At 43.2% G+C, this 123,353-nt stretch overlaps 2 long non-coding RNA genes across 2 annotated transcripts; one reads left to right on the forward strand and one right to left on the reverse strand.

Annotated features, from left to right (window-relative positions):
- The first annotated feature begins 9,235 nt into the window (after positions 1-9,235).
- Positions 9,236-117,251, forward strand: LOC112445492 (uncharacterized). The gene is made up of 3 exons (XR_003033691.2): positions 9,236-9,788; positions 59,630-59,725; positions 116,815-117,251. It is a non-coding gene; the product is annotated as an uncharacterized lncRNA (long non-coding RNA).
- On the reverse strand, positions 88,186-116,717 carry LOC112445493 (uncharacterized). The gene is made up of 2 exons (XR_003033692.2): positions 115,854-116,717; positions 88,186-115,526 (listed from the first exon to the last, which is right to left on the reverse strand). It is a non-coding gene; the product is annotated as an uncharacterized lncRNA (long non-coding RNA).
- Positions 117,252-123,353: the final 6,102 nt, after the last annotated feature.

Here is a 123,353-nt window from a genome sequence, read left to right on the forward strand (position 1 = left end):
CAACAGCTTCAGTTCATTTCAGTCGCTCAGTCATGTTCGACTCTTTGCGACTTGATGGACTGCAGCACACCAGGCCTCCCTGTCTAACACCAACTCCCAGAGCTTACTCAAACTCACGTCCATTGAGTCAGTGATGCCATCCAACCATCTCATCCTCTGTCGTCCCCTTCTCCTCCTGCCTTCAATCTTTCCCAGCATCAGGGCCTTTTCCAATGAGTCAGCTCTTCCCATCAGGTGGCCAAAGGATTGGAGTTTCAGCTTCAACATCAGTCTTTCCAATGAATATTCAGGACTGATATCCTTTAGGATGGACTAGTTGGATCTCCTTGCAGTCCAAGGGACTCTCAAGAATCTTCTCCAACACCACAGTTCAAAAGCATCAATTCTTTGGTGCTCAGCTGTCTTTATAGTCCAACTCTCACATCCATACATGACTACTGGAAAAACCATAGCCTTGACTACATGGACCTTTGTTGACAAAGTAATGTCTTTGCTTTTTAATATGCTGTCTACATTTTCTTCCAAGGAGCAAGCATCTTTTAATTTCATGGCTGCAGTCACCATCTGCAGTGATTTTGGAGCCCCCCAAAATAAAGTCTGTCACTGTTTCCACTGTTTCCCCATCTATTTGCCATGAAGTGATGGGACCAGATGCCAATATCTTAGTTTTCTGAATGTTAAGCTTTAAGCCAACTTTTTCACTCTCCTCCTTCACTTTCATCAAGAGGCTTTTGAGTTCCTCTTCACTTTCTGCCATAAGGGTGGTGTCATCTGCATATCTGAGGTTATTGATATTTCTCCCGGAAATCTTGATTCCAGCTTGTGCTTCTTCCAGTCCAGCGTTTCTCATGAGGTACTCTGCATATAAGTTAAATAAGCAGGGTGACAATATACAGCCTTGGTGTACTGTTTTTCCCATTGGGAACCAGTCTCTTGTTCCATGTCCAGTTCTACCTGTTGCTTCCTGACCTGCATACAAATTTCTCAAGAGGCAGGTCATGTGATCTCGTATTCCCATTTCTTTCAGAATTTTCCACAGTTTACTGGGAAAAAATCAGTCAACAGCTAAGATAGGAAATACTACAATAAAAAAGAAGACAGACTAAATAGTGTTGGGCTTTATGTTCTATTTTTTTAAAGATGAGGTTCTTTTCAATATTTTCTCTGTTTTGAGATTACAGTAAAACTTTAATTAACAGGATCCTAATAAACTGGAAACCTTCACTAACTAGATTCTTTCTGGGTACTCTATTTTAAGGAGAGTCTCATTATAATAGGGCTTCCCTCATAGCTCAGTTGGTATAGAATCTGCCTGCAGTACAGGAGACCTGGTTTGATTCCTGGGTCAGGAAGATCTTCAGGAGAAGGGAAAGGCTACCCACTCCAGTATTCTGGCCTGGAGAATTCCATGGACTATAGCCCATGGGGTCGTAAAGAGTTGGACACAACTGAGTGATTTTCACTTTCATTTTCATTATAATATGCTCCTCAGTTCAGTTCAGTTCAGTCACTCAGTCGTGTCCGACTCTTTGCCACTCCATGAATCGTAGCACGCCAGGCCTCCCTGTCCATCACCAACTCCTGGAGTTCACCCAGACTCATGTCCATCGAGTCAGTGATGCCATCCAGCCATCTCATCCTCTGTGGTCCCCTTCTCCTCCTGCCCCCAATCCCTCCCAGCATCAGAGTCTTTTCCAATGAGTCAACTCTTCACATGAGGTGGCCAAAGTACTGGAGTTTCAGCTTTAGCATCATTCCTTCCAAAAAATCCCAGGGCTGATCTTCAGAATGGACTGGTTGGATCTCCTTGCAGTCCAAGGGACTCTCAAGAGTCTTCTCCAACACCACAGTTCAAAAGCATCAATTCTTCAGCGCTCAGCCTTCTTCACAGTGCAACTCTCACATCCATACATGACCACGGGAAAAACCATAGCCTTGACTAGACGAACCTTTGTTGGCAAAGTAATGTCTCTGCTTTTGAATATGCTATCTAGGTTGGACATAACTTTCCTTCCAAGGAGTAAGCATCTTTCAATTTCATGGCTGCAATCACCATTTACAGTGATTTTGGAGCCCCCAAAAATAAAGTCTGACACTGTTTCCACTGTTTCCCCATCTACTTCCCATGAAGTGATGGGACCAGATGCCATGGTCTTCATTTTCTGAATGTTGAGCTTTAAGCCAACTTTTTCACTCTCCACTTTCACTTTCATCAAGAGGCTTTTTAGTTCCTCTTCACCTTCTGCCATAAGGGTGGTGTCATCTGCATATCTGAGGTTATTGATATTTCTCCCAGAAATCTTGATTCCAGCTTGTGCTTCTTCCAGTCCAGCGTTTCTCATGATGTACTCTGCATAGAAGCTAAATAAGCAGGGTGACAATATACAGCCTTGACGTACTCCTTTTCCTATTTGGAACCAGTCTGTTGTTCCATGTCCAGTTCTAACTTGCTTCCTGACCTGCATACAAATTTCTCAAGAGGCAGATCAGGTGGTCTGGTATTCCCATCTATTTCAGAATTTTCCACAGTTTATTGTGATCCACACAGTCAAAGGCTTTGGCATAGGCAATAAAGCAGAAGTAGATGTTTTCCTGGAACTCTCTTGCTTTTTCCATGATCCAGCGGATGTTGGCAATTTGATCTCTGGTTCCTCTGCCTTTTCTAAAACCAGCTTGAACATCAGGAAATTCACGGTTCACATATTGCTGAAGCCTGGCTTGGAGAATTTTGAGCATTACTTTACTAGCGTGTGAGATGAGTGCAATTATGCAGTAGTTTGAGCATTCTTTGGCATTGCCTTTCTTTGGGATTGGAATGAAAACTGACCTTTTCCAGTCCTGTGGCCACTGCTGAGTTTTCCAAATTTGCTGGCATATTGAGTGCAGCACTTTCACAGCATTATCTTTCAGGATTTGAAATAGCTCAACTGGAATTCCATCACTTACACTAGCTTTGTTCATAGTGATGCTTTCTAAGGCCCATTTGGCTTCACTTTCCAGGATGTCTGGCTCTAGGTCAGTGATCACACCATCGTGATTATCTTGGTCGTGAAGATCTTTTTTGTACAGTTCTTCTGTGTATTCTTGCCATCTCTTCTTAATATCTTCTGCTTCTGTTAGATCCATACCATTTCTGTCCTTTATCGAGCCCATCATTGCATGAAATGTTCCCTTGGTATCTCTAATTTTCTTGAAGAGATCTCTAGTCTTTCCCATTCTATTGTTTTCCTCTATTTCTGTGCATTGATTGCTGAGGAAAGCTTTCTTATCTCTCGTTGCTATTCTTTGGAACTCTGAATTCAAATGGGTATATCTTTCCTTTTCTCCTTTGCTTTTCCCTTCTCTTCTTTTCACAGAGTACTGATGTACAATCTTAAATACATACAATATTATTTGTTCATTATACCTTAATAAAGCTGGGAAAAAAGGAAATCACCTCAATAAAATAAAGGCCATATATGGAATGCCCATAGCTAACATCATACTCGGTGGTGAAAAACTGAAGACTTTTCTTTTAAGATCAGGAACCTGGCAAGGATGCCTACTCTTGCCACTTTTATTCAACATAGTACTGGCAGTCCCAGCCAGAGCAACTGGATGGAACAAAAAGGGATCCAAATGGGAAAAGAACCAGTAAAAATTTTCTCTGTTTGCAGATGACATGATCCTCTTTGTAGAAAGCCCTAAAGACTCCCCCTACATCCCCGCCAAAACTGTTAGAGCTAATAAGTGAATTCATTGAAGTTGCAGAATATAAAATCAACATACACAAACCAGTTGCATTTCTATACACCAAGAAGAAACTATTCAAAAAGGCATTTAAGGAAGCAATATCATTTACAGTAACATCAAAAATAATAAATTGCTTTGGAATAAACTTAACCAAAGAGATCAAAAATTGATACATTGAAAACTACAAAACACTTGTGAAAGAAATGTGAAAAGACACAAGTAAATGGGAAGACATCTTGTATTCATAGATTTAAAGATTTAATATTGTTAACATGTCTATATCACCCCAAGTGGCCTAAAGATTCAATGCAATGCCTATCAGCACCCCAATGGGCACCAATATCCAGAGAATAGAATGGTTGTTGCCAGGTATTGGGAGGAGGGGGATGGTTAGGGGCTATTCAATGGGTATAAAGTTTCAGTGATGCAAGATGACTAAATCCCAGTGATCTTTTGTACATTGTGCCTATAGTTAACAATTTTGGGGCTTCCCAGGTGGTGCCAGTGTTAAGGAGCCCACCTGCCAATGCAGGTGACATAAGAGACTTGAGTTCGATCCTTAGGTTGGGAAAATCCCCTTGAGGAGGAAATGGCAGGCAACCCACTCCAGTAGTCTTGGCTGGAGAATCCCATGGACAGAGGAGCCTGGTGGAGTACAGTCCATGGGGTCACAAAGAGTCAGACATGACTGAAGCGGCTTAGCACACACACATTGTATACTTAAACAATGTTTTTAAAAGGGTAGGTCTCATATTAAACATTCTTATCACAATAATAAATAAAAGATTCAGTGAATGACCAGGATTCTGTCCACCCTCAGTATAGTCTTATACCTCTAATATCATTTCCAGAGTCAGGTGCCTGGCATCACATAGATGATTCTACATGTCAATCTTGTTTGAAATAGAGACTCAGAAAAATTACTTGTCAGGAACAAGCTAAAGGAAGCAAGAAGCAGGACTGCGCCTTAATTTTGGTCCTCTGTTCTTATTTTCACGTCGTCCTTATGTACCCAGAACAGTCTCAGATATCGATCCTAAGCAATTGTTCCTGGTTTTCTTCCTGGTAGATGGAGTAAGACATTGTAGTGGAAATAGATTTGTGCCTGGAATTCAAGTCCTGACTCTCCTTGGGAGCTCTGTGGTCATGGAAGAGTCACTTAACCTTTCTGAGCCTTGGTTTAATCAATACTTGGGAAACAAAGGAGTTGGGCTGGAAATAATAACTAATGCCTCTTCCTGTTCTGGGTTTCTGTTATGATGTGAATTTACATTTCCAAGGCCTGGTCTTATTCATGGAACATCTCATACCTAAAAGGTATGAGGGCACCCGAGGTATCTTTACCACCCTGAAAGCCTGACCTTCTTCCATTAGTGATCCATTTCCTTGGGCTTAGCGTTGTTTCCTCCTTCTAGTCTTCCTTTTGAGAAGCATATAAAGGCACTTCATTCTAAATCTAGGTCATTTTTCCTGGTTGGGAAAGTCAGGGATTTTGATGTCCAAGGATTTTTAAGTGGGAAGATAAGGGTGTATGTAACACAGAGAGACCTCGAAGGGTGTCAGAGACAAATTTCACCTCCTTTACAATTTTTCTGCAGCTTGGCTCTGAGCATTGTTATGACTCAAGCTCTCTGTGCTTGGCAAGGCTCAAACAAGAATAATCTCTGCTTGGTACCAAATCAGAACAGGGAGTCCCTAGCTAAATGTCAGATTCAGGTATTTCTGACAGATTCTGAATGGAGCTCTTTATTAAGTCTTTTGATAAAAGGAACTTGTTTAGAAAAGCCAAAACACCCCTTTGAGTAAACCATGTACATTGTTACAAAACTGTGAACTGGCCTACAGGCCCAATCTTAGACACCCTCTTTTTCATCGTTGTCTTCTAATCCTGTTCTCTTCCATGCTGGTCCTCAGTAGTTGCAGGAAATCCCTCTCTGTTTATCTTGCCTATCGCCTGTCACCAGCACTCGATCCTCCTATCCTGGAGAAAAGCAATCTCTTCTTCCACATGCTCTCAGTGTTGAGGTACCACAGTGATAAAGAGTTTCTGCTTTTAATGGAGAAAGACTCATTAATGTAGTTGTTGCTTTTCTCTCTCTAACAATAATACCTATCATTTATTGAGTCTTGCTATGTCTCAGGCAAGTTTGTGTGCCCAAGGCACTGTGAGACCAAACAAATATAAATATGGAAAGGTCAGAGTTTGGAGCACACAGAGGTTTATTGCACAGGGAAGCAAGGAGAACCAGGGGGAGGGGTTCATGCCCCCCAAAACCTTGAATTTCCAAAGGATTTTGTGCATGCCTGCCAAGTCGCTTCAGTCGTGTCTGACTCTTTGTGACCTTATGGATAGTAGCCCACCAGGCTCTTCTGTCCACGGGATTTCCCAGGCAAGAACACTGGAGTGGATTGCCATGCCCTCCCCCCGGGGATCTTCCCGACCCAGGGATCAAACCCGAGTCTCCTGTGTCTCCTGCATTGGCAGGCAGATTCTTTACCACTGCACCACTGGGGAGCATTCTTTTTTGGCCATGCCACACGGCATGCAGGATCTTAGTTCCCCAATCAGGGACTGAACCCAGGCCTGAGCAGTGAAAATGCTGAATTTCAACCACTGGAAGTTCTAACCAGGGAAGTCCCCAAGCAAAGCATTTTTAAAAGCAAGATGGGGGATGAGCGTCTCAAAGAATGTGATGATTTCCGGCACAACTCTCTGGTTGATGTTGAGGCTACAGGGCAGTTAACATCCTTAGGCGCTGGTAGGTGGGTGGGGGTGGGGGGCGCTACATCCTCCTGATCATCAAGTAGTTAATTTCTTCCATTAGGTGGTGGTTTTAGCATCTGAAAAACTCAGGAAATATGAATGAGATACTATTATCTGGGTACTTTAGAGAGAGGCACTGCAACAGAGGATATGGGAGAGAGGATCTATCCTGAGAAGGCCCCAGAGCATCCTGCTCAGTTACAGTATCACTCCATTTGGTTCTCGCATCTCTCCACCTATTTTACAAGTGGATGGCAACCCACTCCAGTATTCTTGCCTGGAGAATCCCATGGACAGAGGAGCCTGGTGGGCTACAATCCATGGGGTCACAAAGAGTCGGACATGACTGAAGCGACGCAGCATGCATGCATCCATACTGTCATTCTCCAAGATTTTTCAGCTAGAGCTGTATGGCCCCAGAGCACAGCTTTTGCCCCCAGCACTGCCAGCCTCTTCTGCCTGATGGCCATCTGCATACTCTTGGGACTGCCTGGGCTGCTGTGTGGGAGACAGGGTTCCTCCCCTGATGACAAATGATGGTTTCTTCTCGTGACTTAGAAGACAAAGACCTAGCTCATGGGGGAAATATTCATAAGGTTATCACCCCCAGGAAATTAAAATACATCCTCTTTCTACTGTCCTTTCTGTACCAAATTATTCTTACAGGAGATGTTGGTAGCAGAATCAAAAGAAACATTTTTGTATGCTGGTTGGGGACTGAGACCTAAAAGTTATTACCTCTTTTCTGTTTCCTAACTTGTGAGTTGCACCTGAATGCATCCACCTAACTGAAATACTTTTTCAAAATCTCATTTTACTTAATTTCTATTTAGACAATGCACTAAACCATTACCTTCCAACATGGAGATCAATAGATGAATTTGAAATTTCTTTGCAAGGTGTCATTTAAAATAGGAGCTTTGGGAATTGCCTGGTGGTTCAGTGATTAGGACTCAGTGCTTTCACTGCTAGGGCCTGGGTTTGATCCTTGGTCACTGGGGAACTTAGATCCCACAAGGCCCATGGTGCAGGAAAAAAAAAAAAAAAGACAAGGGGAAAAAATGAGCTTTGCCCTAAAAATCTGAAGACTTGAGTCCCAATTCTGGATCTGCCACTTATTAGCCTGTGTGTATGTGCTAAGTCACTTCAGCCGTGTCTGACTCTTTGCCACCCTATGGACCATAGCTCACCAGACTCCTCTGTCCATGGGATTCTCCAGGCAAGAATACTGGAGTGGGTTGACATGCCCTTCTTCAGGGAATCTTCCCAACCCAGGGACTGAACCCACATCTCTTAGTCTCTTTCATTGGCAGGCAGGTTCTTTACTACTAGTGACCCTTGAAGAGCCCTTATTAGCCTGTAATGTGTTGTGGACCATGTGCGGGTTGGAAAAGAATTTCCAGAGATGAGGGAGAATGAGAGGAGAGTAAAGTTTATTAGAGGGGGAGATGCTGTTAGAACAGGGGGCTGGCTCAAGGAAGAGCCAAACCCTTTAAGCAGGCTAGCATTCAATCTTTATAGCCTTAAGATAGAGAAAATTCCTACTGGAATGCTGGTATTAGGTGATTGGTTAGGATGCTATAGGGTGGGTATTTTACCTAATACGGGGTCAGGGGAACTGGTCAGTTTAGATCTGGAGGCTCATGACAACAGTTGCTATGGGGCTTGGTCAGTTCCAAAGATTTTTATCCTGTGCCCTTGGTACATGGTTCCTCATAATGTTAGGCAAATACACTTAATTTTGTTAAATCTGTTTCCTCATCTGTAAAATGCAAATAATTATATTTTCCTTGCTTAATTCACAGAGGTGACATGGTAGGGATACCACTATTAGGAAGTGCTTTGTTAATCTACAAGCAGAAGCCACTGGACAAGATGAATTGGAATGCTCAAAAGGTCATGAGTGGGAAAGAGACCTTCAGCAGGGCTCAAAGAAAGGGGTTCATCAAGGATTCGGTCATGGAGAAAAATTATGTGTCTTTCAATTGGATTCACTTTATCTTAGCTTGAGGGGTGCAGATCCAAATAGTCTCCAGCTGGATGCCTGATATTCTTCACCCCTCTGACTTCCAGGAAACAAGTCTTGGTTCTCATCTAAACTGAGTGCCCCACTTCTAGAGGGAGAGTGGCATGAGGACGAAGTGACTGCTTGACACCAGTGAAACCAGGCATCTGGATAATACTGGCTGGATGAGCAGACTAAAAAGTAGAGAACCGACTGCATGCCACCTTGGTTACAGGGCTTCCCAGGTGGCGCTGGCAGTAAGGACCCTACCTGCCTAATGCAGGAGATGTAAGAAATGTGGGCTCGATCCCTGGGTTGGGAGGATCCCTTGGAGGAGGGCATGGCAACCCACTCCAGTATTCTTCCCTGGAGAATCCCATGGGCAGAGGAGTCTGGCGGGCTATGATCCATAGGGTGAGACAGGGCTGAAGCTGGACTTAGTACCCACCTACCCTCACACCTTGGTACAAGCACAGAGATTTGGCAATGGAGTGAGAGATAGGAGAAAAGGCGGAAACTCAGATCCTGTATGAAGTTATGGTGCCTCAACTCCTGAAAGTTAACCCCAAGTTAGAACAGAAATTGCCTTCTGGGTAGTCCAGACAGCGCCGACATATCGAGCAGCTCACTCAATACCATGTGATGGTGACTGTCCTTGGTCTCTTGGTGTCTTAGTCTCCTTAGCTATAGGTTTTCCAAAGATACGTGTTAAAGGATGCAATTTATCAGTGCCCAGAAAGAAGACTGAAGGTAAGGACGTGTTCATTAACGGCAGGCCTGGCACCCTAGTGCTGAGCCCCTTCTCCCCCATCTCGCTCATTGCACCTCCAACCCCGATCCCCAGACCAGCATAATCAGGTTTGGGAGACTGAAAGGGCTTCAGTTCCGCCTGGCTGCAGGAACCATAAATTCCAGACTAGGTCGGAATTGGAATAATCGCAGTCAAAATACACCCAGATGCTCTTACACACACAGGCGCGCGCGCATCCCCAGGCCATGGGGCGCACGTGAGCCCACGCCCCGCGCGCCCAGCCCTGCCCCTCGCCGGAGCATCCTCCGCAGCTGCCACAGAAGCCGCCTCCTCCTCCTTCTCCTCCTCGTCCACCTCCTCCTCTTCCTCCTTCTACGGCCACCGCCGCGGCTGCTGTGACTCCCATCCCCTCTTGTCCTCATTCCTCTCCCAGTACTTGCTCCTCCTTCCATCCCCGGCGCCTGCTGCCCGGCGCCGAAGGGCAGAACCCTCGGCAACGGCTCCCCTCTGCTCGGGCCACGAAGAGGCTGGAACAGGTCTGTGTCGGGGGCGCTTTGTTGCAGGCTGTTGGAACGCCAGTGGCTCCAAGAGCCGTTGGGGCGGGGGTGGGGAGGGGGGTAGGGCACGGGGCAGACGGGAGGGTAAGATTATTTCTCAGGTTTTGGTCTTTTTCTATGAATAGATGGGATGCGATGCAGTGGGAGGGCAGTCCGGTCCCTTTGCCAGTTCGCCGTCCCTGTGGCTTCATGGAGAGAGCTCGGTAGCTGCCCGGACTCGTGACCCTGCCCACCTCTAAAGCTCTCTTTCTTTGGGCCCCCAGTGCCCACATCCACTTCCCAGAGCTGAGCTTTCTCTTGTTGGGGGCGCTCATGGGTGGGGGCGGGGAGAGATGGATAGAGTCAGCGGGACGCCTGGGTGCATGAGGCTTTGTTGCCTACAACAAAACCAGTCCCCACCAGCTTCCAGTTCCAGGCTAGGCTACAGTCTGCCGGTAGAGTGGGGTGTGGATGGGGCAGTCTGGGGAAGTGAGGGAATGTGAGGGGCACTCCCTGTGTGTGACTGGCACACAGGAATGCAAATTTGGGAGGGAGATGGTGCAGGTTTTGTGTGGGGTTTTTGAGCGTGATTTGGAGTGGGGTGTGTGTGTGTGTGTGTGTGTGTGTGTGTGTGTGTGTGTGCCTGCACCACGGGGCTGGGCTACTCTTGGCATTACATGTCCTTGGGTATCATCCCATGCCAAGCCAGATTGCAGTAACACACAGGCAGATCAGGTCCAACCTGTTCTGTCCACATCAGAAGGGTAATGATGGTTTCAAAGTCATGGAAATCCCCCCAGCTGGGGCTGTCGCTTAGGACATTCTGGATGTGGAATCTCTAGCCAGGTTGGCCAAGTCCTACTGGACATCATTATTGTTCCCCCAAAGATGCCCAACTTTCTTAACAGGCTTCTCTTCTCAGCCAATGAGGATACAAAGCTCTTACAGTGATCCCTGCAGTAACTCCCCCCACCCCACTTCCTCACCCCACCCCTTTAATTAGTGAATCCTCATGTCTTTACTGCAGTGATGTTAGCAGTGGGTTAGGACGTAGCTGTATTATGTTTGGAGAAAACGGACATACTAAAAGCATTATGCATTAGTTGTGAATTTGGTTTAGAGGGTTTTTTGTTGGTTGATCCATAAGGTGTGAATTGGCATGGCAATTTTTTTTTTTTTTTTTACCAAAGAGAGAAGAGTTCAATAAAAATGAACAAAACTAGTAAGCCTCCTCTTTGACATTTTAATTTATGATTTTAATAAAGTGTTGTTTTTCAGGGTCGAAAAATGTACAATTAAGAACAGTGATCATTTAGTCAAACAACTGACATTTATTAAACACCTGCTATGCACCAGAGGTGTTAGGTATTGGAAGTATAGAAATGAATAAATGAATGAAACATCATCTCAGCTCTCAGGGAGTGTACAGTCTGGTAGGCGAGAGAGAAGGTGTAAACAGATAATTACAGTAGAGTTTGACAAGGCCTGGGCAGGGTACTGTAAGACCATGGAAGAGGGAAGCCTGCCTAGAGGAGTGGGGAGAAGATCAAGAAAGGTTTCATGGGGGAAGTGACATTTGAATGGGTTTTGAAGAATTAATTCACCAGGTGGTTAAATTGAAGTGACAGCATATATAAAGATAGAGGAATCCTTGGACGGGTCACTGTTACATTCTCAACAAAGTTAGGATGAATCTCCTTGGACTGGGATGGTGATTAATAGTGAATTCAAAAGGAGCCAGTATTGCAGACTGATACAGATCAGAATACATCCCCATCTTAAGAAATGTCTAGCTCGTTTATTAATATTAGTGTGTTTTGCTTTAAGCAAATCTGATATATATAATTATGGATTAACAAGGCAAATGAACTAGATGGCGACAGTATTCACATTGCAGAATTTGTTGTTTTACAAAAGGATTCATAATCAGATCATCTTAAATAACAGTGCCCCTGTGACCTTTACAGTGAATATTATACCAAAAAGCAATTTATACAAAATTGTTCCCATAACAATGGATGGATACAGAAAGGTATATTTGTATTACATTTACTTTTTGCATACAAATTTACCAATTTCAGTGGAAGTGTTTTCCCTCATGGTGTGGATGTTTAATAAACACTAAAAGAAAACGTGAAAATGGCAGTAGTAAATATGAAATCCTCTGTGATCTTCTATCATTTGAATTTTATATGCGTGCGTGCTAAGTCACTTCACTTGTGTCTGATTCTTTGAGATCCTACGGACCATAGCCCACCAGGCTCCTCTGTCCATGGGATTCTCCAGCCAACAATATTAGAGTTGCCATGCCCTCCTCCAGGGGATCTTTCTGACCCGCGTCAAACCCGTGTCTCTTATGTCTCCGGTATTGGCAAGTGGATTCTTTACCACTAGCGCCACCTAGGAAGCCCCGAATTGTATATAAAATACAAATTAATCAGGACAGAGTCTTCAGGGAGTTTTACATTTTAGGTACTTTTAGTAGTGTCACTGGTAATTAATAATAGCACAATATTTCTGTGCCGTGTGTTAGTTCTAAAATGGATATATGATGACCACTCTAATACTCATGCAATGAAGCCAGAAGAGGGGCAGATTCTGAGTCTTCTGTTTTGTTGTGTGGGCACTGATTGCATGGGCTGATGAATGGCACTAGGAATGAACCTAAGAGATGGATGATTTCTACTGGAAGTGCCTGGTGAGCACAATATTCTGCTAGTTAAGAGTGTGGACCTTGAACGTTTGGACCAGCATCCCAGGCATTTACTCCCTTCAATGAAGACCCAAAATAGCTCTGGCTTCTATTTGAAAGATGTGGTGTGCCAGCAGAAGTAGGCAAGCTTGAATCGGCTTCCTCTCATCTGGCCAGTGCCCTGCTGCAGAGGAAATGATGCCCTGAGGTCCTTTGGGTGCATCAAGGTCCTTTGGTCACTGGCTGTCAGTATCAGAAGGTATGGGGCATTTCTCTAAGAAACATCCTCTACAGCTTGGGCTAGAACGGAAGTGATCTGTTACTATGGTGATACTCAGATTAGCCTAATGGCTAGGACAGTGCTTCCTAAGGCGGGTTCTGAAAAGACTAGTTCCATAGGATGGTAGTAGGTGTTACACACACACTCACACCCACCTATCCCCCCACTCACACCCACCCACCCACCCCCACACACCCACTGAGTTTTGTGGTTAAGTTAACTTTGAGAAATTCTTGCTTAAACAGAAACAGTTTTGTTTATTGCAGGGCTTCTAAAAGCCATCACTAAGCTAGTGTATATCTTTGCCCACAGAACCTGGTGTTCCAGCAAGCATTTGGCGGAGCTGGTGTGGGGAAGAACATTCTTTGGGCAATGCCAGGCAAGAGCATTTTTGCACTGAGTTTGGAGGCTGTCACTGTCTTGTTGAGTAAACTTGGATGACTCCCTTCAGCCCTCTAGGCTTTCCTTCCCCCATGTGTAAAATGAAGCTGATAATGATCATTGCTCTCACTGACTGTGATGGTGTGATGACAACTAAGATAATATCCCTGCAAGTATTTTGAGCTCCTTAGAAGAAAGGCTCTATATAAACTCAAGGTTATTATGAAAGGGAAGTGAAGAATTAAGGCAATTATCTCAATAGTTCGGGCCCTAGTCCTGTTTTTCTGCTGCCTTATTGGGCAGTCTGCCTCAGTTCTCTGCTCTGCTTTGACTGCAAAAAACCTATATCCTCATCCAACCTTGCGTGACTCAGTTCTCTGGGGTTACTTCCTTTCACATCCTGACACTTTCAGCATGGCCTTTAATTTCCTGGTCCAGAGGTATCATCAGTGCAGCCTCAAGGAAATCCCATCAATCTGAATGCACCCTGCTGACCAGAGAGCCCTGGAGGTGGGAATTAAATGTAGTTGGAAAATTGCTTTTATCCTTCAGACTCATCCTCCTGCAGAAGCAGTTCTAAAGGACCATCTTGGAAGCTGAATGCTATGGGGTCCTCTCCAGTGGCCCCAGTGCTCCATCTGGACCAGAGTCCTGTTCGCAGGAGAGGTTTCTTGACCAGTTTCCAGGGTCCCTTTTGCCAGTAGGAAGTCATGGCCATCTTTAAGGAAATTTAAAGCAAAAGCAAAACCACTCTCATGACCATTGACCCTTCCTGATTCCCGTGACTCTTTGTTAATTCCTTCTTTTCCTTACAAGCTGCCTTGAAAGGATAGAGTTCTTGAGGATTAACCACTGAATAATCATTGCAGACTGGGTTTGAGGTAGAGACTGAGGTGAGGGCATTAGAGTTAGCAGTCTACCGTGCTCTGTACATGGACCAGCAATTTCCCACATGCAAGCGGCAAGCTTCCATCGCAGTAGGAAGCATTTAGGTTCAACCACAAGAGGAAACTGTGTGACTTTAAGATGTGATGCTGGAAAGTGAGAGTGAAGTCGTTCTCTGTCCTGGAGAGCTTGGTGGAAATGCCTATCCGAGAGGGGCGAGTCATAGCACGGTAGAGCTGCAAGTGCCTCGTGAAGTTCACCTGATTCAAACGTTCTCTTTGGATGAGGCAAATGAGGCCCAGAGAAGTGCAGTAAGCTACCCAAGGTCACACAGCTACCATATGTCAGAACAGAAGTCCTCCTAAAAGCTAAAAATCAGATCTGCTGCCTCCTTATGCTCTTTACACAGCTTCATACCCAGCTGTGTTCTTGTATGGGGCCTCCTTGGTGACTAGACAGTAAAGAATCTGCTTGCAATGCAGCAAACCTGGGTTCGATACCTGGGTTGGGAAGATCCCCTGGAGAAGAGACTGGCTACCCACTCCAGTGTTCTTGCCTGGAGAATTCCATGTACAAAGGAGCCTGCCCAGCTATAGTCTTGTATATTTGAGTGTGGATTGGCTCATTCAGTGGAACTTGGAGGTCATGTCCAAGGCTGAGTTGTGTGGGCTGTAGCAGAGGAACAGGTTTCTCTGGGAGGCCTCAAAGGCCTGCTTCCTTGTATCTCCGGATCTCCATTCCTTTTGAGCGTATGGTTGTCTGATTCACCAAGCCATGCAGCTAGCTGGAAACCTAAGGCCTGGGTGTTCTGCCAAGATACCCAGTGGGTGATTAAATCATCCCAGTCCCTCTACCTTGGTCATTATTAACATTGCATGGACCAAGGACCTCCTTGAAAGCCTGATGAAAACTACTGATGCACTCCCCAGGGAAGGGCCCACATCCGCTACCACAGGCATGTAATGCCAGCGTCATCTAGGTTTGTAGCTCCTGGTCTGCTGGCTGTTGGTGTTGGTACACAGCCTAGGATCACATGTAGATGCTCCCTAAATTCTGAAGACTCCCAGAGCTGGAATTGTCAGTCTTATTTAAGGGGAAATTGGAAGTACTGGGATGAGCCTTGTGCCAAATAGACTGGGGTGGTATAGAGGTTAGAGTGAAATTTCTTTAGGATGAAAGAATGGGATTGAATCCTGGAGTTGAAGGAAAAACAAAAAAGGAACTGAAATGAGCTAGCCATTTCCCTTTCTCCCAAACATTATGAAAGAGATAAGGAGAAAAGGAGGCATGGCATAAAGAAAGGTGGGAGACTTGGAAGAATGGGAGAGGGAGATCGTTCTAGAAAGGATGTCCATAATGTCACCACTACATGAAACAAGCTCTTCTGAAAAAAGGCAACAACGCTTCTACCTCTTTCCAGACTTTCTCGTCCTAGTTCAACTTCTAAACAGCAAAAGCTCATGTCTTTGGGAATTAGAAATTGTCTTAGATTCTGGAACACCATGTCCTTGAAGGGGACATTTTTAGAGGTTTGGAGTGGGAGCTGGACATTGTGGGGGAGTAGTACAGCTTGCCTCACTCCTTCTTTAAACAAAGCATTTTTATGATCAAAATAATACATGCTTATGGCTTGTAAAAATAGGAATATGAAGTAGAATGTTCCTGGCCTCTCCACCACTGATTACCCACTATGTTCACAGTTTGGTATGTATAGTTAAGTGTGTGTTTCTATGAATATTCATATATGTATTCATGTGCCTAAAATAGTCATAAAAGATGTGACCAAGACACCATATACTGCTCTATAGTGTGCACTTCACTGGACACTGTGTCTGGAGGTCTTTGCCTGCCAGTATACATCTAGCTAGTTCATTCTTTTTAGCAGTTGCATAGTATTCTGTCATCCAGTTGTGACCTAATTTTTTTTTTAATCCAAGCTTTATTGGTGAATTTTTACATTGTTTCAAAGTTTTACAAATTATTAAATAGTGGTGCAGCCTACTTCCTTCTACATATGTCTCTCCATACTGTGGCCATAATTTTTGTAGTGTAAATTCACAGTGGAATTTCCAGGTGGCTCAGTGATAAAGAATCTGCCCACCAATGCAGGAGACTTAGGAGACACAGGTTCAGTCCCTGGGTTGGGAAGATTCCACCAAAGGAGGAAATGGCAACCCATTCCAGTATTCTTGCCTGGAAAGTTCCATGGACAGAGGAGCCCAGCGGGATACAGTCCGTCGGATCACAAAAAAGTGGGACTTGACTGAGTGGCTGAACACACACACAGATTCACAGTAGTGACCTTATTGGTTCAAAGAGTTTAGTTTGCACATCTCTTTTATTTTTTAGAGAGCCTGCTCATTTGCCTCCAGGAACTTGATGGTGACTTACCTTCTCCCCCCAAAATGGCCATTTCTCCATGCTCTTCCTCACCCATTTCAGTTAGGTTGGTTGATCCTTTCAATCTTTGACAAAGTGATTGCTGGAAAAAAGTCTCCTTTTCCTTTGTGTATTTTTTTGAGTGCTAGTGAGGCTGAAGTATGTGTATGGCACATCTGCATTTCTTCTTCTGCATTGGCATTTCATATCCTTTGCCTATTTTTCTACTGGGTTGTTCTTTCTCATTGTGATAACCAGAATCTCTCTATATTTTGAGTAGTAATAATTTAACTGTGATCTATATTGCAAATACAGTAACTAGTCTACTATTTATCTTGACTTTGATTTTAGTGTCTTTCATCACACAGAGATGTTTATGATTTTAAAAAATAATCATTGCCACTCTGTTCCTTTATGAGCACTTCAACAATGCCATCATGAACGTCTGTGGACTCTATTATATGCGTTTGGCTCACTATTTCCTTAAGATGAATTCCTGGGATTGGGTTTGTTCAGTTTTATATATATATATATATATATATATATACATTGCTAAAGTGCTTTCTAAAGTGTTTTTTTAAACCAATTTGTACTCCAACTGCAGTATATCAAAGTATACTTTATTCCTTCTCTTGAGATCTTCTGATAATTCAGGTTTTGCATCTTAAATCAAGTGCTAGGCAGAAACTCATAATTGGCATCACCAAAGGCTGGGGCAGAAATCCCTAACTGCATGTGAAACACACGCAATACACATTTCACCTTCAATTATTTAAGCAAACATGTTTTTAATTCATCTCCAACTAGAACTGTGTCAAAAGCATTTTCCAGCATCAAGTCCCTCTAAATTCACTGTGAAGTGAATGGCTATTTAGGGTCATTTCTGCTGGTGGCCGCTGCAGCAGCAGACAATGGCAAAGGAACTTTAGAGGTGTATGTTGTAAGACATTTGGAACAAAGCTACTGCTGCATCGTCCCTGAACTCAGAGGTCAGCTAGGTTGGTTCCAGAGTTTTCCAGAGGCTGAGCACTGAGTAGGAGTCGGCTTCTCTCCGACTTGCCTTCCTGCAAAGAGGACAAGTTTGAGGCCCTCCCATGAGGAGTTATTCTAATAGAAATAAACAGTGATGTCACCCTCTGCAAAGGGAATAGTGACAAACAGGTACAGGTGTAGCTTTTCTTGTCACTCTGCCTGGGCTTGCTTCATCATCTTGCATCTCTTTGCTGCCAACATCCAGGTATGGTCAAGGGAATTTCGGTGTTTGCTTTAGGCCACACGTAGGATTAGGAGAAGGTGGATATCAGAGCAGTCATTTGTGTGGCTTAAGAACTGTCTTTAGTCTGAAGAGTGAGAGCAGCAGTAGCAACCTTTAAATCCTTTGGGGGTGGTTGAGCATGCTGTGGGCTATGAAAGAGCAGTGATAGTTGGTACCCATTTTACAGATGGAGAAGACACATCTGGAAAGGAGAAATGCTCTGAGAGTTGGATGTGCTGGAAAAGTCTCCTGACATACCTCCAACACATGCTAGTTAAAAATCTGGCCACTTTTCTCCTCTAGGGATGGATGCTGCTGCTAAGTCACTTCAGTCATGTCTGACTCTGTGTGACCCCGTAGACGGCAGCCCACCAGGCTCTCCTGTCCCTGGGATTCTCCAGACAAGAATACTGGAGTGGGTTGCCATGCCCTCCTCCAAGGGATCTTCCTGACCCAGGGATCGAACCTGGGTCTCCCACATTGTAGGCAGACACTTTTACCTTCTGAGCCACCAGGGAAGTCTGCATTTGAACTATAGCCAGTTTTTATTTGTGGTTTCCCATTTACCTCAAAATCTTGGTATTTGGAAAATGACTTTAGATCCTATCTAATATAAATGGGTTTTTTCTTTTAAAGGCTTCGAACTGATGGCCAGTAATTATTGCTCTTTGCTGCTTTGAAAAAAAAAATGGCTTTGGCTGTTAAATTAATGAATGTCCTGGAACTTCCCTGGTGGCTCAATTGGTAAAGAACCCGCCGGCCAACATAGGAGACACAAGAGATGCAGGTTCGATCCCTGGGTCAGGAAGATCCCCTGGAGTAGGAAATGGTAACCCACTCCATTATTATTGCCTGCAAAATCCCATGGACAGAGGAGCCTGGCAGACTACAGTTCATGGGGTCACAAAAGAGTTGGACATGACTGAACACACACACACACACACACACACACACACTCATCTTAAAGCTAGGGTGTCCCTTCTTTGATGCTGAATTATTTGTCTGTTTACTTACTTATTTTGGCTGTGCTACATGGCATACACAGTCTTAGGTCCCTGACTAGGGATTGAACCGAGGGCCACAGCAGTGAAAGCACCTAGTCCTAACCACTGGACCACCAGGGAACTCTCCAATGCTGAATAATTTATAACTGAAACATTATAGCCACAAATATGGTCTCTACACATAAATCATGTGATGAATTTCTCCTTATGGGTGGTCATAATGGAAAGGGCTATATTTTCTTTTCTTTTTAAAACTCTGCTTGATGCTTTTCATAGAACTGGGGATTGTCATGTTTTGTTTTCTAAGGATTATTCCCCAAAGGTAGCATTGCTGTTTAACTCATTAGAACCTGGAGGGGATATCTACTGTTCCCATACTTAAACTTGAAAGGACAATCTTATTAAGAAGCAAAGTCAGTCAGTTAGTGGAGCTTACAGGAAATTGAGAGGCAGAGACCTGAATCCCAGTTCTGGTTTCGTTCTAATTAGCTGTGTGACCTTGAACAAGTGTTCAATGTCTCTGAGCCTCAGATTCCTCAGTCTTTGTTACGAATAGATTATATTGTAGTCCCCTTCATCTAAGCAAAGCATACTTGTCTCCAAAGTCAAAACCTGCTTAGTGACAAAATCATTTGAAAGTGAAAGTGAGAGTGAAGTCGCTCAGTTGTGTCCGACTCTTTGCGACCCCATGGCCTGTAGCCTACCAGGCTTCTCGGTCCATGGGATTTTCCAGGCAAAAATACCGGAGTGGGTTACCATTTCCTTCTCCAGGAGATCTTTCTGACCCAGGGATTGAACCTGGGTTTCCCGCATTGTAGGCAGACACTTTACCATCTGAGCCACCAGGGAAGTCCAAAATCATTTGGGGGCACATTAAAAAATATGTTGGAGTCCCCACCTCAACCAGTTGAATCGGAAACTCCAAGAGTGGACCCAGCTAAACTATTTGTTGACCAGCTCCTTCGACGATTCAGAGATGGCTGTAACTCCTTCCTGTGGTAACTTTCTGGAGGCAAGAACTGAGTTTTCCAGCCTGAGGGAATGAAACCCATTTTCCAAAGTGGGAAAGTCCGGGTGTCTCTGGCTTAGAAACCTGTGATATGAGACCTCATTTGGGGAGGCTGGTTTGCGACCTTGTTCCCTGGGGCTAGTTTCTGCAGAGGTGAGTGGAGAGCACACTGTTCTTTTTAATAAGAGCAAGTCTGAGTGAACAAACTGACCATTTATTCAATAATGAGCATATTTCAGGCCCTTTGGCACAAAATCTTTGGTCAAGGCATTTCTGAGAAAGACCAAAGCGGTTCCCAGAATTCAGACCTTTCTGCCCAAGCTCTCCTGTGAATCCCTTTTGAAGCTTCCTTCTTCTATCCCTTCTTTGACTTTGTAAACTTTTCTTTCTCTTTCCTTCATTCAGCTCATGGTGTTGCTGTGGGTTCTCTTGTTTCATGGGATTTCAACCTCTGAGTTTTTAGGCCCTCATCTCCCACCACCCCACCCTTCTTTAAACAGCTTCTCCCCACCCATCACCCCTCACTTCATCACATTACTGATTTCATTTCCTTCAACCGTAGGCCCTCTCTCAATATTGTCCTGTTCTCTAAGTGCCGAAAGGAAAGGGGTCAGCATCAAGATACACGCCTTTGGGGGTTTCCCAGGCGGTCCAGTAGTTAGGACTCAGCACTCTCACTGCCAGACTGGGTTCAGTCCCTGGTTGGGGACCTATGATTCCACCACCTGCACAGAGGGACCAAAAAATACAAATGTACACACCCCTTTGCTCCACTTCTTTCCTCGGGTCTCAGCCTTCAGCCCTTCACTTCAAAACAGGGGAAATTGGAGCCAGAGAAATGCTTCTTCAAGGCAAAGTTTCCGAGACAGCAAGTCTTCCTCTTTGCCTATAGCCATTATTTACTAAGCCGAGTGCCAGGTGCTGTGCCACTGTCCTGGCATGCATTATCTCACTGAATCTCTTCCACAGCTCCATCAGATAGGCACTCTTAGTATTCCCATATCCCAGAGGAGGAAACTGAGGCACAGAGCCACTAAGGGACTTGTACAAGTTCAGTCAGCTGGTGAGTAGCAAAGTGGATCTATCTGTCTGGTCCTAGGGCCTGCATGATTACACAGAGTATTCTGCTATTAAGGATTCCCCATGGTGTATATCGGGCTTCCATGATGGCTCAAACAGTAAGAAATCCGCCTGCAATGCAGGAGATGCAGGAGATGCGGCTTCAATCCCTGGGTCTGGAAGATCCCCTGGAAGAGGAAATTGCAACCCACTCCAGTATTCCTGCCTGGGAAATCTCATGGACAGAGGATCCTGGCGGGCTACAGTCCATGGGGTAACAAAGAGTTGAATACAACTTAACATGCGCGCATGCGTACAGTATCTACCTCCTACCTTGTGGTGTGTATCAGGCTGGGTTGTACTGGAGGCCAATCTATGCAGCAAGAGATTTTCTTGGGTGTGAAGAGTCTGAGCCCTGAAGAGCCTCAGTAACTTTAAACACCAAGAAAGAAGGGGGAGTTGGTTTTAATGGCAGAATAATGTTGCCAGGGTTATTAAGTATCATTGTAGGGGTGGGCCTGGGAACCTGGTTTTGATTCTTGAGAACTGAAAACTGAGTAAAACTGCAACTATGGCATTGAGAAGTACATTCCTGAGACCCCTGTGACTATTGTTAGTTTCATAGACCCTGGGGATGTGAAACATACTTGGTATTTTCTTCCTCCCACTCCCTTCCGGAAGCTAGTGCCAAGAGCAGAGGTAGGGAATGACTTCCTGGATGCTCTCAGCTAAAAGGGGCCTGCAAAAGGGGAGAGAGCCAGGAAAGGGGCCCAGAGTAGGCTAAACAACATTCTTGTTGGCTTGGATTCTTGGGTTTCCAGCTCACCCAAGTCCTTCTTGTCTGATTCTCATTATCAAACTTGCAACACGAGGCAAGGAATATTTGGCATCCACCAATACAGACTCATTGAATTCGTGTTGATGTGACTCAAACTCATGGGTACAACAAATCCATGCCCAGAGATTTCCAGAATATTCCCATGGGAGCAAGTCTGTCTTGGAGCCATAACCTAAGACCCCATTTGAAGGAGACCAAGTTTTTACTTTGACTGGAGTGCATGGATTGACTTAACATTACTACAGAAAAACATTTTTTTTTTCTTTTTCTTAGCTCCTTCCTGGAAAGATCTTACACTGGCTATAATTTCTCTAAAATCTCTTTTGAGTTGGAGATGCCAGACGAAGACTCCTACCTCTTTTCTGCAGGGTTTGTCCTTTTTATTGTCATGTTCAGTCATGGGAGTCAGTGGGCCTAAGGGTCTCTTAAGGCCTCAGTCACTTGCTCCATGTCTAATGCCTGACAAGTCACTTGGTCTCCCTAGGCCTCAGTTCTCCCATCTGTAATGATCCCGACTCTCCAGTTTCCATGGGGATATTAGAGCAAGCAGATCATTGAAAGCAAATGGTCCAAGATAGATGATTGTAGTTGTCTTCAGGTTTTCCCTGGTAAAAGAGCTGTTTTGGAAAAAAGAGAGAGAGAGAAGTAGTAGAAGGTTCAAGGGCTGAGAGTTGGAATCATTTGCTTAAGTTCAAATTCCTGTTCTGTCTTCTACTAACTATGCGATCTTGGAAAGTTTCTTAACCACCTAATTGCCTTAGCTCTGTACAATGGAAAGAGTAATAATTACACCTATGTCATAGAGCAATAGTAAGGAACCAAAGAGATAATTCATAGCAAGGGTCTGCCCCATAGTTAGTGCTCAGTAAAGAGCAGCTATTTCTTTTATGATGATGAGCACCTGAATCCTAGTCCAGCAACTTTGGGTAACTTGCTTAGCCTCCTTAAACTTAAGTTTCTTCACCTGTATAATGGGAACACTCACAGTAGTCACCTCATAGGGTTTTTTGAGGAATAAACAAGCTCATTCTTGCAAGGTTCTCAGCACACTGCTTGGCCCGTAGAAGTGCTCAAGAAAGTATTGTCAGTTGCCAACTTAGTGGCCCTGTAGGCTCTTTGGCCCCTGGCTTCTCCATGTCTGGGCCACCTCTGAACCTAACTCCCACCCCAGCAGAGGTTTCTGATGCCTGTTGTTGAGGGTGAGCAGAGGAGACAGCCTTTCTGCCTGGAGACCTCCTGAGAGCTTCCTGCAAAAACCCTGCACCCAGGCTGTGTCACCTGGGATGCTTCTGGACAGCATCTGATTGATTCCTAGGACCCCAAATGGTTCACAAAGTGACAAAAATGAGGACAAGGCAGACCTTGCTTATCAGCTCCCATAGGAACCTGGCCCAAGGCAGCACCAAGTTTTGTTAGCTGCCCCTCCCTTTCCTCCTTTGGCAGCCCCACCAGGCACGTATTCCCTTCTGGCCTTTCTCCAAGACAACAGGCCAGAGGGTCCTGCGTCTCCTCCCACGTCAAGGAAGGCAAGCAGATGCTGCCATAGTGACAGTTCCTACCAGATCAACAGAGCTGGGAATTGAACCCTGGTGACAGGGCCTGCCTTGAAGGGGGCTACCTCCCAGGGCATCGCCTACCTCAGCCTGGTGACCAAGCAACCTGCCCTGCCCACCACTGGCTGGGCACCAGCCTTGAAGACTTTCTCTATACATTTATCTGCACCTCAGGGACCCCACAGTGACTGCCCATTTCAGGCATATGCTGTCCTCATCGGATTCCTCAGTGACTTTGCCTTATTCAGCCCTTATTATTTCTTTCCTGAACTGGTCAATATTATTGTTGCTGCTGTTGAAGCTGTTAGTAACAGTAGGAATAACTAACATTATTGAGTGCCTCCTGTGTGTGAGGCACTATGCTAAGTACTTCATATGTACTTTCGTATTCCATCCTCCTAATAACCATTTCAGGTAGGAGGCGGTATTAGTACTACTAGAGATGTCAGTCAGCCTGGAGTGTTAAGGGTCCAGATGGGATCTTGGACACCTATAAAATATTCAGAAGGGGTTACATGACCCAAGGGGACTTTTTGATGTGTTAGGGTTAGCCAAAAAGTTCTTTTGGGCTTTTCCATAACATCTTATGGAAAAATCCAGCAAACTTTTTGGCCAACCCAATACTTGGCCAAGAAGCCCTTCTATGCCACCCCTTCCACTTTTCCACTTGTACAGCAGACATTGGTACAGCAATGTTCAATTGATTGACTTGGACACAGCAGATGTTGCACATTCTGAATCCTGCTGGGCCCCTGGCCATGGCTGGAGATATGGGAGCCATACCGTCTCTAACCGCTTGCAGCACAGGAGGATTTTTGCATCTGACCCACCCTGGGGTTGCTTGGATACTAGCTGGGATCAGGCTAGGGTAGCCCCGTGGTGAACATGACCAAGTAAAGATCACACTTCTTAGCCCGAAGTTTCAGACTTTCTATTACATGGGCTTCCCAGGTGGCTCAGTGGTTAAGAATCTGCCTGTAATGCAGGAGACACAGGAGGCGTGGGTTTGACCCCTGGGTAGGGAAGATCCCCTGAAGGAGGAAATGGCAACCCACTCCCATATTCTTGCCTGGAGATTCCCATGAACAGAGGATCCTGCTGGGCTACAGTTCATGGGGTCATAAAGAGTCAGACATGACAGCACGCACACATTATATTAGATAATTGACTATGACACACATTTCCAATAGTATTTACTTAACACAGACCCCATACTCCAGCTACACCAGGCTACCCTCATCCCCAGAATACATCTTGCACATAAATATCCATTTCCATGCCTCCGTTCATGGTGCTCTCCTACTGGTTCTTCTCCAAAAATCCTTCTGAGAACATCTCACTTCTTTGCTCCTTCTTTCATCCCAAGGACCCATTGAGCATCTGTTATATACTAGGTGCTGTGCTTGGCACTTAGAATGTGATTATAAACTAAACAGACATATACTCTGCCTTCATCAAGCTCACAATTTAGTGCAGGAAACAGACATTAAGCAAACCAACAGAGACATATATAATTAGAGTTGAACCTCAAACAATATGAGGTTTGGAGCATCAACCTCTGTGTCACTGAAAAAATGTGTATAACTTATAGTCAGCCCTCCATATATGTGATCCCAACCTATCTGCAATTCCCACCCATGGATTCAACCACTGATCATGTTGTACTGTGGTATTTGTGCTCAGTCACTCAGTCATATCTGACTCTTTGCGACCGCATGGACTGTAGCCTGCCAGGCTCCTCTGGCCACAGAATTTTCCAGGCAAGAATACTGGGGTGGGTTGTCATTTGCTTCTCCAGGGGATCTTCCTGACTCAGGGATTGAACCCTTGTCTCTTGCATTACTGCTGAGCCACCTGGGAAGTCCCCCCACATCAGAAAATATCCACATGTAAGTGAACCCACATCACTCTGACCCATGTTGTTCAAGAGTCAAATGTGTAAGTTGTGATAAGTGCTGTAAGGGAGAAGAAAGGGTGGTTATGAGAGATGGTTACAAGGGAGACAATTTAGATGGGAGGGAATGAAGAAAGGTCTTTCTGGGGGAAGTGACATCTAAGCTGAGATTGGAAAGATGAATAAATAATAACAAAGAATATTCCAGACTGAGGGACCAACGTGGGCAGACACTTGAGGTGGGTGCTGGCCATATTCAACTGACTCAAAGAGTTAGTGAACCATGGAGAAAGGGGTGCTCAGTGAGACTGGAGACCACGTGGGGGCTTGCAGGCCATGGTAATGAGTTCCCTCTTTATGTCGAGTGCATTGGGAAGCCATGGATGTGTTTAAATCAGGGATCAAAATGATTAATTCATACGTTTAAAATAGTCCTCTGGCTGCTACACAAACTTGGCCTGTAGAGAGGTCTGAAGGGAAAGAAGGCCAAGATTAGGTGGCTGGGACACTAGTTCAGGAAGAGAGATTCTGGTGGCTTGGACTAAGGGGTGGCAGTGGCCATGGAGAGAAGTGAGCAGGTTTAAGATACATATTACAGCTAGAGCCAAAAGGACTTGCTGGTGGACTGGATATGCTGGCAAGGGGAGGGAGCAATCAAGGGGGACTTCCATGTGTCTGACTTGAGTGAGGAAGATGGCAGTACCACTAACGGACATGGGGATGTAGCCTGAAGCCAATTCAGACTTTAGCTGTCCCGTGCCACATTCGGTCTCTAACGGTTATGTAGCATATATACTGCACTACCTTGTTTTGATGATAACTAACATGAGAGTATTTGTTGTCTCTCTGTCCCTGCATGCTCAGTCGCTTCAGTCGTTTCCAACTCTTTGTGACCCCGTGGACTGTAGCCCACCAGGCTTCTCTGCTCATGGGATTCTCTGAAGAATAATGCAGTGGGTTGCCATGCCCTCCTGCAGAGGATCTGCCTGATCCAGGGTTCAAACCTGAATCTCTTGCATTCCAGGCAGATTCCTTACCACTGAGCCACTGGGAAGCCCCGTTGTCTCCCTAGGTAGGTTTTAAACTCTTTGAGGACACTGACTATGTCTTCATCATGTCTGTATTCCCCAAAGCACCCAAGACATCATGTGTTGAAGACTGATCAATTAAGGGAAGGAACTTGTTTATTTTTCTATTTTACTCTTCTCACTAAGGCATCAGACATGAATGGATCAAACTTTTCTTTAAAAAAGAAAAAGATATGTGCCTGGATAGACTTTGAACTGCATTTAATCATTAATCCCCTTTTGAACAATTGCTGCTGTGTCAGCATGATGCACAGGGCACACCTAACCTTGGTCCTCAGATCATCCTTCATCCATGCAGTGAAGCCTCTGCGTTCACAGAAGTGTGGCTTCATGGGAATGTGCAGGCTAGCTCAGGATGGGCAGAGCGGAAGACGAGAAGTGACCTAAGGGCCTCAGTTGCTCAGGCAGGTGTGGGTTTTCATGGCCATGGGTAAGCACGTACTATGGTAGCATGCTGTGGACCTTAGAGTCCATCACAGAATAGACAAAATATAGCGGGGTTGCAGCATCTAGACAAGATAAAATAAGGAGGTGCCCTATGCAGTGTTTATGTGATTCTTGCAGTTCTCCAGGGAGTTGTCTGATCCTATAGTTCTGAGGTAGGAGTTCAGGAATCTGCATTTTTACAAGCATCCCAGGGAATGGTGGTGCAGGTAATCCCTGGATCACACGTTGAGATGTCCTGGCTTCAGAGATCAGCCCTGGAACTGAAAGTGTGTACAGCTAGCTCCTTGGGGACAACCTGGCCCATCCCTGCTCCCTTCTTGAAGGAGGTCCAGAGTCATCCTCAGGAGCCCCAGGAGCTACACACACAGATGTAGACATGCATGGGCACCCAGATGATTGACAGAAAAAGAGATGTAACAGTCCTGACCACCAGAATGGGAAGGGTCAGGAGGTCAGAATCCATAACTTTGTAGCTGTACCTGGGAACTGACTGGGCTTCCCTGGTGGCTCAGTAGTAAAGAATCTGCCTGCCAATGCACGAGACAGGGGTTTGATCCCTGGGTTGTGAAGATCCCCTGGAGAAGGGAATGACGACCCACTCCAGTATTCTTGCCTGGAAAATCCCATGGACAGAAGAGCCTGGCAGGCTACAGTTCCTGGGTTTGCAAAGAGTCAGACTCCACTGAGATGCATGCGTACACACAGGTCCATTTTAGCGAAGGCCTTAAGGGGTTGCTAGGTGGTGGGTTAGTCTGCAGAGGCAGCACCCTGGCTGGTCCCCACAGACTGCTAAGGTTGCTTTCCAATGAGGAACTGAGCCGGGCCTTGCCCTGTACTCTAATGGGCTTCCCTCATGACGCAGATGGCAAAAAATCTGCCTACAATGCAAAAGCTACAAATGCAAGCCGGGTTTGATCCCTGGTTTGGGAAGATCCCCTGGAGAATGGAGAGGCTACCTACTCTGGTAATACCCGACCAAGGGTATTGGAGGGGGATGGGTATGAATTTAGCATCTCAGTGGGATTAAGGGTACCCAGCAGCTCCCTGCCTCCCGAGACCTGATTCTGGTCTAGTCAGCCCAGCTTCCTACCTAACCAAAACCTGCTTTGCATCCACCCCCTGTAGTCCAGACAGAATGGAAACCACCTTCCTCCAACTGTCCATGGGGTTAACTCTAAGCAGGTCCAACATCACTGCTCCCACTTGCCCTGCCTTCAGCCTCTCCTGATGGAGACCCAAGACTGACCTGGTCATCATTTGCAGAACACACAGCCTATAACAATGAACATCTAGGGGTCCACTTCACTTCCTATTTTCCAAAGCCACCAGGAGAAACTTGCAAGCTATTATCACATCCCCACCTTCTATCCACCTTGGACCTGACTGTATCATCTGAATTCCCCAAATCTGGAACTGGCCTAGGTGGTAATCAACACCTCCCCAGCTTGTTTCAAGCCTGGGACAGCTTCACCCAGTGATTTTCTTCTAAAAGGAGTCAACTCCGAATTTTGAGACCTTTTAAAGACTCTCCATTCATGTGATCCTCTGCCACCGTCATAAATGTAAGCCCCTTCCCACTCTCCTGGGGCTTTTCATCCCCATGCATGTTTGTACTTTCTTTTCCTCGCCCCCATCGTGCCGCCCATGATTTTGTCTGTGTCCTTTGAGACTCAGGTTGCACATCGACTAAGTCCCCTGGCTCTTCCCTCTTGCTGTGTCATCCACCTCCGAGCATCACAGTGCTGGCTACACATTAGCGTCACCTGGGAAGCTTTTTAACAAGGACTGAAGCCTGGACTCCCTCGCTGGGGAGATTCTGATTCAACCGGCCTGAAGTGGGGCCTGGGCACTTCTACTTTTTAAAGAGCCACACCCCAGGTGATGCTGATGTGCAGCCAGATTTACAAACTCCTGACACCTGCTTGCCTTAGAGGACATATCCATTCTCTTGCAGCTGCTTATTCTATGGGGCTGCACATACCACATTGCTGAGGGGTGATGTCCACATGCTCTTATTCTCTGACACTGTTTTCAGGCCTTTTTTGTCCATCTTAAAAAAAAAAAAAAAGAAAAGAAAACAAGCCAACAGATAATAGAATTCAATAACAACTAAATGTATTGTTTATAGTTTTAAAAAGATTTTTTATTATTTTTTATTTTTAATTGGAGGATAATTGCTTTACAATGTTGTGTTGGTTTCTGCTGCACAACAGTGTGAGCCAGCTATGCCTGCATGTGTGCTCAGTTGCTCAGTCATGTCCGACTTTTTTGGACCCCATGGACTGTAGCCACCAGGCTCCTCTATCCATGGGATTTCCTGGGCAAGAATACTGGCGTGGGTTCCCATTTCCTTCTCCAGAGGATCTTCCTAACCCAGGGATCGAACCCGTGTCTCTTGTGTCTCCTGCATTGGCAGGTGGATGCTTTCCCCTGAGCCACCCAGGAAGCCCCAAATCAGCTATAAATATACATTTATCCACCCCACCCCATTTGTGCGTCTGTCCCACCCACCCCCCATCCCAGCCCTGTAAGTCATCACAGTCTAAAAGATAGATTGTTTTAAAAATGAAATAAAATTAAATAAATGCTCCTTTGAGGCATGTGCTGCTTATACTACCCACTCTTCTTTTTGTCAACTCTTCCTCCTCTTTCACCCACACTTTTCCTGGAGTTTTAATGCCTGGTTTATTACTTTCCTCTCAAACATGAGCCCTGCTTTTATCCTGGAAGAATTTAGTGCGCCAGTGTACAATCCATCCAGCACCTTGGACTCATGGCTTGTGCCTTTGATGAATATTTATGGAGTGTTGTGATATACTGGGCACTGTCAGAGGTGTGATGTGAAGGCTATAGCAATGAACAAATGGACAAAAACTCCTGCCCACAAGAACCTTACCATCAGGAGGACAGGAGTAGGGGAGAGAGTTAACCCATCAGCAAACAAATAATCATGCACAGAATGTCAGTTGGTGATAAACAGATGGAAAAGAATGAAGCAGGGAAACAAGGTAGGAAATGATGAGAGAGAAGAATCACTTTTATATGTGAGAGAAGGAATTTCAACAAGGGTAGCCTTCATTGAGCAGATGATATTTGGGCAAAGACCTGGAGGAAGTGAGGGAGCTTCCATGTAAATATCTTGTGGGAGAGCATTACAGGCAGAGAGAACCGAGAGTGCAGATGTCTTAAGGCAGGAGCGTACCTGGCTGGGAAGGGGCCGATATGTCTGAAGCTGAGTTCCTGAGGGAGAGTAGAAGACAAGGTCTTCTTAGGCCTTGTGTGAACTTGTACAGACTCTGGCTTTTACTCTGAATTGAGACGGTGAGCCTTTGGAAGGGAGGGTTCTGGCTGGAGAATGGAATAGAGTCTGACTTACATTTGAAGTTTACTTGATTTCACTCATCTCCACTCACCTTCATCTCTACTCCACTTTGATCATGTGTCCCTATTGCCAGCTCATGTATTTTTTCATTGCCTCTGAAATCTTAAACTCAAGTAGTATGAGAGCAAAGCGTTTTCGCTCAGACCTGTCTGACTCTTTGTGAGGCCAAGGACTATACAGTCCATGGAATTCTCCAGGCCAGAATACTGGAGTGGGTAGCCTTTTCCTTCTCCAGGGGATCTTTCCAACCCAAGGATCAAACCCAGGCTTCCCACATTGCAGGTGGATTCTTTACCAGCTGAGCCACATGGGAAGCCCAGGAATACTGGAGTGGGTAGCCTATCCCTTCTCCAGCAGATCTTCCTGACCCAGGAATCGAACTGGGGTCTCATGCTTTGCAGGCAGGTTCTTCACCAACTGACCTATCAGGTAACTTAAAGATTCTACACCCACCACTTCGTTCTAATTATGCTTTCTCTTGCGCCTTAGCTAAATCTCTCATCTCTTGACTCTACTGAGTTCTTCCTGGTTATTAGTCCTTCTGGCTTCTCTTCTTTTCCTCTCCCTCCTAAACCCCATAGTGCAACTTTTTTAGCAATTGTCATGTGTTAACTTTCTGGTCTGGTTGGTAGTTCAGCAAAGCCCAAACCATAGATCATTCCAGTGGATCTTGGCTGCACATGAGAATCACTTGGGATGCTTTAAAACGTGCTGATGCCTGATTTCATTGGCCTAGAATGGGGCCCCTAAGTTGGTCTTTTTAAGCTCTGTCAGTGATTCTAATGAACCACCAGATTAATCAAGTGACAGGCTCTTATCCTTTACTTCTGCACCTGGGCAGGAAACCAATCTCAGTTGTTCCCTAAAACTACTGGGTAATCTGACAAAGTGTGACCCTAGTAAGCTACATCTCGCATTCCTCTTGATGGGTAAATTACCCTCACCCAGCTTCCAACCCCACACCTGTCCATGTCTCTCTTAGAAGGCGGCTTCATTTTCCATTTCCATAGAGAAAATAAGAGGCTTCCATGGCCTCAAATTCCTGTCTTGCTGCCTAGATGCATCTCTTGTTGTTCAGTCACTCAGTTGTGTCCGACTCTTTCCCACCCCATGGACTGTAGCATGCCAGGCTTCGCTGTCCTTCACTATCTCCTGGAGTTCCACTGAGTCAGTGATGCCATCCAACCATCTCATCCTCTGTTTCCCTCTTCTTCTTCTCCACTTTTATTCAGTTGTCTCATCCACCTCTACCAAAACTTTCCTCTATTTTGAGGCTCTTCAACATGTTTCTTACCATGGGCTCCCTTCAGAATATTTGCAATGTTTTATCTTTCAAGACTTTGTCAATCCCATATCCTTCTTCTCTAGCCCTGCCCTATGTCTCTTCTCCCCTTCATAGCCAAGCTTCTTCTTCTTTTTTTTTTTATTATTGAATTATCTTTCTTTTTTTTTAAATTTTATTTTATTTTTAAACTTTACATAATTGTATTAGTTTTGCCAAATATCAAAATGAATCCGCCACAGGTATACATGTGTTCCCCATCCTGAACCCTCCTCCCTCCTCCCTCCCCATACCATCCCTCTGGGTCGTCCCAGTGCACTAGCCCCAAGCATCCAGTATCGTGCATCGAACCTGGACTGGCAACTCGTTTCTTACATGATATTTTACATGTTTCAATGTCATTCTCCCAAATCTTCCCACCCTCTCCCTCTCCCACAGAGTCCATAAGACTGTTCTATACATCAGTGTCTCTTTTGCTGTCTCGTACACCGGGTTATTGTTACCATCTTTCTAAATTCCATATATATGCGTTAGTATACTGTATTGATGTTTTTCCTTCTGGCTTACTTCACTCTGTATAATAGGCTCCAGTTTCATCCACCTCATTAGAACTGATTCAAATGTATTCTTTTTAATGGCTGAGTAATACTCCATTGTGTATATGTACCACTGCTTTCTTATCCATTCATCTGCTGATGGACATCTAGGTTGCTTCCATGTCCTGGCTATTATACACAGTGCTGCGATGAACACTGGGGTACACGTGTCTCTTTCCCTTCTGGTTTCCTCAGTGTGTATGCCCAGCAGTGGGATTGCTGGATCATAAGGCAGTTCTATTTCCAGTTTTTTAAGGAATCTCCACACTGTTCTCCATAGTGGCTGTACTAGTTTGCATTCCCACCAACAGTGTAAGAGGGTTCCCTTTTCTCCACACCCTCTCCAGCATTTATTATTTGTAGACTTTTGGATCGCAGCCATTCTGACTGGTGTGAAATGGTACCTCATAGTGGTTTTGATTTGCATTTCTCTGATAATGAGTGATGTTGAGCATCTTTTCATGTGTTTGTTAGCCATCTGTATGTCTTCTTTGGAGAAATGTCTGTTTAGTTCTTTGGCCCATTTTTTGATTGGGTCGTTTATTTTTCTGGAGTTGAGCTGTAGGAGTTGCTTGTATATTTTTGAGATTAGTTGTTTGTCAGTTGCTTCATTTGCTATTATTTTCTCCCATTCTGAAGGCTGTCTTTTCACCTTGCTAATGGTTTCCTTTGATGTGCAGAAGCTTTTAAGGTTAATTAGGTCCCATTTGTTTATTTTTGATTTTATTTCCAATATTCTGGGAGGTGGGTCATAGAGGATCCTGCTGTGATGTATGTCAGAGAGTGTTTTGCCTATGTTCTCCTCTAGGAGTTTTATAGTTTCTGGTCTTACGTTTAGATCTTTAATCCATTTTGAGTTTATTTTTGTGTATGGTGTTAGAAAGTGGTCTAGTTTCATTCTTTTACAAGTGGTTGACCAGATTTCCCAGCACCACTTGTTAAAGAGATTGTCTTTAATCCATTGTATATTCTTGCCTCCTTTGTCAAAGATAAGGTGTCCATATGTGCGTGGATTTATCTCTGGGCTTTCTATTTTATTCCATTGATCTATATTTCTTGAACAGTGAATCTCCTCAGCCTGTGCCATCCCCTCTGCTTCCATTTATTTCCACAGTGGAATCTGGTTTCTGTCCTCATCACTCCCCTGAAACATCTTTTGCTGTGGACACCAGTGATTTCCCAACTGACAAATCTAATGAACATTTCTCAGTCTTTTGACTTACTTGGTGTTTCTGAATCATTAATTTTTACTGCCTGCCTTCCTGAAAATTTATTCTCCAGTGGATTCCATGACACTGTTCTTTCTTGATTCACCTCCTACTTCTGTGGCTGCTCTTGGAGCTTCGCTCTCTTTTCCCAAACCCAAAACATCAGTGTTCCCAGGAAGCTCTTTCTGTTTTCCTACTGTGTGCTTGCATGCTAAGTCACTTCAGTCGTGTCTGACTCTTTGTGACTCTATGGACTGTAGCCCACCAGGTTCCTCTGTCCATGGGATTCTCCAGGCAAGAATACTGGAGTGGGTTACCATGCTCTCCCCCAGGGGATCTTTCCAACACAGGGATCGAATCCACGTCTCTTAGGTCTTCTTCATCTTAGGAGGATCGTTTACCACTAGCGCCACTGGGAAGCCCTTCTTTTCCTACTCCTTCACATTTTTTCTTGGAAATATTATCCATGCCTGCAACTTCAGCTATCACCTACATTTTATAACTCGCAGATGTGTCCCTTCACCACAGATCTCTCTCCTGAGCCCTAGATCTGTTTATAAAAGTGGCTATGGGCTGTCTCTGCCTAGAAATTCCACTCAACATGTCCAAAACTGAATGTGACCTTTTATATGTTCTGGCTCCACTAAATGAGAAATCTGAGTCATCCAAGATTCTTCTTTCATCTTCCTCAGTTTCAACAATGACCGGTTCCTCCCAAGTCTATCTCTCAACCATCTCTCATATGTTTGTTCTTGGCATCTTGACTGCCCCTTCTTTGAACGCCCATCGTTTGTCACCTGTACCATTGTAGTATCTTCCTAACTGAGCACCTGGCTCTATAGCAGCCTCCTTAGAGCTGTCTTTGGAACCCAAATAATCCTTCTCCCACGGAAAACTTATTGTGTTTCTGCTCTGCTCATATGTCATCAGCAACTCCCAGGGACTCACTTGAATAATGATTCAAGTTTATGCTACAGGGATCCCTGTGTGTGTTCTGGAGTCAAGGTGAGGGGCAGTGGGCTGAGTGGACCACTCGCCAGGGTGAAACTCTTTAATCAGGGCAACTGTGCTTTGTGTGTATTATTCTGGGCAACCGAGGACATTTTCCATTAGAGTGAAAATTCTGTAGCCAGAAGAAAAAATTTGAATGCCATTGACCTTGATCTTCACAACAGACTGTAACAAGTTCACTGTTTATCAGGAATAGAAGAGTATCTCTTATATCAAGAGTATGAAAGCTTCATAGAGCTTGTATTCAGGAACTTTGACCCTTCCAGATGTGTGTAGTTGGTTGCCAAGGTCCAGACCAGACTGAGAGCTCTCACAGCTTGATGTGACTTTTGGTGATTGTGCTAAGGCCCTTCCTCCTCCCTTTGGGGTGCCTGGTGCCTGTCATGGACATGAACATTGAACTCTGCCTGGAGAACACCCAGGGCCTTGATGCAGGCACCATCCCTAGTCAGTCTCAGATACTAAACTACACCCTGTTCCATAACTTGCGTTTTTTCTCCTTGACATTATCTCTCATATCCTTCCAAATGATTAAAGAGTCTTTTTAAAACCTGTAGAAGAGCCCATTGAATCAAAGATTGTTCCATGTTTACTTTCTCAGGACTAGGAGAACCTTAAGACACCCTGTCCAGCCCCATGCTGTGCTCTTAGTGAAAACTGATTCTCCGTGAGCTTAGTTCTCAGGCCAGCTCATGGACCATGGCCCTGATTACACTCTTCCAAACTGGGATTGAGTTCAGCCTGGAGGCTTTTCATCTGCCTTCAGGAAAAGGGAACATGCACATCGTCATTTATAAAAAGGGAATCTTGGCATTGGCAAATCTGGTGGTTCCCAGTTCCATGTTGTAAAATAGTCTTAATCTGTCTAGTTCAGAGAATGTTCACTGGTGAGTCGGCGGTAGCCACACCCTGGCTTGACCTGAGCCTCTAGTGTCAATTTTCCCTAAGCCAAGTTAAAACTGCTTGATAGTATAAGCACAAAAGCAGCAACCAGATTTTAATGGTGATGGTGCCAGCCCATGTATTGTATGACCTTCGGCACTCACTGAACAATCAATCATTCCCTGAACAAGGAGGATGTTGGGTGAGGTGATCTCTAGACACCCCTTCAGTTCCAATACCCTGAGTCTTCAATGCTAGGAGGCAATGAGTGTGAAAGATGCTTTAAAAAGTTCAAAATGCTATATAGTTGTGGGGTGTTCTTAATTAAAGTTACTGCTTTAAGTTCCCATAACAGCAGCAGAAGAAATAATGGGCCCTTCCTGAGGAATAGACAACTGGGCAAGTCAGCATCTGACTCATCTGCAGTTGGCAGATGAGTGTTGTTTATCGGGAGCAAAAGAAGAACAGCTATTATTTATTGAGACAGGATCATATGCCAGCAGTATGCTAGTGACCTTCGTAAACATTTTTGTTATTTATTCTCACAATAACCCTGCCATTATTATCATTGTTGCCCTTTTACAGATGAGGAAACTGAGGCTCTGGGAAGTGACTCAGTTGAGGTCACACACCTAGTAAGTGATGGAGCTAAGATTGGAACCATGATTTTTCTCATTCAAAAAGCTCAACCACTTTCAAATATGTGAAAAGTGGAAACTTATTTCCTACCCTGCTGCTGCTGCTGCTGCTAAGTCGCTTCAGTCGTGTCTGACTCTGTGCGACTCCATAGATGGCAGCCCACCAGGCTCTGCTGTCCCTGGGATTCTCCAGGCAAGAATACTGGAGTGGGTTGCCATTTCCTTCTCCAATGCGTGAAAGTGAAGTCGCTCAGTCGTGTCTGACTCTTCACGACCCCATGGACTGCAGTCTACCAGGCTCCTCTGTCCATGGGATTTTCCAGGCAAGAGTACTGGAGTGGGTTGCCATTGCCTTCTCTGATTTCCTACCCTAGGCTTCTCAAATGTTGATGAGCAGCTGAATCACCACATCTTGCTAAAACCAGATTGCTGATTCAGGTTAGGGTCTGAGCTTCCGCATTTCTGACAGGATCCCAGATGCTGTTGATAGAGCGGATCCTTGAACCCCGTTGAGTAGCAAGAGGCTAGAGGCCTTTCTAGAGGAAGCCCCGGGCTCCATGTGCTCTAGGGGTTGGGCCACACAGGCTGTGCCCTGCAAAACTCCAGGGGGCACCATTTGCATTCTACTCTGTGCAGTGTGCCTCCTGGGGTCCCATACTGGGGTAACCCCCAGTCTGGAGTGAGACCCCAAGGAACAGTGAGCAGATCAACAGACTCTTCATCCACTGGGACCCAGTCTGAAGAAAGGAAAGGGCTTTCCGTTCCCCAACAAATGAAAATTTGATCATCCCAGTTGAGAAAAGAAACATAAAGCGGGTCTGCTCACAATGAGGGTGGCCCATTTGGTGTTCAAGGCGAGCTGGGAAAGAGGGAAAAAAGGAAGCTGGCAGGCTGGCTGGTTAGCAGGCCGGCTGGTGTGGCTGGATCCATTCTTATGCTAACAAAGCCGTGATTCCAGGCTGCAGCTGCTGCTTGGTGGGGGCTTGGGCCATTCATAGCAGCTTTCTTTCTGAGTGCCAGACCCCCAGAACAGGTGCGGGCCCCACTTGTTATTTTGTGCAGCCCTGACTGTCCAGACAGGGAGCTGATTATCACTGTGAATCAGGGATTACTGCTGATTTACCAGCTTCTGTCGAACAAAGGGGCCGGCCTCCAGACAGCTGTCTCTTCTAGCCAGCATGAGGCTGACTGCCCCGAAGGCCATGTGGGCCTCAAGGAGGTGAGATTGAAGTGGAAACAGGACAGAGGAAAATAAAAAATCCAGGTAGCATTTTTTCTGGGACAGGTCAAAATGTCAGAGAGTCAGAGGGCTGGGAGCTTAAGCCCACAGTCTCCCAGCAGGAGATCAAAACCAAGGGAACTAGGCCCAAGCACCCCTTCTCTGACTGGGGGTTGCTGCTTTGACCCCCATGGCCTGAGCTCTGCTGAAGTGGCCAAGGTTGTGGGAAGGCCCTCCTTGTCTCATTGTCCCCTTCCTCCTCCTCAGCCTCAGTGCCAGGCTTTGGGAACAAGACAATCAGCTGCCATTCAGAGAAAGAGGGGAGACCTATTAGCCCTGCGGTTTACAAGCCCAGTTCCAAAGTAAGGCAGCTTGGAGCCGGATCTTGACTCCTTAGTAGCCTCATGATCTTAGGCCATCATTTGATTTCTCCAAACCCAAGTTTCTCCTAGAAAGATAACAACAGTACCTCTCTCGTGGAGCTACTGTGAAGATTTATTACCACTAACAATGACAGCTAACACTGGGAAGCACCTGCTATGGACCTGGCCCTCTTCTAAGCACTTCACATGACCACCATAACCCTGTGAAATAGGTACTCTGATTATCGCTGTTTTATAGATGCAAAACCCAAGGATCAAAAAGGGTTAACTTGACCAAGGTCACACAGGTAGTAAGCGGCAGAGCTGAGAATCAAACTGGGGCAGCCTGTTCCAGAGGCTGCCTCTTAAGTACTACGCTTTCCTCCACTGCACAGACTCATGGAGAGTGATGAGCACAGTGCCCGGCACATGTAAATGTCTTGTAGAAGGGGCGGTTATGATTCATTCAGCTGATGTAGCCAATGAATGACTAAATATGTGTCACCTAGAAAAGGAATATATTTTTCTTATATGAAAAATGGATTTCCACAACTGGAGTCTCCATAATGGAAAGAACGGTAGTCTTTGTTGGCCCCAGGGCTCCAGCTCTGTTCACTCACACACGAAGAGGGGGGTCAATTCATCTTGCTACTTGACTTAGTAGACCAGTTTTGATGTCCAGAGCAGCTTTTCACCTCTACTCACCAAACCGCCTCCTCTTCAATCTACACCTTCCATAGGCCCACTGCTCCCCCAACCAAACCTTTATCCTTATAAATTTGATTCACTTACTATGCCAAAGAAAGTGAGAGTAGGAAAGAGAGAGGGAAGGGAAAAAGGAGGTAGAGAAGGAGTGGGTGAGAGAGAGGGAGTGAGACCCCTGTCTTAGAAAAATGAGAAGGGAAAATAGTACCAACAGCCCCATTCAAATGTAAATGTTTTGTAAGAATTTTTGACAAAGAAATATGCTCATAGTGTCTGATTGAGAAAGGCAGGCTACAAAATATATTGAGTGTGACGCTCTTTTGGAGTGTCTCAGTAAACACAGAAAAAAGACCGAAGGAAATTCATCAATATGTTAATAGTAATTATCTGTACGTAGTGAGGTTGCAGATTATTTTGCTTCTTTAATTTTTCCCTATAATGTCACCAGAATTCCACATGCGTATGTGTGATTATTTTAATTTAAACAACTTTTAAGGAAGAGAAAAAACTAGGGGCAGGATATGTCTTATAGTCTGTGTCAGGGATGGATTCTGCCCCCCGTCTTCGAGAGCAATGCTTTCAAATGTCCTTTGCATACATGCTCAGTCACTGAATCATATCTGATTATTTGTGAACCTATCAGACTCCTCTGTCCATGGGATTCTCCAGGCAAGAATACTGAAGTGGGTTGCCTTTTCCTACTTCAGGGGATCTTCCCGACCCAGCAATTGAACCCATGTTTCCCACGTCTCCTGCATTGCACGTGGATTCTTTTTTGTGAAGCCACTGGGGAAGCCCTTTATGTCCTGCCAAAGAGCATTCCTTGTGTGCAAGGGAGTGCTAAACCACTCAACAGGGCCTCAGAGAGCTTTCAGACATATGCTCAACTCTCACTTCAAGAGTGTATAATCTTCCTGCCCAGTCAGGTAGGTAGGAAGGAGAGCCCTGACCTTAAAACACCCTGTGTCCCTGACTGTGGTTCAGGAAACCAGCAGTACAGTTAACATCCTAAAGGTTTGCCGTATTTGGCAAGAACCTGAACAGGGCTGAGCGAGTGGGGCCAAAGCAAATAAATTAAGAATTATGAGTGAGAGTGCTCAGAACTGATAACAGAAAGGTGAGGACTAGAGGTATCTTTCTTGAACTGGAGGCTTCTCATGCAGAGTTCCTATTTGGGGCATGGCCTTGTTAGAAATGGGTGAAAGTTCAGGCAGGCAGAGGGTTGGGGACGAAGGCATGACCAGAGGCCACAAGCTCAAATGCCTTTGGGAGGGCCAGGCCATAGCGTAAACGACTACCAGGACCTCGGTGAGGACTCTGATGGCTAGAGAGAGCAATTCCCACATAAAAAAAGCCTGGCAATGTGGGCCAGGGTTTCCATGTCTTAGGACTGAATTTTCAAGAGAAAATAGAAATCCAGAAGTTTATACAAAATCTCTCAACCTTTTTTTAAAAGTTGAAACAAAATGCACATACAGCCCACAATTTTTTAGACTTTTTTGAAAAATTATTTTTATTATTTTTGGCCGCACTGTGAAGCATGCTGGATCCTCATTCCCCAGCCAGGGATCAAACCCATGCCCCTTGCAGTTGAAGTGCAGCGTCTCAAAAGTCTCAAACACTGGACCACCAAGGAAGTCCCTAGACTTTTACTTTTTAAATAATTATAGATTTACAGGAAGTTGTAAAGATGGTACAGAGGGGTCCTGTGTGCCCTCCACTTAGTTTCCACTTAGTTTCCTTGTGGCCGCAGGGTTATATCTTACATAACCATTGTACACTATTAAGCCAGGAAATGAACTTTGACACAATGTGTGTGTATATATAGTTCTAGGTCAATTTATCTCCTGTATGGTTTTATGGATCCAGCACCACAGTTAAGGTACAAAATTAGTTCATTACAGCAAAGATCGTCCTCCTGCTACCTCTAATTAGTTATACCCACTTTTCTCTCCCCACCATCGCTAACCCTTGGCAACTACTAATCTATTCTCCATCTCTGTAGTTTTGTCATTTCAAATATGTTATATAACTGCAATAATATGTAACCATTTGAGATTGACTTTTTTACTCGGCTTGATGCCCCAGAGACCCATCCAAGTTGTTGCATATATTAATAATTCATTCCTTTTTAATGCAGACTAGTATTTCACGATATGGATAGATCAGAGTTTGTTTAATCATTCTGTTGAAGGACATTGTTGCTGTTTTCAGTTTCTGGCTATTATAAATAAAACTGCTATGAACAATTGTGTACATGTTTTTATGTAGACAGGAGTTTTCATCTCTTGGATTAAGGTCCAGGAGGGTAATTGCTGGGTCAGGTGGTGCTAGTGGTAAAGAATCTACCTGCCAATGCAGTAGACGCAAGAGATGTGGGTTTGGTCCCTGGGTCTGGAAGATCCCTTGGGGAAGGGAATGGCAATCCACTCCAGTATTCATACCTGGGAAATCCCATGGACAGAGGAGCCTGCCTGGTGGTCTACAGTCCACGGGGTCACAAAGAGTCAGATTCGACTTAGTGATCAAACAACAGAGGTAGATGCATGTTTAGTTTTACAATTTAAGAATCTGCCCAACTGTTTTCCAGAGTGACTGTACCATTTTACATTCTCATGAGTAATAATGAGTAATCCAGTTTCTCTGCATCCTTGCCGACATTTGATGTTTCCACTAATGTTTAGTCCACCAGTCTCAGGTGTGTAGTGGTATCTTTTAAATTTGCATTTTTCATCGTGGCTAAAAATGTTGAACAACTTTTTCATGTGCTTATTTGCTATCTAAACATCCTCCTCAGTGAAATGCCGTTTACTGTCTTGTGCCCGCTTTCTAATATAGTTCTGTGTTTTTTGCTGTTGAAGTATTGAGAATTCTTTATATATTTTAGATACTGGTCTTTTGTCAGATACATGGTTTGACAATATTTTCTCTCAGTATTTGATTTATCTTTTCACTCTTTTAACTAAGTCTTTCACAGAGCAAAGTTTTAATTTGTATGGGGTCCAATTTATTGATTTTCTTTTAAGGATTATACTTCTGGTGTCATGCCTAAGAACTCCTCACCAGGCCTTGGGTCCCTGAGATTTTCTCCTATTTTTCTATCAGAAGTCTTCTATAAAAAATATTCTGCATTAAAAAATAAACTTCTTCACAGAAATGAAAAAATATCTTCTGTAAACTCTACATAGTTTGTAAAAACTGTACAGAATCTATGATCTATTTTGAGTCAAGTTTTGTATAAGATGTGAAGTGTAGGTCAAGTTTTCTTTTCTTTTCTTTTTTTTAGCTTATGGATGTCAAATTACTCCATTATCATTTGTTGACAAGGCTATCTTTTTTCCACTGAATTGTTTTTGCATCTTTGTCAAAAATCAGTTGGGCATATTTGTGTGGGTCTATTTCTGGGTTTTCTATTCTGTTCCATTGATATCTGTGTCTATTCTCTGCCAATAATGGTGCTCTCTTAATTACTGAAATTATATATTAAGCCTTAATATTGGGTGAAGCAACTACCCTTGCTTTATTATTCGTTTTCAAAATTATTTACCTATTTTGTTTTTGTATTTCCAAATGTATTATTGAATATTGCCTAAATCCACTAAAATCTTGATGGGATTTTGATAAGAATTACACTACATGTGTGCATCAATTTTGAGAGAATTGACACTGTCACTATTTGGAGTTTCCCAAACTATGAATGCGGTGTGCGAGAGTGCTAAGTCACTTCAGTCATGTCCGACTCTTTGCTACCCTATGGACTATAGCCCACTAGGCTCCTCTATCCATGGGATTCTCCAGGCAAGAATACTGAAGTGGGCTGACATTTCCCTCTCCAGTATTGCTGAATAATATGTCGCTGTTTACACATATCACATTTTGTTTATTCATTCATTAGTTGATGGACATTTGTGTTGTTTCAACTTCTTGACTGTCATGGTTGTTTTTTATTATGGTGTAACAGTTCTTTAAATATTTTAGAGAAGTCTCTTATGAGATATATGATTTGCAAATATTTTCTCCCATTCTGTGAATTGCCTTTTCACTATCTTTATTGTATTCTTTTAATTTTAATGATGTCCAGTTGCTTGTGCTTTTAGTGTTATATCTAAGAAACCATTGCCTGATTCAAGGCTAGAGTTTTATAGTTTTAGTTCTTACATTAGGCCTTCCCTGGTGCCTCAGTCAGTAAAGAGTCTGCCTGCAATGCGGGAGATCTAAGTTCATTCCCTGGGTCACCTTTGATCCCTTTGAGTTAATTTTTTCATATGAAATGAAGAGGCCAACTTCATTCTTTTGCACATGGATATACAGTTGTCCCAGCACCATTTATTGAGGAAATTTTTGCCCATTGAAATTTCATGGTATGCATGTCAAAAATCAATTGGTCATAAATGTGAGAATTTATTTTTGGACTCTAAACTCTATTCTATTGTTCTATAAGTATATATGTACATATGTGTGTGTGTGTGTGTGTGTGTGTGTGTGTATGTGTGTGTATCTTCCAATCCATGAACATGGGATGTGTTTCCATAAATTTAGGGTTAGGTCCCATTCTTTTAGGTCTTCTTTAATTTCCTTCAACCATGTTTAGTATGGTACAGATGATAAGTTTTATATTTATTTCTCTAAATTCAGTCCTAAGTATTTTATTATCTTTGATGCTATTGTAAATGAAGCTAAATTATTAATTTTAATTTTAGCTTGCCTATTGCTCCTATGTGGAAATGAAAATGTTTGTATTTTGTATCTTGCAACCTTGCTTTTTTTAACGTTTTATTTCATATTGGAATACAGTTGATTAACAATGTTGTGATAGCTTCAGGTGTACAGCAAAGTGATTCAGTTATACATATACATGTATCTATTTTTTTCAAATTCTTTTCCCATTTAGATTGTTATATAATATTGAACAAATAAACTTACTAGTTTTAATTTGGTTTCCATGGATTCCTTAGGATTTTCTCGATATGGATCATGTCATCTGTGATTATTTCCTTTCCATTCAGGAGGCCTTTTATTTTCTTGCCTAATTGTTCCAAATAGAACCTCCAATAAAATGTTGAATGGAGATGGCAGTGGTTGACATCCTTGAATTTTTCCTAATCTCAGGGGGAAAGCTTTTACTGTTTCACCATTAAGTATGGTATTAGCTGCGGGTTTTTCATAGATGCTGCTTACTAGATTGAGGACATTCCTTTCTATTTGTAGTTCGTTGAGCGTTTTATGATGAAGAGATGCTGCATTTTGCCAAGTGCATTTTCTGTATCTATTGAGATAAACGTGGTTTTTTGTCCTTTATTGAAGTATAATTCTATTAAATTACATTAATTAGTTTTTGGATGTTAAGCCACCTCTGCACTCCTGGAATAAATCTCAATTGGTCATGGTATATAATCCTTTTTAGATATTTCTTGATTCAGTTTGCTAGTTGTGGCAGTCTCACCTGTTTATTATTTATTTTTTTTTAATTTTTCTTGTAGATGTTCTTTATCAAGTCAAGGAAGTTCCCCTCTATTCTTGGCTTTCTGAGAGTTTTTTTTTTTTTTTAATCATGGATGGGTGTTGGATTTTGTCAAATACTCTCTTGCATCAATTTTCATGGTCATACCATTTTTCTTGCGTAGCCTGTTGATACTTTGGATTTTCAGTGTAGCTTGTTGTATTTTCATCTTCATTCCATTCTGTAGGTCAGAAGTTCTGGTAGACTTGACAGGGTTTTCTGTTCAAGATGTAAGCTGGGCTGGGCTGTTACCTAGAAGTCCTGTGGATTAATCTGCTTCCAAGCTCATCCAGATATTTTTCAGAATTCAGTTCCGTGGGGGTATATGTTTGAAGTCCCCATTTCTTGGCTGGTTGTCAGCCAGGTGTCACCCTGTGCTCCTAGATGCCACCAGCAGTTCCTTCTAACATGGCCCCCTCCATCTTCAAAGCCAGTGACCTGGCACCCTGGCCTGTCAAATCTTTCGCATACTTCAAATATCTCTGACTTCCTCTTCTGCTTACTTGCCAGAGAGAACTCTCTGCTATTAAAAGCTTCATGTGGTTAGATTAGGCTCATCCAGATAATCTCCATTTTGCCACATGTATGCTTAGTTGCTCAACCTTGTCTGACTCTTTGCAACCCCATGGACTGCAGCCACTAGGCTCCTCTGTCCATGGGGCTTCTCCAGGGAAGAATACTGGAGTGGGTTTCCATGCCCTCCTCCAGGGGATCTTCCCAACCCAGGAATTGAATCCAGGTCTTCCGAACTGCAGGCGGATTCTTTACCATCTGAGTCACCAGGGAAGCCCATATAATGGAGTATAATCACTGGAGTAATTTCTCATCAAATTGATAGCTCCACCCACACTCAGGATAGGGGATTATATAAGAGAAGGATCATTAGGGATCATATTTAGAATTTTGTCTACCACAGAAATACAGTTTAAAAGTGAATTCATTTAAAGAAAAATGTTGGGTAAATGATATGGCCACAGTTGCGAGGTGTGTATGAGTAGTTCATTTTCAGATTTCTTCTATATTCTATGATTCTTTAGTTAGGAAGTTTTGGAATATTCTACTCCTCTGTCCACTGTGAGGTAAAATGTATGAATATCAGAGTCCAGTGTGTTCTTCATATATGTCATGGTCATGAATGACAAGAAAGACTGAGGAACTATTTCCAGTTAAAGGATACTAAAGAGATATGATGCCTAAATTGAAGTATTCCTCCCTGTTTGAGTCCTATCAGATCAGTTCAGTTCAGTTGCCCAGTTGTGTCCGACTCTTTGTGACCCCATGGACTGCAGCACACCAGGCTTCCCTGTCCATCACCAACTCCCAGAGTTTGCCCAAGTTCACCATTGAATTGGTGATGCCATCCAACCATCTCATCCTCTGTTGTCCTCTTCTCCTCCCACCTTCAATCCTTCCCAGCATCAGGGTCTTTTCTAATGAGTCAGTTCTTCGCATCAGGTGGCCAAAGGATTGGAACTTGAACTTCAGCATCAGTCCTTCCAATGAATGTTCAGGACTGATTTCCTTTAGGATTGACTGATTTGATCTCCTTGCAGTCCAAGAGACTCTCAAGAGTCTTCTCAACAGTTCAAAAGCATCAATTTTTTAGCATTCAGCTTTCTTTGTAGTCCAACTCTCACATCCAAATTTGCTGGCATATTGAGTGCAGCATTTTCACAGCATCATATTTTAGCATTTGAACTAGCTCAACTGGAATTCCATCACAGCCACTAGCTTTCTTCATAGTGATGCCTTCAAAGGCCCATTTGACTTCGCATTCCATGAAGTCAGGCTCTAGGTGAGTGGTCACACCATCGTGGTTATCTGGGTCATGAAGATCTTTTTTGTATGGTTCTTCTGTGTATTCTTGCCACCTCTTCTTAATACCTTCTGCTTCTGTTAGGTCCCTGCCATTTCTGTCCTTTATTGAGCCCATCTTTGGATGGAATGTTCCCTTGGTATCTCTAATTTTCTTGAAGAGATCTCTAGTCTTTCCCATTCTATGTTTTCCTCCATTTCTTTGCATTGATCACTGAGGAAGTCTTTCTTATCTTTCCTTGCTATTCTTTGGAACTCTGCATTTAAATGGGTATATCTTTCCCTTTCTCCTTTGCCTTTAGCTTCTCTTCTTTTCTTAGCTATTTGTAACGCCTCATCAGACAACCATTTTGCCTTTTTGCATTTCTTTTTCTTGGGGATGATCGTGTTCATGGCCTCCTGTACAATGTCATGAACCTCCATCCATAGTTCTTCAGGCACTCTGTGTATCAGATCTAATCCCTTGACTCTATTTGTCACTTCCACTGTATAATTGTAAGGGATTTGATTTAGGTCATACCTAAATGGTCTAGTGGTTTTCCCCATTTTCTTTAATTAAGTCTGAATTTGGCAATAAGGAATTCATGACCTGAGCCATAGTCAGCTCCAAGTCTTGTTTTATCTGACTGTATACGGCTTCTCCATCTTTGGCTACAAAGAATATAATCAATCTGATTTGAATAAATGTGATCTGCTTTATACAGTCAGACCGGGAACAGACTGTGGCTCAGATGAGGAACACCTTATTGCCAAATTCAGACTGAAATTGAAGAAAGTGGAGAAAACCACTAGACCATTCAGGTATGACCTAAATCAAATTCCTTATGACTATATAGTAGAAGTGAGAAATAGATTTAAGGGACTAGATCTGATAGACAGAGTGCCTGATGAACTATGGACGGAGGTTCCTGACATTGTACAGGAGACAGGGATCAAGACCATCCCCATGGAAAAGAAATGCAAAAAAGCAAAATGGCTGTCTGAGGAGGCCTTACAAATAGCTGTGAAAAGAAGAGAAGGGAAAAGCAAAGGAGAAAAGGAAAGAGATAAGCATCTGAATGCAGAGTTCCAAAGAATAGCAAGGAGAGATAAGAAAGCCTTCCTCGGGGAACAATGCAAAGAAATAGAGGAAAACAACAGAACGGGAAAGACTAGAGATCTCTTCAAGAAAATTAGAGATACCAAGGGAACATTCCATGCAAAGATGGGCTCAATAAAGGACAGAAATGGTATGGACCTAACAGAAGCAGAAGATATTAAGAAGAGATGGCAGGAATACACAGGAGAACTGTACAAAAAAGAGCTTCACAAACAAGATAATCGCAATGGTGTGATCAGTCACCTAGAGCCAGACATCCTGGAAGGTGAAGACAAGTGGGCCTTAGAAAGCATCACTATGAACAAAGCTAGTGGAGGTGATGGAATTCCAGTTGAGCTATTTCAAATCCTGAAAGATGAGGCTGTGAAAGTGGTGCATCAATATGCCAGCAAATTTGGAAAACTCAGCAGTGGCCACAGGACTGGAAAAGGTCAGTTTTCATTCCAATCCCAAAGAAAGGCAACACCAAAGAATGCTGAAACTACCGCACAATTGCACTCATCTCACACGCTAGTAAAGTAATGCTCAAAATTCTCCAAGCCAGGCTTCAGCAATACATGAACCGTGAACTTCCAGATGTTCAAGCTGGTTTTAGAAAAAGTAAAGGAACCAGAGATCAAATTACCAACATCCACTGGATCATCAAAAAAGCAAGAGAGTTCCAGAAAAACATCTATTTCTGCTTTCTTGACTATGCCAAAGCCTTTGACTGTGTGGATCACAATAAACTGTGGAAAATTCTTCAAGAGATGGGAATACCAGACCACCTGACCTGCCTCTTGAACAACCTATATGCAGGTCAGGAAGCAACAGTTAGAACTGGATATGGAACAACAGACTGGTTCCAAATAGGAAAAGGAGTATGTCAAGGCTGTATATTGTCACCCTGCTTATTTAACTTATATGCAGAGTTCATCATGAGAAACGCTGGGGTGGATGAAGCACAAGCTGGAATCAAGATTGCTGGGAGAAATATCAATAACCTCAGATATGCAGATGACACCACCCTTATGGCAGAAAGTGAAGAAGAACTAAAGAGCCTCTTGATGAAAGTGAAAGAGGAGAGTGAAAAAGTTGGCTTAAAACTCAACATTCAGAAAACTGAGATCATGGCATCCAGTCCCATCACTTCATGGCAAATAGATGGGGAAATAGTGGAAACAGTGTCAGACTTTATTTTTCTGGGCTCTAGAATCACTGCAGATGGTGATTGCAACCATGAAATTAAATGACACTTGCTCCTTGGAAGGAAAGTTATGACCAACCTAGACAGCATACTAAAAAGCAGAGACATTACCTTGTCAACAAAAGTCCATCTAGTCAAGGCTACGGTTTTTCCAATGGCCGGGTATGGATGTGAGGGTTGGACTATAAAGAAAGCTGAGCACCAAAGAATTGATGCTTTTGAACTGTGGTGTTGGAGAAGACTCTTGAGAGTCCTTGGACTGCAAGGTGATCCAACCTAGTCCATCCTAAAGGAGATCAGTCCTGGGTATTCGTTGGAAGGACTGATGTTGAAGCTGAAACTTCAATCCTTTGCCCACCTGATGGGAAGAGCTAACTCATTTGAAAAGACCCTGATGCTGGGAAAGATTGAAGGCGGGAGGAGAAGGGGACGACAGAGGATGAGATGGCTGGATGGCATCACCGACTCAATGGACATGGTTTTGTGTGGACTCTGGGAGTTGGTGATGGACAGGGAGGCCTGGCATGCTGCGGTTCATTTGGTCACAAAGAGTCGGACACAACTGAGCAACTGAACTGAACTGATCTGATGTATAAATTTATATTATAAATTGAGTCCTATAGCAGAAAAATTTTGGTTTTATTTTTTTTGTTTGTTTTAAAGGATGATATTGGCATAATTGATGAAATTTGAAAGAAGGTTTTTGATTACATGATAATGTTATATCAATATTAATTTCCTGATTTTAATAATTTTACAGTGGCTACATAAGAGAATTACCCTTCTTTTGTTTAGAAAATAAACACTGAATTACTTAAGGATAAAGGGGCATGATGCCTGCAACTTACTCTCAAATGGTTCGGAAAAAAATAATTGTGTATGTGAGTATAAATATCCATTAAAAGAGAAAAGAATGAAGCAAATGTTAGAAAATGTTAACATTTGAGGAATCTGAGTGAAAAGTATATGAAAATTCTTTATACTACGCTTCTACACTTTGTATTAGTAGAACTTGAGATGAGAATCACAACCCTGGCTGACACCTTTTCAGCCCAGAGAGACCCTGAGCAGAAGATCCAGGTGTACCATGCCTGGACTTCAGACTCACGCATGGGAACTGTGAGATTATAAATTGTGTGTCTGTGTGTGTGTTTAATTCAATCAACAGGAGGTTTCCCAGGTGGCTCAGTGGTAGAGAATCCATCTGCCACTGCCAGAGACACAGGAGATATGGGTTTGATCCCTGGGTCAGGAAGATCCCCTGGAGAAGCGAATGGCAACCCACTCCAGTATTCTTGCTGGAGGATCCGATGGACAGAGGAGCCTGGCAGCTTACAGTCCATGGGAGTTGCAAAGAGCTGGACATGACTGAGCATGCACACATGTGTAACAAGCATTTGAAATGGAAGAAGGGGTAGACTCAAGAGACAGTGTAGATAGGAAATCACCACAATTTGGTGCCTGAACACATGAGGTCAGAGAGAGTAGTTGGAGAGAATCCTGAAGGTAGGAGCTTGGGAATGGGGATTAACTGACAGAAAGAGGCAAATTGAGATGGAGAGCTGGTTGGTGAAAAAATAACCTCTTGGCATGTTAAGTTTGAGTAACTAGGCGACATGAGTGGAAAGGAACTATCCAGTAGAAAGGAGTTAGTTAAGACTGACACCAAATAGGTCAAGGCTGGAGCCAGAGATGTGGGAGTCATCACAATGATTCTGGGTACATCTCATGTGAAGGGAAGAAAGGCTGAAAACAGAAGGGTGTTCCCACGTCTAGCATGGCACACTCAACTGATTATGAGTACTTGCTCTGATATCAGACAGGTATGGGTTTAAAACCCCAGCTTTGCTCACTGCTAGCTGTGGGCCCTCAAACAAGTTCCTTCATGTCTCTGAGCCTCATTTTTTGCAACTATGAAACAGTGATCTGCACCACACCTGCCTTCCTATGAGAGTTAATCTGTTTAGAGCTCTTAGCCCTGTGCTTGGCACATGGTTGGAGCTGGAGAAACCAGACCTACAATTGTTATTGATTGATATTTCCTTTCATGTGCTTGTCCTCATTAAGTAACCCTTCTCCTCAAAGGCCTGTACAGATCAGTTCAGGTTGCTGTGGTTTGCTGACTAGAAAGAGGCAAAGGTAAACCAGCCTGGTGTCTTCTGCTTATGGGAGCCAGGTCTACAACCTGTCACTGCAGAAGGCAGACTGCTTTTCTCTTCTGGAAATATGGACAAATTAAGAAAAAGGCGCAAGGGACTCTAGGAAGTAAGTGTCCGAGCTGATGGAGCAAGGGCAGGCCCCGAAGACTTATCCATAAAGATGTTATGGAAAAGCACAAACGAACCTTTTGGCCAACCCAGTACTTGGCTCACCATGAGTGATTAGTTCTTCAAGAGTCTTCCCTAAGCCATCTGGAGAAAGGGCTATTTGGAGGAAAAGGATAGTCTGATCGAATGTGAAGAATGGGCGCAGTGTGCAAGGGGGCAATTTAATGAAAGCTATCTGGTGCCTACTGGTAAAGAGCCCACCTGTCAGTGCAGGACTTGTAAAAGATGTGGGTTCGATCCCTGGGTTGGGAAGATCCCCTGGAGGAGGGCATGGCAACCCACTCCAGTATTCTTGCCTGGAGAACATTCTTCCCTACGGACAGAAGAGCCTGGTGAGCTCCATGGAGCCAGAGGAGTCCATGGGGTCGCAAAGAGTCAGACATGACTGAAATGATTTAGCATGGAGCATAGATGACCTGATACACTTCTAGGGAGGAAGTGGGTTCTAAGGGAGTGTGACTGGCTCAGAAATGAAGAGATCTGGCTTCATCTACTGGCATTAATTCTCCCTATGGAAGATGTCTGGCTTTGTGACCCCATGGACTGTAGCTCGCCAGGCTCCTCTGTCCATGGGATTTCCCAGACAAGAATGTTGGAGTGGGTTGCCATTTCCTTCTCCAGGGGATCTTCCCAACCCAGGGAGCAAACTCGCATCTCCTGAGTCTCCTGCACTGGCAGGTGGATTCTTTATCAGCTGAGCCACTGGCTTGAAGGCTAGTGGGCATTAGGAAGATGGAGCTCTGGGCATTAGACTTCCAGGTTCATTCCCCCTCCCTGCTGCTGTAACACTGATCAATCTGTAGTCTTCTGCTACTGGATGTTAATGCAATCAAAGAGATCACAGTGACCTTAAGATTTCCTGATTAATCCCCCTGCCCCAGTCAACATTACTTTCTTTAATTTCTCAGTGCTAGACTCATTTTCTCAGCTCACTTGGCTCTGCTCCACATACCTTTCTCCTGTCACGGGAGAGGGTTAGGGTGAAGCTGTGAAACTCTGGGCGATTTCTTGGTGGCAGCAGATGGAGAATCCTTGTCCTTGAATGAAGGTGTATGCCCCAAAGTGGAAGGTTTTCAGGTCATGACAAAGAGTGATCAGATAAAAAGCAACATTGGGAAATGATAAATGTGTGTGTGTGTGTGTGAGCACGCACGTGAGCATGTGCATGTATGTGAGAGAGATTGAGAAGTATCAGGATCCTGTAAATAAATGAAGAATCTTGGAAAACTGGTAGGAACAAACTGAAATCATTATTTCATCTTCGGCCAAAGGAGGCACAAAAAGAAACCTGCTGAGCCAAAGATAAGGAGCAGGGATTACCAATTTTCCAGAGGCCCCTCATGCTTTGAGATCCTCAGTGGGAAGGAACTTAAGATACAGAAACTGACAGATCAGCTGCTTACCTGGGCAGCCAGAGTCGATGCACACTGTTCAAAGCACGACTTATAATTTTTCGCCTACAATGTTCCTCTTCCTCTCAGCCACACATAGTGTATTGACCCTTTGCTTGAAATCTTCCATTTATTTCCCAGTGTTCTTAGGATGAAGATAAAACTCCTCACCTGGCCTGAAAGGCTCTACTGATCTGGCCCCTGCCTTCCTCTGCAGTCTCATCTCACACCACCCTTTTCCCATGCCCCAACCCCCACCCCAGCCTTACTGGCTTTAGATCTCCGGATCATGAGAGCTCATCCCTGTCTCATTCATTGTATTTCTTGTCTGCATACCGTGCACCCCCTCCGACCCTTCTAGAGTGTTTACACTATGAAGCAAGGACTTTATCTTGTTCACTAGTATCTCATCACCTAGTACAGTGCCTGCCGTGTAATAGGTGGTCAATAAATATTTGCTGAGTGAATAAACAGCAGGGCAGCAACTGGAAAATGGGCAGCTTCAACCCACCCAAATGGCTCCAAGATGCACTTCAGCTCAACCTCATCGCTAGTGTGCTTTTAGATCCTCTGGTGAAATGAGAGGGCTTCCCTGGTGGATCAGTTGGTAAAGAATCTGCATGCAATGTGGGGGACCTGGGTTGGAAGATCCCTTGGAGAAAGGAACAGCTACCCACTCCAGTATTCTATCCTGGAGAATTCCATGGGCTATTCCATGGGGTCGCAAATAGTCAGACACAACTGAGTGACTTTCACTCAGGTGAAATGAGATGACCAGAAAATGCTGGTTAGAGACTGGTTTGGCCAAGAGAAATTATAATAGTCAGCATAACTGCAGTTATTGAGGCATTAGCATGTGGTGGGGCATTGCTTTAGGCACTTTACCCATTTACTCTCCACAATAACCTTTGGAGGTATTATTAATATTATTCCCATTTGACGATGAGCAACCTGAGACCCAGGAGAGTCTGTAACTTGATTCAAATGGTGGCGGTTTGACTGAAGTGCATCTGCTGTACTGTGGAAGGGTGAGAGTATTTTTATTTCCTCTGTTTTTTTTTTTAAATGCCCTGGAACTGTTTCCCTTATGCAATCTCATCATCTTGAACCCAGCCCCAGGAAGCAGGTGGGAGAGGTGCCCATGCTGTGTTGGCAAAACCGCAGCAAGTGCTGATCTAGTTAGCATCCCCTTGGGGAAGGAGCCACTTTGGTGATTGACAATGTAAATTAAAAAGCTGAGATCTTTTCTACTTTCTTGATATTGAAATCTATAAAACCATCAAATCCTAAGCCAGCCTCCCCCAACTAAAAGGAGTTGCAATCACAAAGCAAATTTAACACCTCTTCCAATTTTTCTGACATCAAGTGGAGTGCTTCTGTGGAGGTGAGACTGGCATTAACTTGAAGCTCTGCGTGGCTGTAACCTCGGCTATTACAGGGCCAGATTGCTCCCTGCACCTTCACCTGGGATGTGAAACTGACACACAGGGAAGAGGCAACTGACTAGGCAGGCTTTGCAACCACGTGTAGAGAGAACAAAAAGTAAAGCAAGAGACAGAAAAAAGGAGAGTGACCTTCGTTGTTAGGATGTTAGCCCGATCATGGGCATGGTAGAAATGTTTCTTTTTTTCTTTATCCCACCTTTTGGACCCCCTTTAACAAAAGACAACTGTTTAAAACACAATTTGAAATCAGTTTGCCCCTCCCTGCTCAGATCCTGAGTCACATTTGTGGGCTATATGTAGGGCTTTACCTACATACTTTATCCGCATCCTAGAACTAGAGAAGGGACCTAACAGACCATTTGGTTTAACTCGTTGACTTTATGTGGGCTTCCCAGGTGGTGCATGGTAAAGAGCCTGCCTGCCAGTGCAGGAGACACAGGAAACTCGGGTTCGATCCCTGGGTCGGGAAGATCCCCTAGAGAAGGAAATGACAACCCACTCCAGTATTCTTGTCTGGAGAATCCCATGGACAGAGGAGCCTGGCGGGGTATAGTCCAGCCTGGCGGGTTACAGAGTCGAACATGACTTAGCTGCTAAGCAACAATAATTGACTTTAGAGATGGGGAGACGGAGGCCAAGAGAAGGATGGCTTGCTTTTATTTTCACCAAATAGTGTGTGTGTTAGATGATCCTTGGGATTTGTTAAGGGGAGAGAGGGAACAACCTGCATGGTGAAGGGGAAGGGGTGAAGAAAAATGTTAGAATCAATAAGAGTGTTTGATAAAGAGCTAGTCATGTGTCACATAAATGTATACACATTGTGAACAACACCCCTTTCTGTGGCAGAAACAGAAGGGATGTTCTCAACAGAGGAAGGGTCTCAGCCAAGGAAGCTAAATGGGGGTCATTCATCCCTCCAGCCCCTTTCTGCCATCACAGAGATTGATCCACTCCACCGCCTTGGCTTTCTGTGGGCTCACAACATTTTGCTCGGCAGTGACTTCCAACCACTGCCTCACTCTTGGCTGGTGGCATTTACCTTGTGTGGGAGGGATAATGCCTTTTCCTTTCATCCTTGAATCCATTAGTTTTCTTTGAAGCATGGTGCAGAGTTTTCTGTTTCCAAATTATATGGCAAAAACAGAAATACTGCCAGTTTTCAGTACAGCCTTGTGTAGGCGGTTTGGGGCAACCTGTCCCTCAGGCAGTGTGTATACAGAGTGTGCTCATTTCAGAAGTTGATAGTAAATCCTGTAAAGAGGGAGGCAGAAAGTACCAGGTCTTCTTCCTTTTCTACTTTAAAGGGAGATAGACTTGAAGTGGGGTGGATCTAGAAACCCTGGAGAAAGCCAGCCCAAGAGCAGTAGTAGACCCTGCCTGGGGAGTCGGTAGTAGACCCTGCCTGGGGAGTCGGTAGTAGACCCTGCCTGGGATAGCTTTTCTTTGATTTGCTGTCAGACCTTGGGTAAGTCACTTCCCCTCTTTGTGTCTCTGTATTTTTTTTTTCTGCCTCTTCTGCCATCTTCCCTGGCGGCTCAGATGGTAAAGAATCTGCCTGCAATGCAGGAGGCCTGGGTTTGATACCTGGGGTGTGAAGATCCTCTGGAGAAGGGAATGGCTACCCACTCCAGTATTCTTACCTGGAGAATTCCATGGACGGAGGAGCCTGGCGGGCTACAGTCCATGGGGTTGCAAAGAGTCAGACACAACTGAGCAGCTAACACTTTGACTAACACTTTCTGCCTCACAGGATACCTGAAAGGAATAAATGTGGAGAAAATAGACACACATATGCTTTGGACAGTCAAAATTCAATATAAGTGCAGCTCTTATTGTTTTGTTTTACACCTTTTCTTGCCTTTGTTGGTTGGAACCCTTGGGGTATGGTCTTGAACTTGAATTGGTATAGAACATCTAGCATAGATCCAAGGTCTCTGGAACTACAGAGGGGAGAGGGTGGAGGGATCAGTAAGGATGGAAACAGAGCCCCCATGAATCATAGCCCCACCACTTCCTTGACCTCTCTATCTATGTCTCTGAGCTCAGTTCCTCATCTATAAAGTGGAGACTCTCTGAGCCTCAGTTTCCTCATCTATAAAGTGGAGTTGCTCTGAGGATTTAAGTGAGTCAATGAATGGAAAGTGCTTATGCTGGCAGCACTGGCATGAAGTAGGTGTTTGATAGTAATGACTGTGATTGCTGTTATTTGCTTCTACGTCTTGAGGAGAACTGTGATGTCTTAATGCCAGTGTATGGCTGGTCCTTGGTAAAAGAAAATATAGATTCTTAGGTCTCACGCTGAAGAAATTCTGATTCTGTAGGTTTGGAAGGGAGCACAAGTATATGTATTTAACAAGGACTCCAAGGGACTCTGATGTGGCACCAGATTTGGGAACCATTAGTCTGAAGCAGTGTTTTTCAAGCTGCCAATTATTACCCACGGCTAAGAATATCAATTTAGTGAGTAGTGATCAGGATTAAAAAAAAGGAGGGGGGGATGAACCGGGAAATAATAATGCACAATACACACAATAAGGGTAAGGATTGCTTCATGATATGTTTATTGTCTATCTACATATATATATATATATATATATATATATATATATTTAGTAATGTGTGCTATATGAATGACAAACATATTTCTTACTGTAGATCATGACCCAAAATGTTGGAGTGTACTAATGGGTGCTATGTTCCATTTAGAAACACTGGTATCCAGAGAAATCACCTGTCAGGTCCCAGCCCAGACAATAAATGGCCAACAAGAGAATGGAGTAGGATCCATTTCTCCTCTTCACGTCTCTGCCATGCTGTGCTTGGGTTGACAGAGTTGGTTGTTTTCTGATTAGAATGAGTTCTGATACCTTGTAATGGCCCTGGCCTGAGATGTAAGGGCAAGGCAGGATATTGCTACAGGTATCAGGCTAATTGCTTTGACCCCCATTAGACAGAAAATGCATCTGGGTGAATGACAGTGTTTAGTTGCTCTTGATTAGGGAATGCTTTGTAAATACAATTTGCTTGTCTCCTTCTCTCAGACTTTGATACTTATTTTACCACTTGAAACTCTTTTGTTGCCTTTGTGAAATCAAAAAATAAGCTTAAAATTGTGTTTCAATTCACATCAGCCAAGGTCAGTGTCTTCTTACTCCCTACTTGGTATGTAAAGGGCATTAGCACTCCTAAACCTTTCCCTACACGCGCCATCTAAAGGGAGCCGAAACACCTGGACTCCAGCCCATTGTGGTCCTGGGAATAGCTTCCTTTGGCAGTGAGGCTTTCTCAGAGCAGCTTCTGTTAACTGCAGGCCTTGCTGGATTCCCCTGCCCTACTACTTCAGAACTCCCTATCTGCTTTATATTTTCTCTGTGCTACTTATCAAAACCTATCATGTTATATTGTAAAGAATAAACAATGTACAAAAATAATCACGTATATCCAGATACTGTTTTCTAGAAAGACTGGAAATCAAATTTTATGTAAAGTCTTCCACTTTTTTAATGTTGCCAGGTCTTCCTATTTTTTTCTAGAAAGCTTGGAAACTGAATATTTCTATAAAATCTTCTGATTTTTAAGTGTTGCTTACCAGATCAAAACAATTTTAAACAGTATTTGGGCCCAAGAAAATATGTTCCTGGCCCAAATTTGGTTTGTGGATCACCAGTTCGTGGAACACAGGGTCTATGAGAGGCTTTGTCATGGGACATCGACTAGTGAGGAAGGAAGTACAGCCTCAGAGAGGCTGGTCACCTTCCCTGTGGTCACACAGCTAGATAGGATCAGAGCGGGATCTTGAACCCACCTTTCTTGCTTCTTAGTGCTCTCTCTCATTCACCCCGTGCCTGCTGGACTGCCCCACTTCTGCTGAGGATTGAGCCACGCTGGCCTTTGTGGAGGACAACGTTTTGTTCAGTCCCAAGTGTCCTCCTCACAGGGGATATAACACAGTCATCACCACCCATCTGATAAGCACCAGGCACTTCTCGGCACAGAGTGTGTGAATTTACCTGCCTTCCCAATCTCAACCGTGGATATGGCCTCTTGTCACTCTTTATTGCTTTCGCTCCAGTGATAGGATCAAGATAAGGTCTTTATAGGAATGTTATTAGCATTACTCCCAGCCAGCGGTACCTTCCAGTAGAATCAGTGTGTTCTAGGATAAAGAATCTGGGGCTTCGAGTCCAGAGGGCTGGGCTGAATTCTGAGATGTGTGACCTGAGACAGCTTACTTAGCCTCCCTGGCCTTCAACTTACTTTACTGTGAAAATGAGAAAAGTAAAATCTTGTCTGTCTCCTTTGAAGCAAAAGTGAGACAATATGTATGAGACCTATTGGAAAAGACAATGTTTTACAGCTGTGAGGTGAGATTATCATTATGAAATCAGCAAAATAATTACTGAGCACCTACTAAGGGGAAGCTAAGAGACCATTTATTCAGGGCATGCCAAGAAACTCAAGACCTAGCTGCCTCTGTGAGCTCTAGTCTAACTGAGAAAAAGGGACATATGTGAGTTGAAGGAGAGCCAGCACTACCAAGCCAGAGATGACCAGGCTGAATGAAATGTACAGGCTGTATAATAAGAGAGATTGTGGTGGAAAGGGCTGATCACTGAAGGATTCCTGGAGGGAGTTGCATTTGAGCTGTGTTTGGAAAAAAAAATTAGTAGGATTGTGGTGAAAGAGGAAAGAAGGACATTCTAGAAAGGGACAACAGCACAGTTATCTATGTTGGAGACCTAATCTCCATAGAGTGGAGGGTTCAAGTAGTGACTGGCAGATAATCACTTCTTCACTTGGCTGGAATACAGAAGAGACAATCAAGAAAAGTATGATTCTCATGAAATCAAAATAGAGTCCAGGTGGGGCAGTGGACATGGTTGATTACGTTACAGAAGGGGCTGATACTGTACAATGGTCATAATAATAGTTCCCACTTTAAGGGACTGTTCTGAGCATTGAAGGAGGTCATGTTTTGGAAACAGCACAGAACCTTATACAAATAAATGGTAAAGAATCTGCCTGCAGTGTGAGAGACCCGGGTTCAATCCCTGGGGTAAGAAGATCCCCTGGAGAAGGGAATGGCAAGCCACTCCATTATTCTTGCCTGGAGAATCCCATGGACAGAGGAGCCTGGAGAGCTATAGTCCATGGGGTCACAAAGACTCAGACATGACTGAGTGACTAACACATATTATACATGATTAGGACTAAAGAAATGTTAGTTGTCATTCTCATCGTAATCATTTTTCATCTTACATTGATGTCAGGGGGTAATAACATGGCCTTTGAATTCTGCCTGGTATTAGTTGCATCACCTTGGGCAAGTCATATCACCTCCCTGTTTCTCAGTTTCCTGGTCTTTAAAATGGGAGTAATACTAGTGCCAACTGAAAAGGCTATTGTGAGCTTAAATGAATTAATCCAAGTAAAGTGCTTATCCCCATGCCTGGCACAAGGAAAGCACTCAGTAGATGTTAGCTATTACAATGACGATGGCTAGGTAATGCAATATGATTGCATAAAAAAAATTGGGGAAATGGAGAAACAAACAAAATCACCTGGAATCCTACTACTAAGATACAACTGCTTGTTATTATTGTGAGATCTGGTTCTTAAATCTGAAATGTCTTTTATTGAGAAAATTAAAACTTCTGAAAATGATGTCAATTTGGGATGCACTAGTCATTTCGTTCAGAGAAGGCAATGGCACCCCACTCCAGTACTCTTGCCTGGACAATCCCATGGACGGAGGAGCCTGGTAGGCTGCAGTCCATGGGGTCGTTAGAGTTGGACACGACTGAGCGACTTCACTTTCACTTTTCACTTTCATGCATTGGAGGAGGAAATGGCAACCCACTCCAGTGTTCTTACCTGGAGAATCCCAGGGACGGGGGAGCCTGGTGGGCTGCCGTCTATGGGGTCACACAGAGTCGGACACGACTGAAGCGACTTAGCAGCAGCAGCAGCAGCAGCAGCACTCATTTCGTTAAATATTTACTGAGCACCTACCATCTGCTACTGATATTCCAGAGGTTGAGAGTTAGCCAAAAACAGGACATACAGGATCCCTGCTTATACTTATAGCCCATTAGATGAGGATAGGAAACAAAACTAAATAAGTCAAATGAAAATATAAGATAAGCAGTGAGTTTTGCCCACCCAGGTCTTGGATAACAATAAGCAAGAGGGGACAGCCTCAGTAGTTCCTGTCCAGCTGTCCTTACCACTCTGTAGACCACAGAGAGAGGCTCATTGATCCAGGGAGGACATGGCGATCTCATAGGAGAAAGATGTAATCTTTTAAAGCTGAAAGGGCCCTGGTTACTGTGATTCTGCCACTGGGTATCTGTTCATCCATCCTTGTCTTAAAATAACAGTCTTACCAGGCTACTCCACGTCCTGCAGGACCCTCTCAAGGTCAGAAAGCCTTTTTTGACAGGTTTACTGAAAAATCTGCCTCCTTGCTACCACTAGGTGGCAGTAGTCCTAGTTCTGTCACCTGAGCAACCCAGTTAAGTACGTATATGGGAATGCTTCCGAGATTGGAAAGCATGCGGGTATCCTATATGGGATGTTTCTCTTTTTTAGACCCTGTGTCTCTGGTCCCTTCAAGAGCCACTCTTGTTATGGGATGGTTTCCAGCTCCTTTGTCAAGTTCGTGACCATCCTCTGGAGATGTTTCCCTTTGTTAATGATCCTCTTGCAATGTGGGGCATAGATTGGAACAGGAGACTCTGGGAGAGAACAGCAGAGACTGAAGTGTGACAATTATATTCTGGGGTCTAGAAGCCATACTTTAATTAATACAACCTAAAATGTGCTCCATTTTTAGCAGCTACATAATTTAGTTACATTATGCTATGGGTCAACTTGAACTGCTAGATCTTTTTTGAATTGCCTGTTTTTATGTGACCTGCTGCCAAGCCATGCTTCCCTTATTCTGGCCTCACAAAATAGACTTTTAAATTTTTGAGAATATTTTTCTTTATCTTATAATTTTCACCTTATTACTTCTTTTAATTTTAGCCCTGTACTCCAGCCATTCTGAGCTCATTTTGAATCTCAGTTCTGTTCTTCAACAAATTTGATATCCCCGCCAGTTTTGGGTCATCTTCAGACGTGGTAAGTACGTTTTCTGTGTCATCTAAGTCCGGGATCCCCAGCCTCCGGGCCACAGACTGGTACCTCCTGTCAGATCAGCAGCACCATTACATTAGAAATAAAGTGCACAATAAATGTTATGTGCGTGCTTCATCCTGAAACTATTCCGCCCCCCAACTCCCTAGTCCATGGAAGAATGGTCTTCTGGGAAATCAGTCCCTGGTGCCAAAAAGGTTGGGGATCACTGATCTAAGTTACTAGTAAAAGTGGAAAAGCCCTGTGGCCTTTCTCTGGTGACTTTTCTCCTGCTTGCTACCTATGTTTTGTGTAAAATTTTTGATCAATTGCCAGTCTATTTCACCTGTGTTATAACCTGGTTAATATATCGCTGTCTTGTCTTAAGTCATTTGTGGGAAAGTTGTAGGATATAATTTCAGATGCACTGCTGAACCTAAGATATGTTGTAGTTACAAAAGTCAGGATGGATGGAAGGTGATCCAAGAAGGTTTCTTTTGTTTTGTAAAATGGAAACTATTGTACTTTTTCCAATGATAAAAGTAATATAAGCATGTAAAGGTCAGCAGCATTCAAAAGTATATGAATTAGAAAGTCCTTCTGTAATTCTTTGTGATGACCAACTTCTGGATAACTGTGGTTCGTGGTTTTGTGTATTCATAAACACAGATCTGTGATATAAATCGAATCATGCTACAGAGAATGTTGTGTGACCTACTTTTTTACCTTATAAGCTTTTGGAAATGTCTTTCTTTGTCAGAATATATAGTTTCACTTCATCCTTTTGAACAACACAGTGTTCTTTTCTGCAGATGCATCCTAACTTAACTCATCAATCCCATATTGATGGAGCTTTACATCACTGGCGAATTTTTGCTGTTGTGTAAGCAGTGATGCATGATGAACTTTCTTTGCTGGCTTGAGATGTGGTGTTGGTTGCTGGGTTTTGCCTCCCCTGGATTCCCTGTCCGTCTGGGATCTTGTTTTCAATGTTATGAATGTCAAAGGCTGCTTCTACCGAAGACATAAACTAAAGAAGGGTCTGCCAACTCCTTGCTCATCATGTTTTGAGTTTGCAAATCTAAACCTTATCCTTCTTTGAAGGGTAGTTAAAGATGTTTGAACTCTCTGGGGCCTTAGGAGAACCAAGAACCAAGGTACCCCAAGACCAAGTCTGGAGTGATAGACAGGTTCTCCCCACCACATACCGCCAGCTCTGCCAAGTGAGGCCAGTTGCCAGGCCCTGTATAGTTTCTTTCCTTCTCATCTTCACACTTTCTCTCTTCCATGGAGTCTTCCTCCCTGTACACATGTACCTCCCAGACTAAGTTAGAAGCCACCTGCTCTGAACTTCCAGAACATGTTAAGAGTGTGGGCTTGAGAGTCAAACCTGTGTTTGAATATCACAGCTGTACCTTCCCAGTTCTGTGATCTTATATAAGTCACCTATCCTTTCAGGGCCTGATTATCCTCATCTGTAGAATGGAAATAAAACTGTATAAGATATTTCAAAACACCTAACCCAATGCCTGGCTGATATAAAGCACTTAATAAATGTTAGCTGCTATTATAGCATCATGGGTGATCATATTACCTATTCCATAGACTTATGACTCTTACAGGAGAATGTATGTAAAACTTAACACAGTGCTTCACATACATTGAGTGTTAAATAAATGACAATTATTTATTGTATTTCTATCTCCCTTTGGATACTTAACCTCAATATATTTTGTGTGATTTCTGTTTGTGTTCATGTCTTGATCTCCTCCTCTAATGTATAAGCTCCCTTGTGAGCTGAGTTCTCTCTCTCCCATTCTCTCTTTCTTCTCCTCCCTAGCACCTAGCACCCTACCAACTAGAAAGCATAAAAGACCCAGTGCTGGGGATTAGTGGGGCTCTTTAAAATTTCGATGAATGAATGCTGCTATCACATCTTAAAATCTCTTTATCACTGTATTGTGTTCTTGTTAGTAACCATCTTTCCCATTAACTGATCAAGGGGGCCTTACTGATCAAGGGGGCCTTGTCCGTAGGGCTGGACATGGCATACATATTCCAACCACTGAGCCACTGGTCACAGAGCTAGCAATCTATGGAATCATAGCTTTGGGAAGGTTTCCAGAAAACAGTGGCCTTGAGTCTGTGTTTATCTGAGCAGAATGTATTTGTATGTTGCTCTCAGGTTTCTGTCTAAATGGAAAGGGACATCAGGCACCAGCTTAGTTTAGGTCACCCTGAAGTTGTTTCTCTCCTTTCACTCATGCCCTCCACATAGCAGCAAGAGCTATATTCAGTTCAGTTCAGTTCAGGTGCTCAGTCGTGTCCGATTTTTGCAACCCCATGAATCGCAGCACGCCAGGCCTCCCTGTCCATCACCAACTCCTGGAGTTCACTCAGACTCACGTCCATCGAGTCAGTGATGCCATCTAGCCATCTCATCCTCTGTCATCCCCTTCTCCTCCTGCCCCCAATCCCTCCCAGCATCAGAGTCTTTTCCAATGAGTCAACTCTTCGTATGAGATGGCCAAAGTACTGGAGTTTCAGCTTTAGCATCATTCCTTCCAAAGAAATCCCAGGGCTGATCTCCTTCAGAATGGACTGGTTGGATCTCCTTGCAGTCCAAGGGACTCTCAAGAGTCTTCTCCAACACCACAGTTCAAAAGCATCAATTCTTCGGCGCTCAGCCTTCTTCACAGTCCAAATTTCACATCCATACATGACCACTGGAAAAACCATAGCCTTGACTACACGGACCTTTGTTGGCAAAGTAATGGCTCTGCTTTTCAATATGCTATCTAGGTAGGTCATAACTTTCCTTCCAAGGAGTAAGCGTCTTTTAATTTCATGGCTGCAGTAACCATCTGCAGTGATTTTGGAGCCCCCAAAATAAAGTCTGACACTGTTTCCACTGTTTCCCCATCTATTTCCCATGAAGCGATGGGACCAGATGCCATGGTCTTCATTTTCTGAATGTTGAGCTTTAAGCCAACTTTTTCACTCTCCTCTTTCACCTTCATCAAGAGGCTTTTTAGTTCCTCTTCACTTTCTGCCATAAGGGTGGTGTCATCTACATATCTGAGGTTATTGATATTAGACAATAGTAAACCAGATCATCTTGGAAGAAAAGCTATGATGAACCTAGACAGCATATTTAAAAGCAAAGATATCACTTTGCCGACAAAGTTCCGTATACTCAAACTATGGTTTTGCCAGTAGTCATGTATGGATGTGAGAGTTGGACCATAAAGAAGACTGAGCATCGAAGAATTGATACTTTTGAACTGTGGTGCTGGAGGATACTTTTGAGAGTCCATTGGATAGCCAGGAGATCAAACCAGTCAATTCTAAAGGAAATCAACCCTGCATATTCATTGGATAGACTGATGCTGAAGCTGAAGCTCCAATACTTTGGCCACCTGATATAAAGAACTGACTCACTTTCAGTTAGGTGTTTTGAAATATCTTATATAGTTTTATTTCCATTCTACAGATAAGGATAATCAGGCCCTGAAAAGATCGGTGACTTCTTTAAGATCACAGAACTGGGAGGGTACAGCTGTGATATTCAAACACAGGTTTGACTCTCAAGCCCACACTCTTAACAAGTTCTGGAAGTTCAGAGCAGGTGGCTTCTAACTTAGTCTGGGAGGTACATGTGTACAGGGAGGAAGACTCCATGGAAGAGGGAAAAGAGCCTGATGCTGGGAAAGATTGAGGGCAGGAGAAGCAGGGGGCGACAGAGGATGAGGTGATTGAATGGCATCATCAACTTAATAGACATGAGTTTGAGCAAACTCCAGGAGATAATGAAGGACAGGGAAGCCTGGCATGCTGCATTCTATCATGCTGGAAAGAGTTGGACATGACTGAGCGACTAAACAACAAGAAGGAGGGGGAGGAGAGGACTTGGAGACAATAAGTATAAACAGCTGCTTCAAGGTTTTAATATAAGGAGCACGGCAGCAGTGGGGCAGTAGTAGTATCTGGAGGTGGGGTTAGAGTTGAAGAGAAATAAATAATATGAATGATCTAGTCTCAGACCTCAGAATGTAAGTTCCTTGAGGGCAGGGATTTTGTCTCATGTGTCTGTGCCACCTCCCACAGTGCCTAGCACGGAGTTGGAATTCCATAACTGTTGTTGAGACATAGAGAGAGACTTGTGGTTGTTGAAGGGAGGGAATGAGGAAGGGACACATTAGGAGTTTGGAATTAGCAGATGTAAGCTCTAATATATAGGATGGGTCAACAACAAGGTCCTACTGTATAGCACAGGGAACTATATCCAATATCCTGTAATAAGCCATAATGGAAAAGAAGATGAAAAAGAACATACATATCTATATATAACTGAATCACTTTGCTGTACACCAGAAACTAACACAACATGGTAAATCAACTACATACTTCAATGACAATGAAAATTTTAAAATCTTGTTGATTAAGTGAATGATCAAATGTTTGAAAGAATTAATGGAACTAGGGACTTCTCTGGTGATCTGGTGACTAAGACTCTTTGCTCCCAAATGCAGGGATCCAGGTTTGATCCCTGGTCAGGGAACTAGATCCTGCATGCCTGAACTAAGATCCCACATGATGCAATTAAGACCCAATGCAGCCAAACAAATAGTAAACAGAAAAAATCAATGGAAGTAAATGTTAAAGCATTGAATAAGAAATAATAGCAGGATAAAGTGGCAGGTGAATTGCATAGAACCTTGGCTTGAGTCCCAGTCATTCCTGCCACACTCCTGGCACATCAAGCTTACCTAAGAGCCAGACAGCCTAGACATGGGTTGGCATGACACAACTCCCTTTGCTGAGAGGGCATGCTGTATCTCTGCAATCCTCTGCTCCACGAAGCAGACAGGCTTTGGGACTGTAAGAACTGGGTGCAGCCAGATGAGACAGCAAAGCTCAGGAGCGTGCCAGAAGAGAAACCCCTGTGCTTCATCACCATTCTCTGGGCGTGGTCAATCTGTGGCACAGGGCACATTTGAGACATGGGTCGCAGTGCTATCCCAGTCTGCCCCTCCTGGCTGGAGGGTGATTCATAACCTCCTGTTGCTCATGCCAAGGAATAGCTAAACCAGAGTCCAAGGAGAAGCCGATGGCCAAGCAGCCACCAGAAGCCTTGGACCTGGCTCCTCCCAGTTGCCACATTGCATAATCCTCACAGAGTAAGGTGATGGTCAGCGCACTGGGGCTTCCCCCAGGGTTCTTGTGACTCAGCCGTTGCTGGAAAGATGGCATGGCCCAGTATCGGACTAGCACACAGGAGGCACTTTTGAATGAATGGACCCTTTGGGACTCTGGGAACTAATACGAATGGTGAGGAAAGAGTGCTTCTTTATCCATGCCTTCCCTGTCATCTCACTCAGTGCCCAGACATAGTCCTGTGCAGCGATACAGCCACAGGCAAGAGCATGTCCTGGGCTGGGAAGAAAGGATGTAGTTAGTTGGCAGTACCCCCAGACAGACCTTTTCCATCTCCCCACCTGGCACCTGAAGAGTCCACTATCGTGTCAGGTCTTAGGAGTCCAAAGAGTTTATTCCAACCCGCATTGACCTAACACTTAATCTGAATCACATCCTGTGTATTTTCTCAAAGTTGTTACTATAATAATAAAACAACAACAACAACTAATAATAATAATTGCAGCTGACACACATTGAACACCTACTATGGGCCAGCCACTGGACTAAGCACTTTATATATATTATCTGTTGTACTCCTTACGGCACACCTGTGAGGTAAATGCTATTTTTAAAAATTGAACTGTAAATTGATTTACAATGTTGTATTAGTTTCAAGTATAAGGTAAAGTTAATCAGTTATAGAGATATATAATATATAGTCACTCTTTTTTAGATTGTTTCCTCATATAGGTTATTACAGATTATTGAGTATAGTTCCCTGTGCTATACAGGAGGTCCTTATTGGTTGTTTAATTTATATACAACAGTGTGTACATGTCAATCCCATCCTCCTAATACTATTATTGTCTCTGTTACACAGAAAAAGTTCAATCTATGAAGGGAAAGAGTTGAAATTCAAGTCCAGGTCTGTCTCACGACAGAATCAGTTCTGCATGGTTCTCTACTATAGCATCAAAGTGCTCTTTCAAAAGTAAGTCAGATAAAATAATTCCTTGGCTTGACAACCTCCAGTGGTTTCCCATCACATGTAGAACCAAAGCCGACTTTCTTCCTGGGCCATCAAGGCCTGGCAGAACCCAGGCTGTACCTTCCTCCCCAGCCTCTGCCTCCTTTCCCCACCCCTGTAAAAAACTGTGCTCCAGGAACCGCATCAGTAGCCAGGCTCTGTACCAGCAGCCGTGATCTGCTATGAGTATGTTTGGTAGGCTGGCTTGGGTGCCTACCCTTGCTCACAGTGTTACCTCCCTTGGAAAATACCTCCCATGGTTCAAACAACCATCCCAGAAGCCCTGTCGGTATAAGGTGGAAGCTGCCTGTGGTTGTCAGTATGACCACTGTTCCGTGGAGAGTTGCTGGGCTATCTTAGAACGCTTGTTCTCTCTTTCTCACTTGTGCTGGAAGATTCTAGAAGGTTGAGAGTATCCCAGATCCTCTCCAGTACCAAGAAGAGTGTGATGCTAAGAGATAAATCTAAACAGCACTGGACTAGGAAAGATATGACCTATATCTTTCTCCAGCTTTCTCGCTCAGTAGCTTAGGAGGCCTAAGGTGAATCTTCACTTTTCTAAGCCTCAATTTCTTTCTTCTTCTTCTTTTTTTTCTGTTGTTTTTTATTTTTTGGCCATGCCATGCAGCTTGTGGGATTGTAGTTCCCTGACCAGGGATTGAACCCTGGGTCACAGCAATGAAAGCACTGAATTCTAACCACTGGACCCCAGGGAACTCCCTAATGCTCAATTTCTTTATTGGTCAATGAAAGTCATAATATCTGCTCTTGAGGGATTGCTCTGAATATCTAATAAGATGACTTATTGGATAGTGTTCTGGAAAGTTGAGTGCTTACTATGTTTCAGATATGGCTCTAAGCTTCTTGCTCCAAATACCCAACCTTAATTTAACCATGAGATAACATCAGACAGGGCTTCGCAGGTGGCGCTGTGCTGTGTTGTGCTTAGTCTCTCCGTCGTGTCTGACTCTTTGCGACCCCATGGACTGTAACCCACCAGGCTCCTTTGTCCACAGGGATTTTCCAGGCAAGAATACTGGAGTGGGTCAGGTGGTGCTAGTGGTAAACAACTTGCCTGTCAATGCAAGGGACGCAAGAGACACGGATTTGATCCCTGGGTTGGGAAGATCCCCTGGAGTAGGAAAAGGCAACCCACTCCAGTATTGTTGCCTGAAAAACACCATAGACCAGAGCCTGGAGGGCTACAGTTCATGGGGTCACAAAACATTGGACTCGACTGAAGCAGCTGAACACATTAAGCTGCTCACCTGTATTACCTCCATCATTCCCCAGAAAAACACTACTGTATTACTAGTAATCGTATGTCCACTTTGCAGATGAGGAAAATGAGGCACAGAGAGGGTAAGAGGTTTGTTCATCATTACCTAGCTAGTAAGTGTCAGAGCCAAATTGAGAATCCACCAATCTGACTTCAGAACCTGTGGCCTGAGCCATTTACTTTCACATGAAAGGTAAAGTGTTTTGTTTGGGTGAATGTTTTATCTGTTCTGGTGGCTCCAACGGAATACTGTAGACTGAGTGGCTTATAAACAACAGAAATTTATTTTTTGTAGTATAAAGTTCAAGGTACCAGCAAATTTAGTGAGGCCACTCCTTGGTTGTGGATGACCATCTTCTCGCTATAATCTCACGTGGCAGAGGGAGATGAAGGAGCTCTGTGGGCCTTTTCTTATAAGGGCACTGTCCCATTTATCAGGTTTCCATCCTCATTGCCTGATCACCTCCCAAAGGCCCACATTCAAATACCACCACATTGGGGATTAAATTTCAACATACCGATTTTGAGGGGATACAAACCTTCAGTCTATAGTAGGTGGGAGGTTATTATTATTTTTTTAAAGTAGCAATACTTTTTCTATCATTTTCTCTAAGTGTTATAGCATTTTTCCTCTCACTGGGCCCTATGCTACTTGGGTTCCTTCACCTGTTGTTGTTTAACTTTGTGGTAGGGAACCCTCTCCCTACCCAGTTTGCTTACTTCCTTCTTCCTCAAAGGTATAAGAGGTTCCCAACGAATGTGATGTTCCAAGAACATAATCTTCCCATGGTCAGAAAGGAGTGCAAGTGCCTGGGGTCTGATTCCTTTGTGTCTTCACGAGTACTGAGCACCTCCCATATGTCAGGGCCTGATCTGGTCAACTGGGGCTACGGCAAGGAACAATCAAAAAACCCCACCCTGCACAACTTCACTTCAGTGGTATTCTTGCTTCAAATACCCAACCTTAATTTAACCATGAAATAACATCAGACAGGGCTTCCCAGGTGACTCCATGGTAAAGAATCCACCTTCTAGTGCAGGGGGTGTAAGATATGCAGGTTCGATCCCTGGGTTGAGAAGATCCCCTGGAGGAGGGCATGGCAACCCACTCCAGTGTTCTTGCCTGGAGAATCCCATGGACCGAGGAGCCTGGAGGGCTACAGTCCAGGGGGTTGCAAAGAGTCAGACACGACTAAAGCGACTTAGCATGCACACAGAGGACCTGCCATTGACCTCTGTTTCCAGCTGAGTCAGTGATGACAGAAGCATGAAGGGAAGGAAAAGAGCAGGGAAGTGAAATCACTGAAATCTAGAATCCTTATCCAATTTCTGGTGAGGAAACAAATCATTATTAAGCACCATAATGAGTTTCTGAATCTCCTGTGCTTGATTCCTCACAAATCAGTGAACTCTAATTAATGCTGAGTGTGGTGGTAACACCACAGCCAGAGCCATCTTCATGATTTTGCCTTAGTAAGTGTCATTGGCAGCATAGAAGGGTGGTCTGATTTTTCTTGTCCTAATAAGTGGAACTGAAAAAGTCCAGAGCATTATTCTGGTTTCATTTATATGTAGTATCAGAAGTCCCCGAGTCATCCAATTAGCATCATTTGGATATTTGGGGCCTAGTAGTGCATGCAGAACGGAGAAGGCGATGGCACCCCACTCCAGTACTCTTGACTGGAAAATCCCATGGACGGAGGAGCCTGGTAGGCTGCAGTCCATGGGGTCGAGAAGAGTCGGACACAATTGAGCGACTTCACTTTCACTTTCATGCACTGGAGAAGGAAATGGCAACCCACTCCACTGTTCTTGCCTGGAGAATCCCAGGGACGGGGAAGCCTGGTGGGCTGCTGTCTATGGAGTCACACAGTCAGACATGACTGAAGTGACTTAGCAGCAGCAGCAGCAGCAGCAAGGCATGCAGTAAACAGAGCGCGAGCAATCATGCCACATGGGAAGCAGCCTCTAGGCCTGATGTGTACCTGAGAAAAACGGGCTGAGTACCAGATAGGGTCCCTGGAGCCTCCCCAGCTGGCAGCCATGGCCCAGGATGCTCTCTCGCCCATGCAGGAGCAGAAATCCACATAGGGAAAAGCAGCCTACTGATGGGAGGCTTGTAGACAGCAGTGTTTTCAGAACATCTCAGCTCATCCTGAGATCCACACCAATGTGGTGGCCTTGTTCTTACAGTGTGATAAAGATGGAATGAGAGGATTTAGTGGATAGTGTTCTCAAAAATGTGAAATATCCATTTCTGTAAGGTATTGCTATGCACGCATGCTAAGTTACTTCAGTCGGGTTTGACTCTTTGCAGTCCTATGGATGGTAGCCCGCCAGGCTCCTCTGTCCATGAGATTTTCCAGGCAAGAATACTGGAGTGGGTTGCCATTCCCTTCTCCAGAGGATCTTCTCAACCCACGGATTGAATCCTGTGGGGTCGAATTCCAGCCTCTTACATGTCCTGCATCGGCAGGCAGGTTCGCTACCACTAGAACCGCCTGGGAAGCCCTAGTGTCACTACATATGTATTACCATTATTGTTATTATGCACCATGGGAGGAATTAAGAAAGTAGGACACCTGCAACCATAGTGTTTTCAGCATTCCTGCGTCTCTAATGTTATAGAGGAGGCCATTATCCTCTTTTTGAGAAACAACAGCTACCATGTTAAGCACTTACTATGTGCCAGGAGTAAAGGCTTGCATACATGATCTCATTTAGTCCTCACAGCAATCCCATGAAGTAGGTACTGCTTCTCCATTTTAAAGTCGGGTATGTGAGGCTCAGAGATGTTAACTAACTTGCCCAAGGTAACACAATAAGTCATTAGCATCAGAGTTTACCGGCAGGAGACTAGCTCTAGGATTCTGTATCCTTATCTCAGTGCTAAAAGGCGTTTGAAATAGCACATGCAAGACACACATACCCCCAAGTGGTAGATGTGGATCTCTAAGAGGAAGACAACAGTTTCACCCTTTGGGCTCCATACAGGGCTGGCTGTAGAAGAAGACCCCCAAGCAAGTGGACCACTCCAGCTGGGAGTGATTGTGGAGAGAAGTGGGCACTTGGATGCTTGGGGGTGGGGTGCTGTGGGGGTATCTGGCTTCCCAATTGGGAAGACTAGGCTCAGGACAAGAGTGACAGACCAACTCTGAATTGCAGAAACACCCAGAGTAGCAGTCACCAACTTCATCGCATCCTTGTGCCTGTGAGGCAGCTACAGGCACAGAGAGGTGCTGAGGCTTGCCTAAGGTCACACAGCTCGCAAGAGGGCAGGTGCAGTGTAGAACCCTGGTCTTCAGGCTCCAGTTCGGTGCTCTTGCTGCCACTCCACTCCCACTGGCCCCTCAGGTTCAGTGCACAGCAGTCAGAGGGAAGCCACGTCTTTGTGAGTGAAGCTATTGTCTGGATGGTGGTTCTCAGTATTGCCCAGAGACCTGCAGAAGTGGCAGTCTTCAAGTCCCACCCAGGACTGACTGGGGACTGAGATCCAGCAAAATGGGACTTTGCAAGCCCTCTAGGAGACCCTGATACACACTCAAGTGTGAAAACCACCGGCCCAGACAGAAAGGCACAGTGCCGAGTGCTGCAGCCATAGACGTGCATTCGGATCTTCAACTCGCACAGCACAAAGAAGGGTCGTCTTCCTAGAGAAGGACAGTGAAAAGGAACACAGCTCTCAAGCCACACCTGCAGAGCAAGGTCACCTTCCAACACATGTGGCGGTTAGACATGCACAGACGGGGAGGAGGAGTGCAGCCAGTACTTGCTCATCCACAGGTGCATCAGACAGTGTAGTTTTGCCAACTCAGCAACTCCCCAGAGATGTGCCAGTTCCACTGCTTGTTGCCCAGGAGGTGCATCCCTGCCCTCTGGGAAATTGCCATGCAGGATCATAGAACCTCTGATCTGGGAGGGATCTTAGAGAGTACCTACCTCATTGCCCACCCCTACTGCATCACTGGTGATGCCCCTGACTTTCCTTCTCCAGAGGAACCTGGCAGGCTACAGTCCATGGGGAGGCAAAGAGTCAGACAGGACTTAGCACTGAGCACAATCATTTTTAGGACAGTGGTAGGCCGCACAAAACATCAGTGGCTCCTAGTTTGTGGCCTCTGGTTTAATATCTTTCTTTCCCACTTGGCTGTCTGCTCCACAGGGGCACATGCCCCTGGTTCTGCTCTGCTCACCACAGTGTCTGGATTCAACAAATGGAAAAATAAAAATAGAAAATGGACCCACCCTCCCAGTAGAACACCAGGTTCAGAAAGAATACACTGGCATGGGGATGGCACTCTGTCACTCGCCTCTTTTTCAATTGCCCACTGGAAATGGCCCCATGTCCCTTTAAGCCCTACTCCCGGTTGACCCCTGCAGGCCTCCTTACCCTCTGCCCTGAAGTCATACCCTGGCCACATGGGTTCTGGTGGGGGTGGGGCCCTCTGTGACGTCACCAAGGGCCCAGCCCTGCCTGGTCCTCAGTCTCCAGGTGCCAGCGCAGACCAGCGCACCAGGAGCCACTTGGTCTCAGCTCACGATGCGCTCTGTAATATGGTTATTTTTTTGGCCTACGTTTATCTCGTTTGTCTTTGCCTATGTGTTTTATGTTCTGAGAGATGAAGCCGAAGAACTGCCGAGGATGGTGCCCAGTGGAAGGCACTTCCGCGTTCGGCAGAATCAACCAGAGTATGCCCCAGGCTGGTTTGGGAGCAAGTGGCACTGGCTGTTAATCTTCCTCATGTTTTTGGTGATCCTGAAGTTTCCTGGAGGCGATGACGAAAGTAATGCGGGCACTCCTCCTGGCCGTCAGGGCTGTTCATCTGGCTCTCCAGGAAGAAAGAAGATAAGGGATTCCCCCTACAAAGACTCTATGTGCGGTGCCTTAACCCAGTCCGAGACGTCACTGATGAACCTTATGTCCAGGGTGAAGAATATGAAACTCACTGCGGCAACCGGTGATCAATGCCAATGTCCCAATATCGAGGTTCCTGGTGACGCACGGAATAATGTTACAATACTTGAGGTATGGGACACCGGAGACCCCGATGAAGTGGATTTTCACATCAAAGAAGAAAAGGAGTAGTTGAGTGTTGACAAAGTGTATCCAAACTAATAAAAGTATTTTGCAGCAAAAGGAAAAATGCCTCTGATATTTTTTATTCATGCTACAATTTTACCTTTTCCAGAATGTGGTATAATTGGTATCATGCAGTGTTTTCCAGACTGAGAGACCTGCGTTCGATCCCTGGCTTGGGAAGATCCCCTGGAGAAGGGAAAGGCTACCCACTCCAGTATTCTGGCCTGGAGAATTCCATTGACTGTACAGTCTATGGAGTCACAAAGAGTCGGACACGACTGAGTGACTTTCACTTTCACAGTGTATACCCTTTCCCAGAGTAGCTTATTATACTTTATAACATTCATTAAGGTATCATCCGTTTATTTTTGTGATTTGATAGCCCATTTCTTTTTATTCTTGAATAATATTCTGTTATATTGATGTTCTGTAGTTAGTTTAAACATTCTGCTAGTAAAGGACATTTTGGTTGCCTCCAATTTGTGTGTGTGTGTGTGAGAGAGAGAGAGAGGGAATGAGTTAAGCTTTATAAAATTCATGTCCATGTTTCTGTGTGGGCATTAGCTTTCAAATCATTTGGTGAACTATCTAGGAGCAAAATTGCTAGATCATAGAGTATGACAATGTTTAGCTATGTTAGACATTGCTTCCAAACTGACTGTACCATTTTGCATTCCCACTAACAACAAATGAGAGTTCCTGTTGTTTCTCATCTTTGCCAGTAACTGGTTTTGTCAGATTTTTGTATTTGGCCATTCCAAAGGGACTAGATCTGATAGATAGAATGCCTGATGAACTATGGACTGAGGTTCGTGACACTGTACAGGAGACAGGGATCAAGACCATCCCCATGGAAAAGAAATGCAAAAAAGCAAAATGGCTGTCTGGGGAGGCCTCACAAATAGCTGTGAAAAGAAGAGAAGCGACAAGCAAAGGAGAAAAGGAAAGATATAAGCATCTGAATGCAGAGTTCCAAAGAATAGCAAGGAGAAATAAGAAAGCCTTCCTCAGAGATCAATGCAAAGAAATAGAGGAAAACAACAGAATGGGAAAGACTAGAGATCTCTTCAAGAAAATCAGAGATACCAAGGGAACATTTCATGCGAAGATGGGCTTGATAAAGGACAGAAATGGTAGGGACCTAACAGAAGCAGAAGATATTAAGAAGAGGTGGCAAGAATACACAGAAGAACTGTGCAAAAAAGATCTTCACGACACAGATAATCTCGATGGTGTGATCACTCACCTAGAGCCAGACATCCTGGAATGTGAAGTCAAGTGGGCCTTAGAAAGCATCACTATGAACAAAGCTAGTGGAGGTGATGGAATTCCAGTTGAGCTATTTCAAATCCTGAAAGATGATGCTGTGTAAGTGTTGCACTCAAGATGCCAGCAAATTTGGAAAACTCAGCAGTGGCCACAGGACTGGAAAAGGTCAGTTTTCATTCCAATCCCAAAGAAAGGCAATGCCAAAGAATGCTCAGACTACCACACAAGTGCACTCATCTCACACGCTAGTAAAGTAATGCTGAAAATTCTCCAAGTCAGGCTTCAGCAGTACATGAGCCATGAATTTCCAGATGTTCAAGCTGGTTTTAGAAAAGGCAGAGGAACCAGAGATCAAATTGCCAACATCTGCTGGATCATAGAAAAAGGAAGAGAGTTCCAGGAAAACATCTATTTCTGCTTTATTAACTATGCCAAAGCCTTTGACTGTGTGGATCACAATAAACTGTGGAAAATTCTGAAAGAGATGGGAATACCAGACCACCTGACCTCCCTCTTGAGAAACCTGTATGCAGATCAGGAAGCAACAGTTAGAACTGGACATGGAACAACAGACAGGATCCAAATAAGAAAAGGAGTACATCAAGGCTGTATATTGTCACCCTGCTTATTTAACTTATATGCAGAGTACATCATGAGAAACGCTGGACTGGAAGAAGCACAAGCTGGAATCAAAATTACCGGGAGAAATATCAATAACCTCAGGTATGCAGATGACACCAACCTTATGGCAGAATGTGAAGAGGAACTAAAAAGCCTCTTGATGAAAGTGAAAGAGGAGAGTGAAAAAGTTGGCTTAATGAGGTGGATGAAACTGGAGCCTATTATACAGAGTGAAGTAAGCCAGAAAGAAAAACACCAATACAGTATACTAACGCATATATATGGAATTTAGAAAGATGGTAACAATAACCCTGTGTACGAGACAGCAAAAGAGACACTGATGTATAGAACAGTCTTATGGACTCTGTTGGAGAGGGAGAGGGTGGGAAGATTTGGGAGAATGGCAGTGAAACCTGTATAATATCATGTATGAAACGAGTTGCCAGTCCAGGTTCGATGCACTATACTGGATGCTTGGGGCTGGTGCACTGGGACGACCCAGAGGGATGGTATGGGGAGGGAGGAGGGAGGAGGGAGGAGGGTTCAGGATGGGGAACACATGTATACCTGTGGTGGATTCATTTCGATATTTGGCAAAACTAATACAATTTTGTAAAGTTTAAAAATAAAGTAAAATTCAAAAAATTTTCAAAAAAAAAGCTCAACATTCAGAAAACTAAGATCATGGCATCTGGTCCCATCACTTCATGGGAAATAGATGGGGAAACAGTGGAACAGTGTCAGACCTTATTTTTGGGGGGCCCAAAATCACTGCAGATGGTGATTGCAGCCATGAAATTAAAAGACGCCTACTCCTTGGAAGAAAAGGTATGACCAATCTAGATAGCATATTCAAAAGCAGAGACATTACTTTGCCAACAAAGGTCCGTGTAGTCAAGGCTATGGTTTTTTCCAGTGGTCATGTATGGATGTGAGAGTTGGACTGTGAAGAAAGCTGAGTGCCGAAGAATTGATGCTTTTGAACTGTGGTGTTGGAGAAGACTCTTGAGAGTCCCTTGGACTGCAAGGAGATCCAACCAGTCCATTCTAAAGGAGATCAGTCCTGGGTGTTCTTTGGAAGGACTGATGCTAAAGCTGAAACTCCAGTACTTTGGCCACCTCATGCGAAGAGTTGACTCATTGGAAAAGACTCTGATGCTGGGAGGGATTGGGGACAGGAGGAGAAGGGGATGACAGAGGATGAGATGGCTGGATGGCATCGCTGACTCGATGGACGTGAGTTTGAGTGAACTCCGGGAGTTGGTGATGGACAGGGAGGCTTGGCGTGCTGCAATTCATGGGGTTGCAAAGAATCGGACACGACTGAGCGAGTGAACTGAACTGAACTGAACTGAATTAGTGTGTAATGGTATCTCATTGTTTTGTTTTCACCAGTCTACTCTGAAAAGTTATCTTCATTCCATATTTCCATTGTAGCATTTCCATTGTGTTTTATTACCATAAATTCTTCAGGCGTTTTATCTTTAATCTGAGGTTTAAATAGATCATCTGCTCAGGGAAACTTCTGCTGCTGTTTATACCATCAGTTATTACTTTGCTAAATTAGTCCTCTAATAATTTTTTCATGAACGACTCATAACTTTAAATCATGTATATTGGAAAATACTTATTTTTAATTGACAATACTGACCACATTTTCTTTTCTTGAGTATTGCTTTGTCCACTAAAGTTTAGTGGCTCCACACAAAAGTTTAAGTTCAGCATTAACTTCTTCCTTTTTTTTTTTTTTTTTGGTTTGATTGTCTTATATACTTGCTAGATGGTAACCAAAGTTATATTAGTACCAGTTGCAGTTGCAGTAGTACGTTTACCCTGGAACTTTTACTTACAAGCATATATGTATTTTATCAGAATATTGACTTTATCTTATGTCTTCTTTGTATGGTTTTGAGAAGCTATATGCTCATTATTCAAGTATTTTTATAGTCTGTGCCTTTTCTCCACTGAGATTCAAATGAATCCATTTATATAATGTTAGATAGAGGGAATAATCATAAAATATGTTGATATAGTTACTAAGGGAGATATATTTTTAAAAGAACAGTAACTAAACTATTTGCTATTTGCTAGCAAAAATAATTTTCTCTCAGTGTATTTTGTAATTATGAAAGTCCAATTATTCTTGCATATAGTCTATATAATCAGAGAAGATATATTAGCAAGGACCTCAATCGAGCATAGATTTATAGAAAATCTAATGTTCGGTTTTAACTAGTCTAACTCAGAGTCTTGTTATGGTTCAGTTATCAACATTCTTGTTTTTCTGTCAGTAAAGAGAATGTGCTAGTTTTCTTGGGGGGAAGACTATTTTAATCAATATTTTCCTATGCTTTTGATTTTCAAGAAAACAGAAATCTTAAGACACTTGTTTTCAAGGGTCTGGTACTGTGCCTAATGAATATTTCTCTAATTAATATGTTATCATTAGTAAAACATACATTCTGTTTACTTCCAACACTGATTTAAAGTGACCTATGATAAAAGATGTATTAAATGTTTGGGATTGACATGTACAGACTGCTATATTTAAAATGGATAACCATCAAAGACCTACTGTATAGCTCAGAGAACTCTGCTGAATACTCTGTAATAACTTAAATGGGAAAAGAATTTGAAAAAGAATAGATATATGTGTAACTGAATCACTTTGCTGTACACCTGAAGCTAATGCAACATTGTTAACTAATTATACTCCAATATACTACTTTGCCAACAAAGGTCCATCTAGTCAAGGCTATGGTTTTTCCTGTGGTCATGTATGGATGTGAGAGTTGGACTGTGAAGAAGGCTGAGTGCCGAAGAATTGATGCTTTTGAACTGTGGTGTTGGAGAAGACTCTTGAGAGTCCCTTGGACTGCAAGGAGATCCAACCAGTCCATTCTGAAGATCAGCCCTGGGATTTCTTTGGAAGGACTGATGCTAAAGCTGAAACTCCAGTACTTTGGCCACCTCATGCGAAGTGTTGACTCATTGGAAAAGACTCTGATGCAGGGAGGGATTGGGGACAGGAGGAGAAGGGGACGACAGAGGATGAGATGGCTGGATGGCATCACTGACTCGATGGACGTGAGTCTCAGTGAACTCCGGGAGTTGGTGTTGAACAGGGAGGCCTGGCGTGCTGCGATTCATGGGGTCGCAAAGAGTCGGACACGACTGAGCGACTGACCTGATCTGATAAAATTAAAAATTTTTAAAAAGAAAATAAACTTTCATAGAAGACAAAGATAGCAATATAAACTAAAAAACATTGAGAATGAGGCAAAATATTATTGTACTTCACGGTATACTAGCTTTATCAATATAAATATAGTCATTATTTGAAATGGAAGGAAATTAACTCAGCATTGCTCTTTCACATAAAGGCATATAAATGCATATTCAGATATAGATACAAACAATAATGGCATTTTTATCAACCATTCATCTCCTTGTATGTTGTCCATTATAATAGAATCTGTTTGTTGTCTCTCTTAATATAGTGGTATCCTCTTTCATATATCAGATGTTTGTTAAGCACCTACTATGTGTCAGAGTGTTTCAGGCACTGGAGATACAGTGGTAAAAAAATTCCTTGTCCTCATGGAATTTATATTTTATTCTCAATTTAGGTAGAGATAAGCAAAGAAGCCAAATATATCATGTAATCACTAAGGACTATGGAGATAAAACAGGCAGAGGGAAAAAGAACTCAGTTAACTAAACATACATGGAATTAGAAAGAACACTAACTTGTTCTATATTTTTCATTTTTGTCACTAATATAAGAAATCTAAGACTCTGTGGAACTGACATTGAGAAAATCATGCCCAGAATTATATCTTGTTATTAGTCAATGCAGTGTTTAAAGTGGACATGGTGAGTTTTTAGCCACATCTTCAAAATATACATTCTTCATGTATTTTACAGGCAATCTTCTTTTTTAAAGTTGAAATACAGTCCATGGGGTCGGAAAGAGTTGGACATGACTGAGGAACTAAGCACAGCACATAGTTGATTTACAATGTTGTTTTTTTAACTGTTTATATGCAATCTTAACCCTGTTATTGATGACGGATTTCTTTTGCCCTGATGGCTATCTCTTTGTAGAATCTTAATAAGTTTGAGATTAGAAACAAAGACTTTCCTGCAATGCATGTGGTCTTAGTTCTTTTACACATTTCTTATTGGATGTTTTAAGTTATAAAAAAAATAGCACATTAATTTTTTGAAAATGACAACATATCTTATTCAGGAATAACTCTGGAACTTCATGAAAGAAGCTTATTTTCCCACTGTTAATTTTGCATGCCAAAATGCTCATATCATTAGTCATTTCTCTCAAATATATCCTTGCAATTTTTAACTGAACTGAGCCTATGAATTTAGTAATTTTCTAGTAGCAAATAAGATCCTACGGGAATGAGACACCAAGAAAAAGGTGGGGTTGGAGATAGTTTTGAGTATAGGTATAGGCCTAGGATTCAGGATGTTCCATTGTATTTCAAAAATATGTGGGAGATACCAGTTTTGGAAGGACAAGCCTTGTGCACTTTTAAAGTTTGTTTAGTGTTGGCTCGTTTCTGGCTATGCAGTGAAAGTAAAAGTATTAGTCACTCAGTCATGGCCAACTCTTTGGGACCCCATGGACTATAGCCCACCAGGCTCCTCTGTCAATGGAATTCTCCAGGCAAGGATACTGGTTGGGTTTACCATTTACTTCTCCAGGGGATACATACAATGTATATATTTAATATACATATTAAGTAACCAGAAAATGAAAATTCATGGTTGGAGAGAATATTAACCAAGTTTTAATAGTTCTAATGTGAAAGACAATGCCTTTGCTAGCTTGCATTAAGCGATGTGAAATATACTCTATGAAAACATTTCCCAAAGCTGGCCTTTTGTTACAAAAATTTGAGATATGTGCAATTCACACATCTTTGATCAATTTAAGCACATTCTGTCTTACTGGCAGGGACCAAAATCTGTAATCAGACAAGGAGTCCTCTGATGGGGGAGATGATAGAAATGGCAATGACAGTGCACACGGGGTCCTAATTGAGGAATTTTCTAACGGTTATCTAGTAATACGGGGTGCCCTCCATTTGGACTCTGGCAGTAAGTTGAGTATTCTTTGGTTCCCAATCAGTGAAGTGAAAAATCATCCAGTTGTGTTTGACTCTTTGAGACTCCATGGACTATACAGTCCATGGAATTCTCCAGGCCAGAATACTAGAGTGGGTAGCCATTCTCCAGGGAATCTTCCCAACCCAGGGATCAAACTCAGGTCTCCCTCATTGCAGGCGGATTCTTTACCAGCTGAGCCACCAGGGAATCCCAGTCAGGATGAGCACAATTCAAAATGTTCTCAAGTCCTGGGCCAGGGGGAATGATCTCATTTGGGACATTATTAAGTTCCTGTGAAGAGGAAAGACATTAACCACTCACAAATATTTTGTCATTGACTAAACTGCAAAGATGTATCTGTTAAAGCCATCCATCTGAGTAGACTAGTTCTCTCGAATAGTAAAGAATGTCAATACATCCTAAAAGCGAGTCGATATGTCAGGCATTGACAAAGCTGCTTTGAAGCCAAATGATCTGCTTTGTGCATTCACCTTTCTTCCAAAATATATTCACCAACACATGCAAATCTGGACTCGGCCTCCTCTGATGGAGCCTTTTCAAAGTAAACTGAGTTTCTTTGGCTGCAGTGACACAGATGTTTGGGTGGGAGGAGGGGTGGAGGTGATGGTGGCCATGCTATTTCAAGGCTGGGGAAATGGGTGACCCAGCTAACTAAATGACATGAACTCCCTCACAGACATGCCAGGCTTCCCCTTCATCTGCTCATGGCTGGAAACAGAAGAGCTCCATTGAATCAATTAAAGCAACAAGTTAGATTGACCCAAATTCTTTCAGGAAATGCAAAAGCCTGCTGGCTCCTGGGATTAGCTGGAGTTTCCCAATTGCTCCCCATCTGTACATCACCTTTGGGTCCACTCTAGCTGCGGATGGCTACATCTGCTCACCTCAGTGGCTTGTTTTCCAAACCAAGGTAATTTGAGAACCGCCTAGTTCTAATCAAGCTTCTTTGAACTCTGGAGAAACTTTGTGGCCAGCCCAAAGAGAAATTTGGCCTTCTTCTGAATTGATTTGCTGCATCTCTGGCATTCTTTTCCACCACCTGCCCTTGCTCTTCTGTAATTCCAGGTGTTGTAGCCAACTTGTTAGACGCAGCTTCGTGGAGAACACAGCCCAGAGCAGGTACCATTCAAGGCTTCATTTCTTATAAAGAAAGAAGGATGGGGCCAAGTGGCTGTAGGGGAAATAGCAGCATGGAAAAATAACTGTTTTTTTCCCATCAGGGTAGTGGCATCAGAAGAAGTGAAGAAAGGTCCAAGAACCTTATAGGCAATGACTGATGGCAGAACTCAGATTAAAGGAGACATGGGGCTTAGACAAATTATACTCAGGGCTCACTCTTTCAGCAATGGTTCCTACCCCTGTGATCTCTAGGGACCACAGAAAAAGCCTATGGCACACAGGTTCTTAAACCTGGCTGCACATTAGAATCTCCTGGAAAGCCTAAAACTGTATAGCACAGGGAGCTCAGCTCAGTGCTGTGATGACCTAGGTGGGTGGGATGTGGGGAGGTGGGAAGGAGGTTCTAGAGGGAGGGGGTATGTGTGTATATATATAGCTGCTTCACATTGTCGTACAGCAGAAACTAACACAACATTGTAAAGCAATTATATTCCAATGAAAATTTATTATAGGCACAAGCCCCTCCCTCAGAGAATCGTTCTTAATCAGTGTGGGGATAGGACCATGGCATCGGCACTTTAAAAGCTCTCCAGATGAAAACCAGAATTGCCATAAAGGACATCATTGAGCTGATTGACCACATTTGAGTATGGACGTTTTATTAGATCATATTGCTGTGTCAATGTTAAAACTCCTGAACTTGATAACTAGATTGTGGTTACCTAAGAGGATGTTCTTGTTCTTTTTTTTTTTTTTTTTATTGAAGGATGTTCTTGTTCTTAGGAAATACATGCTACCATATTTAGGAGTGAAGAACATGATGTCTGCAATTTAGGTGAATGGATTAAAGGGGGAAATACCATGTAGAAACATAACAAGGGATGGATACAGTAAGTGGCAAAATGCTAACATTTGGCAAATCTGGGTGAGGGCTTACCCTGCTGGCAAGGGTTCCTTGTACTATTCTTAGAACTCTTCTGTTAGTTTAAAATGATTTCCAAATAAAAAAAAATTCTAAAAAGTACCCCAGATGAAATAATGTACAACAACATTTAGAAACTACTGGATTCAGAAAAACAGAGAATGAGTACCTATTAAACAGCGGTTACAGTGCAAGCCTTTCTGAGTCACTGTCCTACACCAGTTCATCTCTCTTCTTTAATGGTCATGTAAATCTCCTGGGAGTCTGGTTAAAAACTGTTTCTGATTCAGAAAGTCTGAGCTGAGGCCTGAGATTCTGCATTTTTAATAGACTCTCTGGTGATGCCAGTGCCTCTGGTCCATGGGCCACACCTAGAATAGCAAAGCTCTACGACTGAATCACCCTGCCATCCACCTGTCAATCAATCAACATGTTTTTTTGGAACCATCTCCTCTGGGCTCAGCAGTGTAGGAGAATCCCAAGCTCTGGGATCTAACCCCTGATGATCTGAAGTGGAACTGATGTAATAATAATAATAGAAAGAAACTGCACCACTAATGTAATATGTAATGTACTTGAATCATCCAGAAACTGTTCCCCCCACCCCCCAGTCCATGGAAAAAATTATCTTCCACGAAACAGGTCCCTGGTGCCAAAAAGGTTGGGGACTGCTGCTCCAAGTGAAGTAGGGTGGGCCTGCAGAGCTCTGTGGATAGGTAGTCCATCCATCTTGACCTCTGGACTATGGCATCACCCTGTGAGCCATGCGGCTTGGCCCTGTCAGAGTCACTCTGATCCCCAGAACAGAATGGAGCCCAGCGGAAGAAGCTGAAACAAAGGCTGGCAGCACATGGAAGGGGGGTAAGAAGCAAAACAGCCCATGATGCAGGTCACAGGGGAAGTTCAGCCCCTCCTGGTGGGTGGCAGTTGGGGCCAAGCTGAGGCTCCAGCAGAGAGCAGCATAATTCTGATGAGGTGTCTGGGTACAGGCTGCCTGAATCTGGTTGCCTCCTCCAGCGTGGAGACTCATTTCTTAGAGTTAGATGTCCAAGGAAGATTCTCGTTTCATGCTGACTGTGGCATGCTTCGAGTTTGTTGCTTTTGCTGTAAGAGGAGCCAAAATGTCTCTCCCCTGGTGGGAGCAGATGGAGCATAGCCCCTGCCTCCATCAGAATTTTCCAGGCCTTGCCTCCCTCCTTTCCCTCATGGCAGCGCCCTTCCCCTCTGCCTGCCTGCTGTGATCATGTTTTCCATGCACTGAATTAGAGGCCAGTCAGTTATTTGTATCTCCCCTGTTTACATCCAAATCAAGGCCAACTAACGGGTGCACAGAAGGACCCAGCTGGGCTTTACTGAGCAGGCAGCCCCAGAGAAGTTTCTGGAAGACAATTGAGAAAGACCTGGCTGACAGGTCTGAGTTTGGATCAGAGTGTTGCCATCGAAGAGCTGTATAAACTTGAGCAAGTTATTTAACATCTCTGAGGTTTAGGTTCCTCATCTGTAAAGTGGGGCTGATGATAGCATTAAATTCATAGGGCACTGAACATCAAATGAGTTAGAGAGCTGAGCAGGAGCTTACTAGATGGAAGACAGGCATTCATTTGATGGGGATTTATTGAGTTTCTTCTATGTATAGACATATGTGTGTGTTAGTCGCTCAGTCATGTCCGACTCTTTGTGACTCCATGGACTGTAGCCCACCAGGCTCTTCCGTCCATGGGATTCTCCAGGCAAGAATACTGGAGTGGGTTGACATTTCTTTCTCCAGAAGATCTTCCTGACCCAGGGATCAAACCCAGGTCTCCTGCATTGCAGGCAGATTCTTTACTGTCTGAGCCACCAGGGAAGACCCATATGTATAAACATACTTTATACTGTTCTGAACCTGAAAGAGTGTAGGTGTTTGGTGCAGGAAGTGGAGAGCTTCAGTGCCTGGCTTTGGGTTTGAACCTGTACACTTCACTTACTAGGTGACTTTGTAGCAACTCCTGAACCTTTCTGGGGCTCCATTCTCTCATCTGTAAAATGGGTATGATAATAGTCCCTACCTCTGAGGATTGCTGTGAGGATTAAAGATGGGCTTAGAATGGGAGTTTAACAAGGATTAAGTGTTATTTGCAAAAGTTCCTGCAGTCGAGAGTCATAGGAGCTGCTTTGAGAAACCACACACACACTCATACACACGCATACACTATCACCACACGAGTGGGCAGCCCAGAGAGGACAGGTTACAGGAGAGACACAAATAGGCATTCATTGCCTGTTGGAGGCTCTTTGAACCTCAGGCCAGGGCCCATTTCTGCAAAAAATTCTCTCTGGGACTGTGGTGCCGTGAGCCCCTGGATTTTTTTTTATATGGAAGTAAAATCCACATAACATGTAATTAACCATTTTTTTTTGGCCATGTTGTGCGACCTGTGGGATCTTAGTTCCCTGACCAGCAATCAAACCCGTGCCCTCTGCATTGGGAGTGCAGAGTCTTAACCACCAGCAAAGTTCCTGCAAGTGACCATTCGAAAGTGAACAGTTCAGTGGCATTTAGTACAGTCACCGTGTTGGCTGCCCCCTGCCCCCTGAGTTCTTTAGAGTTGGTTTCCCCTTTCAACTGGCTGTATCCAGAGGAGGCAGCCCTCATTTGTTTTTGTCAGTCTTCCTGTCACTGTACCATACCTGTCTCCATTCCCACCTGGTTCCTCCCCCTCCATTTTTCCAATGGGCCTGTCTCTCTGCACCCTTCTACCTTTTAGGGAGACAGGAGTAGGTGTCTCTGGCTGACATCTACATTTAGGGAGAGGGAGGGAGTATGTTGACCCACTGGAAAGGTGCCAGCTCTGAAGGGTGGCACCAACAGAGTTCAGGTTGGAGCTGGTAAAGCCACTTTTTGATACGGATGAAAACAGGCACAACCCATTGTCGCTTCGCCCTCCAGTGGCCCCAGGGACAGCAGACAATGCAAAAGGGATTACTACAAACTATTCAGTCCTGAATATTCATTGGCAGGACTGATGCTGAAGCTGAAATTCCAATACTTTGGCCACCTGATGTGAAGAACTGACTCCTTGGAAAAGACCCTGATGCTGGGAAAGTTTGAAGGCAGGAGGAGAAGGGGACGACAGAGGATGAGATGGTTGGATGGCATCACCGACTCAATGGACATGAGTTTGAGCAAGCTCCGGGTGTTGGTGATGGACAGGGAGGCCTGGGGTGCTGCAGTCCATGGCGTCGCAAAGAGTCAGACATGACTGAGCGACTGAACTGAGTATCAAAATCCATGTTTTACGCCATGAAGTAATACTGTGCCCTCATAATCCCAGCATAGATGTTACTTAGTTGGCTGAACAGAAAAAAAAAAAAATGTGTATCAACCACATACAGTAGCTTCCTTCATTCACTGCCTCCTACCTTTTAGTTCTGGATCATGAATTTCCCAGCTTTATAACTTTGGCTGAGTCATGTAACCCCTATGAAAATGTTTCTTCATCTATATAATTGGGGTAATTTTCTTGTCTGATCTCCAACAGATTTGTGAGTATAAGATATACAATGATACAGGGAACATTATGTAAAGTGCTATGTCAATGTCAGGAATTACTATCATGAATAAATGGCTTCCTGGGATTGTGTAAGAGCTGCACAGTTGCAAGTTGGGAACTAGAGCTCCTGAGGTGCTCTGTAATAACCCTTGGGAGTAGCAAGTTTCTTGGGCTTAATCGAATCCCAGACAAGCCAATCCCATTTCTGCTCTTCAAGGCTGTGTGATCTTTTAAGCACTAGCCAGCTTCTCTGTATGCAGGTCAAGAAGCAACAATTAGAACTGGACATGGAACAACAGGCTGGTTCCAAATCGGGAAAGGAGTACATCAAGGATGTATATTGTCACCCTGCTTATTTAACTTATATGGAGAGTACATCATGAGAAATCCCCGGCTGGATGAAGCACAAGCTGGAATCAAGATTGCCGGGAGAAATATCAATAACCTCAGACATGCAGGTGACACCACCCTTATGGCAGAAAGTTAAGAAGAACTAAAGTGCCTCTTGATGAAAGTGAAAGAGGAGAGTGAAAAAGTTGGCTTAAAACTCAACATTCAGAAAACTAAGATTATGGCATCTGGTCCCATCACTTCATGGCAAATAGATGGGGAAACAATGGAAACAGTGACAGACTTTATTTTGGGGGGCTCCAAAATGCTGCAGATCAAGTGACGGCAGCCATGAAATTAAAAGACGCTTGCTCCTTAGAAGAAAAGCTATGACCACTGAACTTCTCTGAACTCCCTTCCATGTCTTTCATCAAGTAGAGTTGGGAGAGCACTAGGGGACTCCTCAGGGTTTGGTACAGCAAATGATTAAATAAAGGCGGTTGAAGTCTTTTAAAGATGGCTCTGGCCTAGTCCATTTCCCTAAAATCACAGCCTATCTATCACAGAGGTTGTCAAGCACATTAACTTGACATGATATGGCTGACAATGCCTTGCATGGTGTCAGTGCTGGCCTCACAGCACACGCTCAAAGGGTGATGACTCTTTTTGTGACTTGTTTTTCTTGGAGGGAAGGCAGAATGCAAAAGGAAGAGGGAGGTAGCAGCCAGGGGCAGGCAGTTTGGGCTGTTGGGCCTCCTGGACCACAAGGTTTGCCAATTCCCCCCTTTCCTTGAAATGAAGGTGTGACTTTGAAACTCAGTTGCTTCCTTTTTAAAGAATTAATTAATTTATTGTAATTGGAGGATAATTACTTTACAGTACTGTGAAGATTGTTGTAGATATGAATCACCCATGGGTGCACATGTGTCTCCCCACCCTGAACCCCCCTCCCACATCCCTCCCCATCCTATCCCTGTGGGTTGTCCTGGAGCACCAGCTTTGAGTGCCCTACTTCATGCATCAAACTTGCACTGGTCATCTGTTTTACATGTGGTAATATACATGTTTCACTGCTATACTCTCAAATCATCCCACCCTTGCCTTTTCCCACATAGCCCCAAAGTCTGTTCTTTACATCTGTGTCTCCTTTGCTGTCCTGCCTGTAGGATCGTTGTTACCTTATTTCTAAATTCCATATATATGGGTTAATATACACTATTTGGGAGAAGGCAATGGTGCCCCACTCCAGTACTCTTGCCTGGAAAATCCCATGGACGGAGGAGCCTGGTGGGCTGCACTCCATGGGGTCGCTAAGAGTCGGACACGACTGAGCGACTTCACTTTCACCTTTCACTTTCATGCATTGGAGAAGGAAATGGCAACCCACTCCAGTGTTCTTGCCTGGAGAATCCCAGGGACGGGGGAGCCTGGTGGGCTGCCGTCTATGGGGTCACACAGAGTCGGACACGACTGAAGCGACTTAGCAGCAGCAGCAGCAGCAGCATACAGTATTTGTCTTTTTCTTTCTAACTTAATTCACTCTGTATGATAGGCTCCACTTTCATCCACCTCATTAGATCAGTTGCTTCCTTTTAAAATTTGTTTATTTCAGTGCTTCAGGTCTTAGTTTCTGCACATAGGATCTTCTATCTTCATTGTGGCATTTGAGCTCTTTAGATGCAGCATTTGAATGCTTAGTCGTGGCATGTGGGATCTAGTTCCCTGACCCCCTGGCCCTCTGCATTGGGAGTGTGGGAGTCTTAGCCGCTGGAGCACCAGGGTAGTCGCCCCAAACACAGTTGCTTCTTATTCACTCCGGAACAGTTTATGCACCAGGCTGTGTCTGACTTTCCATGTAGCTTATTTCTGTTTCCCAGGAATGTTGGCAAGGGGATGAAGCCTAGTTAAAGCACTCCCCACTCCCTCACCCTTCACCTTTCACCTCTCCTGATATACAAATGCTTCAGCAGCAAAGGAGGCAAGACTCTCCAAGCAAGAAATAACTTCTCTTGTCCCTAACTGTAGACATGAACGACAGGGGAGAAGAGAAGCCGGGGATGCAGTGGAGGGGAGAGGAGTCCTCTAAGACCCATGGAAAGTTTTCTTTTTTCTTAATAGGAATTGAATTCAACGTTTTCAGAAATTATAAACGTTCCACACCTTCAGTGCAACCAGTGAAACAATACACAGGCATATGAAGCAAAATAAGCAATGTGCTCCCCTCTCCTTTTCCTCTCTACAGAATAAGCAATAGTAACAGCCTGCGTCTGAATCCTCCCTCTGCCTTCCTGTGCACATGCGAAGGCATGCAGGCACAGAGCCTGTGGTTGGAGATTTTGGTGTTTGTACTAGAATGGGATCATGAGATACACATTGCTCTGCAGCCTGGTTTATGCACTTAAGTACATCACATATATGTGTTAGTATGTGATATTTTTCTCTTTCTGACTTATACTCTGTATGATGGGCTCTGGTTCCACCCATGTCTCTACAAATGACCCAATTTCATTCCTCTTTATGGTTGAGTAATATTCCATTGCACCACGTTTTTATCCATTCCTGTGTTGATGGACATTTAGGTTGCTTCTATGTCCTGGCTATTGTAAATAGTGCTGCAGTGAATATCGGGGTGTATGTGTCTTTTGGAATTAGGGTTGTCTCAGGGTATATATGCCTAGTAGTGGGATTGCCGGGCCATATGGTAGTTCTGTTTTTAGTGGAATCCAGGAAAATGGTACAGATGAACCTATTTGCAGGGCAGGAAGAGAGATGTGGATATAGAGGACGGATGTGTGTACATGGGGGAGGAGGGGAGGGTGGAACAAATTGGGAGAGTAGGATTGACACATATGCACACACATAGACACTGCCATTTGTGAAATAGGCAGCTAGTGGGAACCTCCTATATAGTTCAGGGGGCTCAGCGCAGTGCTCTGTGATGACTTTGATGGGTAGGATGGGGGCTGGAGGGAGGTCCAAGAGGGAGGGGATATATGTATGCATATAGCTGATTCACTTTGTTGTACAGCAGAAATGAATACAACGTTGTAAAGCAACTAGACCCCAATAAAAACAAACAACAATGACCAAAAAAAAAAAAAAAATGAGTACATCACAGACCTCCCAGCATACCAGTAGTCATAGATCTGGCTCATCTCTTCAAATAGCTACATAATACTCCATAACATGATTCTACTAGGATTTATTCAGCCATTTGTCTACTGAGGAGGGCTCAAGTTGTCTAGAACTTTGTGGTCATTCCTGTGAAAAAGGTCACAATCCCCACTCATCTCAGCATATTTACCAAGGCTGGTTAAGAAGATTGCTGGGTTTCAGAGGGCTTTAATTTACCTATGGCGAGATTGCTTGGCTGGTTTTCATAAACAGAATTCTGATTCTCTCCTTTTATTATCAAAAATTTTATTGTTCATCTGTTAAGCGGATCTCACTTGCCTTCTCAGTAATCCATGTATTGCCCCATAGTAGAGGGTGTGAACTGAAAAGGACTTTTGTAAGGAATGGACATCCAAAGATAGCATCTTCTTTCCTGTGTGATCCCAGGAAGAGGTGGATTACAATTTATCCAACTGGACCACATCTTCCTGATGCCTTCCTTCACTGATCTAGTCCAGTTATTCTCCTGCCTTTTCTAGCCATGAGCATTCTAGGCGCAACCTTGATAAGCAAAGAGAAACTACATTTTGTTGGGAGCAAACACATTCTGGCTTCTCCCCCAGGTAAAGATTCCTTTGCAAGACAATGCAAAAGGGCTAGAGTGGCCACACTAGGAAGATGAGCACAAATTACAGAAAATGATGAATATCAATCTGCTTAGCTGGTTTCTTTTGCAAAACTATCGTTGAACAGTGCCTTTAAAAATCAAGGACATGGTGGGGACATGGGTGTCCACTGTAAAGTTCTTCCAAACTTGTATAACAAAGTGTGAAAATATTGATATGTGGTTTGAGTTACAAAAATTCTGGTCACATACCATTATCTGGGCATATAAGATCCATATCAAAATACTTTACTGTGTATATACTTGATGCTTTTTAAAGCACTTTAAAACTCAAATTCCACTCTTACAGCAGCCTTGTGTGTCAGAAATCACTCTCACTGGACAACAGAGAGAATGAGGCCTGGAGAAGTAAATGATTTGTCCAAAGTCTCATATATAATTGGCTTCCCTGGTGGCTCAGTGGTAAAGAATTTTCCTGTGATGCACGAGATGCAGGTTCGATCCCTGGGTCAGGAAGATCCCCTAGAAAAGGAAATGGCAACCCACTCCAGGATTCTTGCCTGGGAAATCCCATGGAGAGAGGAACCGGGCAGATTGTAGCGCACTGGGTCACCAAAGAGCTGGACACAACTTACTGACTAAACAACAACACCGTATACATGATTGGCAACAGTGTGAAGCTTTGACTATGGGATCCTGAATCCAGTGTTCATTTCACTTGTAGGAAAGGGGTATAAAATGATATCTTCATTCCATTTTTCATTAGGCCTCTGTTTGAGTCTCATTTGGCTTAACCCAATTTCTCTTAGTCTAGGCATACAGATCTATGCTTCTTTCCATGACTGACTGAACACTGATGGAGCAGCAGTAATGTACTAGGTGTTCCAGAGACTGTAGAATTAGATCTGGCTGCTGCCCTATAGCTCCCAATCTCAGTTTGTTGAAGCCAATCTAAAATAGTTCTTGCTCTGAATAGACAGTACAGGTTTATAGGAACATGTCTCCTCTCTAAGCTTGTTTCTCACCAGTATGGACTCCTAAGGGAATCTCTTGTCAGACAGGAATATCTGGTAACTGGTGTTTGAGTAGTCCTGAAAAATCACCCTCATTTTGCCCAATTCAGTCTTAAAGATAGATGAATATGTCCGTTTGTTTTCCAGAAAAACAAATAGAGGCTAGTTTTCTCTTCTGAGGGGTCAGAAGTACATCTCACCCAAAATGTTATAGTCTGAAGCACATTGGAATGGTCTCTTTGATCCCAAATATTTTCTTTATCAGCGAAAATATCCCTTTTAGAGATATTACTCCTTTCTGACTGGGCTTCCCTCGTGGCTCAGTTGGTAAAGAATCTGCCTGCAATGCAAGAGGCCTGGGTTCCATCCCCAGGTAGGGAAGATCCCCTGGAGAAGGAAATGGCAACCCACTCCAGTATTCTTGCCTGGAGAATTCCATGGAGAGAACAACCAGGCAGGTTATAGTTCATGGGGTCGCAAAGAGTCGGACACGACTGTGTGACTTACACTTTCATAGATACTATTTCTTTCCTTTAGGGACTTCCTATAGCTCAGACAGTAAAGAATCTGCCTGCAATGCAGGAGACCCAGGTTTGATCCCTGGGTCAGGAAGACCCTCTGGAGAAGGAAACGGCAATCCACTCCAGTATTCTTGCCTGGAAAATCCTATGGAGAGAGGAGCCTGGTGGGCTACAGCCCATGGGGTCACAAAGAGTGGGACACGACTGAATGACTAACACTACTCCTCCCCCTCCTTTCTGACTCTCACATCCTGTTAGTTAGCATACTATATTAACCATGCTCTGTGAATATCTTTTGCAATGTTGTGGACATCTATCCCTTTTCTAATCATTCCCACTGCCCCTGGCCTGATCAACTTCAACAGTTACCACAAGGTCCCAACAGGTCCCCCTACTTATTATCGATATCCTGTGGTTCACCCTGCATTCTACCAGCAGGATTCTATTTCTAAAACACCATTCTGGTTATGTCATACCCTTGGTCAAAAACCATAGCTGGCTTTCCATTGCCTGGAGTTGTAGTTTTCAAAGTCTATTTGTTCATTCGTTCATTCTTTGGTTTCCAGTTACCAGGGGATGCTTTTTTCATGCAAAATACTAGGTATCTGAAACCTCCAAGTGAAAAGCAGATAAAAAAAAGTGACATGCTCCAAAAAAAGGAGCTGTGCTTTAGTTGAAGCGAGGAGGGAGGACACAGAGTATCCTTTTTTCCCTTGGCCTCAGGGAACACAGTGTGGAGACCACTGACTTACTCCTGAGATTCAAAGGGCTTAACTTGGTATTCAAGAATGCACTACCCTGGCCCTAACATGCATCTCCTGTTGGGCTTCCAACTTTCTCCCAAAGGAATTTGCTTCAGCAGTTTGGTCTCCACACAGCTGGAGCTTTCTCCACATTTTTTTTTTAACCAAAACTTTCTCTTTTTTTTAAAGCCACCCTTTAAAAAGTATTTATTTAGTTTTGGCTGTGCTGGATCTTCGTTGCTGTGTGTGGGCTTTCTCTAGTTGCAGTGAGTAGGGGCGACTCTCCAGTGGCGATGCTCGGACTTCGCATTGTGGTAGCTTCTTGTGTCGCAGAACAGGGACTCTGGGCACCCAGGCTTCAGTAGTTGTGGCCCATGGGCTCAGGAGTTGCAGCTTGTGGGCTTAGTTGCCAGGAGGCATGTAGAATCTCTCCAGACCAGGGATCAAACTGGGGTCCCTTGCATTGAAAAGTGGATTCTTTACTACTAGACCACCAGGGAAGCCCAGCATTCCCCACTTTTTACCTTTTCCTGACATATGCATTGCTGTTCTCTCTTCCTTCATTGCACTCACCCTTCAAGGACAAGCTACTTCAAGAAAGCTTCTCTGACTACCTTGCTTCACAGACTACTCGATTCTCAGGGCTATGATGACTTTATCTTCCAAATAACAACAACAAAAAAAATGGAGACAGAAGCTGTTCAGCGAAGAGATTGCCACAGAGACTGTTTTTATGTTCTCCTTCTAGCTAAAGAAGTCTCATGGTGTGAACTGTGAGGCCAAGGTTCCATGAGTTTGTGTCCCAGCCCTGCTACTTGTTAGCCATGTGACTCTAATTACTGTGCTTCAGGTCTCTTATCTGTAAAATGAGGACAATAATAGTACTCATCTCAAAGATTTATGTGAAGATTAAATTGTGTCAAGCTCTTAGAACACTGTTTGGCACTTAGTAAGCAGCTGATTGGAGAAGGAAATGGAACCCACTCCAATGTTCTTGCTTGGGAAATCCCATGGACAGAGGAGCCTGGTGGGCTACAGTCCATGGGGTCGCAGAGTCGGATACGGCTTAGCCACTAAACCACCACCACATGCAGTTGATAAAAGTTAACTATTATTAGGATAGCTCAGACATGAGGTCATGAAAGTCTGAGCTAAGGCAGAGGCCGTGGGGTGTCTATCAAGGGCAGAATTGTTGGGAGGTCTAAAGGTAGGGAATTGTGGAGAGAGTAAGATAAAGAGAGGGCTTCCCCAGTGGCTCAGTGGTAAAGAATTCACCTGCAGTGCAGGAGTTGAAGGAGATGCAGGTTTGATCCCTGGGTTGGGAAGATCCCCTGGAGGAAGGTACGGCAACCCATTCCAGTATTCTGGCCTGAAAAATTCCATGGACAGAGGAGCCTGGTAGGCCACAGTCCTCGGGGTCACTAAGAGTCAGACGCTACTGAGGCGACTTCTCATGCATGGCATGCAAGATAAAAAGACTAGTACACAACCAATGAAGGGTGAAACGGGTTGCTCTGTCATCAGAGGAAGGAAGTGCCCTGATAGGTGGTTCCTGCCCAGGCTGCTATCAGCAAGGCTGTATTCTCATGGAGCATGTGCTCATAAGAGAACGATAACTATCATATTCCAATGCATATATATGGAATCTAGAAAAATGGTACTGAAGAATTCATTTACAGGGCAGCAATGGAGAAACAGACATAGAAAACAGACTCATGGACATGGGGAGAGGGGAGGAGAGGGTGAGAGGTATGGAAAGAGTAACATGGAAACTTACATTACCATCTGTAAAATAGATAGCCAATGGGAATTTGCTGTATGGCTCAGGAAACTCAAACAGGGGCTCTGGATCGACCTAGAGGGGTGGGATGGGGAGAGAGTTGGCAGGGAGGTTCAAAAGGGAGGGGATATATGTATACCTATGGCTGATTCATGTTGAGGTTTGACAGAAAACAACAAAATTCTGTAAAGCAATTATTCTTCAATTAAAAAATAATGAAATTGATCAACCGTAAGTACCTTAGCAAAATTCTATTTTTCAGTTAACTGGAAGCTAAGAGTATAGCCATTTGGAATTGGGCCCTAAGACAGAAGGTGTTGGGAGAGGTGAAAAGAGAGCACAGGGCACTGTCAGGAAGAGGCGGCTACATGGGAGCAGGTGGGAGCATTGTGCCAGATAGCATAAACTGTCTAAAATGTTAGCTGGTAGGATTAAAAGTGCACTAGCTGCCTGGGGCAGGAAGAGACAGTCCCAGAATAACTGAATGGAGACATGGAAAATCCCAAAGACAAATTTTGATAGCTTGCCTACTTCAAATGGAGAAGGAAATGGCAACCCACTCCAGTATTCTTGCCTGGAGAATCCCAGGGACAGAGGAGCCTAGTGGGCTGCTGTCTATGGGGTCACACAGAGTCGGACACGACTGAAGTGACTTAGCTACTTCAAAACGTGCGTGTGTCCTAGAGTGTACATGGAGAGATCACAAGGTCCAAATTGTTTTGTTCAAGTATAATTGGGTTAACAATATTATGTTAGTTTCAAGTGTACATCATAGTGATTGGATACTTTCATACATTGCAAAATGATCACCACAGTAAGTCTAGTTACCATCTGTCACCCTACAAAGTTATTACAGCATTATTGACTATATTCCTTATGCTGTACATCCCTATGACTTATTTTAGAAGTGGAAATTTGTGCCTCTTAATCATGCTCACCAATTTGACTCATCCCACTCCCCACACCCAATCCCTTCTCCTCTGGCAACCACCACTGTGTTCTTTGTATCTCTGACACCATTTCTGTTTCTGTTATTTTTTAAATTTTTAAAAAACAAGTTGTTTTAATTTGCTTATTTATTTATTTTGGCCACGCCTCTCAGCTTGTGGGATCTTAGTTTCCCAACCAGGGACTGAACCCCAGCCCTCGGCAGTGAAAGTGCAGAGTCCTAACCAGTGGACCACCAGGGGATTTTCTGTTTTTGTTATTTTCATTCATTTGTTTTATTAGATCCCACAGGTAACTGAAACCAAACAGTATTTTTCGTTCTCTGTCTGACTTATTTCACTTAGCATAATACCCTATAGGTCCATCTATATTGTTGCAAATGGCAAGATTTCATTCTTTTTATGGCTGAGTAAAATTCCATTGTATATGTGTACATATTTATCCATTTGTTTATCATTGGCCACAAATTTCTGCCATATCTTGGCTGTTGTGAGTGATGATGCAATGAACATAAGGGTGCATTTATCTTTTCAAATTAGTGTTTTTGTTTTCTTTGGAAAAACACCCAGAGGTGGAATTGCCAGATTGTATGTTAGTTCTAGTTTTAATTATTTGAGGAATCTCCACAGTGTTTTCCATAGTGGCCACACCAGTTTATATTCCCACCAACAGCACACAAGGATTCCTTTTACTCCACGTTCTCTCTAACTTTTATTATTTGTTGTCTTTTTGCTAATAGCCATGTGACAGATGTGAGGTGATATCCCATTGTGGTTTTCATTTTCATCTTCATAATAATTAGCGATATTGATCTTTTCTTCATGTGCCTGCTGGCTTTCTGTGTGTCTTCTTTGGAAAAATGTTTATTCAGATCCGTGTGCATCTTTAGATCTGCATTAAGTGCCATATATTCATATATACAGCATACATATGGGTCTTGTGTTTTATATCCACTCAGCCACTCTGTGTCTTTTGATTAGAGCATATAGTCCACTTACATTTAAAGTAATTGTTGATAGGTATGTACTTATTGCCATTTTGTTCATTGTTTTCTTCCTTTGATCTCTTAAGTTGCGCTTTGATGACTATCTTTAGTGTTATGCTTGGATGTTTTTCTCTTTTTGTGTGTGTAGCTACTACAGATTTTTGGTTTGTGGTTTCATATATATATATATATGTATATATGTATTATTGTTTTAAGTTGATGATCTCTTAAGTTTGGATGAATTCTAACAACCCTGCATTTTCACTCCCTCCCATCTTTAATGTTTGTGACATCACATTTTACATATAATTGTTTTGTGTGTCCCTTTAACTGTTGTGGATATAGGTGATTTTACTACTTTTCTTTTTCAGCCTTTCTACTAGCTTTATAAATGGTTAGTCCACTATCTTTACTGTACATGTGCCTTTACCAATTAAATTTTTCCTTTTATAATTTTTATATTTATAGTTGTGGTCTTTTCTGCTTAGCGAAGTCCCTTTAACATTTCTTGTAAAGCTGGTTTAGTGGTACTGAACTCTTTAATCTTTTGTTTTTCTGTAAAACTTTTTATCTCTCCTTCAGATCTGAATGGATTCCCTGGTGGCTCAGACCGTAAAGAGCCTGTCTGCAATGTGGGAGACCCATGTATCCCTGGATCAGGAAGATCCCCTGGAGAAGGAAATAGCAGTCCTCTCCAGTATTCTTGCCTGAGAAATCCCATGGACAGAGAAGCCTGGCAGGCTACAGTCCATGGGGTCTCAAAGAGTCGGACACGACTTTCTTTCACAGATCTGAATGATAGCCTTGCCATGTAGAGCATTCTTGGGTTTAGGTATTTTTCCTTTCATTACTTGGAATATATCATGCCACTCTTTGTGGCCTGCAAAATTTTCCTTAAAAGTCAGCTGAATTCCTTATGGGAATTCCCTTGCACTTGCTTTTTTCTTGTCGCTTTTAAGACTCTCCTTATCATTCATTTTTGCCAATTTAATTACACTGGGTCTAGGTGGGGACCTCTTTGGGTTCATCTTGTTTGGGACTCTGTGCTTCCTATACCTCGATATCTGTTTCCTTCCCTAGGTTAGGGAAGTTTTCAGCCACTATTTCTTCACATATGTTCTCTGCCCCTTTGTCTTTTCCTTCGGGTACCTCTATAATGCCAATGCTGGTATGCTTGATGTAATTCTAGAGAGCTCTTAAACTATCCTCATTTGCCTAATTCATTTTTTTCTGTTCAACTTGGGTGATTTCCTCTACTTTGTCTTACAGTTTGCTGATTCATTCCACTGTATCATCTAGTCTACTGTTGATTCCTTCCAATGTACTTTCAATTTCAGTTATTGTATTTTTCAGGCCCTGTTTGGTTCTTCTTTATATTCTCTAGCTGTTAAACTTCACTATGTTCTTCAGTTCTTCTCCTGAGTTTGTTGAGCATTTTTATGATCATTACCATGAGTCTTTGTCAGGCAGATTGCCTAGCTCCACTTCATTTTATTCTTCTCCTGAGGTTTTGTCTTGTTCCTGCCTTTGGAACATATTTATCTGTCTCCTTATTTTGCCTAATTTTCTGTATTTATTTCTAAGGATGAGGTAGGTTGGTTACACTTCCTGTTCTTGGAGAAGTGGGCTTATGCAGGAGACATTCAATCGGGCCCAGCGGCAAACTTCTCTCTGGTCACCAGAGCTATATTCTCTAGGATTGTCCCCTCTCTGGGCTACATGGGCCCTTCTCTTGTGGCAGAGCTGACTACTGTGGGCACAGTTGTAGGAAGGATTGGCCCCCAGTCTGGTTGGCTGCTGCCTGCTGGTGGCCTGGGTCACAGCTTGACTGGTTGCATGGTTCGAAATGTCCCAGGGCTGGTGCCAGCTGGCTGGTGGGCAGGTTGGGTCCTGGGTTGGCTGGCCGTTGTGTCAGGGGGGATCCAGAAGCTGGTGCTGACCTACTAGTGGGTGGGGTCGGGCCCCAAGTTGGCTGATTTGGGGAGCCAGGGGGCCTGGGTCTTGTCCCAGCCTGATGTTGGGCAGGGCTAGGTCCTGGGATCCCTGGCTATGGGGCAGGATGGTGGTCTATGACTGATGCCAGCCCACTAGTGGGCAGATAAGACCCTGGCACTAATAGGCTAGAAGGAGGACTTGAAAATGGCACTTTCCAGTGTCCTTATGGTAAACAAGCTCCAAAAAGTGGCTGCTATCAGTATTTGTGTCCCTGGGGAGAGTCCCAGTTGCTTTCTGCCTCTCCAGGTCATTCTCTGAGATCAGCAAGTGAATCTGACCCAGGTTCCTTTCAAATTACTGCCTCTGCACTGGGACTTGAAACATGTGAGATATTGTGCAAACTGTTAAAGAGCAGAGTCTCTGTTTTCTACAGCCCTCAGTCTCTCCTGTATGCAAGTTCTGCTGACCTTCAAAGCTGGAACTTCTGGGCACTTGTCCTGCTGGGGCAGAACCCCCAGGCTGGGGTGCCCACTGTGGGGCTTGGACCCCTCACTCCTTGGAGAGAACCTCTGCAATTGTGATTATTCTCCTGTTTGTGAGTTAGCTACCCAGGGATGTGGGTCTTGACTATACTCTGTCCCAATTCTTCTTACCCATCTCATTGTGATTCCTTTAATTTTTGTTAATCTTCAGGTTCTGGTGGTAGTGATGGCCTTTTTTTCATTTCTGAAATCAGTAATTTGTGCCTTCGTTTTTAGTTAATCTGACTAGAGGTTTATCTATTTTATTGATCTTTTCAAAGAACCAGACTTCGGTTTCATTGATTTTTCTCTTTTGTTTTCCTGGAATAACTTTCATTGATTTCTGCTTTAATTTTTTAATATTTCTTTTCTTCTGCTTACTTTGGGTTTGATTTGCTCTTCTTTTTCTAGTTTCCTAAGGTGGAAGCTGAGATTATTGATATCAGGTCTTTTTTTCTAATATATTAATTCTATGCTATAAATTTCCCTCTAAGCACTGCTTAGAATTTTTATAAATTATATTTTTATTTTCATATAATCCAAAATGTGTTTAAACTTCACTTGAGACTTCTTTGGCCTATGTGCTATTTGGAAGTATATTGTTTAATCTCTAAATATTTTGATATTTTTACAGGTATATTTCTGCTATTGATTTTTTAGTCTAATTCTACTATGTTCTGAGAGCATACTGATATAATTTATATTCTTATAAGTTTTGTTAAGATCTGTTTTATGACCCATGAATGTGGTCCATCTTGGTGAATGTTCTATTGACCTGGAGAAGAATGTGTATTCTGCTGTCGTTGGATGAAATACTCTGCAGATGACAATAAGATCCCGTTGACTGATGGTGCGGTTCAGTTCAACTATATCATTATTAACTTTCTGCCTGCTGGATCTGTTGATTACTAATAGAGGGGTTTTAAACTCTCTAATTGAAATAGTGGACTTGTCTGTATCTTCTTCAGGTACTATCCATTTTTTCATCATGTATTTTGATGCTCTGTTAAATATACACATAATTTTCCTTCCTCTAAAACCTGCTTTGTCTAAAACTAATATAGTTACTTCCACTTTCATCTGATTAGTGTGTTAGCATGGTATATCTTTCTCCATCCCTTTACTATTTAAAATTTGTTTATTTTTAATTGGAGGATATCTTTTAGCATCCTTTTACTTTTAATCTATATGTATCTTTACATTTAAAGTGTGTAGATAACATATAGTTGGGTCTTGTTTTTTTTATAATCCACTTGGATAGTCTGTGTTTTAATTGGTGTATATAGACCATTCACATTTAAAGTGATTATTGGTACAGCTGGGTTAATACTGACAATATCTGTAATTATTTTCTATTCATTTTCCTTGATTTTTTTACTTATGTGTGTGTATTCCACTCTTCCACTGCTTTCTATAGTTTTATTTGAGCATTTGCTATTATTCTATTTTCTCTTTTTTAGTATATTAATTATACTCATCTTTTTAATTAGTAGTAGTCATAGACCTTACAATACATATTTACACAAATCTAAATCCACTTTCAAATAACACTATACTGCTTCACAGGCACTGCAGGTACTTTGTAGTAGAATACATCCTTTATAAAATCACTGTCATTCATTTCACTTTTCCATAAACTATAATTATTCAGTTAGTTGATTTCAGTCAGTTCAGTCTCTCAGTCGTGTCTGACTCTTTGCGACCCCATGAATCCCAGCATGCCAGGCCTCCCTGTCCATCACCAACTCCTGGAGTTCACCCAGACTCAAGTCCATCGAGTCAGTGATGCCATCCAGCCATCTCATCCTCTGTCGTCCCCTTCTCCTCCTGCCCCCAATCCCTCCCAGCATCAGAGTCGTTTCCAATGAGCCAACTCTTCGCATGAGGTGGCCAAAGTACTGGAGTTTCAGCTTTAGCATCATTCCTTCCAAAGAAATCCCAGGGCTGATCTCCTTCAGAATGGATTGGTTGGATCTCCTTGCAGTCCAAGGGACTCTCAAGAGTCTTCTCCAACACCACAGTTCAAAAGCATCAATTCTTTGGCGCTCAGCCTTCATCACAGTCCAACTCTCACATCCATACATGACCACAGGAAAAACCATAGCCTTGGCTAGACGGACCTTTGTTGGCAAAGTAATGTCTCTGCTTTTGAATATGCTATCTAGGTTGGTCATACTTTTCCTTCCAAGGAGTAAGCGTCTTTTAATTTCATGGCTGCAGTCACCACCTGCAGTGATTTTGGAGCCCCAAAAAATAAAGTCTGACACTGTTTCCACTGTTTCCCCATCTATTTCTCATGAAGTGATGGGACCAGATGCCATGATCTTCGTTTCCTGAATGTTGAGCTTTAAGCCAACTTCTTCACTCTCCACTTTCACTTTCATCAAGAGGCTTTTTAGTTCCTCTTCACTTTCTGCCATAAGGGTGGTGTCATCTGCATATCTGAGGTTATTGATATTTCTCCTGGCAATCTTGATTCCGGCTTGTGTTTCTTCCAGTCCAGCGTTTCTCATGATGTACTCTGCATAGAAGTTAAATAAGCAGGGTGACAATATACAGCCTTGACGTACTCCTTTTCCTATTTGGAACCAGTCTGTTGTTCCATGTCCAGTTCTAACTGTTGCTTCCTGACCTGCATACAAGTTTCTCAAGAGGCAGGTCAGGTGGTCTGGTATTCCCATCTCTTGAAGAATTTTCCACAGTTTATTGTGATCCACACAGTCAAAGGCTTTGGCATAGTCAATAAAGCAGAAATAGATGTTTTTCTGGAACTCTCTTGCTTTGTCCATGATCCAGCGGATCATGTAATTATTCAGTACACTGTTGCTATTATTATTTTGGACAAACTTTATTCTGTTAGGTTAAGAATAAGAAAAATAAAAGATTTCACTTTACCTTCCTTTATTCTTTCTTTAATACTTTTTCCTTCTTTATATAGATCTGAGTTTCTGACGTTATTTTCATTTTTCTTAAATAATTTAACATTTTTTGTGAGGAAGGTCAATTGGTGAAAAATTCCTTCAATTTCTGTTTGTCTGAGAAAATATTTCTCATTCACTTTTGAAGCATAGTTTTGCTGGATACAGAATTGTAGGTTGATGGATTTTTTCTTTCAAGAATTTAAGTGCTTCATTCCACTCTTACTGCTTGCTTGGTTTCTGAAGAGAAATCATATGCAATTCTTATCCTTGTTCCTCTATATGTAATGTGTTTTTCCTCTTTCAAGATGTTCTCTTTGTCTTTGATTTTATGCAGTTTACATATGATATGCCTAGGTGTAAGTTTTCTCACATGTACCTGCTTTGTGTTCTCTGGGCTTCTTGGATTTGTGCTTTGGTGTTTGTCATTGCTTTTGGAAAATTCTCAGCCATTATTATTTCATTCATTAATTCTTTTTCCTTTCTTTCATCTCCTTCTGTCATTCCTATTACATACGTGTTACACTTTTTGTAATTTTCCCACAGTTCTTGAATATTCTATTGAATTTGATCACATTTTCAGTTTGGGACATTTCTCTTGGCATGCTTTATTTATTTATTTATCTATGGCCGTGCTACGTCTTCATTGCTGCATGCGCTTTTTTCTAATTGTGACAAGCAGGGAGCTATTCTTTGTTGCAATACGCGGGCTTCTCATTGCTGTGGCTTCTCTCGCTGCAGAGCATGGGCCCTAGGGCATGTGGGCTTCAATAGCTGTGGCCTATGGGCTCAGTAGCTGCAGTTTCCAGGCTCTAGAACAGAGGCTCAATAGTTGTGACACATGGGCTTAGTTGCTTGCTCTGCAGCATTTTCCCAGATTCTGGAAAAAAAATCTGTGGGATTTTCCCAGATCATGGATTAAACCTGTATCTTCTGGATCGGCAGGCAGATTCTTTGCCACTGAGCCACGAGGGAAGCCCCTTGCCATATCTTTAGATGACTTACTCTTTCTTCAATCACGTCCAGTGTGCTGATGAGTTCATCAAAAGCATTCTTCATTTTTGTTACAGTGTTTTTGATTTCTCACATTTCCTTTTGATTCTTATTTTATTTTTTTTAATTTTATTTTATTTTTAAACTTTACAATATTGTATTAGTTTTGCCAAATATCGAAATGAATCTGCCACAGGTATACCTGTGTTCCCCATCCTGAACCCTCCTCCCTCCTCCCTCCCCATATCCTCCCTCTGGGTCGTCCCAGTGCACCAGCCCCAAGCATCCAGTATCGTGCATCGAACCTGGACTGGCGACTCATTTCATACATGATATTATACATGTTTCAATGCCATTCTCCCAAATCTCCCCACTCTCTCCCTCTCCCACAGAGTCCATAAGACTGATCTATACATCAGTGTCTCTTTTCCTGTCTCGTACAAAGGGTTATTGTTACCATCTTTCTAAATTCCATATATATGCATTAGTATATTGTATTGGTGTTTTTCTTTCTGATGTCTCTTTACATTGCCCATATATGCTTACATTTTGCCTCCTTTTTTCATTAGAGTTCTCAACACATTAATCTTATTTATTTTAAATTCCAAGTCTGATAATTTCAAAATATCTGCCATACCTGAGCCTGGTTCTGATGCATGATTTGTCTCTTCAGATTGATTTTTTTTTTGCCTTTTAGCATGCCCAGTACTTTTTTGTTGAAACTCAGACATGATGTACTGAGTAAAAGTAACTGAGGTAAATGGAGCATTAGTGTGAGGTCTTATGTTAAGCTCTCTAGGAGTTAGGCTAGTTTTACTGTTTTTTGTAGCCATGGGGTCAGAGGCTAAAATCTGCCTAGTGTCTTTGTTTATCCTCTCCATTGTTATTGGGTTTCCCTAGATTCTTCTTCTTAAACAGTGTCTAAGGCTTGCAGGTCTTTCAATCTCCTCTTATTATACAGGATCCCAATTGATGCATAGCAAATTGTAGGGGAAGGAGAAATGTTCTATAATCATATAATTAGCTCTCAGTTTTTAGTGATCCATGTCCCTGAGTTGTGACCTTCAAAAGCACTAATTAACTTCGCTCCTGCCCACCAGTGTAGGTAAGACAGGAAAGCTAGTGGAGTTGGGCATATATTCCTTCTTCCAGGGTGGTTCCATTCCACCAGGCTCCTTTGCCCATGGAATTCTCCAGGAAAGAATACTGGAGTGGGTTCCCATTTCCTTCTCCAGGGGATCTTCCTGACCCATGGATTGAACCCATGTCTCTGGAATTGCAGGCAGACTCTATACTGACTGGGCCACCAGTGAAGACGTTCTAGGGTAGTTAGACTCTGATAAAACCCAAATTAGTTAGTCTAAGATAAAATAATTTCCCTTGGTTTTTCCAGTAGTCATGTATGGATGTGAGAGTTGGACTATAAAGAAAGCTGAGCGCTGAAGAATTGATGCTTTTGAACTGTGGTGTTGGAGAAGACTCTTGAGAGTCCTTTGGACTGCAAGGAGATCCAAACAGTCCATCCTAAAGGAGATCAGTCCTGGGTGTTCATTGGAAGGACTGATGTTGAAGCTGAAACTGCAATCCTTTGGCCACCTGATGCGAAGAGCTGACTCATTTGAAAAGACCCTGATGCTGGGAAAGATTGAGGGCAGGAGGAGAAGGGGACCAGAGAGGATGAGACGGTTGGATGGCATCACCGACTCAATGGATATGAGCTTGAGTAAACTCTGGGAGTTGGTGATGGACAGGGAGGCCTGGCATGGTGCAGTTCATGGGGTCGCAAAGAGTCGGACACGACTGAGCGGCTGAACTGAACTGAACTGAGGCCAGGCCTTAGTTAATGAGAATAAAGAACTCTAGGCTTATTTTAAATGGTTACATTTCCCCCTCCTCTACCTATAACACTTATAAATTTTTCACCAAACCTGAGAACCTGGTGGGGATCCTGGAGGTAAAAACTCACAAAAAGGAGTTTTTCTCTCTGAAGCTAGAACATGCTCCTTCTCCAGCAATTAGTCGATTACCTGATTACCCGTTAAGTGCTCCAACCAGGATCCAGCAGTGGTGATTGTATTCACCTGTCTTTCCAGTTTCCAAGATAAAAACCACAAGGCAGTTTGCCCTGTGACCTCAATTTTATGTGATTTTAAGAGGACTTGCTGATTTTCATGTCCTTAAGCCTTTGTTCTTGTGACAATAGGAGTGACAACTTCTAAGCTTTTTACATGTCAAGAAACTAGAAGCTCTTTCTAGTCTCTCTTCTGTGCATAAAGGTATATAAAGTTTTCTATTTATATAATTAACAACATACAACAATATACATTTTATAAACTACTTCTAAAGTTAACACATTGTGTACATTTTTGTGCCATTAAATATTCCCCCTATACTACATGCCTAGTGACATGATTTTTCATTAACACAGTTGAAACATAATTTCTTAACCAATCCCCTATTTGAGGGTTCAAATTGTATCCTTTTCTTTGTTTTAAAAAAATTCCATGATAAATATCCCTGTATATAGGGGCTTCCCTGGCTGTCCAGTAGTTAAGACTCTGTGCTTCTACTGCAGGAGACAGTAGAAGATCCATGGTCGAGGAACTAAGATCCCATATGCCTCTGCTGCTGCTGCTGCTTGCTAAGTCACTTTAGTCGTGTCCGACTCTGTGCGACCCCATAGACGGCAGCCCACCAGGCTCCCCTGTCCCTGGGATTCTCCAGGCAAGAACACTGGAGTGGATTGCCATTTCCTTCTCCAATGCATGAAAGTGAAAAGTGAAAGTGAATTCGCTCAGTCGTGTCTGACTCTTAGCGACCCCATGGACTGCAGCCTATCAGGCTCCTCCATCCATGGGATTTTCCAGGCAAGAGTACTGGAGTGGGTTGCCATTGCCTTCTCCGCCATATGCCTCTAGGTGTGGCCAAAAAATAAACAAAAAATAAATATCCTTGCATATACACTAATGTATATAATACTGGTTATTTTCTAAATATAAATTCTTAGAGGTAGATTTATTGAGTCAAAGGTAATGAACGCTTTTAAATTCCCAATCTATACTGTCAAGCTGCCTTCCAGAAAAGCTGCACTAATTTACTTCCCAATTGCAGTGTGTGAAAATGTCCAACACTGGATATTTTAATTGCTTAAAACTTCGCAAATTTGGTGAGGGAAAATGGAAACAATATATTTTTTTTTATCAGTAACTTTTAATTTCTCTTTTTATGATATTACGATTATTATTGTTAATATTCTTATCCTAAGCTACATTCTGGACTAAATGTAAGTGCTCAAGACCATTTATTGATTAAAAGAACTCCGAAAAATCAAAATTACTTTGTAGGCAAAAGTTATATATTTTTCACCCAAGTCTCAGGAATACAATTTTTTTGGTAAATACACAAATTAGACCTCTGCTCCACAGTGTTATAGAATGAAGTAGGAAATATTTTTAACAATCCCTGCATGTTTAACTGAAGACAGACAAATCATGAATTTCCCAAAATAAACATAAATTAGGCACCTTTTGCAAACTTCCACATACTGGTGAGAAGAGAATGACCGTTTCTCTAAAATAAATTTGATAAATTCATAATCTTTAAAACACCTAAGTTATTTGCCTTTCATATCAACAACTTACCTAGACATTTCAGAAAAATCTGAGTATACACTTAGAAGCAAATCCATGAAGGAGGCTATTTAGGTGGTATTATTAGGCTGGCATAAACTGCCTTGTATGGTTCTTCAATTGCTAATACTTGGATGGAGGTAAGCTGGAAATTACTTTGTTGATTTAAATTCACATTGCAAAGTAAGATGGAACCTGTGTATTCCATATTTGATTCTGGATTATTTTGCCAGAAATAATCAGCTCCCTCAGAGGCTGACATGAGAACTACCTACTTCAAATATGAAACTGGATGAGCTTTCATTATTAGCAATGTGATCTGCATGGTTGGGTGATTTATTCCTTTCTGGATGATAAAGAGATGGGATAATAAAAGATAAGGACCCACCCCTGAAAGACTAAGCAAGCACCAAAATAAAGCAAGCTATCAAAATGTGGGTTTCGTGTGCATTTACATATTTTAAAACTCATTTCCAAATTGCTAAGATTCTAACTTACAGGCAAGTCAATTTCCAAAGGAACGGTATACACCAATGCCACAAGGAGGGTATTCTTTATCTACAGCTGTTAAACAAGTTGCCATCACCTCTCTAAAATATCTTTAAGATAGATTTCTTTACAGAAACTCTTAAATGGATCCTTTCAATATATCTGAGCTCACCACTATTCATGACAACCACAGATGATCCAAATAACTTGTTTCAGCCAACAGATTCTGTTTGCCCCAAATTCAGCCTCTAGACAGAGTATTGTTAGACAATGTGTGAAACTGACTGATCTGAATTTGCCTGCTCCAAATTTGGCTCAAGGATAAGGAGGTAGAAGATAAAGGTAAAAAGAGGCCAAGAAACCAGGTCCTGAAGAACACTGAGCCATTTGAGCATGATGATAACAGTAATAAGAAAAATAACAACAAAATTTGTTGAACATGTCTTATAAGCTAAGGGTTTTACATCCATGAATTCAAAAATTCTTACCACAACCCTACAAGCTAGATCCCATTATTAGCCCCATTTTAGACATGAGGCACAGGGAGGTTTGGTAACTTGCCTAAGTTGACCTAAGTAGTCAAGGTATGGAGGTGGGATTCAAATCTAAGAAGGCTGGCCTCAGAACCAAGGACTGAAACCACAGTAGCATTTTGCCTGTCCTGCTACATGAGTGTAAAGTGCATGTCACCCACTTTTAGAACTTAAAAAATAAAGGGCTTCCACACATTCTTGCCTAACTTTTTCTCAAGCCACCCTTCCCACCCTACCTGGAAACACAGCTTTGCTCACCTTTTAAAGAATCAGGTGTTGTCTGTAGTGAAGCCAAGTCATACTCAAATGACTATAGGAAACGATACAACTGGAAGACTTCATTTTGCATTTTTTGGTATTTATCTCAAGGACAGATTATAAAGTATGAAATAGTGCCTATGCTTCCAAGAGCTATGAAATAGAGATGGGAAGAGAAGAGTAACTCAGCTAAAAGTTCTTTTTCATTCTCTTTATACACATCAGCATTTTTCTCACAATACATGGCATTTATCTCACATTACAATACTAGGTCAAGGTCTAAGTTGCTTCAGTCGTGTCTGACTCTGTGCGACCCCGTGGACTATATCCTGCCAGGTTCCACTGTCCATGGGATTCTCCAGGCAAGAATACTGGAGTGGGTTGCCATGCTCTCCTCCAGGGGATCTTCCTGACCCAGGGATTGAACCTACATCTCTTATGTCTCCTGCATTGGCAGGCGGGTTCTTTACCACTAGCGCCATACTAGTGTCTTCCCAACTATGCATCTTGAGGATGAAAACATCTCACTCAAAAACTAACTATGCATCAAAACCTGACCATAAATACAAACATAGTGGTTTGCATCAAGTACTCTGGTCCCATTACCTCAGCAACATGGAATTTGGCTAATTATGCTCCAAAGAGAAATCCACAAATTCCTGGAAGGAGCAAATTCAGGAACTGAAGGCAGAGACAAGGAGCTAAACAGTAATATCACTGGTGCTATAAAACAACACTTCTGCAATTACTGACACTGATTTCAACTACATAGCAAAAGTAAACACTATAATTTTTTTTTAAACTATAGTCTTTAAGACATGTTTTACCATGGTTGTCCAAGATTGGGTGCTTAGCTGAATTACAGCTGATTTCTCCATGAGTACATGGAACAATGCTCAATTTTCTGAAACTATGATAAAGTCCATTTCAGCACATTCTTGTAAGTCTGAACTTTAAAAAACTTTCATGAGTTACACAGCAACATTGACCACACCTCAAGTTCCAGTATATTATCTTGGACAAGAAGCACAAGTGAGTTGATTTTATTGAAACAGTGATACCTCACCAACTTGAAGGAGATGCAAGTAAGCAAAGTAAACTTATCACTTGCCAGTACCTGAGTGATACCATCTGGAGACTTCAAGTGCTCAGTCTCTCAGTCATGTCCAACTCTTTGTGACTCCATGGACAGTAGCCTGCTGAGTTCCTTTGTCCATGGGATTTCCCAGGCAAGAATACTGGAGTGGGTTGCCATATTCCATCTCCAAGGGATTTTCCCAACCCAGGCATTGAACCCTTGTCTCCTGTGGCTCCTGCACTGGCAGATTCTTTACCACTGAGCCACCTGCGAAGTCCAGAGACTTCATGACTTACCACTGACTCATGGTATCTGTAGAGTAGAACTTGGTCCCAAGGGAATTTCAATGAACATTTGAGATGGACCTTCAACCTGTAGCATCACAGCTATTTTTCAAATAGGTTCATGTGGCCCTAATTGAAAGTGATAATCCCTGATACTTTAAGGGCCCCTGTTAACAGAAATGATGACAAAAAGTAAACAACAAAGATGTGCTTCTATGCCATCAATGTTTTCCCCAACCATTACTGTCTAGCACCGAGCACCACGTCAAAAGTTCAATAACTTCATCACCAGTCTAAAGGCAAGAAACATTCCCATGAACAGTTTTCGATAAGAGCTATTACTGTAGACACATCATCATGTTAAGTACTACAATAATATTTATTTTATTGTAACACACACAGTCAGTGGACAGGGAGAGATGAATCTTTGCTGTTCATTATATAAGAGGACAAATCAAGTAAACAAATTCCTTTTGGAGTATTTTTTTAAAGGCTACTATAATAGTGAAGAAAAAATTAAAAGCATAAGTACTTCTCTTCTGACATTTATCTAACTTGAAGCAGGACAAAGGGCATGATGTAGCAGTCATTACAGAAAAAAAATGTCCTATTTCTCTGGAAATTGGGTTTCTAGAACTGAAGTCTCAGTCAGAATTCCTCAGGGCTTTAAGACGTCATTTTCAGGCTACCGAAGCCAGTGAAAGCAGAAAGTCAAGAAAAACCCAAGTCCTTCACTTTTGAGTATACAGCTTATTTCTCTTTATCTGGTAGTTAATTATCTTATTCCTACTTGTTGGATCATTTGTCCAAAATTAATTCAACTTAATATATATTGAGTGGCCTATGCACAGCCTGGGCTTCCCACTACCCGCCTTTTCTACTAGCTTTTCTACTAGCAGGTGGGCAAACTCAATGAGAAGAAAAGGTCCATATTTCGAAGAGGTTTGAGAGTTGAGCAAGGCAACATCATTGGCTAAGTTGAGAAATGAAGATTTTCCATGAAATTTCACTTCATTGTGCCCTTCTATCTCCCATTAACATGGATAACTGAGACTTGATGGTATTCTCAAGGCCATGGGAGATACTTTTACAGAAAGGCTGCTCAACTGGTGAAACCTGATCTGAATAATTTTTCTGGCTAAAATAATCTCTTGTCATCTGGCATAGGACTTTGGGCAAAAAAATTAAATCTCTTGTCTGAAAAAAACAAATTGTTCTTTCTATCAGCACCTCAGCTGCACAAATCTCTGCTAAAGGAGGTTTACTTACTATTTGGTCAAGAATTTAAGTTGTGCTCTTGAACTTTTCACAACAGAATCAACTTTGTGTGCCCCACAACTGATATCTAACTTATCCAGTTTTCACTTCAGACAACATAGGCTAAATCTCCACTACAGGTGCACTTTAGAGAATCCATGATGAATCAGTGCTTCATTTAAAAAAATTTTAATAGGAGGATAATTGCTTTACAATGCTGTGTTGATTTCTGCCATTCACCAGTGTGAATCAGCCATAAATATACATACATCCCCTCCTCTTGAGCCTCCCTCCCACCCCTCTAAGCCGTCACAGAGCACTGGGTTGAGCTCCCCATGTTATACAGCAACTTCCACATAGCTGGCTTATTTATATATGGTAATGTATATATTTCAACAGTATTTTATCAGTGCATTCCACGCTCTCCTTCCCCTGCTCTGTCCACAAGTATGCTCTCTAAGTCTGCATCTCTATTCCTGCCCTGCAGATAGGTTAATCAGTATTATTTTCTAGATTCTATACATATGCATTAATATATGATATTTCTTTTTCTCTTTCTGACTTACTTCACTCTGTGTAACAGGCTCTAGGTTCATCCACCTCACTAGAACTGACTCAAGCTTGCTCCTTTTTATGTCTGAGTAATATTCCATTGTACATATGTACCACAACTTCTTTATCCATTCATCTGTCAATGTACATCTAGGTTGATTCCATGTCCTGGCAATTGTAAATAGTGCTGCAATGAACACTGGGGTACATGTGTCTTTTTGAATTATGGCTCATGCAGCTCAATATCAGAAAAACAAACAACTCAATCAAAAAATGGGCAGAAGACCTAAACACATACTTCTCCAAAGAGGACACCCAGATAGCCAATAAACACATGGAAAAATGCTTAACACTGCTCATTATTAGAGAAATGCAAATCAAAACTACAGTGATGTATCATCTCACTCCAATCAGAATGGGCATCATAAAAAAAAAATCTATAAACAATAAATGCTGCAGAGGATGTGGAGGAAAGGGAGCCCCCCTGTACTGTTAGTGGTAATGTAAACTGGCACAGCCACTATGGAGAACAGTATAGAGATTCTTTTCAAAACACTAGAAATAAACTACCATATGACCCAGTAATCCCACTACTGGGCACATACCCTGCCTGAGTGCTTCATTTTTATAAAATAATTTTTTGTGTTGTTGTTGTCATTTAGCTGCTAAGTCATGTCCAACTCTTTTGTGATCCCCATAGACTGTAGCCCACCAGGCTCCTCTATCCATGGGATTTCCCAGACAAGAATACTGGAGTGGGTTGCTATTTCTTTTTCCAGGGGATCTTCCCAACCCAGGGATCGAACTTGGGTCTCTGGCATTGCAGGCAGATTCTTTACCATCTGAGCCACCATGGAGGCTCACATATGAGTGTGTGTGTGTGTGTAGCTGCAAAAAAAAAAAAAAGACTCTAAGTCTATATACCAATTAACCATGATTAACATAAATGTTGAGATTACCAATGACTTTTGTTTCTCTAATACTTTTATTTTCTTCTGAATGTTGAAAAATGACATCTATTTTTAAATAGAAAAAAATCACATTGATGTAAACTTTGCTTAGGGTATCTGATAATTGACAATGCAGTCTACTAGACATATTAAACAACCATATGTATAACATTTCCATGTTCTAGCCTTCGATTAGCTTATATCATTCAAAGTTAAACTATCTGGACTACATTAACTTAGCACTTATAAAAAACTTATATTGAGCTATAATTTAATGTTTGCCCTATTCCTTTACAGAGGGTTAATAGAGAAATGCCAAATATGATTCTTCTTTCATACCACTTGAATAAGTGGGAGGTAGATGAAATTGTACCTTTCTCTTGCCAACCAATGGAAAGCTTCTCTTTTTATCTTTTCAGGAAGCATACACCAACTTAGAAACATGAATACTGTAATGTATCAACCTTTGTGCATGCTCAGTCACTCAATTGTATCTGACTCTCTGAGACCCCATAAACTATAGCCCACCAGGCCCCTCTGTCCATGGAATTTTCCAGCCAAGAACACTGGAGTGGGTTGCCATTTCCTTCTCCAGGGGATCTTCCTGACCCAGGGATGGAACCCACATCTCTTGCATCTCCTGCACTGCAGGTGGATTCTTTACCACTGAGCCACCTGGGAAGCCTCATGATACCAAATCAGGTGTTAAAAATATCTACCCTTTCTACTTCGGTCAGATGGCCTCTATTTTTTTGCTTCAGCTTTTAAAAAGTTATCTTGCAACTATTCTTTCATATATGCTGTGATACGCTAGGTGTCCGACTCTTTGTGACCCCATGGACTGTAGCCTGTCAGGATCCTCTGTCCATGGGATTCGCCAGGGTAGAATACAGGAGTAGGTTACTATTTCCTTCTCCACATGTGCAAAGCACTGGGCTTCTATTCAAGAGAAGGCACTGGCTTCCTCAAAGAACTGCTAGACACAAACTGGTGTTATGAACAGAACAGCGGATCTGGAGACCTGGGTTTTCATTCTGGTGCTGCCCTGGATTTGCTGTCTGGCTTTGTACAAAGTCACTTGGCCTCACTCAGTTTCAAGTTTCTCATTTGAAAATTAAGGTGATAATATCATTGGGCCTGTAAGAGAGTTACTTTAATTGCTGTGTGTGCGTATGTTAGTCACTCAGTCGTGTCTGACTCTGCAACCCCATGGACTGTAGCCTGCCAGGCTCCCCTGTCCATGGAATCTCCAAGCAAGAATACTGGAGTGGGTTGACATTCCATTCTCCAGGGGATCCTTCTGACCCGAGGATCAAACCCGGGTCTCCTGCACTAGAGGCAGATTCTTTACTGTCTGAGCCATCAGGGAAGCTACCATTCATTAAAAACTGTGTGCCAGCCACTGTCACACAGCCCTCTGTGTGCACAATATGATCGAGTCTTTAGATGACCATGTTTACAATCAATACACTATTATTTCCCCTACTGTACTGATAAGAGCACTAAAGCTGGAGAGATTAAGCAACATTCCCAAAGTAAGGAAGTCGTGGATCTGGGGTTTGGATCAAAGTGGACTCCAGAGTTTCCATAGCCAACACCACTGGTCCCTCCCAACATAAAAAATAATTAAGAATATACCTTGAAAGGCATTAAGCTAATTTTAAAGCATTCTCATTTACTCTACTTCTACCTATCTGAACTTCTAAGATGTGAATACGTCTATTCTTCTGCTCATTTCTTTGTCTTGTCAAATAATCACCTCAAATGTCCAAGTGATAACCTGGAGGTGAAGGACTCAAGCCCTTGACTTTCACAATAAAGAGGCTCTGGGTAGGCTCCATAAGACCATGCTTCCTGTGTCTCAAAATTTCACTATCTTCTTCCTTCTCTGCAATCTTTTGGGGACTCATCCTTCCTGGGAAGTTCAGAGGCCCATTTTCAGCCAAATACAAATGTTAGAAGCTTTTCTCCAAAGGAGAAAAATGAGTGAGAATCTAGTCCCTTGGAAGATCCAGCTAACCCATCTTATAAAGCAGGCACAGAAGCCATGAAATAAACCAACCATTTCTCTCCCAAGGACTTTTGCCAGCCTTGGCACAGGCTGGTTCATTTGAAATATATAATTAAATATTCTTAACAACTCAATTATTCTACCTCACTTTGATCAATAGTTCATTACCTAAGTCAGATATGCCAAAAGAGGCAAACTCTTCAGCTCATTTTGTCCTACATTTGCATGAATATTATGCACTGAATATTATGCTTCTTTGAACTTCAAAAGAACTTCCTGGCCTCTTTTGACTACAACTTTAACAATTGAGCATAATGGAATTATAGAAAGACACTTTCCCAGCTAAAGATCTCCATCCTCGCTGCTTTTGGACAGGAACAAACTTTTATATAAGCCATAAATGGCTCATTCATCCACTGTGATGGCACTGTCCATATTTCCCGGGTTCCTGAGCGGGTTTTCCCTCCTGTGAGAGCAAGGTAACTCTGGCTAATTAGCTACTAGCAAGTGGCAGCACCCACTTCTACTTTTCCTTGTGCAAACAGCTTTCTGCTTTGAAAGCATTTCCTCCAGACCTCCTCAGATTCTACACCAGTTGAGTGAGTGTCTTTGACCATAATAGCATCGCCCCTCATTCCATCCTGATGCCTAAAATGCGAGAGCAAACAGGCTACCGAGCATCTGCCTTGACCAACATGCTTATACTCAAACCAGCCCATGAGTGAGAAAAAACCTTGGCTTCCTTGGGTAAAACAGTATCAGGCAGCAAGGAGCGACATGAAACTTTATGATCCTTACACATTTCTTGAAGTTTTTCTGTTATTTTTTTCCCCTCATTTTGCTTCTTCCATTCCTATACCTACTCTTCTCTAGAACTCAACAGCACAATATGGGAATCCTGATTTCCTCTTACTTCAAAGGACTTTTTCCTGTTGTCAAAGTAATATTGTCAATTGTGAAATCTTTGGAATAAACAGAAGTATAAAAATGAACAAAAATAACAGTCATGAAACTACTACCCAGAGATAAAAAATTAGTTCCCTCTTGCACACCATGTGTGTGCGTGCATGCTCAGTCGTGTCTGACTCTTTGTGTCCCCATCGACTGTAGTCTGCCAGGATGGCTCCTCTGTCCATGGGGTTTTCCAGGCAAGAATACTGGAGTGGGGCTGCCATGCCCTTCTCCAGGGGATATTCCTGACCCAGGGATTGGACCTTTTTCTCCTTCATTGGCAGGTGGATTCTCTACCACCGAGCCACCTGGGAAGCCTCACTGTGCACCAAGCATGAATATAAAGTTCAGGTAGAAGAGAGAACTATGGGTAAAACCCCAAACTACAGAAGCAGTAGAAAAAATATAAGAATACGGAGTAGGAAAGACCTTCTTAGGAATAAGAAGAAATCCACAAGCCATAAAGGAAATGAATGACAGATCTGACTACACAAAAATTTAAAACTTCTATATGGGAAAATATGGCTTATACAAAGTTTGAATGAAATGGCAGACTGGGAAAACAATACGTGAAATACAAAAGGTTAATAACAACATTTGAAATAACAAAATGTTAATAAATAAGCTTTTGCAAATCAGTAAGACAAGCAACCCAACTGAAAAATAGCCAGTTCACTGGAGAAATACAATTGAATTAAAAGTAATTGAAAATACACTCCAGTAACAGGAAACTCTCACAGCACAACTGAAATAGGATTTCCTCTAGTAAACTGGCCCATGAATACAGCGATTAAGAATACTTTTAGTGAAGGAATTAGAAATGGACATGCATACATATATGGTGGAAGTGTAAACTGATACTTTTTTTGGAAGGACAATTTGACAGTTTTTGCCAAGATTAAAACTGAGCATACACTTTGACCTGACAATTACTCACAAACACTTGCTTAAGTGCTTTCAGGCATTCACTAATGCCTTACCTATAGTAATAACAAAACTGGAAACAATCTAAATATCTACAAATAGGGACTATCTAAACAATCCATGGCACACTCATATAACCGGGTACTATGTAGGCATTAGAATGAACATGGTACTGTTATACTGAAATGTTCTGACATGGAAGGATGTCCTGGACACACTGCTGAATAAAGCAAGTTATAAGGGAAAAAAAAAAAATATATATATATATATAATATCCAATTTTTGTAAAAGAAAAAATCCCTATAGATATGTATGTTTTGATAACACAGAGAGAAAACAGCATGGAAGAAACAGAAAACTATTACTATTATTAATAGTAACAGTCATCCCTGAGGTGCGGGAATGGCAGTTGAGAGAAACAGGTTCTTTATGAAGTTCAGATACTTTCACATCATTTTGTTCAGTGAGTAGTATTCATTTCACAATTTAAGAAATTTCAAAATAAGCTAATATAACCATTTTCCAGGGCTATCATTTGCAATAAAGAGTGTTTGGTAGCATGAGAATGCATTACAAGGATCATTTATGCAACCGTTTCCTACTGTTTCTAATGTCTTGTAGAGCTGCAATATAAATTTCGGTGCATGCAGTGTATGTGTGTGTGCAGTGTATGGGTGTGTGAGTGTGTATGTGTGCCGAGGCAATATACCTAAGGCATAGACTTTTAGAGTCTCCTTTTAGTGGAGATAACTTTGCACATATCTTTGAGACAGTTAGCTTGGGTCAGGCCCCAAAGAATGATGCTGAGGGCTCATTTAGGGAATGACGATGACCTAAGCCTCATTATCTGACTATAAGCTGGAAATACTAGCCCAGAACTGGTCCCTTAGGCCATCTGTTACATAATCATTTTGACACCAATTGAATATCCCAAGGGCTTGGGACAGACTCACAGGCAGTAGGAAATGTTAGAGAGTGATAGTTTGGGGTCTGTCAATCAGTTTTCAATCACATTTTTTCTTTGGTTTGTCAATTAAGCTCTAATTGTCTATTTCTATGGACAATATTACTCAATTCTTCATTAATATGGAAGGCTTCCCAGAGAAGATTGTCTCCTAAGAGTTGCAAGCTTCCCCATGCTGCCACAAGGCCATAAGGGAAGTTTCTCCCTAAGAAACAAAGGAGTTTTAAGTCCAGCTGCTTGTGAGCTTAGCTGAGAATGGACTGGACTTTTCTCTCACATCCACTTAAATCAAGGCAAACTTCTGGAAGACGAGGGTTCTGAGGTGGATTACGTATTCAAGCAGAAGAAGGTCGGTTGAGGACTACAAGAGAAGAGGCTGATTTAAGCTCTCTTGCTCCTACTGTGCCCTGCTCAAACTTCCTTTTTTGTGTCTCAATCATACGAGATTACAATGGATCACTCATGTTTAAAAGCCTAATCAAAAGCCCCATTTCTCCCAGGAAGGAGACTCACTTTACTATGAAAACCATAGTGAAGCAGAAAGACAGGTAACAGTGGAACAGATTCGGCACTGTTCTCCCTAACAGAGAGCCTCATGCCCAATATATTTAACTTAAGCTGATAAAGGGGATACGTGTTGAAGTGATGGGCTTCAGATGCTGTTTCAGTTCCTACCAGGCATACTTACACACTTCCTTCTCATGAATAAGTTCAGTGGAGCAGAGAATGCCCCGTCTTGGACCAGTTCCACATTGTGCTTCTTTTGATGCAGCCAAAAAGGGGAACTAGGGAGAGGGCTTTTCCTTCAAATGCAGAGCCAGGGTCCACCTTGGAGGTGGCTGCAAATGGCCCAAAGATGGTGAGGCTCACAGTGGGCAAAGGCAGGCAGACAGCTCCTAACAAGGGCAGAGTTGTCAATGGTTACTCATAAGTCTCCCAAATGTGGCCGCAAGGAGGGTTAATTACCCCCCTTTCCTGCCACTCGGCTTTCTCCAATGTGTCAGCCCATTACACGGATCGCTGATTTTCTAGAAATATTCCCTGGCTTTGCAGGGACGTTCCGTTCAACAAATGGCATCCAATTTGCTCACGGTCCCTGGAATCTCAATTTCCTCAAAGGATTTTTCATCTCAATCCAGCTCGTGTGAAGATTTTTCCTTCTTCATTTTTCGGCAGAAGAGAATAGGCAGAGCCTGCTTTACTTTTTTTTTTTTTTTTCTTTTTCTTTTCTGTGTTATTCTTTTTCATAAAGTGAAATCCTTTGCTGAAGAGTCTGAAATTTGGGAAAAAATCCATCTCATCTCTCAGATATTTCTAGAATTACATAAAATGGAATGAAATTTGTACAGTTCAGAACAGGAAATGGAAAATAACTAATGTGTCATGTGTTCTATGAGATGAAAACTACATGATAATCAGAAAAACAGCCCCAAATTCATTGGCCTGATTCAAAGCTCTCCTTCTTTTATCAACTCACACATAAACCAGTAACATTTACTTTCTTAGATTCGTGGCAGGGCCACATTTGGGCTAACTCGCAATCTCTTCAGATTATAAGCACCTTCTCAAAGAAATGACAAAAAAGTATCTTGTTTTTTTTTAAACTCAAGACACTTATGTTTTACTTGCTCTGTTCTGCTTCCTTCTAGGAAAAGAAAGAACAGCAATAAGGAAAAGATGTATCTCATGCCTCCCATGCAGCCCATCTTCCACTTTTTTCTCATTCCAGCCAGTGCAAAAGGCAACTTGAAACTTTCAGGGCCCCATGTACTCAAGCTGTTGGGAAGAAAGCAGACAAAAAGAACAGATCTACTGGAACTGATGGAGACCTCTTATCTCAGGCTTCTAACCTACTGGGGGGCGGGAAGGGCTGGGGGAATTTACATGTGTAATAAGCACTGTTTTCCTGCAAAGAAAGAGAACTTGCCTCTCCTGCCTTGCAAAGACTGTGGGGGAAAATTTAAGTGGACGAACATACATTCCTATCCAACGCTAAGGCTAAATCCTTACAGGCAAGTCATAGGAAAGAAAAAATAAATTTTGAAATCCTCATTTCTAAGGGAATTAAAGTTGACTTCTCAAGAGATTTTCTTTGGGAGAAAAGGGAAACTGGGGTTTGCAAAATGGCCATTTTGGCAAACAAGATAAAAATAATAGGCAGTGACCCAAACAATTTCTGAAACCAAAGTCAACTGATCTTAGCTTCAAGACTACCATTATTTTTAATCCTTCAGGGATGGGGCAAGCATTGATCAGTGTTTCGCCTGTGTCTCTTATGAGATCTACAAGGATTTTCAGTTTGGCTACTTATGTTGGAAAAGACAGATGTGATTAGCAAATGGATGTGATGTAAGCACCTGAATGGTTCAGACATATTCCTCTCACATGAAGTCCCCTGTGAAATGGAAATTTTAAATGGACCATTTAAGGAATATTGGGCAAACTTAAGTAGGTAATATGTTCACATTGCATCACCACGCAAAAGACCACCCCAAAAGCACCTACCATTCCTAAAAATAGGAGAACTGCATTTCCAGTCTCAGGAGTGGAAAGCTTTTTGAGGCTTAGAACACAGAAGGTTTGCTATCGATTATATCCAGCCACAGGTCATTTCCATCGACTTTACAGCTGGTAAAACTCTTCCAAAGCGGGATTTGAAAATATTTAAATAATTCAAGAAACACCATATTTTAGTCTGGGATTAACATTGGATGGGAAGTGAGTTCAACAATCTTTTCAGCAGGTCAACCTAAATATTGAGTATAGAGAGCTGGATGGAATACAAGATGATCATTCTGGAGAACTGAATTGTCTTTGGGCCACGATGTGAATGCCACCACTCTTACTTTAAATATTATGAAGTTGGCCAGATAATTTAAATCCATGGTTTCAAATTAAGAGTATGTAACCAAAGCAGAACTGGTCATAGAGAATAATTTATTGGTATCAGCCAGGATTTGCAGCACCGGTTTGCCTCTCTACCTCCTTCCTGCTCCTTAAACAACGACTAAATTTTCCTGGGACATGTTCATAGCCTTCAAAAGACCTGGGTTCTGATGACCATATCCCTTCTGGGAGTTTCTGCCCTCCTTCAATCACTCAGAATGTCCAGCTCTGTCCTCTTAGAGTTACCAGGTTCCCTTGAAGCAAATCATTTCCATGAACAGCTTTAACACAGCGACTCACCCCAGTGAGGTTCTTCCCGAGCCTTCTTTAATAAGCTTATCCCCCAAGTCTCCAAAGGAGAAAGATTTTTTTTTAAACCACTGAAATCTAATTTATCATAATCACATTATGGCTCTCAGGAGGCATTTTGAAGCTGTGGTTTTCAGGTCTCCCCATGCAAGAACCAACGGGATTGTTTTTCTTGTTACAATGGTTGGGTGATTTGGTGAATCTGTAGCATTGCCTCATAACTCAAGCTGGCAAGAAAACGGCTCTTAGGTTTTGGTTTTGTTTTTTTTCTTTTTTTGCTTTTCTTGGGTCTCAACTAATGGTATGAGCAAAGAGAAAAGTTGGCGACTAGAGAGCAATTAATCTCTTTTGGCATTCCTGTCATCTGTGGGCCTCCCTGGCTGGGCTGAAGAACATCAGAAAATGAATCTCTTTATAAATAATCACTTTTGCTTTACAAGATCCTGAAGTCCTGCCTTTATGTTCTGTATGGAGCTATAAACCTAGAAGAGTTCCCTCCCCAGGTCTCTGTTAAATTTCTCTTTATCCCTTTAACTTTTTCTTTTGGGGGGAGGAGAACAGTTCAAGACATTTGTTGGGGCTGCAACAATAAACACGAGTGAGCATTGCTCAGCAAACGTGCCGACTCTACACTTGCAAAGAGCCAAACTGTCCTTAATTTTTCAATTATACTTTGACCCAGTTAACTGGAGTTATTCGGCATAACTCTCTGGCTTCACACAGGCCGTTGTGCATTGAACTTGCACTGGCTCTTTTACAGGTTACTATAAATGTACCATTGACATATCTGGGGAAAGCCAGGCTCCAACAAGAAAACAACAAAGAAAACAAAAATTCTGAGACCAACGCTGCCGAGCTGGGGAGGGTGAGTGGGCTTTACAGGAGTCTAAGAAACACGTAAGATCCTAAAGAAATGTACCCATTAAGGTGCCTTCGTAAAACAAGCATTCACCAAGTTCATTTGCAACAAGAGGGGATCAAGGCTCCTTGCCTGGCTGTGACTGCAAGGGATCTGGGCCGCCAAGTGCCAAGGCTCTGTCCGTTCTCAGAAGAGGTCTCCTGGGTAGAATAGAATCAGAGACATTCCCAAAGGAAGGCTAAAGGATGGGCAGGTCACCAGCTCTTCATGCCCCCACTGCTGCTGCTGCTGCTAAGTCGCTTCAGAGTCGTTGTCCGACTCGTGCGACCTCAGAGACGGCACCCACCAGGCTCCCCCCGCCCTGGGAATTATCCTGGCAAGAAAACTGGGAGTGGGTTGCCATTTCCTTCTCCAATGCAGGAAACAGTGAAAAGTCAAAGTGAAAGTCGCTCCAAGGTGTTCCGACTTTATGCGACTCCATGGACGTAGTCCGCCAGGCTCCTCCATCCATGGGATTTTTCCAAGGCAAGGTACTGGAGTGGGGTGCCATTGCCTCTTCCATCCGCTTTTATTGCCGCAGCTATTTGTGTCCCCTGTTAGACTCTCATTGCACCATATGAAGGCTTCACTCACTCCATAGGTTTAAATAACACTACATGAGCACAACATGTACGGACAATGCCGCACATCTGAGGAGTTCCGTAAAAACAAAATTCTTTAGTCCTCTTTGGCACACAAATACAGTAGAGAAAGAACTATACTTTGGAAGCGTACGACGACAAGCTCAAGTCCCTTGGTCAGTCAAACCTACTTTAAAACATTCTCTCCTTAGTTCCCTAATGGTCTTAATACAATACCCAACAAATATAAACTACTATCGAAAATATACTACGTATGCAGTGGAGGTAGTTAAACTCTTCGACCCTTGACAAAGAATTGGCGAAGGTTCTAGTGCCAAGGTGTGTATCTATGTGTCAGAGATATGAGAAACAACACCGTTCAATCGCCTGCAATATGATGGATACAGAAACCACTGGAAGTTTGGAAAGTTTTTTAGACCAAAAACACCCACTTGTGCTAATGAGGGAGACCTAAATTTTCCCTTATTTGATTCCCCACGAGAACGAACTGCTAGAGCACATTCCCCTTCAGAGAGTAATGCACATACCCCAGGAACCCGAAGAAACTCAACTAGAGTTCCACATTACTGCACATCAGTAGGGCACGGATACCGGCACCAGCGTGAACCATGAAAGAGGCAAAGGACATGGCCACGAAAGGCCATTAGGGCTTCCCTGGGTCGTCAAAACACTTGTGCGTTGAGCACCATGGAGCTAGTGAAAGAGACGAGTACAACAATCCCTCATGTGGCATCCCTTCCAGGTGGTCCACCGGAGAAAGTCTCAAATGCAACACAATAAGGCACAGTGAACAACTCTGTCCATCTCAAAGAGGAGAGAGTGTGCTCGGTCAACTCCCCTTGATACCTGACTCTGTTTTCCTCTTTAAAAACATTATGACACGTTGTGCGTGGGCAGAGCCATTTACAATGGGTACCCTCAGGTGGCACTTTCCACTAAGCAAGTCACAAACAAGCAGAATAAAGAGACTACGGGACACATCAGGCAAATCAACTAAATACTGGAACTTTTCTAGAATCACCTCGTTTAGAATGGCTACCCAAGGGGCCTCCCCGCAGCTCCAGAGCTGGGAACTACCGGCAGGAACAATGCGCGGCGATTGTGGCGAGATAGTATACTAACCCATCCGGAGGGAGCCGACCCCGCCTACATCCGCTAAAAACCACCATTTGGTTGCGTGTTGCACTCCTCTCACCTTGAGTAATCCCTTCTGGACAAACTAGGCCGGTCCTTGCGTGCGCAAACTGCCACCTGTTTTCTCAGTGACCATCCATTGGTTGATGCTGTCGATTAGTGCGGTGGGCAAGGAATATTGGAAAAACATGCAGAGAGCCACGGTCCTTGTATTGTGGGTCAGGGTTCGGTAGGGAGGTAGGGTTAGTGGGGTCTGGGTTACACACCCAGAGCGGGGACTCGAAACGGCCTCACCCAAAACGGCTTGGAAAGGAAGTAGAGCGCGAAATGAGCGGAAGGTCCGAGTACAACCTTCCACTTGCCCCCCGACAGCATCTGTCGCTCATCGCGAGCCCTCCTTGCAAATGGTACTCCACACCACTCTCGAATGCAGTTGAAGCTCACACCACTGCTCTTCACCACAGGCCAGACCACATCTAGTGAGTGACACACAAGCTAAGGTGCTGGATTTTTACGACAGTTGTTTGCGAGTGGGAGTATGCATAGATGAGTACGGCGTGCGAGGGGAAGGAGACTAATCAGCACAAAGAGAGTGAATCCAAGAGTGAAAGGAAGGGAAAAATCTATACCTGCCACTCCACACCACTAATAGATTGTTGGATAACAGCCATACTTTCGTGCAGATCCCCTCACTGGGGCAGCCAATGCAGCCCAAATAGGACAGCTGAGGGATTGTACGGCGGCACGGCGCCGGAGGCACCTAGCCTATAAACACTCACGCCCACGGCCGCCACGGCCCCCTATGCCGTTTGAGTTGACGAGAGTCACCAACACGGTAGAAAGGCACGAGACGCGACTCCGAGCGGCGCTGGCGCGCGAGAGAAAGAGTGTCCGCGACCCCAAACGTTCTGGAAGACTTTGACATTTCCATAATAATTCAAGACTGAAAAAAGCCACGTTCATCGGAACTGTAGCACAGCCTGGACTAGAGCTCCAGACACTCTCTTCGCTCTTAGTGCTTTGCAAATTTTATAGGTGCCTGACTATAACCAACCACCGCGCGGACGGAGCAGCCGCTACGCAGCCAAAAACATTGAGGAGCTTGATTTTCTTGCGTCCCCTTAATTCGCGTCCCCATCCCTCGGAAATAGTACGAAATCGAGGGAAATAGTGTGAAGGCTTTAGGGCGAATAAACGGTCCGGTACTTTTTTCCCATTCCACCCAGCGCCCTCAACTTGCCTATCTCCGACACTCTGGCTAGCGGACCACAGGATTTAAGAATGCGTGTGTGAGATAGTTAAAATGAGAAGAGTCACAACCGTAGCAAAGCCATCTTCTCTTTCGCTGACCCCAATAGGTTCCTCCAAGAGTCCACCAGTTGTTCAGCGACTCTCAGGGAGGTATGAGGAGCGCCTAGAGAGTCATTACCCGACCGCTGGGGGTGCTCCTCATCGACTGGCAGCGTGGGGATTCTCAGTGTCCACGCCCCACCCGGGGCTCGCCCCAACATCACGGACACGACTGTCCCACCTCTCTGGAATGCTCCTCAGTGACCCTCTAAGTTTACCACTGTTGGTATTTGCCAGTGTTTCTTTAAGCAGAACCCAAGTGAAAATTTCAAATGCTATACCGGCACGCTGTTATGTGCGTCCTTCAGATAGCTAGCCGGCCCAAATGCGAATTTGGATGAGTCTGCCTAAGCAGAATAGCTTTCGGGTCTGAGGCCTACCTCAAAGACGGATACCGCGAGAGGCATGGTAGATATACCAAGGGATGAAGTGAGAGAGCGCATTTTGGAATGCCAAGCATGGGTAATTGCCTTTTTATATCAGCAGTTCCTGCTGGCGAGGTAATTGTTCGAGAGGAGATTCTGGCTGCGGGTGGTGGATGATCTGTCATAAAGTCCGCTGAGCATTTCCGCCGGATCATATAGCACTTCACTTCACAACAATGCCCACGTCGACAACACTGTTTGTGCCTTCCCAATGGCTGCCAGGATGCGAGATAAGCAATGTGCGTAGTCGCGAGGGACCAAGGGACGAGTTAGAAATCTGCTTTCGTTCAGCAGCAAAGAGAGTTTCCTAAGAACCACAGGGGAAAGGGTCTCTGTAAACTTTAGGTGTCTTTGAAGAAAACTTGGGAGTGTGGTTCAACCAAGAACCCAATCCCGTGAAATCGCAATATCAACTGCTGACCCCTTGGTGAATCCCGAAGATGGACTAGTCCAGAATTTGAGTTTATTCCATAGCAAGAGGTACAAATTATCAAGGAAAAATTCTCTAAGGCCTGAGCGTGGCCTTGACAGACAGTACCCATTTATATTTTGAGCTCCCTAATTTGAAAGAGACTGCAGGATTT

Source organism: Bos taurus, unplaced genomic scaffold (genome assembly GCF_002263795.3).
Source record: "Bos taurus isolate L1 Dominette 01449 registration number 42190680 breed Hereford unplaced genomic scaffold, ARS-UCD2.0 Leftover_ScbfJmS_1513_2139, whole genome shotgun sequence".
Lineage (NCBI taxonomy): Eukaryota > Metazoa > Chordata > Mammalia > Artiodactyla > Bovidae > Bos > Bos taurus.